General features: G+C 39.9%; 1 protein-coding gene across 4 annotated transcripts; it reads left to right on the top strand.

Moving 5' to 3' along the window:
- The first annotated feature begins 70,264 nt into the window (after positions 1-70,264).
- MED4 (mediator complex subunit 4) lies at positions 70,265-115,278 on the top strand. 4 transcript variants are annotated; one of them, XM_082701256.1, is made up of 11 exons: positions 70,265-70,445; positions 76,443-76,633; positions 95,705-95,809; positions 97,048-97,214; positions 100,991-101,119; positions 101,650-101,716; positions 106,865-107,035; positions 109,536-109,593; positions 110,826-110,912; positions 112,382-112,513; positions 114,399-115,278. In XM_082701256.1, exons 6-11 carry the CDS (start codon positions 101,663-101,665, stop codon positions 114,569-114,571), a joined length of 675 nt encoding a protein of 224 aa, XP_082557382.1. In that variant the 5' UTR covers positions 70,265-70,445; positions 76,443-76,633; positions 95,705-95,809; positions 97,048-97,214; positions 100,991-101,119; positions 101,650-101,662; the 3' UTR covers positions 114,572-115,278. The 4 variants fall into 4 exon arrangements, with proteins under 4 accessions (XP_082557382.1, XP_082557379.1, XP_082557380.1 ...); XM_082701253.1 differs by lacking the exon at positions 100,991-101,119; XM_082701254.1 differs by lacking the exons at positions 76,443-76,633; positions 100,991-101,119 and having other exon boundaries at positions 70,272-70,445.
- Positions 115,279-115,581: the final 303 nt, after the last annotated feature.

Genomic DNA, 115,581 nt, shown 5'->3' on the forward strand with positions numbered 1-115,581 from the left:
AACACCAAAGCATGTGTCATTTTGCTAAAGTTTGTAATAGGGAACAACTGCAAGCAACCTAAATGTTCTTCAAACAAGGAAATGGTAAATAAACTGAGATGTTTCCTTTGGATAAAAATACTACCCAATATTTAAAATACAGAGGCTGATCTAAATGTGCTTACCTGGAAAGATGTTCAGGATTATATGATTTATTGAAAAAAACAAATTTCAGGGGTGGCCCAGTCGTTAAGCGTCTGCTTTCAGCCCAGGTCATGATCCAAGGGTCCTGGGATTGAGCCTCACACTGCATGGGGCTCCCTGCCCTCCATGGGGAGCCTGCTTCTTCCTCTCCCACTCCCCGCTTATGCTCCCTCTCTCACTGTGTCTCTCTGTGTCAAATAAATAAATAAAATCTTTTTTTTTTAAAGAAGACAATTTTCAGTACAATATCTATGATACAATTCCATTTGGGTGTGTATGTTTTACAGAATATACAAGTCTTGGTTAGGATGCTTTAGTTGCAAGTAAACAGAACACCATGAAATTTATCAGCTACCATAACTGCATGTGTGGAGGCCAGTTGGGTTTAGGATTAGCTTACTTAACCTGCTGGCCCAATTCTGTTTCCTAGATTCTCCTGGCTCGGCCTCCTCTGCGGACCCTCAAACAGGTTCGAGCAGTTCTGGACCTCATTTTCAAGCATGGTGCTCTTGAGAGGACACCTCCAAATTTCCCTTTGGATCTCATTGACCTGAGCTGGATCATGACTCAGGACCCCATTTTCAGCCCAGTCCCGGCTATCTTGTGGTTAGGGCTTAGGCCTGGATTTTTTAACCAGTTACCAGCAAAGGAGAAGGAGTTAACACGATTGTCTGAGACCAGTTAAAGTTCACCCAATAGGTGAACTCAAGGTCAATACTACCACCTCTACCCCAACCCCTGACCCCCTACTCCCTCAAAACCCCTCAAACAACAAACAAAATGGCAGTAGGTGTAGATGGACAAGAAGGGAGTAAAGGCTATGAGAGTAGATATAGATTTTTATTTTTCACTTCCTAGCCTTCTACACCATTAATTTTTTTTCTTTTTATTGCTGGATGAGTCTGATTCAGGATCACAGCAGGAGTCATAGGAACAGATGGCTTACTCAGAAGGATTTAATGAAGAGACTTTAATAAAGAGATTTTTCTCTACTAAGGTATAGGTGAGGTTAAAGGAACAAAAAAGGAATGGTGAAGCATGCAGGGACTGGCCACAACAGGAAGTTGTTCCTACCCTTAGGCCTGAAGAGGCCAGCGGGTTGGGCAGGGGCTGGGAGGGAAGGGAACAGTGTGAAGGGAGCTGGGAGTGAGCTAGTGCTGGGGAAGAAGAATCTGGAGCCTCCGCAGCCTGAATGAAGGGCGAGGCAGGAAGGGAGTGCTGTGTGGGGGAACAAATAAATACCTCATGCTCTCGGGCTCCATTAACCAAACCCAACCAGAAATTAGAGGGCAAGGGTGAGGCAATCCACAGAGGTCAGACTTTTGGGACTCCCAGCAGAGCCAAAAAAAGGGTGAGGAATGGCTGTTGGAGGAGGGGGGCAAATGACCAGCACAGCATATATTTCCTAATTGAAAGCATCAACCCTTTTTTCTAATTAAAAAAACACCGGAAATCCTGTCACATGTGACAAAATGGATGAGCTTTGAGAACATTATGCTAAGTGAAATAAACCAGTCACAGAAAGACTAATACAGTATGATTCTACTTATGGGGGGGTTACTAAAGTAGTCAAATACATAGAAACTGAAAGTAGAAAGGTGGTTACCAGGGTCTGGGGGAAGGGAGAGATGCAGTTTTATTGCTTAATAGGTGTTTGGTTTCAGTTTTGCAGGGTGAAAAGAGTTCTGGAGATTGGTTGCATAGCAGTGCGAATGTATGTACCACAACTGAACTATACACTTTAAAATGGTTTATTTTTTCCAATTTTATTTATTTTTTATTTTCATTTTTTAAAATGGTTTCAGTGGATTTGGCCATTCTAATAAGTGTGTAGTGGTATCTTGTTTTAATTTACAATTTTCTCATAACATATTATGTTGAACGTCGTCTCATATACTTCTCTGCCATCTGCATATCTTCCTTGGGGAGGTGTCTCTAGCCTCTTTTTTAAACAAGTTGTTTGTTTTTCTTATTGTTGAGTTTTGAGAGTTCTTTGTGTACTTGGGATAACAGTCCTTTATCAGATGTGTCTTTTACAAATATTTTCTCCCAGTCTGTGGCTTGTCTTCTCATTCTCTTGGTAGTGTCTTTTGCAGAGAAGAAATTTTTTTTATCAGTTCTTTCTTTCACAAACACCCCCATATGCTGGTGAGGAGGTGGAATGCTGGGTACTCTCATTCATTGCTGGTAGGAACACAAAATGATATGCTGCTTTGGGAGACACTCAGGTGGTTTCTTGCAAAACAAAACATATTTTTAACATATGATCCAGCAATTGTGCTCCTTGATTTTGCTCACATGAGTCAAAAACTCATGTCCACAGAAATGATTATAGCAGCTTTAATCATGACTTCCCTAATCCAGCAGCAACCAGGATGTTCCTCAAATGGATCAAACTATGGTACATCCAGACAATGGAATCTTATGCAGTGATAAAAAGAAACGAGCTTTGAAACCATGAAAAGACCTGGAGGAACTTAAATACATATTATTAAGTGAAAGAAAACAATCTTAAAAAGGCTAGGTGTTATGTGATTCCAACTATATGACATTCTGGACAAGGCAAAACTATGGAGACAGTAAAAATATCAATGATTGCTGGGGTTAGGAGGAATTGAGGGATGAATAGGCAGGGCACAGAGGATTTGGGGGCAGTGAAACCACTGGCTATGATACTGTAATGGTGCATACATTTGTCCAAACACATAGAATATGCACCACCAGGAGGGAACCTTAATGTAAACTATGGACTCTGGGTCATAATGATGTATCAAAGTAGTTTCGTAGATTGTAACAAATGGGCCACTCTGGTGGGGGATTTTAAAATGGGGGAGCTGTGGTTATTGGGGCAGGGAGTATATGGGAGTATATTCTGCTGATTTTGCTCTGAAACTAATGGTGCTATAAAAAATTGTCTATTTTTTTAAACAAAAATGGTTATGCTGAATTTTATGTATTTTTTACCATGATATTTAAAAAATGTGAGTATTTCATTTCTTCCTCACTTCCTAATCTCATTCACCAGCAGCAAAGACCATTAATTGTGTCCATATTTTTAGCCAAGTTTCTTTTATTTTCCAAAGGCGGTGATTTAAAGGCAATACGGTGCTCAGAGTTTGGTCCTGACTGGAGAAATACAGATTTAAGAGCTCCCAACATCGGTCGGATACTCCCATCATAGAAGTGCGGGAGTGGATGAACTCTCCAGGGACCATGTGCAAAGAAAGCGGGAGAGGCTGAGGAGGAACCAGGGAAGCTCATATTCAAGAGGCCAAGAGAGGAGTCAGCCAAGGAGAATGAAAAATGAACAAAGAACCAATATGAGGATAGGAACCAAGGACAGAGAGCATTTTAAAAATAAATGCATAAATCAAAACCACAATAAAAAACTTAAGATAGCTATTATGAAAGAAAGGAAAAGGAAGGAAGGAAAGAAGGGAGGAAGAAAAAGGCAGATAACAAGTACAAGTGTTGGTGAAGATATGGAGAAAAGCAGTGCTGGGAATGTAAAATGGTGTAGCCACTGTGGAAAATAGTATAGCAACTATAAGTTAAACAGAGTTATCATATGATATATTCCTAGGTATTTACTCAGAAGAATTGAAGCAAGGACTTAAGTAGTTACTTGTACACAAATGTTCATATAGCACTTATTCACAGTAACCAAAAAGTGGAAACCACTTAAAGGTTCTGCTCATCCATGGAGGAGCAGATACACAAAGTGTGAGACACAGATGCAATGAGACATCATTCAGTCATGCTAAGACATGGGTGAACCTTGAAAACATTATGTTAAGTAAATAAGCCAGACACCGATGGGCAAACAATGAATTCACTTGTACAAGGCGCCCAGAATAGGCAAATTCATAGAGACAGAAATATGACAGACTACCAGGGGCTGGAAAGGAGGGGAAGGAAGAATGCGGAGTTAGCTTTGAACAGGTATATAGTTTCAGTTTGGGAAGATGAGGACGTTCTGGAGATGGGGGGGATATTGATGGCTGCACAACAATGGGAATGTACTTAATGCCACAGAACTATATACTTAGAATATTTGGAATGGTAAATTTTGTGTAGTGTGTATTTTACCATAATTTTAAAAAAGAATAAATGCATGAAAGGAGCCAGACACTATAAAAATGCACACTGTATGAGTCCACTTATACGAAGTTCAAGGATAGGCAAACCTAATTGGAGGAGGGGGGAGAGTCAGAGCAGCAACTACCTTAATATATATGTGTGGGTAGGAAATTGGTGGAAAAGAAAAACAAAGTGTGCATTTCAAGGAGTTTGAGAAGGGGACAAATAGGGCCATGTTAGCAAGGAAAGCCTAGAATGAAGCTTTCTTTAGGAAAAGGAAAGTCGAATGTATTTTTAGATTGAGAACAGATGGAGAGGGAAGGATGACAACACAAGAGAGGGAAGAGACAGATGACATCCGGAGGTGCAGGTGCGAGGGGCGAGGATGAGGAAGGGAGGGGCAGGGGCCATCCTTGGAAAGACACAGGACACCTTTGCCCCTGTGACTCTGAAACAGAGCACAAGGATGGATACAGATGAGCTAAGTGGGGATGTGGAAGGGAAGCAAACTAAGGAATTCAAAGTTGCCTGGTCTTTACTTCACTGTACTTGATTGGCCCTCCTGATCTGTGCACCATCAGCATTTCTCTGCAAATTCTAACCCTTCTCTCTCTGAAACAGAGCTCTGCCACCAGCCACGGCTTGAACGAACATTTTTGTTGAAGTTTTCCTCCTCTGAATATATAAGCATTTGATTAGAAGACTTCTAAGGTTTATTCAAGGAACAAGATTTTGTTCATTTTAGAATAAATCAGTTGGAAAATACATGTATTTTTAATGTCCTTTGTGTCCTGAATTTAATAAATGCAGCTGAAATAGATGCATTTATGCCAAAATTATATTGAAAATAGAGAACTATCTGCCTTCTTTATAAAAGTTCCATTTATTTTATTTTATTTTTTATCTTTTTAATTAACATAAAATGTATTATTTGTTTCAGGTGTACAATTCTGTGAATCAGCAGTCTTACACAACTCACAGTACTCACCATAGCACATACCCTCCTCAAAATCACTCACCCAACCACACTATCCCTCCCACCCTCCTCCCCTCCAGCAACCCTCAGTTTGTTTCCTGAGATTAAGAGTCTCTTATGGTTTGTCTCCTTCCACTGTCCCATGTTGTTTCATTTTTCCCTCCTTTTACCCCATGACACACCTCCCCCTCCCTGCCTCTCAAATTCCTTATATCAGAGAGAGCATATGATAATTTTCTTTCTCTGGTTGACTTATTTTGCTTAGCATAATACCCTTTAGTTCCATCCATGTTGTTGCAAAAGGCAAGATTCCATGGTTTTGATGGCTGCATAGTATTCCATTGTATAAATATCACCTCTTCTTTATCCATTCTTCTGTTAATGGACATCTAGGTTCTTCCCATAATTTGGCTATTGTAGACAATGCTACTATAAACATTCAGTTGCACGTGCCCCCTAGGATCACTATATTTTTATCTTTAGGGTAAATACCCTGTAGTGTAATTGCTGGGTCATATAGTAGCTCTATTTTCAACTTTTTGAGGAATCTTCATACAGTTTTCCAGAGTGGCTACCAGCTTGCAGTTCCCCCTAACAGTGTAGGAGGGTTGTGCTTTCTCTGCATCCTTGTCAACACCTGTCCTTTCCTGACTGGTTAATTTTAGCCATTCTGACTGGTGTGAAGTGGTTATCTCACTGTGGTTTTGATTTGTATTTTCCTGATGCCAAGTGATGTTGAGCACATTTTCATGTGTCTGTTGGCCATTTGGATGTCTTCCTTGGAGAAATGTCTGTTCATGTCTTCTGACCATTTCTCAATTGGATTATTTGTTCTTTGGTGTTGAGTTTCGTAAGCTCTTTATAGATTTTGGATACTAGCCCTTTATCTGATATGTCATTTGCAAGTATCTTCTCTCATTCTGTCCATTGTCTTTTGGTTTTGTTGACTGTTTCTTTTGCTGGGCAAAAACTTTTTATCTTGATGAAATCCCAATAGTTCATTTTTGCCTTTGTTTCCCTTGCCTTTGGAGATGTGTCTAGTAAGAAGTTGCTGCAGCCAAGGTCACAGAGGTTGCTGCATGTGTTTTCCTTGAGAATTTTGAGGGATTCTTGTCTCACCCTGAGGTCTTTCATTTATTTTGAGTCTATTTTTGTGTGTAGTGTAAGGAAATGGTCCAGTTTCATTCTTCTGCATGTGGCAATTTTCCCAATACCACTTATTGAAGAGACTTTTTTCCATTGGACATTCTTTCCTGCTTTTTCAAAGATTAGTTGACCCTAGAGTTGAAGGTCCATTTCTGGGCTCTCTATTCTGTTCCATTGATCTATGTGTCTGTTTTTGTGCCAGTACCATACTGTCTTGATGACTATAGCTTTGTAAATAGAGCTTGAAGTATGGAATTGTGATGCCAACTTTTTCAACATTCTTCTGGCTATTCAGGGTCTCTTCTGATTCCATATAATTTTAGGATTATTTGTGCCATTTCTCTGAAAAAGTTGATGGTATTTTGATAGGGATTGTATTAAATGCATAGATGGTTCTAGGTATCATAAACATGTTCACAATATTTGTTCTTCCAATCCATGAGCCTGGAAGGTTTTTCCATTTCTTTGTGTCTTCCTCAATTTCTTTAGTGAGTAGTTAATAGTTTTCTGAGGACACATTTGTTGCTTCTTTAGTTAGATTTATTCTTCGCTATCTTATGGTTTTGGGTGCAATTATAAATGGGATCGACTCTTTCACTTCTCTTTCTTCTGTCTTGTTTTTGGTGTATAGAAATGCAGCTTATTTTTGTGCATTGATTTTATATCCTGACACTTCACTGAATTTCTGTATGAGTTCTAGCGTTTTGGAGTGGAGTCTTTTGGGTTTTTCATGTAAAGTATCATATCATCTTCAAAGAGTGAGAGTTTGACATCTTCTCTGTCAATCTGAATGCCTTTTATTTCTTTTTGTTGTCTGATTGCTGAGGCTAGGACTTAGAGGACCCCTTTCAATATTTCTTATAGGGCTGGTTGGTGTTTGAAAATTCTTTTAGTTTTTGTTTGTCCTGGAAGATTTTTACCTCTCCTTCTATTTTCACTGACAGCCTAGCTGGATATAGTATTCTTGGCTGTGTACTTTTCTCATTTAGTGCTCTGAATATATCATGCCTGCCCTTTCTGGCCTTCCAGGTCTTTGTGGATAGATCTTCTGCCTATCTAATATTTCTACTGTTGTATGTTACAGACCTCTTGTCCCAAGCTGCTTTCAGGGTTTTCTCTTTGTCACTAAGACTTGTGAGTCTTACTATTAGATGACAGTGTGTGGACCTATTTTTATTGAATTTGAGGGGAGTTTTCTGAGCCTCCTGGATTTTGATGCTTGTTACTTTCTCCAAATTAGGGAAGTTCTCTGGTATAATTTGCTCCAATATACCTTCTGCCCCCCTCTCTCTTTCTTCTTCTTCTGGGATCCCAGTTATTCTAATATTGTTTCATCTTATGGTATCACTTATCTCTCAAATTCTCCCCTCATGGTCCAGTAGTTGTTTATCTCTCCTTTTATCAGCTTCTTTATTCTCAATCATTTGGTCTTCTATATCACTAATTCTCTCTTCTACCTCATTTATCCTAGCAGTAAGAGCCTCCATTTTTTATTGCACCTTATTAATAGCTTTTTTGATTTCAACTTGTTTAGATTTTAGTTCTTTCATTTCTCCAGAGAGGGATTTTAGTTCTCCAGAAACAGATTCTCTAGTATCTTCCATGCTTTTTTCAAGCCCAGCTAGCACCTTGATAATCATCATTCTGAACTCTAGTGCTCTGAATTTATCTTACTAATACATCTTACTAATGTCTGTATTGATTAGGTCCCTAGCTGTCGGTACTTTTTTGAGGTGAGTTTTTCTGCCTTGTCACTTTATTCAGAGAAGAATAGATGAATGAAATAACAAAATACTAAAAGGGTAGCAACAACCCCAGAAAAATATACTGTAAATAAATTAGAAGAGACCTGAAACTGGAGGGAGAAGAAAGGGGGGAAAAAAATAAAGGGAAAAAAATATACATATGCATACTCTGTGTGTGTGTGTGTGTGTGTGTGTGTACACACACACACATACATACATACTGGTGAGTATAACAGAGCCACCCACTTGATTTTGGGTGTAATTTGCTCTGTTAGAGGAGAATGTCTCCACACACAAGGACAGACATGATGAAGGGATGGAATATGACTATAAAGATGAAAAATTAAAAATTTTTAAAAAGGAATTGATAAGATAAGAAATTGGTTGAAAAAAGAAAAACAAAAGGAGAAAATGTGATCAGGCTGGAGACTAGAACAAAACCATATGCCAGATTTAGGTTATATTTTGATCTGTTAGAAGAAACTATGTTCCAAAATTTTAAAGGAAGAAAAACTTATATGTATACAAAATAAGATTAAATACAATGTGGGGATAGAATATGACTATAACAATGACAATTTTTAAAGATTTTTAAAAAGGTATTGATAAGATAAAATAGTTAAATAGGTTGAAATAGGAAAGAGGAAAAATTTAAAAAGAATAGAATAAGAAATAGATAAAATTAAAAATATTTAACTTTGAAAGCCTAAAGAATCATGGGGAAAATACCATGAATTCTATGTGTTATATTCCCCTAACAGTGGTGTTCTGCAGTTCTCATTGATTAGTGAACTTGGTCTTGGCTGGATGTTCTTGCTGATCTTCTGGGGGAGAGCCCTGTTGCAGTGATTCTCAAATGTCTTTGCCTGTTGGGGCGCCTGGGTGGCTCAGTGGGTTAAAACCTCTGCCTTCAGCTCAGGTCATGATCCCAGAGTTCTGGTATCGAGTCCCACGTTCGGCTCTCTGCTCAGCGGGGAGCCTGCTTCCTCCTCTCTCTCTCTGCCTGCCTCTCTGCCTACTTGTGATCTTTGTCTGTCAAATAAATAAAGTCTTCAAAAAGAAAGAAAGAAAGAAAGAAAGAAAGAAAGAAAGAAAGAAAGAAAGAAAGAGAGAGAAAGAAACCCTGTGTTCAAATGTCTTTGCCTAAGGCAGAACTGCACCGCCCTTCTCAGGTGCCAGGCTAAGTAATTGGCTCGGTTTTGCTCTCAAGAGTTTTTGTTCCCTGAATGCTTTACATACAGCTTTGGAGGGCAGGAATGAAAATGGCGACCTCTTAATCTCCGGCCCAGAGGAGCCAAGGGCTCAGGGTCCCACTCCTCAGTGTGCCCTCAGAGAAACATTCTCAATCCCTCCTGTCTCCCTGGTCTCCAGCCACACTCTGAGCTCACCTGGCCAGTGACTAAGAGTTTCTATCTCTGGTGCACAGCTCTTTTTGGAGTCTCCAAACCCAGCAGATTTCTGCCGCACACCCCCACCTGCCCCAGCTTAGCCTCTGGATCGACGTCCCTCGGTGGAGCAGACTTCTGAAAGTTTGGATTTTGTGCTTCACTGCTCTACCACTTGCTGGGAGCTGGCCCCTCCCTCTGAGGTCTCTGTTCCCATATATTGCCTCAGATTCACTTCTCCACATGTCCTACCTTTCAGAAAGTGGTCAATTTTCTGTTTCTAGAATTGTTGCTCTTCTTCTCTTTGATCTCCTGTTGAGTTCGTAGGTGCTCAGAATGGTTTGATACCTATCTGGCTGAATTCCTGGGACCAGACAAAATCTAGGTCTCATACTCTTCTGCCATCTTGCTCCTAAAAGTTCTTCTTTTTTTGAAGTGAAAACTTTCAATCCACCAAGAAAACTGATTTCATACCTAGAGAGCTGAATTAAATATATCCACATGCACTTGATGTATCAAAATTTGGTTAGTAAGAGGTGAATAATTGGAACTAGTTTCCCTGTCTATTCAGAACAGTGGACTTCATTATAGTGTCACTGCTCATGATAAGATTCTGGGACAGCTTTGGGACATGCTGCATCATTAACTTAAAAGAAGAGGTCTCTGTTGAAAGGCAGGCAATACTGTAGTAGAGGCCTAGCTAGAAACGACCCCTGGAAAAGCCCCTTTTCAAAAGGCACATGTAGGCCATTCAAAAGACACACTTATAAGTGGTTAATGCATGAAGGAAAATGGAAAGCTTCATTAATATTCAAAGGATGAAAATGAAAATGATTCCCAGATGCCGTTTTAGATTATCAAATTAACAAGATTTGTAAAAATCATACTTAAGGGTAAAGCATGCTGGGAAATCTCATGGACTGCTGGCAGGAGAATAAATTGGCTCATCTTTCCACAAAAGCAATAGAAGCATGTGTATCAAAGGCCCTAACAATTCATTTGAGTGGCCATGCCTTTGTGAATCAGTAATATAGTGCTAGAATGTCATCCTTGAAAGAATTCAGAAAATAGGAGTAAAGCTTCTTCACACAAAGATATTCATTTGTGGTACTAATAATGATAGGAAAAATTAGGAACACCTGAATGTCTAATCATGAAGGTTTCAGCTATGAAAATATACATGGGATGATATGTTTCATAAGCATTTAAAATACTTATTAAGTTTTAACAACATAGGGAAAATGTGACATATGGTAGGTGTTACAATATTATTCTACTATGTTAAAATATGTGTATGTCTAGAAAAAAAAGACCAGCAAGTGCCAAAAGGTAAAGTGGTCATCTCGAATTGGCAGGGCTGTAGTGATCCTGCCCCACGCCTTCTTTATGCTGTTCTCTAGTTTTCAGAATGAATGGGCATCGTCCCAAAAATACGAATTAAAGTTATTTTTTTCGATAAAAGAAGGAAGTTCCTTTTGATAATTTTTGGTTATGGTTATATCTCTGCACTCCAGTAAAATGGCTCAAGACATCCAGCCGCAGTTAGCTAGTCATTCAATACGGTTTATTAAGAACCTACTGCATATCAAGCCCTGGGAATATGAGGGGAGAGCAGACCCAGGCTGGCTCTCATCCAGCTTATGGTCCCAGGGAAAATACAGTGCATTAGTTTGCTAGGCCTACCATAACGCCGTAGCACACTGAGTGGTTTAGAAAAATGGAAATTGATTTTCTCACAATTCTGAAGGCCAGAAGTCTGAGATGAAGATGTTGACACTGTTGGCTTATTCCTGGGTCTTTCTCCTTGGCTTGTAGATGGCCAATTTCTCCCTGGGCCTTCTTATCATTAGAACTGTGTCTGTATCCAGATTTCCTCTTTTTATAAGGACACAAGTCATATTGGATTAATCTTCACCCTCTTGACCTCTTTTCAATTTGATTATCTCCTCAAAGACCCTGTCTCCAAATACAGTCATTTTCTGAGACGTCACAGAGACTGGTGGTTAGAACTTCAGCTTGTGAATTTGGAGGTGACTCAGCCCATAACATAGCAACTAAACAACACTGGCATCAAGGAGAGGGACTGGATAGGCCGAGATCAAAGACTAGACCTTATGCTTTAAGCCTTACCGGTCATCTCTAGGGAGTGGCGTTGTGTTCACTACACTACAATGCTTGCTGCCTTCAGTGGTTCCTCTTCAGTGCTTTTCTATGTTTTGTGGCTTTTTTATTTAACAGGTTGACAGGAATAAAACAAATTTTCATCCAGTTAGGATGAAACACAACTGACATTTTAAATTTATCTTCTCTTCAGAGTGTCAGAGAATGAATATTTATTCTTTGATGCCTGATATTACAAAGTCATTCATTATCTTTCAGGGAACAGATTGGGTTGTGAATTGATACCTGCTGAGTTCCCAGATGAGCATATGTCATGATTCCCAAAAAGGGGGCTTGGCTGGTTCTAAATCTCCAGACCTGTAAACAAGCAGAGGTCTGGGGAATAAACTCTGTCCAGTCTAATTACTTCTCTGTGACTCATTCTTTTTACTTTTCAAAATTCGGAACAATTTTATATGGTGCCATATGTAGAGTCTACCCAATTCCCCATCTACTTCCCCAAACTGTATTTGTTTTGCTCACAAATCCTTCCCGGCACGTGGCAGGCTATAAGTAAATTCATTAAGTTCATTTTAAATTCAGAAAACTAAAACAGATCCTTGAGGCTGGAGAGACCACAGTTGGAAAATGTTGGTTACATTGCATTCATACAGCTCATTGCCCCTCTGTTCCAGAACAGACAGAATCTGACATGATTATTTGAAAAGCTCTACAAAATGGGTATGGCCTCGTGGTGAAGGCCTGCGCTCTGAGGGTAGCAGCACCCTTACCACCATCGACTGGATCATGCAGATGAAATGAGTGAACCCTCCGTGAGCACTTGGGATAATGTCCGGTGCAAAGTGACACATACAATATATATTATGAGAGCTGGGATTACTAGACTTTGCAGAGCAGACTTTCTGTTTGATGGGATCCTGCTCTCTTAGCCCTTTCCTCTATGTTGAGGTCTCCATGACAAATCTGAGCTCTTCTGTTAATTTCATTCTAATAAGGTAATTACTTGACCTCTTAACGATTTGAAGTGCAGCCTTTGGTTGGCCGCATCCACACAACTACAGTGATTCCCTTTTCTCTAACCAGCAAAACTTATCGCCCTCCACCCGCAAGGACAACAAGAAGCCCCAGTTCGGATGCATCTTCTCTCTATTTCTGCAAGTCTACACACTTATATATGCTAACATGACCAATCAGCGAGCAGGGTACAGGAGGGAGCGAATCAGGCTGTGCACCTAAACAAACAACTTCGCTAGCAACCAATGCTGTTTACTTCCTCTTTGGGCGATCTGCTTAGTCTCACGAGGTAATCCTAACCTGGCAACTAGCCAGGCGCCATTTTTTAATGGCGGAGGCCGCCCTAGCCAGGGGCCTGCCTCCGACAAAAACTAAAATTTGTACAACTTTCTGATGTTCTTCCTTGAACTTGTAGGCACGTTGTTCCTTTGAATTCCTTTAAGTCATCTGTGAATCATCTCCTATGGTACAGTCATTCTCCCTGCTTGCTTCCATTGAAGTTCATGTGCAAGGCTTATGGGACACAGTCTCTTCCCATTTCCGAGCTATGTTGTTGCTCTTCCTGGTTTGAAATGCCTTCGTTCCTCTTCAATGACATTGTCCCTCCTTGATTTCTAAGTTGGACCCCAAACCTCTGGAATCTTACTGTTTTTTATTTTTTTTGCCTGGTCCCTGATTAAAGCCTACATATCTTTCTCATTATGTTTATTCACCCCTTTGAATTATTGCTTGTAAAATGTGTTTGTGCCTTTTGCCTTTCTGCTAGATTGTAGGATCCTTGACAATGAAGCATGTGTCCTTGAATTCTTTTTTTTTTTTTTAAGATTTTTTTAATTTATATGACAGAGAGAGATCACAAGTAGGCAGAGAGGCAGAGAGAGAGAGAGAGAGAGGAGGATGCAGGCTCCCCATGGAGCAGAGAGCCTGATGCAGGGCTCAATCCCAGGACCCTGAAATAGTGACCCGAGCGAAGGCAGAGGCTTAACCCACTGAGCCACCCAAGAGCCCCATGTGTCCTTGAATTCTTTTGTAGTTTATCCTACTGTTTTTGTATGAGTACAGTGCTTTTGCTTACGTTGTCTTCTTACCACCGTCTCCCTCAATTCCAGTTACTCCTCTCTATGTTGTAACCTGACCATTCTAGCTGGTTTCCTTATAGTGAAAAGACACCATCCGGAGTGTTTTATGTTCTCTAGTATCTTGTATTTTCAAGTATCTCCTGCTACTTGTTTCACTTTTCTTTGTTGCCCAATATATTTACCTATAATTCCAGTGAAATTAAAGAGTAGAAATGTTTTGGGGTACCTGCCTGGCTCAGTCAGTACAGCATATGACTCTTGATCTTAGGGTCATGAGTTCAAACTCCACAATGGGCATGGAGTCTACTTAAAAAAAAAAAGTTGAAATGTTTCTTAGAATATGCAAAGGGGGTGAAAAGGCAAAATGGTCCACACCAGGCAAAACTGAACCCTTCCTCTTTGTGGTCCTCACAGTATTCTTTAACACGCTTTCTTTGTGTACCTTTTACTTCCCTTTCTCTTCATTGGACCATAAGACCATGTTCTATTAGTTTTGTTACTCTTCAGCACTTGGCATTTTACCTGGAACATAGTAAGTGCTCAGTAAATGTTTGAAGAAATGAAAGATTGGACAAGGAGACTAACCCATGAAAATGGTAATACTTACACTAGGTTCATCTGTTTTCCAAAAACCTAGCTTTAGGCTAATACTTAAAAGTATGGAAGCCAGAAGGCTGTGATTGGTATCCCAGATCCACAGTTTACTAGCTGATGACAGAGGGCAAATGATCTCTTTAAGACTAGTTTATTCATATATAAAGTACATGCATTGTCAGGATTTTAATATTTAGGCCAGTACTCAGTATACCATAAATAATTAAGAAGTTTAGCTATAATTATTATATTAAAATGATAGTAAAATATATTGACATTTACTTATACAAAGAGATAAGGAAAATAACTGTTATACCATTGTCACCAACCTGCTTTTATTTTGTGTGTTTACTTTGTATGTATTTTTTGTTTGTTTTATTTTGTATGTATGTATGTATGTATGTATGTATGTATTTATTTTTAAGTAAACTCTACCCTAACATAGGGCTTGAACTCATGACTCTGAGATCAAAAGTATGCTCTACTTGTGCTCCCCTGACCAACCTGTTTCTATTAAATACTTGGGATTTGACTCAGTTCTCCAAAGGCTATGGATTATTTACCTGCCAGTATTGGACCAAAGTTTAGTGATTGGGAAAGAGGTAGGTAACTGGTGATATAAATATCTGGAACTTTATTCATAATTAAATTTTCGACTTAAAATATAAATATTTTTGTAAAATATAGATAACATAAAATTTATCATGTTAACCGTTTTTAAAAAGATTTTATTTATTTGAAAGAGAGATAGAGAACAAGTGAGCAGTGGCGGGGAAGGGCTGAGGGAGAGAATTTTCAAGCAGACTCCCTGCTGAGCATGGAGACTTATGTGGGCTCAGTCTCATAATGCAGACATCCATGACCCTGAGATCATTACTTGAGCTAAAACCAAGAGTTGGCCACTTAACTGACTGAACCTCCCAGGCACCCCACCAACTCAACCATTTTTTTTTAAGATTTTATTTATTTATTTATTTATTTATTTATTTATTTATTTATTTATTTGACAGAGATCACAAGTAGGCAGAGAGGCAGGCAGAGAGAGAGAGGGAAGCAGGCTCCCTGCTGAGCAGACAGCCCGATGCGGGGCTTGATCCCAGGACCCTGGGATCATGACCTGAGCTGAAGGCAGAGGCTTTAACCCACTGAGCCACCCAGGCGCCCCCAACTCAACCATTTTTAAATGTGCATATCAGTGACATTAAATCTGTCCACACCATCATGCAGTCCTCACCGCCATCCATCTCCAGACCTCTTCTCATCTTCCAAAATGGAAACTCTATATCCATTAAGCAATAACTCCTTATTCCATTCATACTCCAGCCCCCTGCCAACCACCATTCTACTTCCCATCTCTATGAATCTGACTACATTGGGTTTCTCATAATATAAGTGAGATCATACAGTATTTGTCTCTTTGTGTCTGGCTTATTTCACTTGGCCTGTCTGCAGGGTTCATCTGGGTTGTAGCATGTGTCAGATTGCATTCCTTCTTAGAGCTAAAAACAATTTTTTTATTTTAATGGTTACAAAACATTCCCTTTCTGTTTTGTATCTTTAGGTGTGTCCCCCTTTTAACAACTCTGTTAATGAAAGTCAGGCTCAGACTTTAAACGTACCCAGGTTTTCTTGACCTTAACCTAATAATGGAAGGAAACCTCATTAAAAACATGTCTTTTGGCTTTTATCAGAAATAAATGTATTTTAAGATGCATTTAAGATTTTGTTTTAGAAACAAGGGAAATGTTCAAATGTGTGGCTTTGTTGTTCTCTTTCAGCAATGATTACCACATCATATTGGCCAATGTATTCACTAACCATAAAAGGAGAAAAATGTGCATTTCCTTGATAATATTGAGAATGAGTTGGCAAGTGATCTCTGAGCTTTGGGATGGGCTGAAAGGTGAAATGGAAGATGTTTTAACCTGCCAAGACTTGAGTTCAAGTCCTTAAAATTGTTTCTTTTCCAATAATTGCTAAGAATTTTAATTGTAAAACTGGATAAGGAAGCTTCTGGCATTTATTTTATTTCAGACAGCAGACTATTGATGAGAAAAACAGTGAGACATCAGATGAGAAAAACAGACAACAATCTTGGTAGTTTAAAATATAATTTTCAGTATGAATTAGGGCTCTGATAAAAAGCCTGGGAACTTCAAGGCATATGGATGCCCTCTTTTTCTTGTAGGGAAGGAAACTTTTCATTGGGTTTTATTTTATTGTCCCAGGTAGGAGAAACATTTTTATATTCATTATTCATATACCCTGCCTAGCACAAAAATTATTTAATAAGTTTAGAGAATATTAAAGCATAATTTAATAAATCTGAATATAAATTCTTATCTTTTTAAATATTTTATTTATTTATTTTAGAGAGAGAGAGAGAAACGGAGATAGCGGGAGAGAGCATGAACAGGGAGAAGAGGAAGAAGCAGGCGTCCTGCTGAGTGGGGAGCCCACTTGATCCAGGACTCCAGGAGCATGATCTGAGCCGAAGGCCGACACTTAACTGACTGAGCCACCCAGGCACCCCATCTTGTCTTTTATTGTTGAGGCACTGATCTTAACTCTGAAAAGGTGAACAGAAACCTTCATGAACAACATAAACTCTGAGATGGTGAGGAAATAGCTCAGAGCTTCTCAGATGGCAATGGCTTTGTCTTATCTATCTGGGCTGGTCAGTTCAGTCCTTTACTGTAGTTAGGATTTTCTTGGCCCATAAATTGAGTAACCATATGTTTTAGATTTTCTGGAACAGCCCCAATTTAAAATATTCTTTCCTGTTGTTAGACCATGTGTCAGACCATGTGTTCTGATATTTTTATGGAAAATGTGGTCAGCTTACCCATAATTTTCAATAGTTCCCTAATGGGCCTTTCCTTCCAGGTACCCAGAGGAACCTGTGTCTGGGTTGGGGTATGAGTTCTACCCATTCTTTAAGAGTCAGCTGATGCCTTTGCATCTCTGTGAAGTCCAAACTGCCTTCTGCAACCATTTCCAGAAATTTGCCCTCTTCATTTTTCACACCATCCACGGAAAGCCACATCCTATCTAGCATTTGGCTGTACATGGTCTTATGCTGTTGTTATTGTTATATGTGGGTAAGTTTTATATGGAGGAAAGGAGCATCACCTTGATTTCTCCCACAACCTCCCCACTGCATCACACAGTATTGGGTATACAGCAGCTCCCATTTTAAAATAAGAAGAAAAAAAAAAGATTCATTGAATTTTTTGTTATTCAGAGAGAGAAACCCCTTTGAAAATGTCTTTACCTGAACCCTACGATGAACCTGTATCTATTAGGCTATTTGTTAAATCCTCACCACATTCTTGTCAGAATTCAAACTGGGTGGCTCAGTCAGTTGAGCGTCTACCTTTTGCTCAGGTCATGATCCCAGGGTCCTGGGATCCAGCCCTGCATCATGTTTCCTGCTCAGTGGGGAGCCTGCATCTCCCTCTCCCTCTGGCTTCCCCCTAGCTTATGCTTTCTCTCTCTCCCAAATAAATAAATAGAATCTTTAAAAAAAAAAAAAAAGAATTCAAATGTAGATTTTCGGCACCAGATTCCTATTCTAAGGTATTTGATAATAATTAAGTAAACATATATTTGAGGGGAGAAGAAAGTAGAAACCCAGCCCTTGGGTTCTCATATGTGCTAAGTACAAATGTTAAGTTTTATGATTTCATTATCTTGTCTAAGACCTAGTTAGACATAGAATTCCATAATTTCGTTTTCAGGCGTCCCTTCCTTTTTGTCCCCTCACTACGGAGGCCCTTCCCAACCTCCGTAACCAATTGTCCGAGGGGAGTGGCTTGTGAGGGAGACATGAGATGACTGCTACCAAATCCACATCTCTCTCGCTCTCGCTTTCGCTCTTTCTTTTTTATTTGAGAGAGAGAGTGAGTGAGAGAGAAAGAGCAGATGCAGAGGAAGAGGGAGAAGCAGGCTCCTCACTGAGCAAGGAGCCCAACACGGGGCTTGATCCCAGGGATCATGACCTGAGTAGAAGGCAGGTTATCACTGCCTTAACTGACTGAGCCCCCCAGGTTCCCCTCCACATCTCCTGAAGCAGCTTTTTTTGCACTCCAGCCAACTATGTGCAAACATGTGGTGGGTGTAAGATAGGGGTAGGGTGAAGACATGGGAAGTTTGGGGACACTCGGGTAACACCAGGCATCAGGAAACATTTTCAAAATATTCAAAGCAGATGAGATGGAGTAGGTTGGGTTGGGAACTCCTGTGGCCTGGATTTCAGAGAACGTGTGTTCCAGATCTGTTAGCCCCAAGGTCCTATGGCATCTTTGCAAGGACTTTCATTGGCTTGCCTCTATCACACCTCCTTTCCAAGACCTGATTCCTGTCAGTATGAACACTCATCTTTTTTCCAAGTAATTGGAATGTTTAAGAGAATTTAATTACCCACATGTATACATATAATGCATGAGATTTATGAGAGTTATTTAAGTACTTGGGGAAGGTTTTTCTCATTAGGTTATAAATGTGCTCTGCAGGCACTTAAAATGTTTAAAATAAAAATTGACTCTGTTAAATTTATAAATGCCATTTAAAATGTTTAAGGGGATGTAATTATCCAACTTTGTAAATGATATTGATTGTTTAATTTAGTTTCTTTACCAATAGTAATCAAATATTAATCAAAGAAAAGTGAGAGCATTATTCTTAATTTGCAAAACAAGATTACTAGTTTAAACTCAAGGAAAACTAGATTTGTAATCCTGTAACTTAAAAAAATGGAATATCATTTTGATACCCCAGTAAGTATAAATAGCTTTTTCTACTCCTAAATATTTCTTTTCTGCCCAAGTCATAAAAAACAAACAAGTGCCTGATAATATCAAAAGGCAGACCCTAAATATGTTTACATGTAGGGGTTCTTGGTGACTCAGTTGGTTAATCATCTGCCTTTGGCTCAGGTCATGATCCTAGAGTCCTGGGAGAGAGTCCCGCATCAGGCTCCTTGTTCAGCAGGAAGGCTGCTTCTCCCTCTGCCTGCCGCTCCCCCTGCTTGTGCAGTCTCTCTCTCTCTCTGAGACAAATAGACACATAAATAAATCTTATTAAAAAATTTGTTGACATGACTCCTTATTGACCACAGTCTATTTGCTTCTTATGGCCCTGAAATGTCTGGAACATATATGATCCATAAAAACCTTCTTTAATCTAAGGAAGGGGATTACTTGCACTTTTAAACTTTCCTGTTACATGCAAATTTCCTTCAACTATCAGGCATGTAATATGGAATATGTTTGTATTATGAAATGGAATCTGTTCCCTTGATTTGTAAATGACCTATGTTAACTCAAGCCTCTTACTACTCAAGTTACAGAGACTTTTCAGAGCTAGAAAAATATCTCATACCTGGTACCCCTCCTTCTCCCTCACACTTAGCTTCTCTTCTTGGGGCAATGCAAGTGTAATAAAGAATGGGGATGCCAACAGATGCAAACACAAATGCAAAACCTAACTAATGTCATTGATATTGGGAAAGCTGAAACTGTCCACTGCTCTTTCTTGACTTCTGGACTTTGCACTGCTCATATAACATCACAAGTGAATCCACTACCATAGCACAGGCACACCATGCCTGATAAGGTGCCCAGCCAGGCTCAAGAGCCTCTTCCCTGTACTTGCTCTCTTCTCACCACACTGGTCATGTGGTGAGAAGGCTCTCTCATGCAGAGAGCCTACATCAGGGCCGATTGTGATCATCTTACCTTCTAGAGAGATATGTCGTTTTTTTTTTTTTTTTTTTTTTTTTTTTGCTTTGGAGGCTTCTTGCTATTCCTACTTTTGTTAAGGAAAAAAAGTGCACTGCCTCTGATTCTGGATCAGCCCACTGGGAGAGTAACCTGTCACTGCAGACAAAAAAAAAAAAATCCAAAAAAACAAAAATTACTATATACAAGGACTGTATCAATGTGTATGAAGATTTTCTTTCTCTTATAAAACCTCGGTAAAATTCATAAAAGAATTGGATATTTGGATGCTAAAGCTAATACAAGGTGCAATTTCACTGCGTCGTCTTGGAGTTGAAACTTCTCTATTTAATCAGGCTCCTTTATCCCTTGGCTGCCTTTATGAAAAGTCTGTTAGGGGCGCCTGGGTGGCTCAGTGGGTTAAAGCCTCTGTCTTCAGCTCAGGTCATGATCTCAGGGTTCTGGGATCAAGCCCCACATTGGGCTCTCTGCTCTTTGGGCTCTCTGCTTGGCAGGGAGCCTGCTTCCCCCTGTCTCTCCCTGCCTGCCTCTTTGCCTACTTGTGATCTCTGTCAAATAAATAAATGAAATCTTTTTTTTTAAAGTCTATGTTATATGTTTAGAATAAATAGTCCTAATAAGGAGGCCACTATTTGTTCTGCTTCATACGCTGGGATTTCAAATAGGAGTTCATTTTTAGAAAGGATGTTCCGCTAAGGAAAGTTTGAAAAGCCACTGATTTACATCCTGCTATAAGCCTCTTACTTTTCCTCTAGATTTCAGTCCTTGCTTTCTTTACCTTTTGTAGCCCAGCACCACCACCAACAACAACAACATCATACTCATTTTCCTGAAGATTTCATATTTCCTCCCTCTTCAATAATCTATAAAGGCTCCTTGTAGACTACTAACCTAAATTCAGTATTTCCAGCCTGGCTTTCTAAGGCTTTCTGACCTGATTTTAGCTTATGCAAATATGTTTTTTCTTAGTCACCTGCACAGACTTTTGAGTCTGGGAAAGGTCACTGTGCCCTGCTTCCTTGCCTGCTGCCCTTGACAGATCTTGTTAATTCTCCTGCACTGTGCCCCCACCCATCTGGAGGTGGCCTGAGGAATGAGACCCATTTGCCATCAGCTCTTCTCTACACCCCAGTGCATTCTGCATCTTGGTTCACTGCCTCCTTAAATCTGAGACTCTTCCCCTTCCCCCTTTACCTACCCTACTTCCTTGCCAATCTTCACAGTCCACAGACCTGTAGACCCTTTATTACCTTCCTGAGTTCATGACGATCTCTTCTGCCCATAGGCTTCTATTTAATTTTGCCTAATTTTGCTTTCTTTGTTCTATGGTCTTCCCACCAGGATCACGAACTTCTCTATTTCTTCACAAGCTTGTGATGACCATGGGCCTCTATCCTTGAAGGGTGGGTGGAATTCTTGGCTGCAATTGCATGCCCTGAATTTAGTCCCAGTCCCGTCCCTCACTGATTCTGCATTTCTACGCAAATCACTTAAACTTTCGTAGTCTCATGTTCCCCTCTGTAAAAATGGGAATAATAAAATCTGCTGTGTTTTAGAATACAGTGATCATGCACAGAGCCGTCTGCTGCTGGTTGAGGCTAGCTATCTTACTGGAGTCACCACGGATGAAGAACTGATTACTGAGTTGTTCTGGTTTAGATAACCAATCTTATTAACCCACCCAGAGCCAATGGCTTGTAAGAATCTGACTCCTGAGATGATAGCTCACAAGGGACTTGTGGTTCTTTTTACTTCATTTCTACATTTTCTTTCTAGATCATTTCTCTCATCCTAAGCACAATTTGTCCTTACACACCAGTGACCACAAATGTCCATGGCAGCCTGGATCTCTCTACTAAGCTTCATTGCCATGAGTCTAAACGGCCACTTGACATTTCCCCTGGGACATCTCACATGCTTCTCAAATGTGGCATGTTCAAACTGTACTCTAGTTCACTCCGTAATATCTACATTCCCACCCAGAGTCACAGCAAATCTAGCCCTTGTTTATCCTTCTTCATTTTAGTGAACAGATGGCACCTCTTAGGCTGGTATCTGGGAACTGCCCTTCCCACATATCCAGTCTATCACCGAGGTCTAGTAATCCCATTCCTAAACATATCACAACTCTGTCCCCTTCTGTTCACTGCCACCATTCTTGTCCACATTACCATTACCCCATTACCCCTTGATGGATTATTGCAAAATTCTCTGACCTGGTCTCTCCGTTTCTACTTTAATCCCTTCTCTGATCCATTCTTCCCATAGCAACCAGAAGGATCTTTTTGGACTGCAGATGTCATCATCTCCCATCTTTTCTTTATATTTTTGTACTCAGAATAACTCCATCTCCAAGAGGCCTCTGCGGTCCTTTGTGATCTGGTCTACTTCCCTTTCGAGGTCATTCCCTGGGGTCCTTCTCTCCCTTAAACCCCTTCCAATCTGTATGGGCTCTTCTGATCCTCGAACACACCAAACTCTTTGCTGCCTTCTGCCTGACAGCTTTCTCTTCATTCCATTGGCTGGTTGACTCCTGGTTCCACGTAAAGTATCAGAAAAGCCTCTCTTACTCCCTTAGTCTAATGTAGCACTGAGCACAAGATGCTGTTGTAGTTTTATTTGTGTGATTACTTGTTTGTCTGTCTCCCCTCTGAACTATAACATGGGGGCAGGAACTGCTTACCGCTTTGTGGTACCAGCCAGAGAGTAGGGGCCCAGTAAGTCTTTGATGAATGAGTACTTATTTGTTCACTTTACAACGATTCCTCTCCAGGATGTTCCTTTTCCTGGTGCCTGCAAAGCTGATCCAGGGAAAAGTACTTGCGTGATAAACATTGACAGAACCAAAATATTTGCATGGTGTCAGGAGAAACTTTGTCTCATGAACTTCCCCACTCTCATCTCATATGAGCAACCCTCTTGATTAGATTGTGCTGGATAAACATTACTCATTTCTTCCTCCCCAGCTCTTCAGCTTCTCTGCCCTACTAATAACATTCTTGTGATTATGAGCCATTGGGTTGTTTCAGTCAGATCACAATACCATCGATTGGGTAATAGAATTACTCTACCACTAATAACAGTAATCACAACCCGAACGTTCATATCATACTTTATGATTTTCTAAGTGCTTTTAATGTGCATTACCTCCTTTAATCTTAGTGTCTGGGCCTGGAGACACATCTGCAACCTCAGCTGATTTGGATGGATCCCAAGCTTTGTCTGAAGCAACTTCTCTGCTGTCCTTCCATCACTGAAGAAAGGGCTGCTTCAGCGGAGGGCTGATGGGGGGCTTTTGCATTTTGACTTTGGGTAGTTCCATCCAGAGATGGTGAACTCCTCCCCACTATATCCTCAAATTCTGGAGACTTTTACTGTATATGGCCCCCAGTTTACCAACTCTCATTACTCCTAAGGTTGTTGAGACTGATAAATGAGGTAATGGTGATAACAAATATTTGTTTGAGTGCTTACAATGTGCTGGATTTTGTCCTAGGTGCTCTACACACACATACACACACACACACACACACACACACACACACACACACAGATTTGTTCAGTCCTCATGATGGCCCTGTCTTAGAAGCCATTGTTGTACCCACTTATAAATGGAGAACTAAGAACCCAAAAGATTAGGTAACTTGTCTACTTGGTAATAATTGGGGAAGCTGGGACACGAACCCAGCTGACTTTCTAGACTCCATCTCAAAGACAGCGTATCTGTGAATGTTTATTCTTTAATCGCATTTATTCTTTACGCACATGATTCTTTAAAACACTTTTCGGACTTTAAGGAGTGCTCACTGTGTGCCAGGCATGAAACTCAGCACTGGAATACAGCTGTCTGGTGGAAAACAGTGTGCTGTGGGTTACGAAGATGAAGGAACACTGTGGGGTGGGAGCATAGAGCAGGGGACCGAGGCTCATCCGGGGCTCAGAGAAGGGCTCTGTGAGGAGAGGACATTTTATTTGAAACCTGGAGGCCATGCATACGTGGTCTACACAAAAGGGAGGAGGGAGACCACAGCAGGGCAGAGCGAGCCTTCCATGACTCCCTAAGGAGCTAAGAGAAGTCCTTGCACGGCCTGAGTTTCTAGAGCAGAGAAACAAGTTGAGTGAGGTGATGCTGGAGAACAGAGGGCCTGGGATTTGGTATTTTATCTAAGGATCATAAGGATTTGGTGCTTTATTCTATGCGCCTTGGGCAGCCACTGAAAAATCTGAGGCATTCTGCTGAGCTGCCGAGAAGAGAAGGCAGAGGTCAGGTGGGAGGTTGCTGCAGTCCTGCAGGAGAAGGAGGCTGCCTGGATGAGCAAGGGTGGGGGCAGCCAGGATCCAGGGAAGCAGATGTGGCCAAAACAGGTCTAGGAGGTAGAGTGAGCCAAACCTGGAGATTAACTGAATGGGAGGATGAGGGGAAAAGGGTGAGTCCAGGTCTCTGACTTGAGTAAGGTTTGATCATGCAAATAGAAATGGACAGCAGAAACAGAAGCAGATTTGGGTGCAGGGATTGACAGAGTGATGGACTGAATTTCAGGGGTGTTGACACATTGGTAGATGTTTCCAGCAGGCACTTGGCTTGTACGGGTCAGGAGGGAGGTACTGGGCTACAGAATTCTTTGACTCTAAAATGAACATTTTTCCAGGTGGTGGGTATTATGGAGGGCACGTATTGCATGGAGCACTGGGTGTGGTACATAAACAATGAATTCTGTTACGCTGAAAAGAAATAAATTTTATATATATATATATATATATGGCATCAAGCTAAAAAAATAAAACAGATATTTTTCATATTTACTACTTCCAAAATTTGAATTGGCTTAAAAATAGTTTGATTATTAAAAACAGTGTTTTAACAATGGGCTATTATTGGTGATGTCTTAAAATACACAATAGTCTATAAAATAAGAATTTTTTTTAAGATTTTATTTATTTTTTGACAGAGAGAGATCACAAGGAGGCAGAGAGGCAGGCAGAGAGAGAGAAGGGAAGCAGGCTCCCTGCTGAGCAAGGAGCCTGATGTAGGGCTCGATCCCAGGACCCTAAGATCATGACCTGAGCTGAAGGCAGAGGCTTAACCCACTGAGCCACGCAGGCACCCCTAAAATAAGAATATTTTATAAAAACACAACAAATCTGTTTTTAATGGTGTTTTGAGATATAAAGGAAGGAAAGCCTTTAAAACACTCTCAGTGTGCCTGGATGGCTCAATCAGTTAAATGTCTGCCTTCTGCTCAGGTCATGATCCCAGGGTCCTGGAATTGAGCCCCACAACAGGCTTCCTTCTCAGTGGGGAGCCTGCTTTCCCCTCTTTCTCTGCAGTTCCTTCTGCTTGTCTCTCTCTGTGTCAAATAAATAAGTAAAATCTTTTTTTTTTTTTTTTTTTTTTTGACAGAGAGAGAGAAATCACAAGTAGGCAGAGAGGCAGGTGGAGAGAGAGGGGGAAGCAGGCTCCCTGCCAAGCAGAGAGCCCAATACAGAGCTCGATCCCAGGACGCTGAGATCATGACCTGAGCCGGAGGCAGAGGCCTAATCCACTGAGCCATCCAGGCGCCCCTGAATAAATAAAATCTTAAAAAAAAAAAAAAAAAAACCCACAAAACACTCTTTTATCTTAAAAAAAAAAAAATCCTATTTAGTGAGAGTAAAATTCAGCAGTGGCACTAATATTTGACACAAATGCCAAACTGATAAAATTCAAGTAATGAAGCTTTAACCTCTTAGGGGCTTGGGGTGTCTCTTCTTTCTAAGTCTAGACCACTTCTTGCTCCTATTTCTACCTATGACAGAACTTTGCCTACATGTTAACTTGATTAGCTGTCTCTGTCTCCACACTATAAAGGTATGCTTTGTCAACCTTGGAGAGAAAATGTGCTTTTGAAATTCAATCCGTCATTCCTTTTCCCTGAGTGTAAAATGCTGAATGTTTTCTGGTAGCTCTGGTCATGTGTCCCATACCCAACCCCACCCCACAACCTGCCTTAGCCACATAGGTGGAGCAGGAGCTAAAGAAGGAATATCATTAGTGTAGGAGAAGAAAAAGACTTAGCAACATCCCTTTTCAAATCCTACATCATTTAGTCCCTGGGTTGTTTTTTTTTTGGCTGATATACTATCTTCCATTGTTAATTTAATATTCAGAACTGTGTATATAACCCTCCCAATTAGATTTTTGCTTAACAGGGGAGCCAACCACCATAGCAAGTCCCTACAACCCAGAGTCTTTACCTGGCTTTCTCCTCCACTTCTGCCAGATCATTCTGGATCCTTCAGTTAGGGCCTAGGTCTCATACAGACCACCATTTAGTACAACCGAAGCTCAAGAGAAATTTCTATCACAGCAAAATATACATAGCATAAAATGTACCATCTTAACCATTTTGAAGTATACAAGTCAGTGGTCTTAAATAGATTCATCATACTATGCTATTATCACCACCAACCATCTCTCAAGGAAACATACAACTTTTGGAAGTCATCCTTGTGCAGAGGTCATGCTATGCATCTCCACATTTTTCCAATTTTAGTATGTGTGCTGCTGAGACAAGCACCCTCAAAAAAACTTAAAAAAAAAAAAAAACAACTTTAGTCCTAACTTGTCTATGAGGCTAGCATTCCCCTAATACCAAAACCAGATAAAAATACTACAAGAAAGAAAATTACAGACCAACAGCACTCATGAACATAGGTGCAAAAATCCTCAAAAAAATATTGGCAAGTCAAATCTAACAATGTATAAAAAGAATTATATACCACAATGAAGCTGGATTTATTTCAGAAGTTCAAGGCTGGTTCAACATTTGAAAACATATGGATTACAGCCAGTATAATCCACTTCATCAATAGACTAAAGTAAAAAAATCACATGATTATACTGATTGATGCAGAAAAAGCATTTGGCAAAATCTAACACTTATTCATTATGAAAAGTCTTCACAAACTAGGAATCGAGAGGAACTTTCTCAACACGACAAAAAAAAAAAAAAAGAAAGAAAGAAAGAAAAGAAAGCATCTACAAAAACCTACATCAAACATCCTTCTTAATTGTGGGAAGCTATACTTTTTTTAAGGTCAGGAAAAGTTGAGATGTCCCCCTCACACTCCTAATTAACAACATACCGAAACAGTGCAATAAGACAATAGAAAGAAATGAAAAGTAAGCAGATTGAGAAAAAGAACCAAAACAAACCTTTACTCAGAAGCAAAGGTAGACACCTCAAGTCCCTTCTAGAATTTGTAGACTTTCTTTATTGCATATTTGTTTTCCATTTCAAAGATTTCTTCTCTTATTTTTATTATCACCTTCCTTCTATTTACTTAAGTTGCTGGTCTTTTTTTATAGCTTCTTAAGATGAAAGCTAAAATCAAGTAGACTCAATTTTTGTTCTTCTCAAGTATATATACTTAAAGCTATGAATTTCCCTTTGAGCCCTGCTTTATCTGTAACCCAAATGTCTTGATACGTCACATTTTCATTATTATTCAGTTTTAAACAGTTTATAATTTCACTGCATTTTTTTGTTGGACCTATAAGCTATTTAAAAATGTGTTGCTTAGGGGCACCTGGGTGGCTCAGTGGTTTAAGCCTCTGCCTTTGGCTTGGGTCATGATCTCAGGGTCCTGGGATTGAGCCCCAAGTCAAGCTCTTTGCTCGGCGGGGAGTCTGCTTTCCCTCCTCTCTCTCTCTGCCTGCCGCTCTGCTTACTTGTGATCTCTCTCTCTGTGTCAAATAAGTAAAGTTTTTAAAAAATGTGTTGCTTAATTTTCAAACATGTGTGGGTTTTCTAGTTACCTTCCTACTCCTAATTTCCAGTTTGATTCCACTGTGGTCAAAGAACACATTTTATATCATTTCACTCCTTAGGAATTGTTTGAGACTTGCTTTATGTCCTAGCAGATGGCGCATGTTGATAAGTGTACATATGCTCTCACAAACAGCATGTATGTGGCAGTTGTTAAGTATAAAGTTCTGTGTATGTCAATTATGTCAATTTGGTTATTTTTGTTGTTCAAGTTTTCTATATTCTTGCTGATTTTTTATCTGCATGTCCTATTAGCTATTCAAAGAGGTGCTAAAATCTCCTGTAAGGATTATTTTTTTAATATCTTTTTATTTTTTTAAGATTGTATTTATTTTATTTGACAGACAGAGATTACAAGTAGGCAGAGAGGGAGGCAGAGAGAGAGAGAGAAGAGGAAGCAGGCTCCCCGCTGAGCAGAGATCCCAATGTGGGGCTCGATCCCAGGACCCTGAGATCATGACCTGAGCCGAAGGCAGAGGCTTTAACCCACTGAGCCACCCAGGTGCCCCTCCTGTAATGATTGTTAATCTATGTCTTCTTTTAGTTCTTTCAACTTTGCTTAATATATATTGAAACCATGCTGCATTTTCCACAGATTATTTATGCATTGTAAATTATTAGACGCATACAATTTTAGGACTGTTTTTTGTCTTATGTAAACCGATATCTTATCATTATGAAATGTGCCTTTTCAATCTCTAGAAATACTTCTTCCCTCAAAGTTTTTGTTGTCTGGTATTAATATATAGCTATACCAGTTTTCTTTTGGTTAGTGTTTGCATGGCATATTTTTTTCATTCTTTTTTCTTTAAAACTTTGTGTTTTTATAATTAAGTTGAGTCTCTAGTAAACAGCACATGAGTTTTGTTTTTTTTTAATCCAAAAGCCATTTTGGTCTTTTAATTGGAGTAATACTCTATTAACATTTAATATAATTATTGAAATGTTTATATTTACTATCTTGTTATGTTTCTATTTCTGTTCTTTATTCCTTTATTTCTCCTTTTTAATCCTTTTTTGGGGAGAAGAATCAGTATTTTTTATTTTTCTATGTTTTTCCTTCCTATTTTAGCTTACTGATTATTAGCTTTTCAAGGTTCTGGATTATTTCACCTTTTTTTTTCTAAAAGGAAGGCAGATGGTACAGGTGAATCACCTCAGTCCTGTTGAAGGTTGGTTTTAGGCTTTGTTAGGGTTGGTCCTTTTGGGTTTACCTTCATTACCAGGCTATGTTCTTTCTGGAGTCTCAGTTGCCATGCTGGCAAACCTTGACCTCCACCCTCAGTCTCTTCAGTACCATTCTCCTGCAAAATCTTTGCACAGCGCTGTACCCAGCCTCTCAGATACTGCTTTCTGTTAGCTTTCCTACAGTAACAGCTGTGCTGGTGTAGCTTGGGAGTTAGCAAACATCTCAGTGGGAGATTGCTTCTAGCCTTCCAGGTTCACTTGTCTGCAATTCCCTCCTCTGTGAGATTTTACCACCCAAGTTCCAGCCACTTTGGCAGTTTTGAACTCCATTCTCTCTCCTCAGCCCAACATAATAATAGAATAGGTGCCACATACTCTATTCCCTGCCCTGTGGATTGGGCCAGAGAGAATACGGAGCTCACTTTGGCGTGCTTACCTTCTCTTAGGGATGGTCTGCATTGGTTGCTCTTCAATGCCTTCACGTCCTTGCGTTATATATTCTGTCCAGCTGTTAATAGTTGTTTTCAGCCGGAGAGTTGGTTCAGTACAAGCTACTCTATTATGGCTGGAATCAAAAGTTTTCCTCTATTATAGTTTGATACACTCTATATCACAAATAAAAAATCTAAAACAACTCAAGAGCTCTAAAATCTAAAAATCTAAAAGAACTCTACAGTCATTATCAAGTGTTTCCAACTTGGCATTCTGTTTAGACCAGATACCCTTCCTTTCTCATCTTAATTTGGTTCTTTGGCAAGAGTTTTGTATGTGGACTGAGAATGTCAAGGTTTGGTTTCTAGACTTCTATATAAAAGTGATCTTGGTGATCCTGGACAAATCTCTTCTTATTACCACTTTGGTTTTATCATTAGTCAGGGGGAATAGCCATTAATGCCTGCCTGCCTTAAGTCTTTTCAGGAACAAGCAGGACAAATGCTTGCCCAGTGTTTCTGACAGAGATGGTATGAGATTGGCTTAACTACAAAAGCAAAGTTCACAAAGGTGCCATCCCCTCAGAGATGTGGGAAGCTTTCATAATTTTCCAACTCTCGGACTATTTCTTCTCGTGCTCTATTTTTCTTTTTCTCATCTTCATTAGAGCTGTGAATTGAACACAAATATGACAAATTCTGCCATCTGGGTCAGACTGTCCTTCCTGACCCCTAGAATGAAAAAAATCACAGGTGTTTGAGTGGGATGTTGGTTTTGGGAGAGCTGGCTAACCAGGTGAAACCAGAGACTGTTTCCTATATAGGCCATAGAGGAACCCAAACTATCAGAAAGGTTTTTCTCAGCATGGAAACAGAACATAAGAAGCCATGGGAGACTGAGTAGCATTAAGCTTGGGCAGCCAGATGGGTATGTTGCTAAGGGGTGGAATTACCTTTTACCTGGAATTTAGGGACTAATGACACAAGGTTTCAGTGGTGCAGCTCCACTTTTGTCTCTGACTCCTGCTTTTTCTAGGTTTTATCTCTGGCCAATCCCCTTCTGGATGATATAAATTCCATTAGGTATTTTACTCAAGTCAGCATTGTTGGTGTCTTATCCTTCCAAGGTCACCTCACATCTCTGCTCAGATGCTTTCAGTGCTCAGTTTATAGGTTAGCTCTGAGACCATTGTCGCTTTTTGTTTGCAAATTTGGGTAAAGGACCTTATTATAACCTCCATGTTCCAGACCTATTAAAACCCCAATGGACCAGGTTCTTTATATATGTATCAGTCTGGAAGGTCATCACCTTCCTTTTACAGATTTGGAAACTGAGGATTGCAGAGGCGAAGTCATCTATCTGCCCAAGGTTATAAAGTGAAATGTTACAGAGAGTGTTCAAACACAGATCTCACCTCAAATTCAGAGTTCTGCTCACTACAGCTGCTGCAAAGGAAGTAATAAGTGGGTGAATCATTCCAAATTCTCACGTCACCTGTAGAGGAAAGGGGACCTAAAAAAAAAAAAATATATATTTAGTTAAACAAAGAACCTTCCAGTCTAGCACACCTTCATGTCTTTTTTTTTTCTTCTTTACCAAATAAACAAGTCTAATTGTCAAAAAGACTTCATTTACAATTCAAATCTTGGGGAAGTTTCAAAGGACATGCCTAACTAGGATTACAGATTATTGTAAATTTAATATTTACATTTAACCAAGATGGCAATAGGGATTATGCAAGTTATATAGTTGTTAGCAAAATTTAGCTCCTTTAGCATTGAGAAGTTTCAATTCCTTTAAGTAATCAAAGACTGGATAAAGACAAAACATAGAAGCTTTGGTTTTCTGGGCAGATAAGGAAGAAAATTTTGTTTACAATTTCTTATCAAGAACAGACCAAAAATCCAAGAAAACCTTGTTGTTTTTTTTTAACAGAGAGAAAAACAGAATTTTAATTTTAAAATACCTGTGTATTTTTTAAAAAATTGTTTATCTATCTATCTATTATCTATCTATCTATTTTGGGGTGTTGGTAGAGGAGCAGAGGGAGAGAGAGTCTCAAGCAGACTCAGTGCTAAGCATGGAGCTGGATGCAGGGCTCAATCCCACGACTACCTTCGTGTCTTTCTACCTTAATTCATGTTTCTTCTCCTAGAATTCTGCTCATATTTACTGATCACTTACTATATGTTGAGAACATATACTAATACAAAGACATAAAACCTATAGTAGAGTAAGAATATGAATAGGTATGGGGCACCTGGGTGGCTCAGTGGGTTAAGCCATTGTGTTTGTCCCAAGTCATGATCCCAGGGTCCCGAGATCCAAGCTCTGGATCAGGCTCTCCACTCAGTGGGGAGCTGCTTTCCTTCTTCTCTCTCTCTGCATGCCTCTCTGCCTACTTGTGATCTCTGTCAAATAAATAAATAAAATCTTTTTTTTTTAATTTTTAATTTTTTATAAATATATATTTTTATCCCCAGGGGTACAGGTCTGTGAATCACCAGGTTTACACACTTCACAGCACTCACCATAGCACATACCCTCCCCAATGTCCATAACCCCACCCCCCTTCTCGCCACCCCCCTCCCCCCAGCAACCCTCAGTTTGTTTTGTGAGATTAAGAGTCACTTATGATTTGTCTCCCTCCCAATCCCATCTTGGTTTCATTTATTCTTCTCCTTAAAAACTTTTTTTTTTTTAAACAGTATGAATAGGTACAACCTCTAAAGAAGATAATTTAACCACATTTTGCATCTTTCAAAAGCGCATAACTTTGGACCAGCTATTGTACTTTAGGAATTACTCACATATGCACATAAAGCCTACAGTGTAACTAAGAATATTGACAAACATATAAATAAATGCAAAGTATCTCAAATTGATATAAGTACATAAAGAAAAAAAGAACTGCTATCATTCAGGTTTCTACTGGAATCAGTAGTGTGTGTGTGTGTGTGTGTGTGTTTATATTTATCTATTTAGGAGAGAGAGATTTATTACAAGAAGTTGGCTTATACAGTTCCAGAGCTGGCTAGGCAAGTCTGCAGGAAGAGATGGCTGGAAAAATTTGGTCAGGGGCTGATGCTGCAATACCACAGTCGGAATTTATTTTCCTTCAGAGAAACTTCAGTTTTATTTTTAGGGTCCTTCAACTGATTGGATGGGTCCCACCCAGGTTATCAAAAAATAATCCCCTTTACTTAAAATCAATTTATGTAGATTTTAACCACACAGGAACACCTAGAATCATGTGGTTGTTTTTTTTTTTAAGAATTTTTTTTTATTATTTGACAGAGAGAGAGAGATCACAAGTAGGCAGAGGGGCAGGCAGAGAGAGGGGAGGAAGCAGGTTCCCTGCTGAGCAGAGAGCCCGATGAGGGGCTCAGTCCCAGGACCCTAGGATCATGACCCGAGCAGAAGGCAGAGGCTTTAACTCACTGAGCTACCCAGGCGCCCCTAGATTCGTGTTTGATTGGATGATGGAGTACTCTAGCCTAACTAGAGCATAAAGTGAACTAGCACAAGAAGGTAAAATATCAATAGAAATACCACATATAGGGGCACCTGGGTGGCTCAGTGGGTTAAAGCCTCTGCCTTTGGCTTGGGTCATGATCCCGGGTCCTGGGATCGAGCCCTGCGTTGGGCTCTCTGCTCAAGGGAATCTGCTTCCCCCGCTCTCTGCCTATTTGTGATCTCTCTCTGTCAAATAAATAAATAAAATCTTAAAAAAAAAAAAAAGAAATACCAGATATAAATGATAGACAAGCTGTAGAAATATGGAGAAGCATTAAAAAAAAAAAAAAGAGGGTTAAAGTATGTTACTAAAGCATGCTGCTAAACTATGCATCCAATGAAAAGAAACAAAGAATCTAAATCAAAGTGTCTTGAACAATACATTGGTTTATAACATAGGAAAACTGAGAACAGGGTGGAGTGCTTTGGCTCTGGCCATCTGTGTGTCCCTCCATCCTTTGCTGCCTCCATTTTTAGGCTGCTTCCCAGGATGGCTGCACCGGTACCAGGCCTCGTCAGCAGGAGGAAGAGAGAATCATATCTCCCTATTACTCTTTGAAGAATGGAAAACTTTTTAAATGCCTCCAGCAAACCTCCTCTCAAGTCTCCTTGGCCTGAACTGGGTCATGGGTCCATACTTGGGCTAATCTTGTGACTAGTGGATACATGTGCTCATAGACTTTCTCACAAGTAATGATGCCCATAGGGCTGACAGACTAGAATGGCTGAAAGCAAGCACCTTGGGCCTCCAGACCTCCCAGGGTCCATCTGGCTGTCTCAAGGGATAAATATCTTTACACACCAATGGGTTGCAGTAACTTGAACCTTGGGTTAGACCAATTAGTAACTAGTCCCTAGGGAAAGGACCCATTCCCAAACTGTGAGACTTCTACTCAATAGGGGAAGAGTGGACTGGTTAGTAAGGATGCAGTGGGTGCTAAGGAGAGGGGACAGCACAGATCTAGGAACCAAGGATGTTTCCCAAGGTTCTGATTTCAGTAACTGTGTAGATACTGGTGGTGAGCTAGGGCAGGATTATATTGGCTCATGGGAGCAAACTGTCTGTGTCCTGTCCCAATGCTGTATTAGGTGATGAGAATATTTATGTCAAAGAAATTGACAAATGCTATAAATCAGTCTTTTCCTCTAGAAATCAGTTTTTAAACCTTTATCAGCCCAGGAAGGGCCCCAAGACAGAGACATTTGAGGAGGAACAGTCTTGGTTTTTATCTTCCTGTTGGGAATCCTGCTCACTTTTTAAAAATTGAGGTGAAATTCACAGAACATATATTCACCATCCTACTCATCCTTTTTGAGGTTTATTCAAGCTCATGGTTATCACCTCTTTATTCATTATCATATTTTATTTTTGAGAAGGTAACACATTTACATTCAGAAGGTACCTAAAAAAATCGAATAAAAAGTGTCCTTCCTGTTTCTGTTCTCCATCATCCAATATCTTCCTTGGAGAAAACCCAGGGTAATGGATCTTTTGGTACGCTTTCTAAAAATTCTTAAATAAATAAATTCTTAGAATATTTTTTAAACACACAAACACTGCTCTAGCCTTGCTTTTCTTCATCTAACAAAACGTCTTAGGGATGGTTCCATACCGGTATATACAGAACCTCCTTATTTTCTCTTACATCTGCATGGTAATCTGTTCAAATATAAGCAGCTATGGTGAATGACTTTGAACATACTTCTTTTTGCATATATGTGGATATATCTGTAGGACCAAGTCCTACAAGCAGAATTGCTGGTCAAGGTTTATGTATATTTGGAAGCTGAAGGACTTTGTCAAATTGCCTTCTGTTGGTAAGGCAATAGTTTACATTAGCAATACACCTGTTTACTTACAGCCCTATCCACAAAGCATGTTATCAAACTTTTGATTCTTTGTCAATCTGATAGGGGAAAAATGGTTTATCAGTGTGATATAAATTTCCTTTCATCGTTGGTAAGGTTGTGCATCTTTTTGTATGTTCAGGGGCCATTTCTGTATTTTTTTTTTTCCAGTAAACTATCTCCTTGGATCTTTTTCAATTTATTCTATTGTGTTTGGAGTAACTTTTAAAATTAAATTTTAGCAGTTCTTGTTATCTAAAGAAAATTATCCTCAGACACGTTTTTTCCGATTTTGTCATTTGTCTTTTGGCTTTGTTTCTGGTGGTTTTTCCCATGCAGGTCTTCTTTTGTTTTGTTTTTTAAAATTTCGTATAGTCAAATCTACCAGGTTTATAGAGTTGAGTCTTTTATGGCTTCTTGGTTTTATGTAATATTTCCTTGCTTTAAAAACCTATAAAAATGTAACCCAATTTTCTCTAGTACCTTTATGTTTTCATTTTTATATTGAAATCTCTTCTTCATATGGATTTTGTTCTACTTTTATTATTTTTTTCTATGTGGCTAAACAGACACCTCCATATTATGTGTTGAACAATCCATCTTTTCCTCTGTTGTTTTGAAATGCCACCTTTAGACATTAATTTATAGAAGAGAAAATTAGAATGTTGGTACCTGCCATTTAGACAAAAGAGAGCCAGTCCTTGCTGTCTTTGGGAAGTGACAGTACAGACATATAGTTACCTGCTTGACACAGTAGAGTTCTCTGCTTTAATTTCCTCTTAAGAATTCTTTTTTTTTTTTTTTTTTTTTTTTTTTTGCCTCTTAAGAATTCTGTATGTGAGGAAAAAAAAAAAAAAGGAAAGAATTCCATATGTGGCAGGGATAGAACAGGGAACACCCAAGTTCTTAGGGCAGTTGGGAAATGGAGTTATACAATGTGTTGATTTTTGTTCTACTCTGTTTTTTTTCTTTTTCTGAGAGGGGGAGGTCATACATATGAGAGGAGAAACTGCAGAACTAAGCTACTTTTTGCTTTCAACTACTTGGTTACTTCCTCCCTTTATCAAGAAGTTCCTTGTCTATTTCTTGGGTAACATCGATTTTGCTGTGAACTACAACTACAGAGAACAAAAACAGGAATGATGACTAACATATGAAAAAATCTCTTTCAGAGAAAGTAAATTTCCTACTTCTGAAAGAAAACATTTTGACCACTGTTGAGGAGAATGAAGAGGTTCCTCCTAACCAAAGCTAATAAGCTAATCTTGGCTCAGGATCTATAGACAGTGAGACTTTTAACGGTCATTGTTTATGAGGTCAGGAAAAGGAAAAAAAGAAGGAACTGCAGATAGCTGACAGAGAGACCGGAGGTTGGGACTCTGTCACATGCTCTTCTCCAGAAATGGCCTCAGGCCAGCAGACAAAGCCTTGTTAGTCTGAGGAGGTGAATGACCCAGGCAGTTGGCTTCTTCTTTGTTGCACCTTCTCCACAGAATGGGGTCCTGAGCTGTTGAGTGGAGCTTAAAGGCAACAGGCAGCCTATCATCACCCCATGTCACGGAGAAGAAGGCTTGGCCAGCCAAGGCTTGAAAATACAAGTAACTCAATCATCCAAAGCACTCCTCAGTACGTAGAGAACCTGGGATGTCCTTCCCCGTTCTTCTGTCTATATACTCTGCCTGTGTGTCACCAGAGGACAGGAGCTTTTTAACCCTTCGTGGGGTCCTTGGTGTTGATTTCAACTTGATTTCACCTGCATGTGTTTAGGTGGGGAAAAGGAGGCCAGCAGATAGGAGAGAAACAGAGAATGGACCTGATGACTAGGCTCCATTTTATATCTTACCCCACAAGGGAAATCTCAAGTAGAATAAAAATAGAGAGCAACCTGTAGCCTCTTTGTTTGCTGTTTCCCCATAGTAGGTTATTGACCAGGGCTGATTTTTAACATAATAAAAGCTTATTCTTTGCAAAAGCAGGAGGTAGAGAAATCTTGTCCTTCATCTTGTTTCTTTGAACCTCCAACTCACCTCTTACTGCCTTCTCACACTCATCATTACCTGTTCAAAGGTCCTGTGGCCCTTAGTACCTGATACATGATTCCTTCACTCTTAAGGTCATGAGGCAGGGGTCAGGAATTTTTCCCCTGTTCTAGCCACTAGCCCATCAAAATGGCCAACATACTGAAATAACTACACCCTGAAGTAAAATATTAAACCTATGTTATGTAAAAAGAAGACAAAACCATTAAGCGTAACATAAACACAAATCACATTCTTAAATGTTGGCCTCTTCAGAGGAGAAGAAAGGGAATGTATTAACAGAGGAAGCAGGGAGAAAAGAGAGACACAGGATATAGGAGGAGGCCATGGATTCAGTGGAGAAAAGCAAGTGTTGATTCTTGTATATCTTGAACCCTTTGAAGTTCAAAATTTAAAACAACTATTTCCAGTTTTCCATTGCTTTCATTCCTTTTTTTTTTTTTTTAAGATTTTATTTATTTAGTTATTTGACAGAGAGAGAGAGAATGAGAGAGGGAACATAAGCTGAGGCAGTGGGAGAGGGAGGTGCAGACAACCTCTGAGCAGGGGGCCTGATGCAGGGCTGGATCCCAAGACCCCGGGATCATGACCTGAGCCTAAGGCAGATGCTTAAGGGACTGAACCACCCAGGCACCCCATCCACTGCTTTCATTCTTAACTCTTGGTTTTGACAGAGGCAACCAAATCATCCTACTCCATGAAATCATTTTCTAAACTCAAAAGCACAAACTAAAGTTAATGACTGCAAGGTTCTGTCAGAAACCGGATTTTTAAGGGCTGAATGTTTGTGTCCCTTACAAATTCATACAGTGTAGCCCCGGTCCCCAGCATGACAGTATTTGGAGGTAGGGCCTTTGTAAGGTAATTAGGTTTAGATGAGGTCATGAGGGTGGAAACTTTATGACAGGATAAGTATCTTTATGAGAAGAGGAACACAGAGAGATCTTACTTTCTCCATGTGTATATACCCAAAAAGAGACCATATGAAGTCACAGTGAGAAAGTGGTCATCTACAAGGTTGGCAGGGTTCTTACCAAGAAACAGTCTGTTGGCACCTAGATCTTGGACTTTCATCCTTCAGAACTGTGAGAAATTAATGTCTATTGATTAAGTCACCCGGCCTATGGTATTTTGTTATAATAGCCTGAGATAACTAAGACACCGGAGAGCTGGACAATCACCTATTGGCTAAAGGTCACAGTAGAGGTTGGGGGGGATGGAGTATGTATGTTTGACAGAATTCCAAATGTAAAAGTCCTCTCAAGGATTCTGACTCCCTGGTTGCCCTCATGTAAGGTATCTGCATTTTTATTTAGGCCTCTTATATGCCAGCTTGCCTGTAATACACAAAGGAATGAGTTACTATTGATGGAAGGTCAGGTGCCACTCCACATAAAGATTTGTTTCCTGTTTGGAGGGAAGAATTTTTCCATTTCTTCTTTTGTTTGTTTGTTTCTTTTTTTTTAATTTCTTTTTTTTTTTTATTTTCAGCATAACAGTATTCATTATTTTTGCACCACACCCAGTGCTCCATGCAATCCGTGCGCTCCATAATACCCACCACCTGGTACCCCAACCTTCTACCCCCCACCCCCGCCACTTCGAATCCCTCAGATTGTTTTTCAGAGTTCATAGTCTCTCATGGTTCACCTCCCCTTCCAATTTCCCCCAACTCCCTTCTCCTCTCTAACTCCCCATGTCCTCCATGCTATCTGTTTTGCTCCACAAATAAGTGAGACCATATGATAATTGACTCTCTCTGCTTGACTTATTTCACTCAGCATAATCTCCTCCAGTCCCGTCCATGTTGCTACAAAAGTTGGGTATTCATCCTTTCTGATGGAGGCATAATACTCCATAGTGTCTATGGACCACATCTTCCTTATCCATTCATCTGTTGAAGGGCATCTTGGTTCTTTCCACAGTTAGGCGACTGTGGCCATTGCTGCTATAAACATTGGGGTACAGATGGCCCTTCTTTTCACTACATCTGTATCTTTGGGGTAAATACCCAGTAGTGCAATGGCAGGGTCATAGGGAAGTTCTATTTTTAATTTCTTGAGGAATCTTCACACTGTTCTCCAAAAAGGCTGTACCAACTTGCATTCCCACCAACAGTGTAAGAGGGTTCCCCTTTCTCCACATCCCCTCCAACACATGTTGTTTCCTGTCTTGCTAATTTTGGCCATTCTAGCTGGTGTAAGGTGATATCTCAATGTGGTTTTAATATTTCAACTCTGCCATAGGCCAGAGACGCTCTTCCTATAAGAGATCCTTTGTGGACATACTTACATTAAAGTACTTCCCCCCTATTTCTCCCCTCCTTTCTGATCTTGTACACGTGGTCAGTGTTGCTTATCAAGTAGCTGTTGCTGGGAAAAGGGAGAGATTGTGTGGGGGCCCTCCCTCTCCACAGCTATCATGAGCTTTTCTGGCTCCGCCTCAGGAGAATGACAGGGAGTGTCCCACCCACTGTGACTAACACTTCTTTTGATGCACTTAATTGCTGTCCCTCTGACGGGTCTTCAAAACTTAGCAGAAGCATGCTACACCCCGCTCCAACAGATCGCTGATAAGCTGCTGCCAGGGGCTTGGGGTGGAGAACAATTCACTTTCTACTCCTTTTTTAGAACCTTCCATAGTAGAGTGCCTTCAGAGAGATGGCTGTTGTAACCTCTCAGAGTCAATGGAGCCAATGAGAGTTTGATCCCCCAAAACATTATTGCTTTGAGGGCAATGATTGGCATTTAATGAAAACATTCACTTTCCACAACTTGTAGGAAACACAATATGGCTTTCTTGTGGTGGCAAGTGCTTATTTTCTTCATACCAGCCCAAAGAAGTTTTCAAAGTTCAGAAACTCACCTCACTACCAGCAGGTTAATCGCTACAGATGGAAATTTCTTTGGCAGCAGGCCAAGCAGCCCTGAGAGGGTAAGCAGCTCTCAGGATTCTTGCCACCTTGCCACCTAAAGCAAGAGGAACTGGTTTTCTGCAACCGGTTTTATGACACCAGTGGGGAAACTGATTATCCTCCTGCTGGAAGGGCGGCAGCTGGTGTGTTCTGGATCCTCATGCCTGCCTCCTTCTCAGTCCCTGCCTTTGTCAACTGTAGTTCCATCTCCCTTTCTTTCAATTCCCAAAACCCAATTTCCCTGAAATGGCTCTTCTCTGACAACCTTGGTTGGTGGTGGCCTCTGGCTACACCTTGCCTCCAAGGCAAATAAGCACCTTTAATTTGGGCTCCTGAGTGGAAATAACAGATAGTCATCAGGAACAGGGGGCTCTTGCCTGGGCTTGCTCAGAAAAATCCCCTTTGCAGAAGGGGTGCCACTGCCTCTCCAGTCCCTGGTTATGCAGCCCTTGTCCAATCAGGATGTTTAATTCTGTCTAATGTGAACCCTTGTCCTTGGTTGCTTTGGTGAAAAGAGATGGGGGTGGAAGGTAAAAGAAAAGAGAAAGAGCATGTAGAAAGCAGAGTGAGAGACACTTAGGGAGGACCGGAAGGAGGAAGGGAAGGAATGGGAGTGGGGGACCCAGCAGGTCACCTGGGCGCAGGGGCCATCCAGCCTCACTGTCTGCTCTGGGCATTTGGATCAGGGTTCTCACCACTATTCATTCCTCTATGGAGCTTTTTCATTCTCATTGTCATGAAAAGATATGTATTTACCAAGTGAAAAAAAGTCCGGTTAAAAACCGCCTATATGGTATGATCCCCCTTTGAAATAAGTATTTGTTGGCATAAAGGTTTGGAAGGCCATAGGTAGCTGGTTTAAGTGTTATCTTGGGAGGGTAGGGTTATGGATGAGTTTTTCTGTTCTTTTTGCCACTCTCTACTTTTGACAGTGGATGACTATTGTTTATGATAGAAAAGTTAAAGTCATACTAAAAAGGGAAGGAAGAGACAGACACAGAGGAAGAAACAGCGGAGTCAAGGGAAGGAGACAAAGTTTTTTTTTGAGGCATGTGATAAAGCAGATATTTAATCAAGCTACGCATTTCCCTGTTTGAATTGCCTGTTCTTTGTACTCAGGGTACCCATTTGACTATTTACAGTTTTCCAAGACCCCTCCTTCTTAAATCTGTAGTGCTATATTTCTTAAGCAGAGACACACATGGGAATCAGCAGGGAAATTTTTTCAACATATCCTTGCCAGGGTCCAACCCTCAGAAGTTCTAAGTCCAACTACCCACCTAGGGTCTGGGAAGGAGTCTTTGGAAAACCTTCCCAAGTATCCTGATCCTCATCCTGGTTGAGAATGCCACGGTGTGCAAGACAAGTCACAATATTACAGCTTCTAATTTTACTGATTTTCTATGACATCCTTTAAAAATCTCAACTTGTGGGGTACCTGGGTGGCTCAGTCATCAGTTGTCTGCCTGTGGCTCAGGTCCTAATTCCAGGGTCCTGGGATCGAGCCCTGCATCAGGCCCATCAGGCTGCCTGCTTGGCGGGTAGACTTCTTCTCCCTCTGCCCCATCCCCTCTTGTGTTCCCTCTCTCAGTCTGTCTTTCTCTGTTAAAGAAAGAAATAAAATCTTAAAAAAAGAAAATCTTGACTTGTTTTAATGCTGTATATAAGACCGATATCACAAGACATGTAATTTGCAAATAAATTTACATATTGGAGTGTGCGTTAGACTCTTTTCTTTTTTCTTTTTAAGATTTTATTTATTTATTTATTTGCCAGAGAGAGAGCAAGAGAGCAAGAGTGAGAGAGTGAACAAGCACAAGCAGGGGGAGCTGCAGGCAGAGGGAGAATCAGGCTTCCCGCTAAATAGGGAGCCCAATGCGGGACTTGATCCCAGGACGATGGGATCCTGACCTGAGCAAAAGAAAAACACTTAACCAACTGAGCCACCCAGGCATCCCAAAGACATTTTTCTTATAAGGATATATAATTCAAAAAAAAAAATGGAGACAACTGCTTTAGAGAATTAATTATAAATGGGATAACTCAAGTATCCAAATTAGAAATTTTTCTCCAGACTGAGCTAGGGAAACATCAGGCTATGGAGGATGACTCATTTTGACCTACTTTGCTTCCTTCTTAGAGGTGCGTTACTATTTACTGGTCCTGGGTCATCATTTGTAGTGTATGATCTTCCCCAGGTAGGTTGCAGCTGTGTCTTTGGAAGATAAACATGCACATACATGCCCCAACTACAGACGTCAGCATTTGGAAACTCTCAAAGCCTTTAAAAGGCTGATCATTATTCCGTGGTTCCTATGTGATAAACTCTTACAGCTGCTTTGAAGAAAGCAACTGGATTGTCTTAGTGTATCATGCAAAAACAATGAATAATAATTAGTAAATAAGTATTGATTTAAAAATAAAACTATAGGAAACACTAAAGAATGAGAAGTAAATCTTCTAGGGAAAGATAGAGAATTGAATATGCACACATCTCCTTTTGTTTTTTTCTGAAACCTCAGTAAAATGATGGTAAACAAATCTTTTAAAGGGAAGAAATAATAGCAATTAAAAAGTTCTGAAAGCTGAAAAGTACGAAATGTGCCCAATGACACAGCAGACAGGGGAAAACTGAATCCTAAATCAGCAGTGGGGAAATTCAAGAAGCTAACCTGAATTTCCCAAAGGCTCAGGAACTGGCAGCTCCAGAGACCTCAAGCAGTGAGGTGGGGCCCTAAAAAACCATAAAGAGGGATTCCAACTCTCTTTAGAAAGCAATGAGACTCCCAGATCCACCTCCTCTCTCTGCACAGTCAGGCTAGTACCCCTTTCCCCACCACAGAGAGACTGGATCAGGGTTTGTAGATTGGAGGACATGAGGCAGAGATGAGGACTGGTGCTGCACTGAAAACAGAGGGATGAACTGGATAATAGATGGAGATCCAGAACTCTTTTCCTGCTGTGCCCTTTCAGAACCTATAGCTGGAATAATGTCTCTGGGCATAAGCCCTCAAGAGTCCTCTCTGGGAAGTTTGGTCTCCCCAAGAGGATAAACAAAGGCACTGATTTGGGGGGATCTCCATCAAACAGCCCAGTCAGAATGCAGAGTGGAGCCTCTGGTCAATAAACCCCTAGGGTTCAGAACTTCCACTCAGTTTTTCAGCCCCCATTCTTAAATAGGAGCAGATAGTCAAGGTTTCCCAGACATTGAGGAGAGCCTCTTACATGAACTACAGAGACCAAAATAATGCAACCTGGAGAAAAGGGAGACCATGCAGGTTGAAGAAAACATTCAATACCCTCTGATTAATATCCTCAGAGCTAAGTTATGTAAGCATCCAATAAGTATATGACATTAGAAAAAGGAACATCCAGGAACAAATAAGACCTCTTGGAAATTTAAATAAGATAGTAAAATTTAAAATTCAGTAAAAGAGCTAGGAAATTAAGAAGAACAAATCTCTGAAATTAGAGCAAAAAAGAAAGAAAGAAATGGAAGATAAGAAAAAAAGAGGATTCCAGAACATAAGATCTAACACATGAAAATTGGTTTTCCAAAAAGAAAAACAGAGAAACCAGGGAAATATTTTTGAATTACATCATTAAAGACATAAGCAGCAGAGGAACCTGTGTTTCTGGAATGAAAGGACCACCAAATGCCTACACAAGGATTGAAAATAGACCCATACCAAGACACACCAGTGTGAAATCTCAAGGAGGACAATGAAAAGATGCCACAAGCTTCCAGAGAAGAGGAGAAAATAGCTCCTATGTAGAGGAGGATGAATCAGAATGGTTTCAGGCTTCTCGATAGCAATCCTGGTGGCCAGATGGTAACAGCCTTCAAAATTCTCCAAGAAAATGATTTCCAGTTTAGTATTCTATACCCAGTCCAAACTATCAAGTGTCAGGAGAGATTAAAAATGTTTTAAACACACAAATTCTCAAGAATTTATCTCCCATGTCCCTACCTCAGAAAGTCCCCAGTACATATATCAAAAAGCAAGTAAGGAAAGAGGACATCAGAACTCACCCAGGAGGAAAGCACCCTGGGATGACCATAAAGGGAGATTCCCAAGATGAGAGCTCTGCCTCAGGTCCAGGTTGCAGTGCATAGAAGGCACTGGGAAAGATTTTGGGGGGAATTGGTGAAATTATTAGAGTACCTAAAGATTCTGGATGTTTTGGGTGCCTGGGTGGCTCAGTTGGTTAAGTGTCTGTCTTCAGCTCAGGTCATGATCCTGGATCCCTGGTATGGAGCCTCAGGGTTGGTCTTCCTGCTCAGTGGAGAACCTGCTACTTTCTGTCTCTGTCTGCCCCTCCCCCTGTGTCTGCTCACTCTCATTCTTTCTCTCTCTCTGTGTCAAATAAATAAATAAAATCGTTTTTTAGAAGAAAAGATTCTGGATATCTTGAGAGCAGACCTTGGCAGATAGCAAATATAAATGTGTAAAAAATGAAGCAAACAAAATATAAGAGAGTTATTAGCTCCAAGGACAACAAAAAGGTGCACAGGAAAGGGAGTAATCGTGATTTACTGCTGTTCAGTTGTGAATAGTGTTTTATAGTCCCCATAACACAAACACCGACAGAAGAAAACATCACGGAACTGGAAGAATGGAGAATGGGGAAGGATGAACATGTATGGTGGAAGCAGCAGGAGGAAAGATACCAAATCCTTATCTTCTATCCTGGAGACAAACCAGATAGTGGTTAACATTGAAAGAGCAAGAAATAGCATTTCAAGCATGTTAATTTGGAGACCTGGAGATAAATACCAAAAGAAAGAGGCTTCAGTGTGGGAAATGGTAAGGACAGGTAGAGGATTGTTGTTTTTCACAACAAGCCTTATAGAACTATTTAACACTGTAGATTATGTGCATGTCTAACTAACTCTGGGGACGAAGATAAAATTTGAAAAGCATCTATTAATATTTTCTTTAGGAAAAATAAAGTCTATCTCCTTTCCTCTCTGGATTCTAATTTCCACAACTCTGCTTGCTAGAGAGCTTCACTGTTCCTTGTGAGCTCCTCCAAAAATATTCTACAGCTGTACACTTATGCTTGCTTCATAACCTGCAGTCCTGATTGAATCTTGTGACCTACCATGATCTTGATCAGAGACCTTCATTTTTTGAGGCTTCCAATATATAGAAAAAGGAAAAGTTGCAACCGTGAGATTTAAAACTGTGGAAGAGCTATACGTGTTTATATTAATAAAAGAATGCCTTTATCAGATACCAAAGTGATGTCAGAATTTTAAATTTCAGGGATTATGTGAGGCCAGTGGGAGGCCCAGGCCCAGGTGCCTCCCTGCACCGCCCCTCTATCTCCCTTACCCCCATTCCTGCCATTCTGTGCTCAGCCTTACCCAGGGATCCTTTTCTAATTTTGCCATCTTCCCTCGCCCCGCCTGTTATTGTGCTATTTCCTCCCCTTCTCCAGAATGTGCATTATTCTGTCTTTGCCTTCACGGATCTTCATTCAGTTCCGAGCAATTCCTCTGGCACTTTCTCACCCTGCTGTCACCTGTCCTTTGAATCAATACGCTCCCCATCCTAACAACCCTCATTAATTAATTAAAATGCCCTCCTCCGCCTGTTTTCCATTTTGGTACCACATTCACATTTAATGAGCATGCTTGCCATTCCATTATTCAGGTCACTGATGAAATGTTACATCACCAGCCGCAATCTCTGTGGACACCACATTGTTATGTCCTCCCAGGTTAATAATAATCCACTGTGCTTGTTCTCTAGGCATGCAGCCACTCATAATTATGGGGTTTAGAATTTAAATTTTAGACCAGTGGTTTGAAAACCTGGATGCATGTTAGAGACACTGAAGGAGAGTTTTAAAATACGGATCCTGGATCTTACAGCAATCCTATCATGCTAGGTTAAAACTTGGCCCAGTAAGTGAGCCTGGTCACCTTAGATATAGAATCTTCTTTGTCTCTTCAAAGAGAAGGAAAGTAAAATACTAGAGATGGTTTACAGGACCTTGTAATACAAGGAGGGGACAGGCTATCAGATTTTAAGTTCTAGTTTCCCTTTTCTTGAATTCTAAAGGGAAAAAAAATCTTTTTAAACTTGGTCATAGGTGCTATGTTAGTTTCCTATTTCTGTTGCAAAAAACCAAACCAAACCAAACCAAAAAAAAAAAAACCTACCATAAATGTAGTGGCTTAAAACAATACAAAACTGATTATCGTGCCGTTATGGAAGCCAGAAGTCTGGCATGGGTCTCATTTGGGCTAAAATTCAAGGTGTCAGCAGCGCTGTGTTGCATTCTGGCTCTATTTCTTGCCTTTTTCAGCTTCTAGAGGCCACCCACATTCCTTGGCTTGTGGCGCCATTCCCCCAGCAATGTGGAGTCCTACTCCTGCTGTTACTTCTCTGGCTTTCTCTCCTACTTACCTCCTTCTTTCCGTTTCTAAGGAAATCTGTGATTGCCATTGGCCCTGTCCAGATAATCCAGGATAATCTCCCTATCTCAAGGTCAGTTGATCAGAAATCATTTGTTTTTGGGGTGCCTGGGTGGCTCAATTTTTTGGGCATCTGACTCTTGACCTCAGCTCACGATCATGAGTTCAAGCCCCTCCTTGGGCTCTATGCTGGGTGTGGAGTCTACTTATTAAAAAAGAAGAAGAAGAAAAGAAAAAGAAATCATTTGTTTTGCATTTGTTTTCCCATATAGCCTAACAAGGTCACAACTTCAGGGAGTAGGACACAGACATTATTATGGGTGGAGAATATTACTCTGCTTACCACAGGAGCATATTCAGCTTTTGCCTAATAACTTTATATAAGATATGAGTAGATATAGAACTCCTCAGCTAGAATTCTACACGAAGCTCACAGTCCCCTGGGCACAGGGACGCATCCTGTCTTCTACCCAAAGGCCTATTGCTGGAGTTCAGGGACCTGCTGTGACTTGGGCCTCCCATATCAGACTGCAGGGCAACTGACCACTCTTTGGCTCAGGAGACCACCTCATTAGGCCAATAGCCCCCAGTATGGGATCACTGTGTTCAGTGTGAGTTGGAAATCTCTTTCCAGGGAGCGTGGGCCTAGAACAGAAGTTATACAATAATCCCTGGGTTAACCAATCCATTCTCCATCTCTGTAGCTGCACAAGGAATTCTAAGCCGTAAGTTTCCATCGGGAAGTCCCTGGTGCCTTCCTATGTTCCCCAGTGAATCAGAAGCTCAAAGGTGGGGCCCAGGAATCTGTGTACAGTTAAGCTTAGGAACTATAGTTTAGAGCATATTTTTTAGTTTAATGAATATATTGTAATGATTAAAACTGAAAGTGTGCTAAAATCAAGCTGAATTAGTAACATCTATTACTTTTTTGGAAATGTCAGATTCTTACATATTATTAATATTCATTACATATTATATATATTATATAGCATATATAATAATATGTTAATATATAGTAATAACACATAAATGTTATTCTTATATCTTACTCTCTGATAGAAAAAGTTCAGATTGAAAGGATGTTCTATTTAAGAAAATCCAATGGATTGGGATGCCTGGGTGGCTCAGTTTGTTAAGCAGCTGCCTTCAGCTCAGGTCGTGATCCCAAGGTCCTGGGATCGAGTCTCACAACTGGCTCCTGGCTCTGCAGAGAACCTGCTTCTTCCTTCCACTCTTCCTGCTGCTCTCCCTGCTTGTACTCTCCCTCTCTGTTAAATCAATAAATAAAATCTTTTTAAAAAAGAAAAAAAATCCAATGGATTGAAACCAGATTTACAAATAATAATAATTAGGGGATAATCATTTATATTACAAAGTAATTCATTGTATTATTTCCTTTCAACAACAAATCCCTCTAGGTCTCTTAAAATATCAGTCAATGCACAAAAATTCAGTTTATATATATTGCTTTTCAGGAGCAATCCTAATGAAGTTGGGCTTTCAGTTTGAAAATTTTGAGGGGAAGGAAAAACTAAGAAGTTGACTGGTCTGTAGACTCTGTTGCCCAGGTCTTCCTCTTGGTGGTAACCCAGCACCAAGTGTGCTATTGGCCATACCCTTGTCTGTGGTTGTGCCCACCTAGCCCCAACTTTAGACTCAGCTTTGTACTCATCCTGGGATGAGTTCTGAGGTCACAGGAGTTTCAGAATCCCCTGCTCAGCACTGAGAACAAGCATCAGATAGCCCTGACCTTGGTGCTCACTTCTGGTAATTGGGATCTCAGCTTTTTTCCCGAAGTGCTGGCCTATAGCTTGGGCTTCTGTTTGGAGTGTCTGCCTTCTTGGAGGTTTTTGTTTTGTTTTGTCTTCTGTTTTTAATTATTAAGAGAAGGGGAGAGGCCAGGGGAGAGGGAGAGACAGAATCTTAGGCAAGCTCCACAGCCAGCTCATAGCCTGACTCCAGGCTTGAGCTTGATCTCATGGTGCTGAGATTATGACCTGAGCTGAAATCAAAAGTCAGATGCTTGACTGACTGAGTCACACAGGCATGCCATTTCTTAGAGCTTTCTACTGCTCCTCTCAATGGCAGGCTCTCAGACATATAAGTTGACCTTAGCCATGAGCAGAACCTGAGAAAGACAGGTTCTGAAGAGATAGGTTCACACCCACCAACCAGTGGCTTGAGAATGACTTGTTCTCCAGAGCTAGGATCCTATGATGGCTTGGCCACTCTCACTCCCTTCACTATGTACTCTCTTGAATGCCCATGACATTGTAGCACATAGCTGTGTACCTTGGCTTTCTTCATTTGGGCTCTAGAATCCTGGGTCTGTTTGTTGCCTTAAACTGGGCCTTGGCCTGCTTGTCTGAAACTTTAATTCTCTCTTCATTTATGCATTTCTTCTGACTCAAGGATTAGATCCCATTCTATGTATCACTGGCTGCTTATTGAGATCTTGCTCCAAACCAAACCAAGGAGACCTTCTGGATCCATCTTAATGGAACAAGATCTCCCCTGAGATGAGAGCTCCTTAGATCTCAACACCTGCCCAGAATAGCTTCAGTACCTCTGGGTGTAGTGGTTTGCTATGTTGTTGACCCTGCCTTGAGATAGGTCAACCTTCCATCTGGCCCTGTGGTATCATGTGGTTATCTGAGTTCCAATTCTTCTACGTAATAGATGTAAGATCCTGAAGCTTGCTTAATTTGCTTGATCCTTAAGAGATCTGATAGGTTTCTTGCCATCTAAATGAGCTGATCTACTTCATAAGGTAGTTGTGGAGTAATGTATGTAGAATGCCTTGTGCTTGGCCTATAGTAGGGCAATACTACTATTTCTTTTTTCTTCCTTGTCCCCAAGTGACTACTGGTCTGTGTGGCTAAAAACGCCACACATCTCATGGCCAAACAGGTCCAGAAATTCTTATCTGGATGACCTATCTCATCTCTACTTTATTAGAAGTCAAGAAAGGCTGGAATCACTTGTAATTTTTGAGGCCCTTTGTATGTAAATAAATGTTAATAGAATGAAAGGGGCACCTGGGTGTCTCAGTGGGTTAATGCCTCTGCCTTTCACTCAGGTCATGATCTCAGGGTCCTGGGATCGAGCCCCACATCAGGCTCTCTGCTCAGCAGGGAGCCTGCTTCCTCCTCTCTCTCTGCCTGCTTCTCTACCTACTTGTGATCTCTGTCAAATAAGTGAATAAAATCTTTAAAAAAAGTTAATAGAATGAAAAACCAAGACATAGACCAAAGAAAATATTTGCAAAACACGTATCTGATCGAGGACTTGTACCCAAGATATAGTAAGCGAACAAACAAAAACTTCTTAAAACTCAAAACAAGGAAACAAACAGCCCATTAAAAAGTGGCAAAAGATCCAAAAAGATACCTCACTAAAGAAGATATACAGATGGCAGTCATATGAAAAGATCCTTATCATAATATGTCATTAGGAAATTACAAATGAAAATGAGATATACTATTACATGCCTATAAGAATGGCTAAAATTTAGAACATTGGCAACACCAAATGCTGGTAAGGGTTTTTGGAGCAAAAGAAACTCTCATTCATTGCTGATGAAATGCAAAATGGCACAGCTACTTTAGAAGACAATTTGATGGTTTCTTGCAAAATGAAACATACTCTTACCATGTGATCCAGAATTTGCACTTCTTGATTTTACCCAAATAAGTTGAAAACTTGTGTTCACACAAAAACCTGCACATGGACGTTTATAACAGCTTTATTCATAATTGCTAAAACTTGGAAGCAACCACGGTATCCTTCATTAGATGAAGGAATGAATTGTGGTACATCTAGACAATTAAATATTATTCTGTATAATAAAAAATGAGACATCAACCAGGAAAGGACATAGAGGAACCTTAAATGCATACTACTAAGTGAAAGAAGTCAGTCTGGAAAGGGTACATACTGTACGATTCCACCTCCATGACCTTCTGGAAAAGGAGAAACTATGGAGACACTAAAAAGATCACTGGTTGCCAAGGAGGAAGAATAAGAAATGAACAGGTGAAACACAGGGGACTTTAAAAGCTACAAAGCTAGTCTGTATGGTGCTATAATGGTGAATATGTGACTTGATGCATTTGCTAAAACCCATAGATCAATCCCACACAAAGAGTGAACCTTAATGTAAATTGTGGTCTTCTGTTAATAATTATGTGTCACTACTGATTCCACTATTGAAACAAATATACCACACTAATACAAAATATTAATAATAGGGAAAACTGTGTGTGCAGGGGGTGGAGGGGAGGATATGGGCGCTCGGTACTACCTGTTCAACTCTATAAATCGAAAACTCTTCCAAAAAGGTAAAGTCTATTAATTAAGAAAGTAAAGAAGTACTAAAACAGAGTTCACTTTAAATGTGGCTTACTTTAAATATCTCCATTTAAAAACTCAGTGCCTTTGAAACAAACAAAAATATATCGCCATGTAATTGTGCTTCTCATAAGGTAATTGTGGGATTATAAATATCTTTTTTTATGTTCTGGTATAATTAGGGATTATAAATATCTTAATGCATAATGCATGACAGATGAATGGTCTGGTAATGGGAGGCATGTTCCAAGCTGTATGATGAGAGTTTTCTTCCTTCGATCCACTGAGGGCATCTCCATAATGTACATGAAACTTCTAATCAGCATGGAGCTCCTTCCTTACTGGGAAGCCTCTTATAAGTGGAACACCACGATGGGCCCTACTGGGGCTTAGCTTTTGTCTGTGGAAGCACACCTCCAACTCTACCAGTTCTGTTTTTGAACTGGAGTTGGCTGGATGCTTGCAAGTAGGCATTTTTAGTGCTAACTGTCTATCTACCTAAACTTCCAAAGCTCTCCTGCTTATGATGTCCCATTCCTATCCTCCATCCATCTACTGAGCCTGGGCCAGTCACAATAATGAACAACTACAATGACTGTACCATTGCATTTTGCTTGCTGGAATGCTTCTGGTTAGTAGCTCTCAACAGAGAGGGAAATAGAGATTAAAACAGAAGGAAGGATTTCATCATGCCTGAGACCTCCCTGCGGGGTCACTTCTGTGACTGTCTTTGCCGTACTTCTTCTATTCCCAGGGGTGGGCCTAGTTCCCAGATAAAAAGAAATCAACACACTTGCTGACTTCATTTTTCTTTCACTTTTTTTCTTTTTCTTTTTTTTAAATTATGATAGGAGCAAGTGTTCCTAGGAAATTTGCAAGTCACAGAAATGCATAAAGAAGTAAAGAAAAAAAAAAGTCCTCCCCAATCCTGTATACCCAGAGACAGCCACTAATGTCATTGTACGTTTGTATTTTTAGCTCCACATTCACTCCCAAACTCCACACAATCAGATTTTGCCTCCTCCATTTTCCTGGAACTACTCTCCCGTAGGTCAACATCAGTCAGGGATAGCATTCCTGATGTGGCCTGGAATCCATCTCATCTTCCTTCTTTTTTTTTTTTTTTTTAAGATTTTATTTATTTATTTGACAGAGAGAGATCACAGTAGGAGAGAGGAAGGGAAGAAATCACAGAGAGAGGAAGGGAAGCAGGCCCCCCGCTGAGCAGAGAGCCCGATGTGGGACTTGATCCCAGGACCCTGAGATCATGACCCGAGCCGAAGGCAGCAGCCTAACCACCTGAGCCACCCAAGCACCCCCATCTCATCTTCCTTCTCAAGGACTTTACTTCTGCACTCACTCACCTTTGTCTGTTATCAATTCTCACCTTTAATGGATTGCTTCCATCAGTCTGCAAACCTGCCTTAACAGTGCATATCTTAAACCCATTACCTCCTCTTCCATTCCTCCTCATAGTAAAACATCTCAAAAGAGAACCTGTGTTTGCTTCCTCTACCTTCTCCCCTCTGGAACTCTTGAATTTGCTGTAGTAGGGCTGTTTCACTCTACTGAAAGGACTCTTAACTAAGATCCTCAGTGGCTTCCAGTCTGCTAAACCTAGTGGTCAATTCTCTTGCCTCATCTTCACTTCTCAGTAGTGTTTGACATAGTTCAGTCTCCTTCCTGACAGAAATAATTCATACTCTGGGCCTCTGTTGATGCAACTCTCCTGGCTTTCCACTTATTTCACTCTTCCTGTTACTCATTTTTGGGTCCCACCTTTGATGTCCAACTTTGAGATATTGATTGACGCCAGGGCTTGATTTCAGGCCCTGCCTCTACAATCTATACTTGATAATGTCACCAATCCTGCTATTTTAAATACCATTTTTATGATCGTGACTCTCAAATCAATGTCTCCAGTTTTGACCCTTAGGATTAGCTCACATTAGGTTGCATGTATCAGAAAAAAAAAACAAATAACAGCAAGCAAAATAAATTAATTTTTAATTTTTAAAAATTAAAATGTTTTAAATTTTTTAAAAATCAAAAAAAAATTTAAATAAAAATTTTAATTTTTTAAAACAAATAAATTATTTAAAATTTATTAATTATTAATAAAGAAATAAAGAAAAATAAAAGTTTGTGTGTTTCTTAATACATAAAGAAATTTAATATACAGGATATTTATTAAATGTATAAGGAAATATATTTGATGTGTAAGTTTGAAGGAAAGCAAACTAGGACTTATATGGTGTCTTGATTGCCATCAGAGACCCAGGGAACTTCCCTTTATCTGTTTGATGATCCCAGCACTTGGTTTCCATCCTCAAGGGCACCTCATTATTTTAAGATGGCTGCTGGAGATCCAGCCATATCATACACATTCCAGACTGACTGCAGAGAGGAGAAAAGCAGGAAGAAGAAAGTATTCACTTCCCAGTGGAGTCAATTCGCTTTAAGGACGCTTTCTAGTTTCTTCACCAAACATCCACTTATATCTCATTATCCAAAACTTAGTCATATTGCCATGCCTAGCTATCAGGAAGGCTGGAAAATACAGTCTTTATGTCAGATAGCACTACACCCAGTTAAATATCAAAGTTTTGTAACAGAAGAAGAAGAGGAGAGTGGGCGTCGGGAAGAGATCTAGCAGCCTCTGCCACGCTAACCCTGACTTTTCCCTGTGCTGTGGACTTAAATATTTCGATGTCCATAATATCTCCATTTGGATGCCTAATGGGCTCTTCATAATAAACTTAGGCAAACCTCTTGATTCCCTTCAGCCCCAGACCTGCTCCTCCCAACCTTTTCCATTTCAGACTAAAAACCTAAAGTCATTAAAAAAAAAAAACAAAAAAAAAAAACTTTTGTTATGAAAACTCATACTGAAAAGTAGAGGAAATAGTCTAAATTAAACGCCAACAGTTCCAGCATTTATCATGTTTGTTTCAACTGGTTTTTGAGCTGAAGTATTTTAAAGTACAGTCATTGTGGCATTGAACTCAAATTCTTCAGTTTGCATCTCTAAAAGGTAAAGGCATTTTTGTGCATATCTATGATACTATCACCACTCTTATCAAAATGAACAAATCTTGACCCCTCTCTTCCTCGTCTTTCAAGGCTAGTTAACCAGCAAGTGATGTCAGCTCTCCAGCCACTCCCCACTCTCTGCCCCGCCACCCGCTTCCAGCCACTATCATCTCTTAACTAGACTTCTTTGAATTCTTCCTTCTAGCTCTTTATTTTGCACAGGGTAGCAAACTGGTCTTTTAAAAAACTCAAGACTGTGTTGTAACACTTTCTTGATGAAAACCCTCCAGTGATTTACCTCTGTGATTAGAACAGAATCCAGGCTTTCTTGATACCTACTTAATCTGACTTCTGCTTACTTTTCTAAGTTCTCTTCCTTCCCTCCCCTCACTCCTGCCTTATTTTGTTTCTTTGAATACCAGAGTAATTCCTGCCTGGCTCTAGTATTTGCTCTACCTTCTGCCTGAATGGTTTCCCTCAGATCTTTGTATGGCTGGCTCCTTTTCATCTTCAAGTCTTACCTCAAATGTCACCCCCTCACAGAAGCTTCCTCTGCTCATCCTATCTGGAACAGTACCCCATCCACTGTCCATCATTCAGAGTCTGTTATCTTGCTTTCTTTGGCATGGCCTTTCTCACTATTTTGAATTATATTATTTGTTTACCTATTGATGGCCTGTCTTCCTCTTATAAATGTAAGCTCCATGAAAGTACCTAGAATAATGCTTGGTACAAAATATATAATCAACAAATGATGTTGAAGAATAAATCAATAAATTGATCTTTGGATATTGAAAGATGTTGCTTTGAATTTCAGCTCCACGGCTTACCAGATGTAGTGGGAAGGTTGCTTAATTTGGCATTGGAATACCAATGTCACAGAACTATTGTAAAAGTTAAGGGGGATGATTATGTAAAGCACTTAGTATAGCATTTGATGCATAGTAAGCCCTCAAATATGATAGCTGCTATTATTATTACTGCTATTAATTATTACATATCTCTGCCACATTTGATCCTTATGAACATTGCCTCCTTAAGACTCTCCTCTTCTGGTCTTTTTGATGCCATACACTTCTCGTTTTGCTACCCCTGGAATGCCTCTGAGCACCTTCTGCGACCCATCGCCCACTGATGACTCCATAATCATTCTTTCCATGCCTTGTGCCATGTATTGCTTGCACGAAACTGACTCGACAAGAAAAGAAGAGCTCCTGGTCCCAAGGCGGCATCTGTGGGTTGGCCTAGGTGCTACCCAGGCTCCAACCAAGTGTTCTCTACAATGGGTGATAACCACCTAAATAAATTAACTTACTTCTCCTGAGGAACATGGACAGAGAGTGAGAGGGAGTGTGAGAGAGAGATACTGTATCATGAGCAGGAGAAGCAGGGACAGAGAGTACTTGATGACTACAAGGGCGCCTGCACTGGGCAGATGAACAAAACATGCAACTTACTCACAACAACTTCACTGTATATCCCGGTGACCTTTCAGGCCCCATGAGTCCTGCTGCTATTTGAGGATGTCTTCTGGGGGCACCTGGGTGACTCAGTCATTAAGCAACTGTCTTTTGTTTCTGGCTCAGGTCATGGGTCCTGAGATTGAGCCCGCACAGGGCTCCACACTCAGTAGGCAAGGAGTCTGCTGGAGAGTCTGTCCCTCTGCCCCTTCCCAGGTAGCTTCACAAAAACCTCTATATCTGAGGTCACTTATCTGTTCCTCACTTGGCAAGAACCTAATCAACACCCTCCCTGAGTGGTTTCACTCGGTGATTCAACAACCACTTATTAGCATTTACCATTGGTCACCCACTCATTCACTCTCATAACTCTGGGCACTTCTCACTCTGTTGGTAATTCACCATTGCATCGCCAAAATGACCTGTTTCCTGAGGTTCCAGGTCAAACTTCTGGGGGTCCCACTGGCACTTAAAATAACAACCTTCCAAACAAATTCAAAATTTCTGCCCTTTCTCTCTTCTCGTGCCCTCTCTGGTACAAATGTGTCCCTCCTCTTGTGTTCCCTGTCTTGGCTGCTGACACTGCCTACTCCCAGTCACTTGGGCTAAAGATCTTGGAGTGATCTTCGTGACATCTGTCTTTATTACTTTCCACAGCTAATCAGCATCTGCTGATGCATCTGCCCCCTTTCTTCTTTTATGACGCCCTTCAAGACTGTCAGGGACTTGGTCCACCTCCATTACTTCTCTTCCCTCACTGCTCTCCCCTTGCTCACCTGCTCCCAGTTTCCTGATCTCCTTGACTGTCCCTGAACAGGCCAGAGACAGTCCTGCTCCAGGGATTTGCATCTGCTATTCCCTTTGTCCAGAACCCATTTCCTGAGCTCTCCTCCTTGTCTTCTTCACACCTCTACTCAAATATCGTGTGTCACCTTTCCTAATCACCTTATTTAAACTCTTAAGAATCTGGCGACTGATTCTCCTTAACCCCTTCTACTGTTTTATTTTCTCCAAAGCTCTCCAACATGCTACCTAACTTACTCACTCTTTTTATTTGTCATATTCCCCCCTCCTTACCTTGCAACCTACTCGGGAGATACGTACACCATGGGAGCAGGAATTAATATCCCCAAAGCTCACTACAGTGTCCGACACACTGTAAACACTCCATAACTTAGTGTTTCATCCATTAATTGATTACTCGATCTCTCTCTGCCACCATTGTTTGTTTTCTTTTTAAACTATTTCAAGATACTTGATTTTTTAAACAGGTCACGACACTAAGCTTTTGGCCCATTTGGCCATATACAAGTTATAAATGCTTGCTCAGCAGCTGAGGGGCATACTTTAGTAGCGTGTGTGAAAAGCAAATAAAATTCATATAAAACAAATATTCAAATAGTTTCCATAGGTTGTGTTCTTGTAGTCTTGTTACAATGCCAATACCACATCCTGGGCATATGTTTCTGACCCTCATGGAAAAATTATAAATCTGGCCAGTTGAAACTGCCATCTGGTATAGCACTAGCTTTTTCTAATAAGCTCTATGTCTTGGCCCTTTTCAACCATTAAGAGCTTAGAATTGTCAGAGCAATGGTGTTCTCAGCTACCCCAACCGTTCTTTGTCCTTGCTACAAAAGGCAGTATCCTGTACCTTCTGGAAAAGCAGAGACCCATCTGGTTCCCCCAGGAGTATGGTGGAGACTGAATCCTGCAAGAGTCCATGATATTTTCCTTTTAGTTTTCTACTTGCACTGAAGTCTTGGTCCTTCCCTCTTTTTTAATCAGTAAATATCTTTAGAATATTTAGAATAGAAGGATTAATTTTGTCTGAAAGCCATGTTATATTCTGCTTCTATTTTTTTAAGTTTTTTTTTCTCCTTATAAAAACAACATATGCACATTTCATTTAAAAAATGTAAATATGGGGGAAAATCATCCAAAGATTTTTGGTATAATTACTATTCATATTTTACCATGTTTCTTTCTATGAATATTCTTCTCATGAATATGTATTTCTTGCTTTTTTTCCAATTAAGATTACAATACAGCAATATGTCAATGTTAATACAAAACTCTTTATATGTATAATTCTGAATAAATAAGTAATCTACTTTAGATAACTTCATTTTTTTTTCCTTTTCAAAATCATCCTCCTACCTTTGGACACATATTTCCAATTTCTTGCATTAAACTGAAATCAAGATTAACTTCTTTGTGCATATGGCTTTCCTGACTTTGGGATTATTGTCCTAGACTGGGGTTCCAGAGAGAAAGCTCTTGATATACAACCTACCTAACTTCTTTTCAGAGCTGTTTTCCTTAAGCTCTTTTGGATGCAAAGAGTCACTCAAGTTGCTTCAGTCACTGGGAGGTTTATAGGAACAACAACTGCAGAAATATTTGGGAAAGGAATCCAAGCCATAAAGCCAGGCCTCCTGTAATGTCACAGAAGGAAGAAGAATTAGCTGGGCCATGCAGACTGCAACTGAAGGTCATTCAGGATGCAGGGAGCTCTGGGGACCAGCCTATCACTTTGTCACCCACCAGCAGTCACAGCCCTGGAGCCTCTGCCCTAGAGATCCACCATTAAAAACTGGTCTATTTCATCTGCCCATATCAACAACTGCTCAACTCTCTATCTTATATTTATCACAGAAGTAATCTAATTGGGTCAGCCAATCATCATTATGCCTATCTAGACTGAATTTTTACTCCAAGCTTCATCATTGGTCCCTTGGACAGATTATCTTTGGCTATTCTTGACTAAGTGCCCATTTCTGTCTCAGTCTTTTCTGGGGTTAGGCGAAACAGAACATGACTTTCATACATGGCTTTTGTGGTAATTTTTGTAATCTTGTAATTTTTCAAAATATTTAACCATCAGTGGCAGAGGCACTGACCAGTCAGTACCAGAGAATGGTACCATGTTTAGATGAGGACCCAGCAGGTTTGGTGGTCATTCTATTCAGTACCAGTCTACATGCCCACCCAAAAGGTAGGAAATCATAGCAGCACTATTCATAACATCCAAACTATGGAAATGACCTGTGTCCATCAATAGATGATTGCATAAATCAAAATGTGTGGCATATCCATATAGTGGAGCAGTATTTATCCATTAAAAAGGAATGAAGTAGTGATACAAGTGTCGCTCTCGGCCTGCAAGAACGACTCGGAGACTCACGTAGCGGCGAACCTTCTTCAATCGCTTTTTTTTCTTCTCCCTCTTTACCCTCGGCGCATGCGTTTTTATACAGGCAGTGTTACCCAATCACAATGCAGTGCTCATGCACCTCCCGCGAGAGTGGACCTAAATGAACAGCCAATCATATTCAGTCCCTTACAGCTCTTAGAGTAGGCCTCCTGTACCGGCTCCCGACATCTCCCCCTTTTTTATTTATTTATAATGGCTGAGATCGTGCCTGTCTTAGGTTGCCAATCCTCAGCACACATGCTTACCCGTCATCGGGTACTCTCCCTGGTCGAAGAGCCCCTGTCTTAGGTTGCTATGGTGTGGGATCAGTCTTACCCGTCTTTGACTACCGATCTAGCATACTTAGCCATATCTGGGGGGAGGTACCAGCTTCAGGAGCCATCATGGCTTGAACCATGAGGTGTTATTGTCATTGATTGCGACGGACACAGCCACACACCCAACATAACATTAGTACGTTAGCTGTGATTAAGAGAACAGCCATGGCACCAAGTCCGGCCCACTGTTTGAGGAACGAAACAGATTGCTGTAACATTTTTTAGCTCGCACAATAGCAGGCCTTGGTGCAGCAAGGTTTATACAGAGGAGGCCCCTCGTAAGGTGGCGCTGTTGGGGCTGGGCGCGTGGGCATAGGATCTAAGTTATCTACCACTTCCGTCTTTGTTTGTAACTGCGCCATAGCTCCTTCTTCCGCTTTTAATTTCAGCTGCGCCATAACTTTCCCCTGCATTTTGAGCTGCGCCATAGCCTTTTTTAGCTTTTCCTCCTTTTTTGCAAGCTCCTTTTGCATCTTGCTCACCTTTTGGCTTTTGGGCGATTTCCCTCCTCTGCTCCTTTCCAAAAACCAGGGAGCCGTTTGTCCCACTTCTCTCAAAAACAAATGAGCTGTTTTATTTTTTAAAGGAGTACCAATTGCTTTAAGGATATCAGAAAGGGGCCCCAGCATTTTATATGTGGCCATCTCGTTTCCCATCCTGGAAAGCTTTACTCTTGTCCTTATCCTAGGAACTTTGCAGCCATCTCGTTTCCCATCCGGGAAAGCTTTACTCTCGTCCTCGACTTGAGGAACTTTCCCTGTCACTAGACAGAAATAGGTGCACTCTTTACCTGATCGTCGCCGACTCCGTGCGTCTCTCACGATGAGAATCCCGGGTTTCGGCACCACTTGTCGCTCTCAGCCTGCAAGAACGACTCGGAGACTCACGTAGCGGCGAACCTTCTTCAATCGCTTTTTTTTCTTCTCCCTCTTTACCCTCGGCGCATGCGTTTTTATACAGGCAGTGTTACCCAATCACAATGCAGTGCTCATGCACCTCCCGCGAGAGTGGACCTAAATGAACAGCCAATCATATTCAGTCCCTTACAGCTCTTAGAGTAGGCCTCCTGTACCGGCTCCCGACATACAAGCTACACTGTGGATGAACCTTGGAAACATTATTCTAAGTGAAAGAAGCCAGACAGAGAGGACCACATATTGTATGATTCTATTTACATGAAATATCTAGAATAGGTCAATCCATAGAGACAGAAAGTAGGTTGTTGGTTGCGGGGGTTTGGGGGAATGTGGGGAGAAATGGCATAACGGGGATGGGATTTCTTTTTGGAAATAATGAAAATGATTTGGAAGAGGTGGTGGTTATACAGCACTGTAAGTGTAGTAAATGCCATTCAATTGTTCACTTTACAACGGTTAATTTGGTGGTATGTGAATTTCACCTCCCAAAAAAGATATCCAACAATCCCCCTCTGGGTCTATATATGCAAAAGAATTAGAACCAAGTTCTCAAAGAGATACTCGCGCACCATGTTCATAGCAACATTATTCACAATAACAAGAAGTAGAAGCAACACAAAGATCCACTGATGGAGGAATGGAGAAAGGAAACAGCATAAAAAAAAAAAAGAAACAGCGTATACATAGTAATGGAAAATTATTCAGCCTTAAAAAGGAAAGAGATCCTATCATATGCTACAACGTGGATGAAACTTGAGGACATTATACTAAGTGAAATATGTCAGACACAAGACGAGTACCATATGATTCCACTTACATGAGGTATCTAAAGTAATTAAATTCATAGAAGCAGAAAATAAAATAGTTGGGGCTGGACAGTGAGAGAAATGAAGAGTTATTGTTTGATGGGTACAGAGTTTCAGGGTTGCAAGATGAAAAACTTTCAGATTGCACAACAGTGTGAATATACTTAACACTGCTGAACTGTATACTTCAAAATAGTTAAGATGGCAAATTTACATTGTATTTTTTACCACTGTTTTTCTTTTTTTGAAGATAGAAGGGAGTTAAACACACACTAATGACAAGTAGACACTGGCTTTCCTTTTTAATTTTTACCAATTTTACAGGCTAAATCAGTATCTACTTTTTCTGAGGTCCCTATCTTTTATTATCAGTAATGTTCATTCATTTGCTCAACAAAAGCTTAAGTGTCATCCCAGCCATCAGACAACATGACTGGTGCTGGGGTTATGAGGTCACACAAGACAGTCGCTGTCCTGGTGGATTCACTAGTAGGGGCAATCCCTACCAACTCCCATTTGTCACACAGTGAAATAGAATTATACCTGTGTTAAGCACGGGGAAGGAGCCGGATGGGTGTTTCTCAGTTTTGTGATGGGCTCCTGACCCAGTCTGGGAGTTCTCCTTGAAAAAGTGAGCTTTCAGGTGAAATCTGAAGGATGAGCAAAAATTGGCTAATTCACGGGAGTGAATGGATGGGTTAGGGTTGGCGGGGAGAAAGGTACATCAGTACTTAAAGGCCCTGAAATGAGAAGGATCCTTAAAGGATCTTGATCTTCACATAAGTAATGGGAGGTCAGGGAAGAGTCTTAATGGTGTGTGGAGTTGAGATATAATTAGATTAATCTTTTTTTTTTTAAGATTTATTTATTTGACATACACAGAGAGAGAGAGATCCTGGGATCATGACCCGAGCCAAAGGCACAAGCCCAACCAACTGAGCCACCCAGGGGCCCCCAGATTAGGCCTTTAAAAATGATCTCTCTGTGCAGAGAATGCAATGAAGGAGAGCTAGCAACAATGCAGAGAGACCACTTAAGGGGTATTGCACTAGTCTTAACCAGCTAGGGTGATGACCGTGATGATGGTGAAGACACTTAGGTAAAACTGATACCACCTTGCAATATATTGGATATGAGGTTGTAGCAGAGGGTGAAATGAATGATGACTTCCTAGTTTAATATTTTTACGTTCCCCCCCCCCCTTTTCTGACTAGTGTGTTTCTATCCATTGCTCATAATTATTTGGTAGTTTTTCAAGTTTCTTTTGCTTTATATGAATTGTATATTAAAGACAATAAGTCCCAGGGCATCTGGGTGGCTCAGTGGGTTAAGCCTCTGCCTTCAGCTCTGGTGATGATCTCAGGGTCCTGGATCAATACCGCATCGGGCTCTCTACTCAGCGGGGAGCCTGCATCTCCCTCTCTCTGTCTGCCTCTCTGCCTATTTGTGATCTCTCTCTGCAAATAAACAAATAAAATATTAAAAAAATAATAAGTCTCATTTTTTGCCTTTATTTCTTTTTTTAAATAAAGATTTTATTTATTTATTTGTCAGAGAGAGAGAGGGAGAGAGAGCGAGCACAGGCAGAGTCACAGGCAGAGGCAGAGGGAGAAGCAGGCTCCCCACCGAGCAAGGAGCCCGATGTGGGACTCGATCCCACGCCGCTGGGTCATGACCCCAGCCAAAGGCAGTTGCCCAACCAACTGAGCCACCCAGGCGTCCCTTGCCTTTATTTCTTTTGAAGTATGCCAATTTTACATTTTTCTAGTAATTAAATATTTTCATTGGCATTAATGCAATTTTTTAGATGCTTACAGTAAATTCAGTCAGGTTATTTTAACAATTCTTTTGATGGAAAGTTGACTATATATAAATAAGGCTAAAACAAATAGGTAGGAACTTAAAGCTGATGGCTAATGAACAACTGAATTAGTATTTCAAAGATGTGTCAAAAGGATGCCCCTAGCCCATCCCCTTCACCCCCATGAATGTGGCCAAAATGAAAACCAGTATTTGAAATTTTAACTTCTGAATAGTTATGAGACATGTCTTGTATAGAGGTAAATGGTGAGCAAATCTCATTTTCTCTTCTGTGTCCATTCCACTCAATGCTCCCTCCCTGCAGTCACTTTTATTAATTTTCAGAACATACTTATGCAAAGATAAACAAAGACTAATATATGATCCCATTCTTCCTGCTTATTTTTAAAATAAAAAGTAACATACTAAACACATTGTCCTACCCTGTGGTTTATTCATTGAACAATATATCACATAGCCCTTTCCATATCAGAATACAGTGTGTCCTCTTTTTTCAGAGTTGTGTAGTATTACATTATGTGCCTGTACTCCATAAACTGTTCAACCTACCAAGTTCAACCTTCTTTTATTACAAACAATTTGGCTCTGAATAATCGTCATTTCACACCTGTGAAGAACAACTGTGTGAAGTTCCCACACTTGAGATTTTCTAGGAGTTGGGTAATTACAAAGATGGATTCAGGTTGTATGGAGCCTGAAGATTATAATTTTGTGGGCCTTCACTAAGAAAAAGGATACAAAATTATCTCACTCAAAGTAGATACAAAGTGAATCTTTTTTAAATATGAAAGGAAATGAATATTTACATAGAATATGAAAGGCAATCACAATAGCTTTTTAAATTAAAAAAAAAAAGAAAAATGACATGAAAATCACAGAAACTTGTAAAGTAAGATAATATCATTCCTAATGAACTACCCAACATATCTCTATAATGCCTTCCTCATTCTCCCCCACCTTTTTTTTTTTTAGCTGCAAGCACTGATTACCTCTTCTTTGGCCAGACACTTGTAATATCATTTTAAAGACAGAAAGCAGAAAGATAATTTAGTCTTCTCTTTAACATGGTTGGTTGAAATTCCTTCTTAAAAATTTTTCACAGTTGGGGTGCATAAAGCATCCAATTTCACACAAACACGCTTCCAATATGTAGTGCTGTTACAAGTTTGTGTCCTACAACTCAGAAATTCTGATACATTCTATTTCACAGGATTCCCATTAAAAAAAATATTATAAATATATAGTGCATTTATAATTGCTACATTATCAAGTATATCCTAGCAGGTAAAAATATGCATTTTGATTGGATATCTGTGAGAAGTAAGCAGTCTGCATATAATTTTACATATCTAATGATTAAAATAATTTCTCACAGATTGGTTTCTGGCTCCATTTATTTCAAGCCTCGTTTTCCCCCCCACTATCTACATAATTCTAATACCAGTCACCGTAAGACATATTGATATTTTAGTATGATCTCCAGTCCCGCAGCTTGTAGTCAGACTAGCAGGTGGTTGGCAAAGTGAGTGGTAGGAGTATTTGTGGAAACCAGTCCAATACCAGGATGCCTAACGATAAGCTGGCTCTCATGGAAGTGACTGCATACCACATAAATATACCCTACTACATCCAAGCTGAATGTGTCTTCAAGTCTGCTTCCTTTTACCTGATTTCAGGAGCTCCTGATGCCATTCCAATGCTACGCTTCACAAAGGAAAGCATGATGGAGATGAAGTCTGAGAAGAAAGAGAACAGCGGGCTTACCCAGTTGTGATTAAAATATCTTACTTTGCAAAGTTCTCAAAAACGACGTAACATATTGAAAAATTGCTGGGACACTTCCCAGGGCCTCAAAAGGGACCTGTGCAAGTGAGGAGTCCCAAATTTTATCTTAAACTTACTGTTCTACCCATAATGCAAAGACTTCCTTTTCCATGGTCTTGAATGCAGAGTGTGTTATCAGATTTGTAAATTTTTGCCAATCTGATGGGGAGGACAAAACAACTTAGAACAGTTGTATCTTGCATGTCTCAAATTCTGAGTTAAATTGAGCATTATTTCTTAGGCTCAAGAGCCATATGTGTTTCTTTTTCTGTGAATTCCCAGTTCATTTTTTCCCCTCTTGTTTCTATTGGGTTGTTGGTCATTTTCTTATTGATTGCTAGGAACTCTTTATACATTGGTAGATACATACAAGAACTGCAAATCTTTTTTCTCTGTTGTTATTTATTGTCTCTTAGACTCTTTAGTATTATTTTTTGGTTGAGGAATAATCGGCCTCTAACTTTATGTTAGTTCCAAATATACAACATAATGAGCTGATATTTGTATACATTTCCAAAGTGATCAATACTATTAGTCTCGTTAATATCTGTCACCATACATAGTAACAAAAATTGCTTTTTCCTTGTGATGGGGACTTTTGAGATCTACTCTCTTAATAACTTTCAAATATACGATATAGTATTATTAACTCTAGTCACTATGCGGTACATGACATCCCCAAGACTTTATTTTATAACTGGAGGTTTGTAAACTTTGACCCCTTTCATCCATTTTTCTTCCCTATGTGTGTCTGTTTTTGTTGCTCTTATTACCACACTGAAAATATTAAATTATTATATTGTTAACTTTATCATGATTTCATTTTTTGTATTTGAGTATTTGATCCACATGGTATGGAAAATTTTTTGTTTTTTTTTAATTGATGGTTTATATGAATATTCTAGCATCTGTAGAAGACAGATTTCCAGACATTCATCAAGGAAAGAGTAATGTTCCTAAGTCTCACCTTAAAAAAACTATACTTCTAATTGAAGTTTAATTATAAATATGCTTCCTTCAATGAGTTCATATTTATTGGATACCCATTATATGTTAAGTTTTCACGTTTCTCTCGTTGAAAAATGAGACTCCATGAGTGGAAGCGTTCCAAGCAAAGGAAGTAAAGACTCGTCTACTGTCAGAAATAGGAATAACAAATAAATATAATGCTCTGTGGCCAGAAATAAATATTCTTCATGCTTCCCAGACATCTTAACATTTATAGTATTATAGGTGGTTCTGTCCTTTCTTCATGGTTGGTGCCACATGCTTCCTGTGTGGGGACGAGCAACCTTTCTTTGTAGTGCAGGTAGTTATTTTCCAAGAAAAGATCAAATGCTCCTCTCAGCTGGAAACACCCACTCTCCATGTTGTTTCAAAGGGTTTCTCACTCCTACATTCCAGACATGTCCAAACTAAACCCTGGTCAGAAAGAGACCTGGCCCTGAGTTTCAATGCAACTTGTCTTTTACTCTGGACTTAGATCAGAAAAATGTGCGTATTCTTCACTTGTGATTATAATTTATTAATTATGTAATAACTTTACAATACTTATTCAATATTCATCATTAACAAAAGTAGTCTTTATTCTTCTTTGGTGTTCAAAGATGAATCACCACCTGGATTCATTTAACATTCAGTTCTGTGGTTCTTCCCTCAGTGCTTAACAGATCTTTGAGCAAATTTAGGGAACTAGAACCTACTTATTTTTGAAGGAAAGTGCCATTTCTGTAGCATAATCAGGAACTAAAAGACTAAAGTAACATTACAATTGAGAGGTGTCTCTGAAATCACTTTGTTTGATCCCCTTATTTTTAAAGATGAGGAAGTAAAGACCCAGAGAACTCTGAGGTTAATGACATGTTTCTTATGTTTATCCCAAGTCAGCACACCCATAAGTAATACCTTCTTTATTTTTATTTGGTTAATTCATGTGGTTAGTATGTGAGTTTGGTTTCTTTTTAAAATGTGTAAGTGTAAAATAGCTGGGAGAAAAAATAAATTATCCCAAATCTCTCTACCAAGGGACAGTCACTGTTAAAAGGCAGCATGATCATCACTAAGGGAATGAGCTTTGGAACCAAACAGTGCCAGAGAGAACCCCATCATTTAACCTTTCCAAGTTTCAGTGTCTTTATGGCCACATGGGAGATGATAGCATTCACCTCATGGTGCAGATTAGCATATATTGCATAGGTAAAGCATTCAGGTCAGTGAGCTAAATGAGTGTATGCAATTCATATTAGCAATTATTAGTGGTACCCTTGAGATAGTACTCTATACATTTTTGTACCATGCTTTTTTCACTTCCTGGGTCCCATGCATTTTCCTAGGGCCTCAAAAAATCTTTATTAATACACATCTTTTATGTCATGACCATCTTTGTAGAGAAAAAAAATGGAGGTATTTTCCATTTCAAAGCCAAGGTTACATATACCTTCTCAAAAGAAGAAAAGCTGAATCAGCAGCTGCCAACAAAGGGGAAAGGAAACAAGGGTTAATTAAGAGGAACTATTTTGGAATAAACAGCTGGATTTACAAGGGTGTGCATGAGAATGCTTTGATGCATGCATTCAGAGAGTAAAGGATATGGAATAATTGATGGCTATATTGGCAGATCAAAGTGTCTCAAGGGCATGTAGGCTGCAGAGTTAAACTGTTTGCACTTTTCTTGCATTTAGTGTGTGTATTTTGTGAGCATAATAATAATTTGTACGCACACAGAAGCTTTCATCTGGGGAGGAGCTCAGAGCACTTTGAAGACGTTAATAAGAAGAAGACCTGCTAATTAAGATTGCTTAAAAATAAAAACTCTCCTTTCAGCATGTTTACATGCTTGCCGGGAGGATTCCAACTTACAGAGATTTGTTATCCCAAGTGAGTTTTCCACGTTTTCTTTTTAAAACACATTGTTGGATTTAGTGTACGGATAAAATCCTTTTCTGGAGGGTCACACCACATGGAACAAAAATAATTCAACAGTCTCTGACATGTTAATTTGGAGATCATACCCAGAAAATGTTGAGGTTAGAGCAATAAGCAATACCATGTTGGATATTTGTAGTGAGTTTTCAGTTTCAGACTAAACCCACCAAAATATGCTTAGAAAGAAGGACAAAGCATTCCCAGACCTTTCTGAAATTATATTTGCTAAAGATAATTCAGGTAGCAAAAATCGTATCTCTGGGCGTGGTGAAAAGGCTTCTACGAGCTTACCCCTCAACTTCCCTACATCCAACACACTAAAGCAAATCTCTACATAGATAGAGTCAATTCATGAAAACTTTCCTAACCCAGCTGTTAAAACTGGATGCCTCCCTTCTCTCTGCTCCCCGGGCAGTGAGTGTTATTTGTTTGAAAATATTATTTGTCTAATGATTTAGTGTTTGAGTCTTTTTTTCATATGTCAGATATTTATAGTTCTTCCCCACCAGAGAGGAAACGCCAAGTAGACAAACGTATATTTTATTCATCTAAATATCCTATAGAGGGCTTAGCACAGTGTATGATCCTTAACACCACATGCCCATTAATAATTATTTTCAAAAAAATAATTATTATTTATTTTCTTGTATTTTTTTTAAGATTTTGTTTATTTGACAGAGAGCGAGTGAGAGAGTGAGCACAAGCACATGGCGGGGCAGAAGAAGAGGGAGAAGCAGACACCCTGCTCAGCAGGGAGTCCAGCACAGGGCTCCACCCCAGGACCCTGAGATCAAGATCTGAGCTGAAGGCAGATGCTTAACTGACTGAGCCATCCAGGCGCTCCAATAACTATTTCTTTTAATTAAGAATTTTTATTATAGCAGTTTTGTAATAGAAAAAGAAATTGGATACAGCATAGATGTCCATCAACAGGGCAAGGGCTAAAAAAGTTACGAGACATCTGTACAATGGGATACTGTGTCACTATTAAAAAGAATGAGACAAACTTGAAAAATTCCATGGTCTATGAATGAACAACTCAAGTAGAAAAAATATGTATTTTAGCATCTCCTTTTTGCAAAAATACGGCAAAACCAAACGGGCAATTGAGAGATACATGGGATGAATAGATATATGGAGAGCTAGCTAAATTTGTTAATTATTCATAGAAATTAGAGGATCTGGGGGTGCCTGGGTAGCTCGGTCAGTTGAGCGTCTGCCTTTGGCTTAGGTTATGATCTCAGGGTCTTGGGATGGAGCCCCATGTGGGCTCCGAGCTCAGTGGGAGTCTGCTTCTTCCTTTCCCTCTGCCCCCTCCCCCAAATAAATACATAAACTTTGAAAAAAAAAAAAAAGAAAAGAAAAGAAAAAGAAATTGGAGGCCCTGAAAAATATGAGCAAATCATCAACAGTGAACATTCCTGGCACGTGGGACTGAGGGGAGTGGGCTGGCTGTGAGAAGAAAGTCCCTCACTTGTTACCCTTACCTCTGTATTGTTTGAAATTTTAGCAGTGAACAAGTATTATTTTTGGTCATTAAAAAAACGGAAATTTTTTATTGACTTCAAGTTTGGATTTGTTGAACTTGCCTTCGGTCAGGCAGATGACCTAATATCCCATATTTCTGCACTTCAAGCCTGTCTCCCTGACAGAGCCTCTGGCATGGAGCGAGCTGGAGGGGACAAAGCCTTCCTTTTTCAAGAGTAAGCATTTAGCTGGATTCACACTGACTCCCTTGGGCATCCTCCTGGGGCACCTTTCCAGGGCCTTGCTTTCTAAATTTGGTATACTAATGGGCTGGGACAGATTCCCTGGCTGACTTTGGAAGTTGTCAAAATCTCTCTGGTAACTTTCCTAGGCTTTTTGGTCTCTAACAAGACATGGACCTTTTTCAGTTGTAAATCAGCTTACATCAAAATTCAAGCAGGAGGCCATGCTGCCCCTGAAATCCCTTCTGCTCCCTCATTCTAGTCGCTGAGTTCTCACTCCCTTGAAACTCCTGCCTCTGGGGTAATCAGAAATAGCCACCTGGGCTAATTTCCTAAGTGACCATTCTCTTGTTTTGACCAGCAGGAGGGGTGTGATCTGTTTTCCACATACTGTGTGTCGGTTGGCTTGCTGCCAGCCTGATTCTCTCAACTGAAAGAAAACCGAACTCTCTCTAAAATCAGAGGACAAGAGGGAATTTGTGGGAATATTGCAGATTAATCCACTTTGCTGTGATCTGGCCTGGCCCATTTTTAGTGGGGGCTGGTTCAGGGTTAGTTTGTGGTTACATAAACTTGCCAGCCATCCGGAAGAGGAAACAATACCCTCTGGTGGTAAGATTATATCCTGCACCATGTACCCTAAATTTCAGCTCTAGGCCAGGTTGCCTTACTTGCACTTGTACCTCAGTACACAGGAACATTTTTAATCACAGAAATCTACGCTTTTTTAAGTTTGTTTGTTTGTTTGTTTATTGTAATCTCTACACCCCACAGGGAACTCGAGCTCACAACCCTGAGATCAAGAGTCACATGCTCTACAGGAGCCCCCAGAAATCTATACTTAAAGAAATCAACCCCACTTTTTTTTTTCTTAAATTTTTATTTATTTATTTTGACAGAGAGAGATCACAAGTAGGCAGAGAGGCAGGCAGAGAGAGAAGGGGAAGCAGGCTCCCCGCTGAGCAGAGAGCTCGATGTGGGGCCTGATCCCAGGACCTTGAGACCATGACCTTAGCTGGAGGTAGAGGCTTTAACCCACTGAGCCACCCAGGCGCCCCTCAACCCCACCTTTTATCTTGAGCGATAGTATAGAAGTACAAACAGTAAAATTTCCCTTTCCCGATTTTGCTTTTATTGTTCCAAGTTACTGTGTTAAACAATATGCAGATCAAAATTATTAAGTGCGCTATCTTTCTATTATGGAAAAAAATTCCCGTCATTCTGCAAACTACAGAGCTGAAGTTGATTTTTGAATATACCATTTTTTATGGTGGTGTTATTGTTATGCTTCTTGAAGGTCCATTTTGTTTTCAGAATATGTCTATTGGTATGGTATAGGTTTTTGTCACTCAGAAGGTATGCCGCTATGTTCTGCTGCATGCAGCAGCGTTCAGATGTGTTCATAATCCTAGGTTCCAGTTTTCTTGCTAATGTATCCACTCGAATTGTCACAGCTGGGTTGATTACAGGGGAACATTATCACACCAGCTGCTCTGGCTCTGCAATTAGCAGCCCTGGTATGGAATGTTTGGTGTAAGCTGGAGTTCCCGTGGACTCTGGACGTTTGCCTTCCTGAGTCTCTGCCTTTGACTTTCCCTTTGGGAATCATGCCATAAAGGTCACTGTTTCCTGTTCCAAATATTCCTTTTAGTTTCTGTTTTGTGAGAACTCTGTATAAAGCTTTTTCCCTTGACCGTTTGTCCTCCCAGGCCTGAGACTGCTTCTGAAGTCAAGAGAACTGAATACACCCAGGATTCCTTCTTGGGAACTGGGTACTTGTCTTTGAAGAGTAGAGTGTCTTTGGAGAAGCTTGTGGCACCAGGATTTGAGGTGAGAGAGGAGGAAGAGGGGGCTCAGCCCATCATTTAAAACTTGCATTTGCTTCTTGTCAGAATGCTCATGGGCACTTGGTAGGTGACCGACTGCGCTGGTCTGTCTGGGATTGAGGGATTGTCCAGGACATGGAACTTCTAGTGTTAAACTGACAACGTCCCAGGTAAACTGGACTAGTTGGCCATACCGGTATGGGTTTAGGACTGTATGAATCCTTTCTTTGTTCCTCTCGCTCTCTGTAGGTAATTGCTCTTCCCTTTACCCCAGATCCGCTGAGAGTTCTTACGCAATCTATTAAAACCCATGATGTCTGGGGTCGCCTGGGTTGCTCAGTGGGTTAAAGCCTCTGCTTTCGGCTCAGGTGATGATCTCAGGGTCCTGGGATCGAGCCTTATATCGGGCTCTCTGCTCAGCAGGGAGCCTGCTTCCCTTCCTCTCTCTCTGCCTGTCTCTCTGCCTACTTGTGAGCTCTGTCAAAGGAATAAATAAAATCTTAAAAAACAAACAAACAAACCATGATGTCTGAAAATGACAACCTATTAAGGATATACTACCTTTCAAACATGTTAACCATGGAAAAACCTTTCACTGGGGTTTAAAAATTACATAGACTTTACATAAGCATGAACTTGAGACAGACCTGCTTACACCAGTCTAAAGAATTTCTCATCATTTCTAGGCACAGAGTGAAGGTTGACTGTTAGGTGCCACGTCTGGTGCTGGGGATGGGGAACTGAATGGATACACAGATAAATGGCACAGAATGACCAGCGCTACGAGAGTGGTGTAAGAGGCTGAAGAACAAAGTGATTACTGTGGGCTGGGACACCGGGAGAGGCTTAAAACAAGAAGTGGGATGTGGAGATTGCTAGAGAGGAATCCGGAAGAAAGGGTAGACTCAAGACAGAGGAGAAGACTTTTCCAGGCAGTGGAAAAAACAGCCTATAGACTCAGAAATGCCTGGGAAGGATGTGCCTAGGCGAGTTGCTCTGAAGCTAAGTTTTCAAATGAGGGGTCGGTTTGAAGAGGCTGTGTAGGACAATTCTTGTATTTCTATACGGCTGCTTTTGCAATCACCGTAGACCCAGTGAGCACATCTTTACCGAACAGAGGGAGCCCTTCTTTTTCCTCCTGTCCCTCTGCCAGCTCTTTGAGGTTAGGCCTGGAATCTCCAAAGAATGACCTGACTGTCTCAGTAAATATTTGGGGTGCAAAGAACTGGACCATTGTGCAAGCCCTGTGTGCCCACTCCACCCTTCCTCCTATTGAGTCCACTGCAGAGTGGGGCGGCTCACAGAGTATGGCCAAGGAGGCCATCCTTCCCCTCCTTGTAAACAAGCTTTGGCACAGAGATAAGGCGCGTTGGTTCCTGCACCCTGTTCTCAGCAAAAGCAATGAACATTTGTGCATGAAATGGGACTGTTAAATGACTGCTGGTTTTCTTTACACTTTATGGTTCATCAGTGGGTTTTCAATGACCTTATCGTAGACTGGACATATCAAAATATCACGGCACAATTTTACCTAAATGGCCTTTTGCTTACACAAATCCCATTGTTCTGTGTCGAAAGGAAACCCTTTCCTTTCCGGGCAAAGACAACGTGAAGGTATGTTTATGAACTGGATAACAACCCTTGTCATGAATGAGACCAAGGAAGATGGAAGTAAACATAGAAGGTGCCTTCAGTGAGGTTTGGGAGAAAGGACCTGAGGAAGGTTCTTGTGCCTCTTCTACAAGCTTTCCATCTAAAATTTCCTTCTCATGGAAAGAAGAGCTTTATTCTGTAAATTCTCCTGGGAAGATTATGACCGTCCTAATTCTTACACTGACAAGTCCATATCAGTGTTTTCCCTTTGGTGAGTAATAGGTAGGGCCTTGAATGCTTAAAAAGAGGTATCTGCAGATATGAGAAAATGCTGCCGAAAAGGAAGGCTTAGCATCTTAAAATCAGATTTCTTGCACCTAATTTTTTTTTGGGGGGGGTGGAATTTGTCATAGCTTTTATCTGAAATGGCTTGAATCACAACCACACTCGGGAAAACGGTCTTTTATTTTCTTTGTTTGGGACTTGTAGTTTCTTAATACTGTAAGGTCTCGACCATCTACCACCTTCCTTTTGTTGTTCAATGTCCTTCCTTTTCTCTCAAAGTCTTTTGTAAACTATTTTAAGCTGCCCCATTTCTGCTCCTGAATTTTCCCCTTGATTCCCACTGGTTGTATTTATTAGCTCACAATGATTGCTTCCTTTCTCAGGTCTGGAAGGGCATAACTGTGCTCAGGTATGACTCTGGCCCTTAAAAAACATGAATACAAGGCATAAATATCATTAAGTTGATGACTGCATCTGTTAGAAATATTTTGATCACCATTCTGCTGCCATTTGTTTTATCTGCAAACACAGGTTGACAACTAATACGTATATGCTGTAAAAAATGGGAGGAAAATTCCGCTAGACAATGTGGATTAATCAGAGGCATTTTTAATTTTTAAAAACCCTAGCTTTATACTTCTTTTTGTGCCTGTTGGCCCTTAATCATAGCTACAGCTGAAACTCCTTCTCTCCCCATTCTTTGAGTCTCTGGTATCTCCTTACCCACATCTCTTTGTAAATCATTATTATTTCTTTTAATTTTGCCATTGTTTCTGCCCTTGGTCATGTCAGTTAGATCACTGTCATCTGAATTAAATGCTAAGACAGAGGGTTTGCAATTAAGTTAAAATGTTTCCTTGGAGTGGGTCCAGTTCTTCTTATCTTTCTGGATAAGCAATAGCTTTCAAGGTCCTGGCTGGAAGATTGTTATTTTGAATTAAGGATCCTTATCTCCACATAATTTGAACAATCCCAGACTACAGGGGCATTACCCAGGTCCACCAGACCATTCTTCATTAGCACTGTTCAGTGTGAAAGTCTAGAGAAGAACTTGGGCAGCCATGGTGGACCAGGCAGCTCAACAAAGAACATCCGAAGAAGCTACTAGGAGAATATTCTACCATTTATGTCCATTTAAATTCCACTTCCAAGTCATACTGTTCTCTAAAAGTTCAGTTAGTCCTGGTTCATGGCTCAAAGCGCTTTGAATGTATCAGCCCATTAGCCCTCTGAGGCATTCCCCTGAGTCTGAGAGCGGACAAGTGGAAATAACCCAGTTTCCAAATGTGGTCTCAGAGGCACAGGAAGCTTAAATAATGTCAACAGGATCACTAATTCAGGCAGCAAACCAGTACACACATGGGACCGAGAGAGTGTCACAGTGTTCCATAGGCCTGAATGTGGTAACCTCTGCTGGTGTTCCTATAACTAGGAGATCCACAATACTGTGGTGAGATAACCCACCTCTGTACTGAACTCCTCCTTATCCCTGACACTTGGGAGTAAACAGGCGGACTTTAAGGAACATCATTCACAAAGGAAAGTTTTGTTTCCTGGGCCATCTTCTCTCTGGACTAGAAATGCCAGAATTCAAAACTTGGCCCTACCAGAGTGACCCTAAGCAGGTTTTCTAACCTCACCATGACTCAGTTTCCTCATCTGTAAAAGCATGATTAGTAATAGTATGTCCCTCAGACAGGGTGCTGTGGGGACTGAACAAGTTAATTCATGTAAAGCACTTAGAACCTGACACATAAGTATGCCATAAACATGAGTTGTTTCTCTTGCTCTTCCTTTCCTTCTTTGGGAAGCTTTTTCATGCCAGGACCTTCCCATTCTCTTACTTCCTCTTCTTATCAAAATAGCAAAGGATCCAGTATCAGCTATTAATATTTTAGTGAGAAAGAGTTTCATGTTACGTGGGCCAGCTGGTTTGCTTATCAAGCGTTATCTCTAATTGTGGGATGAAAAATTTGATTCCCGGTTTAAGGAAGGTGGGGTACCATAAATGTTTTGAGGAAGTAGGGGAAAGTGGGAGATGAGAACAGGAAAAGCCTCAGTTAGCCTTAAAAATGTCTGAAGGAATCTTCTTAAGTATTTGCAACGTTCATCTTCTGCTTAAGACCAGTCTATCCACTTGACCAGAACTCGTTCCTTCTTTTTTTTTTTTTTTTAAGATTTTATTTATTTATTTGAGAGAGAGAGAGAGCATTAGTGAAGAAAGGTCAGTGGGAGAAGCAGACTCGCTGCCGAGCAGGGAGCCCGATGCAAGACTTGATCCCGCAAATCCGGGATCATGACCTGAGCCGAAGGCAGTCGCTTAACCAACTGAACCACCCAGGTGCTTCCCTTCCTTCTTTTAAAATCCCTCTCCATCCCTTGGGAGATTCTGTTCCTATTCTGTTCCTTCTCTTCTCAGCATGAACAACTTTTCCTTTACTCACCATTAGTATTTTATCCTTCTTTCCTCTTACTCTAGACCAAGACCTTTAATTGCCAGGAATTCAGGGCCTGTTTTCAACTGTCTTCTGCTCTGCTCCATGAGCCAAATCTAGCCTTGGTTCTCTTCACCCCAACCCTGCTTTGCCTTGATGACACAGTTGTGTAGGCCAAAAGTGAGAAGATTTAAACTATGAAAGTATAATTTGCATATACCTATTATGACTGGCTGTCTATTGGCATAATCATATAGAGTTTATATTTTTAAATATATAAAACATTGACTTTATTAGACTGTATTCGGGAATAATGAAACTGTTCTCATATGCTTGGCGTTCTTAATGAATCGTTGTCTGTGGCCTTATCGTTTGATCACAGCCTTGTCCATGGCGTTTTTCCTGCCAGGCATGTGTAATTAAATACATGAAACTCAACTCCTAACTCTTTGCTACATGGGGGAGACGAAGGTAAAGAATGGAGAGGAGAGAAGACCAGGGGAGGGGAGATGAGAAGAAGAACTCCCAGAGGCCAGAGATAACTTTCCCCCAGGCCTTCCCCTCAACATCACCACCCAGGGGTAATATTTTAAAACCACAAGCCATAAAAATTAATGGTTCTCAGATTTAAGCTCTAGTCATCTTTGAAAGACAATCTACCTTTCAAAGCCTTTTTTTTTTTTTAAACAGAAGTAGAAAATACAGTTTATGTCGCAGTTTTAAATGACCTAAAAACTTAACAAAATCCCTCGCAACTTCTTATGGCGCCGGGCAAATCTGAAGTGGTTGTTAATTTCTTAGTCAGTGTTTCCCAATTTGTTCATTACTCTTTTTGTGTCCTTTGTTTAAAACTTTCGTATTAGTATATGAAATTCACAGGCACTTAAATTTTTTTACTCACTATCTCACCAACATCCTATTATACATGTCTTAGAAGCTTCCGTGTGTATTCACGATAACCCCAAATAACAGATTTTTATTTCCTCTGCAGTGGTCTCCTGTTAAATGTTTTCCTTGGCATTGTCAATCATAAACCCCTTATATAAAATCAAAATCACACCTGTTGGCATAGGCACCAAATGTCAGAAGGAATGTGTTCAGTGGGCCCAGCTTTTGGGCCTCTGGTTATTTCAGCTAGAGTGCCCTCAACTATAATCGGTTCAGGATATATTACTTTTTTTTTCTTCTAAGATTCTATTTTTTTAAGCAATCTCTGCATCCAATGTGGGGCTTCTACCCACAACTCTGAGATCAAGAGTCACACACTCTACCAACTAAGCCACCTAGGCACCCCTGGAACATAGAGCTTTTATTTTTGGTCCAGTAATGCAATGGTTTCCAAACTATGTACTATAAATATTTTAGGTCAACAAGGGATTTTTGAGTATCTTAAAAAAAAAAAAAAGAGTGTATCACAGAGTATGCTTTTGATCGATGCATGTTTCCTGGTTCATCTTCTCCAGTGACCACTCCATAACCAACTATTGCTCTACGGGCAATTACGTAGGAATCTTGCCTATGTTTGGACACATCAGATAAGATTCACATTTTATAAGTCAGGTTGTATTTTGCATGTATGATAATGTTTATCAAGTACTTTGTATATGCTAGAATTGACTTGCATTACTTACAGTAGTCTTCTTAAACGCCCTGTGACATAGGTGCTCTTGTTACCCCCTTCAACATAGGAAGAAGTAGAGACCTAGGAGATGAGAAAACTTACTCAAAGTCTCAGAGTGAAAGAAATGAAGAGAAGATTGAAGCCCTAGCATTTGGCTTCCAGGTCCAGGCTCTTAAACCCCCTGCTGTGCTACCTCCTTAACAGCCGGAGGCAACTGCTGCAGAATAATCTTCTATGGATCAACTTTCCCTTTGTATGGTATGTTTGGCCCTCCCTTCCAACATAGCCACCTTAATATATGCATGAATTACAAGCTTGGAATTTGTGTGAATCATGTCCCAGGGGCCACCACCCTTGTGCAAGTGAGTCCCAGGGCTGTTCTCCGTGCAGTGAGATGAGAGTTCCCAAATTCTGCAGGCCAGGAGAATGGCAAAGACTATGTTGTCTGATGACCATTCTTGTGCTACGACCTCCTCCCAAAGGCCAGCAGGAGTCAGGGAGGGGAACCGCAGGCCCCTGCATTCCCCCAGCTCTTTCATTTCCTGGATGAACTGTCTCCTTCTGCCTGCTCATATGTCTTCAGGGGCCTTCACTAGGGGACATTTCTCCATTTTTTGGAGGGGCTCAATGAATTAACTGTTCTCTTGTTATTCCGTCTTGTCAGTCTCAGTCTGAGTTGCCCTGGGAGGAGATGGATTTTGCTGTGGATGCCCTACGGCGCTGACCTGACCAAACCCCTTCATAGCAAATATGGTCCCTGGAACTCACCACTGCCACTCTGAAGTCTGCAGGCAAGGCCACGTGGACTCTATTCATAAAGCTCCTCCACCCGTCACTCCCCACAGTCTATCCATTATGAGGACTGCGCTGTGGCCTAAGACACCCATAACCCAGGATAGTCCAGGCAGATGGAGCCTTTGCCTCTCAGGATAGCTACTCCATGGATAGGAACGAGGTAGATAGGCTCTCTGCCTTTCTCAGAAAGTCCTAATGCTCTTACTTGTTCTTGGTCCTCCCAAGGTCGCCTTATTTATCCAATAGCAGCTTGCTCCACTGGAAGGACAGTGCAGACTTCTAGGATGATGGATTAGGAGAAACTATGGCAAAAACAAATCCAAATTTTCTTCTTCCCCATGACTCTGGGATGAGATCCCTCCTCATTGATTCTTACCGGTCTAAGTCAAACAGGCTATTTTGTCTTCCCTTCACTTCAGCACCATTTCCTGTATTTTTATGGCATTTCTCTTTATGGCCCAGGAATCCATCGATCCATCCATCCGTTTGTTCACCCCCCCTTCCCTCCATTCATGGATCCACTCGCTTACTATGAAGTGTTTACAGAGCCTCTCCTCTAAGAGACTTTTCAAGTAGTTGGGGTTACGATGATTAATAATAAACAGTCCCTGCCCTTCAGGAGCTTCTAGTCTATTGGAAAAAATTGAAAAATAAATAGGCAGTTACAGTTATCATATATTGTAACAAGTAATGTTATTGCCTTTCTGAGCACAAAGGGGGCACATGTAAACGGCTTTGATCTTCCCCTTTTCTTTCTGGGAATCAGGCATATTCCATCTCATTGTGACTTCTGACCAACCTCATTAGACTCTTCAAGGTCAGGGCTAAAGTTCAGTTTATAAAAGGGAAGTGGAAAATGCACACTCTGATAATGAAACCAGCTCACTTCAGAAGCAAAAGTAATACTGAGAGAAAACATGTTTTCCAGCTTGAGTCAGCTTGTCTTCCTTTCTTTTTTCAGATGACTTATTTGGAGCACTGGAAAATGCTAGTATCTGAGTTATCAAGGCCCTTACCCAGTCAATTCAAATATTTACCCTGAATTGCAAATTTACTTTCCAGGCTTCGTTGGGTGCATTGCAGTGTTTACAGTTGAAGATGTCTCCGAAGTACAATTATTTTGTCACGCACCTTAACTCTGAACATGTTGATGAAGCAAACTACCTTGTAGTTCTTTCCAAATGTTCCAGACCTAGTAGGGCACTCACATTTCCAATGGATCTCAACTTGGAGCCCTGTGGTTGCTTCATTGCACCCTCCACAGGTTTCTGAGGCTAGCTTTAACTTAGACCTGCTTCATTTTCCCAAGGGCCACATTTTGCTTCCAAAACGTATTAAGTTAAAGGTCTCTTCAGTCTTGAATCCCTTATTCAGTCAATTCTTTTGCTTTGCAAAACACCCTGATATTTGTAAAAACACTCCGAGTGTCTCGGCTCATTGTTGGCCTGATCCAATAATAGCACAAATATCCAAAAAATCCTCTGGTATAAAAAAATAAATACAATTAGCACCTGGTAGATTCTGGACACTGTGCTAAGTCTTTTAACTTAGGTGATTTCATTTAACTCTCAGAATAATCTTATAAGGTAGGTAGAACAGTACCTGGTACACAGTGGACACTCATAGAACACTTGCTGAATGAACGAGGAAATGACAATTCCTATCTTACAATCTAGAAAACCACAGATGAGAGAGGTCATGTCGTTTCGAGACCTCTTAATGGCCAAGCAGTTCTGCCTCTTCCTTGTCTGTGCCCTCTGTAGCATGTGCTTTAGACCAGTAAGTCGTTAAATATACTCTCTGAGAAGGCTTATGTTGCATCACCATCTGACGCCCTAAGGATTTTCTAAATCATTGTAATCAACACTTACTAAGCCCCCTCAAGTAACCCAAATCCTTTAATCCTCAAATGTGAAAGCAAAAAGTAAGGCTTTATCTTTGTGTCTGTGTTAGATAAAAGTCTCTCCTGAAACTCATTGGTCTTGGGTATCAATTATCCAGAGAAGCATAGAAAAATTCTCGGAAAATTCACATGGCAAAATTAGTTTTAATGGCTTTAATTGACGTAAGAGCCATGAAGTAACTCTAGCTTCCTGACAAAATCTGTGCCACATCACCCCTTGTCTGCCCCGTTGAGCTCCAACTCTTTTCCAGGCTTCAGGTCACAGATCCCTCTCTTCTGCTCCCAGCATGCCCCTCCCTGTCCTGAGCCTTCCACCGCTTCCCCTCAGTGTATTGTTACCTGTGAGCCATTGCTTATGATCCATCCCACACCTGAAAGACTTCTGTGTCTCCCCATGACTCATGTGCATGTGTATGTCTGTGTCTCCCCATGACTCAGGTGCACATGTGTGTGTGCATGTATATCTGTTTCTTCCCATGACTTATTAAAAGTAAGGCCTTTTCTCATTTCACTTACAGTCCTGCCTCCTTTTCCAATAGTGAACAGGTGCTTTTGTGGACATTTGTAGCACTGGCTGTATAGTCCTTAGTCTTGTCTTCCCAAGTGGACTGGACATTTTTTGGTCCCATCTTAAGATACTCCTAAAGATGTCTTAATTATTCCTGGGTGTAAGAGGTAGGTGGTGTTAAGTCCTATTAAATACTTTTGATAAACTACCTTCATCCCCTACTGGGCACCAAATAAAAGAGGAAACCTGACGTTTTCTCACCGATCATGGCCTTAGTTCTGAGTTTTTTCTACAACAAAAGGATAATCTTCCTGGTAATGTCCATTTACAGTTTTCTTTGTCTCCTTATACTGGACTGTGGGCTATGTTCCTCAAATCCAACAAGCCCAAATATGAACTCTCTCTTTCCCCAGATCTGTTCTTCCTCATCTAAATTAATGATACTACCTTTTCCATGTCACAACCTAATTTAGTCATTTTACTCTTCTCCACCTCCCCCAACTTCTCTATCTCCTAAATTCAATCAGTCAGCAAGTCCTTGTTATTTATCTACTGAAAAAATTCTAAATTGTCTACTCTTTCCATTCCCCATTATTCGTATCTAGTTCAGACCCACATTACTTCTTTCCAGGACTGTTGCATTATTTCCTTATGTGATTTTCCTCCTATCTCTCCTAACTCCCCTCCAACCCATTTACTATATGGTTGTGTCATTCTCTTGCTTAAAAGTCTTTCAGTGACTTCTTATAAAACCCAGTCCAATTTTATTATGATTTCCAGCTTAATTCAATCTAATCAGAAAAAAATCTATAAAATTTCTATGTAAGAAAACTTGCTAAGATTTTTTTTGTAGCTAAATGCATGACCAGTATTAGTAGATGTTTCATCAAAATAGGAAAGAATGTATATTTTTTTCTCTAATTCACAAAGAGAATGGTCTATATTCCTTATTTGTAGTGTTCATATTTTGACATTTTTCTACTAAATTGGGTCCAATTATATTTTTCAGTAGAATGTTTGTTCTTTTGTGTTTATTTGATATTTGGAATTGAAAAACCTACTTACCAATGGCTGTGTAGTAATGGTGTTTTGTCAGTTTCCTTATATTTCTAGTTTATTGGTTTGTTTTTGTTTTTTAGTTGGAAGATATATTTCAAGCATTCATTTTTGCAACTGGGAAAACTTCTTTGTTGAGAAGATTTATACCATTATTATTTTTTTTAATTTTAGAAATAAAAATGTCTCCCATGATATGACTTCCTTTTAACTCTCCAGGCTTTTCTTCCGCTATTCCCTGCTTTTCTCTTACATACCACTAATATAGCCTGCTTCTGGTGCTTCAGCTCTTTCCAAATATACTTATAATTTTGCCGTTCCTGACATTCCTATGTAACTATGACTCAACCTTCGCATCTGGGCTCAGCAGTTATATCTTGAAACTCTTTGTAAACCCTCAGCACCGGTCTCCTCACTTCCCATCTTATGTTATCTGTGTACATGTCTGTGTTTCTCACTAGAGAAACAGGGGGTGCTGCATGGCTCAGTCATTAAGCATCTGCCTTCAGCTCAGGTCATGATCATAGGTTCCTGGGATTGAGCCCCGAATTGGTCTCCCTGCTAAGAGGGAAGCCTACATCTCCCTCTTCCATTTCCCCTGCTTGTGTTCCCTCTCTCACTGTCTCTGTCAAATAAATAAATAAAATCTCTAAAAAAAAAAAAACACACACACATGGGCCAGATTTTCATCTTTTTTCTCTTTTGCTCCTATACAAAGCCTGAAACGTAGTAGGTCGCTTGATTTTCATGTATTGTACCTGACCAAACTGAACTCACAATGGTCACCACACTTGAGACTTGTCCCATTCTAACCCATCCTCCTAATGTCCAACATGATCATCTTGGGTTTCCATCATCCCTTCACTTCCCACTGGATGTTCGACCTGACTTCTCCAGTATAAACTGGAGTGCTTAACCAAGAGGTGACCCCTTGTCCAAGTACTTTTGCCTCATCTTCTGGGAGTAACCACCTCAGGGTTTGTGCTCTCTTGCCTCAGAAGTGGTTTCTTATGATCCAGCATCACCCTCTAGAGACTGAGTGGAAGAGAGATGGGTCCATCAGACACCATGGCCATTCAATACTTTTTGTTTGGGATCTATGCTCTTCAAGCCACTTTTTGATTATTGTTGGACTTACTATATTGAAAAGTTGTTGATCCATAAACAAGAACATCTATGATCATTTAGAAATTTCATTTTTCACTATAATGGCATTAATTTGCATTCTGTGGTAATTAATTAGCTTCTTGAATAATTAGATGTTTTTAAAAAGATTTATTTATTTATTTATGAGAGAGAGAGTGCAGGGGGAGGAGCAAAGGGAGAGGGACAAGCACAGAGCATGGAGCCTGATACTCCGATCCCAGAACCCCAAAAACATGAGCTGAGATGAAACCACAAGTCTGGTGCTCAACTGACTGAGCCACCCAAGCACCCCTTGAAGATTTAGTTTGCATAACTATTACTGATTTATTCAGAGTCCTTAAGTTGCAAGAACTAAAACTCAATCAAACTAGCTTGTGTGTGGAGCAGGGGGAGGATCCTTAGGTGCAGCAATAAGGGAGCCGGGTATCATGGGAATTCATGAACAGAGCTTATGCTAGAGTTGAAACTTTGGGGAACTGAACCAGGAAAGCTGTCAGAACCTGGGCTGGCCCTCCCTCCCTCGCTCATGGGTCTTCTTTCCCATTACCCTTTTCTTTCCCTATGCTCTGCATAGCTTTCCATTTCTTCATAGCATCTACATATTCTTACTGCATTATAAATTTGACTTCCACAATCTATCATGGCCTCTTCAGCTTTTCTCTGTGTTCATTTCATTCTCTCTCTCTCACTTTCTTTTTCTCCACCCTCCCCCCCCCCCCCAATTTTTCAGAAAGAGAATTGGTGTCAGGTTAAGCCATGGATAAATGTGTCTGTAATTAGTCTACTTTGCTTTATCTCTCTGACTACTATCTTGGTCAAATGACGATCATTTCTCACTTGAATAAGTACAGTGATCTTCCTACTACCATCTTCCTCCACTCCCAATCCATTTCCCATATCTTTCAGAGATTTCCCATTACCTACATGATAAAATACAGCTACTTTAACTTCCTTATAAGACACTTCATGTTCTAGCCTCATGACCTCGTCCCCAGGTACCTCACCAGCCTCATGTCTTAATTTCTCAATCTTGTACTCTGCCTCACATCATACTGAAATTATTTAAGTTGCTTAAAATACGCTGTGTTTTCTCTTACCTCTGGTTATATGCTCTTCCTTCCATTTGGAAAACTCTTCCTCCTCTACAACTGGCCTTCTCTTACTTAGCTTTCAGCCCCCAGCTTAAACACCACTTCTTCCAGGAAGTTTTCCTTGATCAGGTTAATTGACTATGCTGCTAGATGCTTCCATAACTTTCTCTATCATAACAGAGCAATTTATGTCTGCCTATTTAATCATCAGGCTTTCTAGAAAGAGTGTAAGACTCATGATAGCAAGGAATGTGTTTTGTTCACCATTGTATTCCTGGTATATAACAGTCACTTAATAAATATTCGATAAATGAGTGTAGGTCCTACCATAGGACCTATATCAATAATAATTGATATTATTGGAAGCAGGGTCAGTTCATGGCATGTGGATGTACCTTTATCCTAACTAATGTGTCTTAAGCAGATATGTGAGAAAAGAATCTTCCCTTAGTAGGGGCTGTGGTGCTGTTAGACAACATGATGGGAGCGTTTAACACAATTACCCAAAATCTTATTTGTCAGATTTGGAGACACAGAAGATTAAATGACAACTAGGTTGTAAGAGTCCTGTGGAGCTCAGCCTGAAGCAACTTAGTGACTGCCCTCTGCACCCCCATCGTAACAAAACTAAAATTCCAACTCCTTGCCATGACCTGCAAGCGCTCACATGATGAGGCCTCTGTGTGACACTCTCAGCCCATCCCACCCACAGTTTCACTCACTCAGTCCCTCCAGTAACGCCAGATGTTTCCCATCTTGGGGTCTTTGCACTTGCTGTTCATTCTGCTTGGCGCTCTCTTCCATAGATCACTGTATAGTGGGGTCTTCCTTTATTCTTCAGTTCTTACCAAAAACATCACCCTCTTCAGTGATGGATTGGATTCCCAATAAAAGGATTGGATTCCCAATAAAAGGGCCCTGATTCCTTCATAATACTCATCATAAACTAAAATTATCTGGTATGTTTGCTTTGCCATCTCTATTTAGAAGGTAAGCTCTAAAACAGCAGGGAATCTAGATGTAATGTAAGAATCTAGAACAGTATTTGTGACAATAGTTGCTCAATACATCACTGAATGAATGAATGAAGGAATGGCAAGGCTTGGGCCCAGAGTTAACATAGGACTTTTTTTTTAATTAAATTGATTTATTTATTTTCAGAAAAACAGTATTCATTATTTTTTTCACCACACCCAGTGCTCCATGCAATCCGTGCCCTCTAGAATACCCATCACCTTGTACCCCAACCTCCCACCCCCCGCCACTTCAAACCCCTCAGATTGTTTTTCAGAGTCCATAGTCTCTCATGGTTCACCTCCCCTTCCAATAGGACTTTTAAAATCTGAACCTTCTTCAGCTTTGCACTACTTTACTGTTTCCTAAAATAAACATAAGGAGACAGTCTCATGAAATATATGTCAACTATCCCAGATAGAGGCTTGTATGCTATCCACTCTTCCATGCAGACTCCTCCAGGATCCCTCATCTCTCCCTGACCCACTTCTGACATTGACCCTCTATTCTGACAGCCCAGGGCAGGGTCAGACATCAGCAGTCTCTTTTTTCCTGCTGACTAGGGCCATTCTGGGTACTACCCAGGCTCCTGGGGTCCATGCACAACAGAAGCTATATGAATAACAAGTATTACTTGGAATAGGAAAGAGAGTTAGAGCTTTATGGTTATGATACCTGGACTTCTTCCTGTCTCACTGTCCTGGCTGCACAGACATGGGCCAGGCTCTTCTTTAGAAGAGCATGTAAAGTTGACTGACCGATATCTTGGGATGTAAACTATCCAAAAAAGTACAATTCTGCAAAAAGATTTAAATATGCATTTGTCAGAATGGTCACTTGTCAAATGTTTCTGTTCCACCATTCCACCACTTCATCTGTAAATCTGGCATCAAACCCACAGCAGTGTTGGTATCTATAGATTCAGGGAGAAATCACTGATGCCACTAAAACCAAATGATCTCAGTTCCCTTTGAAACTGTAAGGCCTTTGTTGAGGAATGACACGGTAGTCCTGCCAGAACCTGAGAAATACCTTTGGAGCCCTTTGCACAGCACATTGGCCCGGCAGGAGCATTGTGTACAAGTCGATCTTGGAAGTGGATGGATTGCCTGGTCATCCAGCAAATGAGGCATTACACGTTTGTCTGGTTGAGAAGAGATAAAAAGCATGGATCAGACACAGTGAAATGTGGCCAACGGTTGGCAGGGGCTTTCCAATGAAAATAAAAGGTCTTAACAAAGAGTGGAGCTTGCATTTTCAGATCTCCTTGGAGAGAGAATTTGGTGTCTGTAATTAGAAATTTTATATCAGGTGTTAGATTCACAAAATGGGCCGGCCACTCTCTGGAAGTCTGACTGCCGAGGACAGAGAGTCACTGTGCTCACGGCTGGGTTGGGGCTGCCTGAGGGGAGTAACTTGTGGGTTGGTTTGAGGACCAGACCTGGCTGAGGCCCAGCATGTCGAAGAGCAACAAGTTATCCAAGAAGAGGCAAGGGCCAAGCACCAGAGAATCTGCAAAGACAAAGAAGCTACTGTTCAACCCTGACAAGTGCCAAGAAACCTCCTTTAACCTCATTGCTTTTATTCAAACATTTAGCAGGAAACTCATCCTTATGCCTTTCATGGTAAAAATCTTCTGGCCAGCGTTGAAATCAGATAACATAAGGATAGATGTATTTGAAAGTAAATGGAAAAATGGGAAAGAATGATGATGTCGTTCTCTGAAGAAGTCTCAGTGGGCTGGGAATTTGGTGGTTTTGAGGTGAATTCAATTCTTCATTTCCTGGCACTTGGATATTTATCTCTGCCTTTGCAGGGGATACAGTGACTCATTTGCACACAGGGTCATACAGTGCTTTCTGGATGGTGATAAACATTCAGAGAGACAAGGTTAAGGTGATCTGAGGCCAATTTTACCGATTGAACTACAGTGTTTAGCTCATAGGGTGTTTTCCTAAATTAAATCAAATCAGTAAACATTTATCAAGCATCTGCCTATCATATGAGGGGCTAATATGCAAAAATGAACAGGATTTGAAATGCAGGGAAATGAAAAACAAACTGGCAGCATGGAGATTATAGTTAATCTTTTTCTGAATTGTCTCCACAGTTAGATACAGGAAGGGAAAGAACTTTGTAACAGCCAAAAGGGAAACTTTTCTGGGAAATCTCCCTTCATCTAGCCAAAACAAATATTTAGATCTGGGAGAAAACAAAAGTTAAAGTGAATGTAAAACTGGTCTCCACATTAATATGCTAAGAAAGTCAACCAACTTTAATAAAAATACTGAACCTTTACTATGCAGTAGGTACTGGTTCTATGAAATTAATAAGACTTGGCCAACATGCAAATTTAAACATGTATTATTCCATGCAGGAAGATGTTCCATTGTCCTCATTTGGGGGGGTTGTTGTTGTTGTTTAGAGATATTAGTTAAAGAAGAATTTTTTTTTAAATATTATATTTGAAACTCATGAATTTGGCAAAATCTATTATGGATTCCCTGTGTATCGACAGAAGCCATGTGGGTCATGGTATAATTAGGTGGATTTGTACTTGGTTAATTGGCCATAACCAGCTGCATTGGTTTGTTGAATGATGGCTGCAGCACCCCTGAAGATTCTTTTCTTTTTTTTTTTTTTAAGATTTATTTTTTTATGAGAGAGAGAGAGTTTGCAGAAGGGAGGCGAAAGGAGGGGAGGGAAGAGGGAGAATCTTTTTTTTTTTTTTTAAGATTTTATTTATTCATTTGATAGAGATCACAAGTAGGCAGAGAGGCAGGCAGAGAGAGAGAGAAGCAGGCTCCCTGCTGAGCAGAAAGCCAGATTCGGGGCTTGATCCCAGGACCCTAAGATCATGACCCGAGCTGAAGGCAGAAGCTTTAACCCACTGAGCCACCCAGGCGCCTGGGAGAGAGAATCTTAAACAGACTCCCCGCTGAACCTGGAGACCAACACATGCAGAGCTCAATCTCACAACCCTGAGATCATGACCTGAGTTGAAACCAAGAGTCAGATGCTTAACCGACTAAGCCACTCAGGTACCCTGTCCCAGATGATTCTTGAAGACATTCAGGCTGTTGGGGCTAACTGAAATATCACATACCTTTGTTTTGCATTGGAATTATACTGACTTTATTCAGCCAACACTAGCTGAGAAAAGCAGCAATGAACATTTAGAATGTATGCAATTCATTCATTCCTCCAGCTAACCTAAATTATATCCTTAAATCAGATTATACCACTAGAAGGTATATTCCAGGACATTAAGTTAGCCTTTTACAAAATTGTCTTTCTTGGCCCCAGAGGGTTCTGCGAGGCAAGGCTTCCAGAAAAAAAGGGATATGAAAACTCCTGATAGGTTGGAACTTCTGTAAAAATAAATAGAGAATTATTGTGAGAGATTACAAGAAGAAAAAGAAATAGACATTACTGGAAAAACCAAAAGCTGTATAAGAGGGGATAATGACATTAATATCCTGCTTTGTTCTACTCGAATGACAATTATACATATTATTATATCATAAACATCGTTGAGCACTTAGCCATGGTTTAATGGTAGTTTACCTGAAAAATACTAGATTTTTATTTTTAAGAGATAGACCTTGCACTCTCTGGGGAGTGGGGAGGAAGGACGGAGGGAGCGGGAGAGAGATATAAGCAAGTTGCACACTCAGTGTGGAGTACAGTTCAGGACCCTGAGATCATGACCTGAGCTGAAAACAAGAGTTGAACACTTAACCAACGGAGCCACCCAGACACCCCCAGAATTTTTTTTTAATATTTTATTTAGTTGTCATGTCTCCTAGAGCGCCTCTTGATTGGGCCAGTTTCTCAGACTTTCCTTGGTTTCAATGGCCTTGACATTTTGGAGAAGTCAGCTGCTTTGCAGAATGTCCCTCAGTTGGATTTGTTTGATGAGGTTATGAGTCTGAAAAATGCCATTCTCATCATATTATATCAATAGCACTTACTACAGATATATATATATATATATATATATATATATATATATATATATATATATATATATATCACATCTTCTTTATCCGTTCATCTGTTGATGGACATCTAGATTCTTTCCATAGTTTGGCTATTGTGGACATTGCTGCTATAAACATTCGGGTGCATGTAACATATAATGTATTATTTGTTTCAGAGGTGCAGGTCTGTGACTTATCAGATGATTTTGCCTGCATTCCCTCCTAGGGTCTTCCAACTTCCAAAATAATTTGTTATATTTGTATACATTAAGGTTCACTCTTTGTGCTGTAAAGTTCTATGAGATTTTATAATGCATAGTGTCATGTATCCATTGCAACATCATACAGAATAGTTCACCACCCTAAAAAATCCTCTGTGCTTCACCTTTTCAACCCTCTCCACTTCCTGAGCCCTTGGCGACCACTGATCTCTTTACCATTTCAACAGTTAAGCTTCTTTTAGAATGTAATATAAATAGAATCATAGAGAAGGTAGCCTTTTTTGGACTGGTTTCTTTCATTTAACAATATGTATTTAAGATTCTTTCATTCATCGCTTGGCTTGATAGCTCATTCTTTTTTATTGACAAATAGTAATATATTATATGGATATATATTCTATTGATTATCCAACATATTGAAAGACATACTGGTTGTTTCCACTTAAAAATTATTTTTTTTTAGGGGCGCACGGGTGGCTCAGTGGGTTAAAGCCTCTGCCACGGCTTGGGTCATGATAATTTTTTTTAAAGATTCTATTTATTGGGACTCCTGGGTGGCTCAGTTGGTTGGACGACTGCCTTCGGCTCAGGTCATGATCCCGGAATCCCGGAATCCCGGAATCCCAGAATCCCGGAATCGAATCCCGCATCAGGCTCCCAGCTCCATGGGGAGTCTGCTTCTCCCTCTGACCTTCTCCTCGCTCATGCTCTCTCTCTCACTGTCTCTCTCTCAAATGAATAAATAAAATCTTTAAAAAAAAGATTCTATTTATTTAACAGAGATCAAAAGTAGGCAGAGAGGCAGGCAGAGAGAAGAGAGGAGGAAACAGGTTCCCTACTGAGCAGAGAGCCGGATGCGGGACTCGATCCCAGGACTCTGGGATCACGACCCGAGCCGTGGCAGAGGCTTTAACCCACTGAGCCACCCAGGGGCCCCTTAAAAATTATTTTAATAAATTGCAAACTTAAAATGAATCAGCAAAAATTTATACATAAATATCAAGCACAATATTTAAGGCCTTTAAAAAAATGAATTATTCAAGTTTTATTTTGAAATCTAAAACTAAGATTTTTGAAATGTATATTTGAAAACATAACTTCTTTAGTTCTGTAAATACAGTTCACATTGAGAAAAAGAATGAAAAAAGAAAAACCTTGATGGTCTGTTCTGTGAAAAAGAGTATAAATGTATAACTTGTGTAATACATTTGTAGTACTTATGTATTACTTACTATTCAGAAGACAGGTTAGACCCAATGTGTGATAATTATCTTGATGTACCTTTGGGCTTAAAATGAATGAAAATGGCTGATAGGTGAGGAGGGCAGCTTTCTTCTATCAGGAAACGTTTAATCACGGGCTGGGGTCAGACCAGAGCAGATGACCTCTGAGTTCTCTTTCAGCTTTTATTCCATAACCTGGGCTTCTACTAATGAGCGCAACATGTTTTTAATTGCTTTAGCTCATCATGCACAAATTGATGCTGCTAATATAAATGCATTTAGTTTATTACTTTTCAGGGCCCCCAAGAAACCCTTAGCAATTTGCTTTATGTATGAGAAGAAATGAACCCCTATGTCCTTAGAATCAAATTGAGAACATCTATTCATTCAAACCAGTAGTATTAGTTTCCTAGGGCTGCTGTAATAAATTGGCAGAACCAGAGGCACCTGAGTGGCACAGTCAGTTAAGCAACCAACTCTTGGTTTCAGCACAGGTTGTGATCTCAGGGTCTTGAGATCAAGCCCTGCATCAGGCTCTACACTCAACACAGAATCTGCTTTTTCCTCTCCCTCTGTTTCTCTCCCTGCCCTGCCACACCCTCCCCCGCCCCCTGCCAGCTCACTCTCTCATTCTCTCAAATAAAGAAAGAAATAAAAATCTAAAAAAAAAAGTTGGTGAGATATTTTTATCATTCTCTATCTGACATTAACTCCTTAGTCTAGTTTTTCCTTCCTGTAGCCCTGCCAGTCTTTCTGCCCCAAGTGCTTTCTAAGAAATTTCTGCTTTCACTTCCTCCAGGAAGACTTCCCTGACCACTGTTGTCTTACTCATCCTTACAGGCCCAGCATCTAGTGTGGTCCCTGGCATGTGAACAGAGTTTAATGAATATTTGTTGAAAAAATAAGTGAACCTATGAAAGGAGAACAATAATGTTATCCACCTTTCTTTTGAGTTATGGAGAAGTGGTTAGTTTTCAATGATGCCTGGGGAATTTCAGCAAGATGAGACTTCATAGGAGGTCTGTTCATTCTAGAAAACCTTTCCATTGAAACCACATCACAAATATTTAAAGAAAATAAGATGTTTAACCTAAACTGTTTTGTTTCTTGTATTCTCGAGGACCAAGAATGTAGGGAATTAAAGATAAATGCCACGCTTTCCATGGAGCCAATTATTTTAATTAACATTGAGCAATTCTGGACAATGGAAGTTTTTTGTTGTGTCGTGTTTGGGAATGAGGAGGATTGAGTTCTTCTGATGAGGCTCCATGATATCACTAGGACGGTGGGTGAAAGAGATAAGAGGCTTTATTCAGACTGTGAAACTTCTGTTGTTGTAGAGAAGCCCCAGTTGGACTTACCAGAGATAACTGGCTTAATGAAAAGGAGTTTAGGGTCCCCTGGGAGGCATAGTAGGTTAAGTGGATGACTCTTGATTTTGATTCAGATCATAATCTCAGGGTTGTAAGATCGAGCCCCACATCTGGCTCCATGCTAAGTGTGGAATCTGCTTGAGATTCTCTCTCTTCCTTGCCCTCTGCCCCCTGCCAAAGGCAATTTAAGGGCACATTTGAGGCTTTGAAATTGACTTAAAAATTGAAGTTGCTGTCCTAAAAGCCAGCTAGTTGCTGAGAAACCACCTCTTCCCACAGTAGCTTTTTGAGAGGTAATTCATGGTTTCAAAAACCATAAATGGTGTTTTTGAGACGGAAGCTTTATCCTGAATTGAATGTTATTTTCACCTGGGGTTAGAGGCTCGGAGGCCCAAGTGCTAAAGTAGAGTTTCAAGGTTTTTTCCTCTTGAAGAGAGTTAATGAATGTATTGGACTTGTTTTCTCATGGCCTGACTATTGGGAGAGAATTGCCTGACTCTAACTCTCTAGCCCACACTTAATGGGTTTGACCTTGAACATGAACCCTCAAACTTACTCTGGTAACTGGCTGGGGAAACAAGCTTCAGGACTAGTGTTTGTTGGATTGCAGAGTAACCGTGACCACTGTCAATGGAATATTCCACTTCTGGTGGAGGATTTTATAAATATTTGGAGTTGCTTTTGAGAATCCCCAAGGTGAATATGGACAGAAAAGACTGAAAATAAGGTTTTACCATTTAGAGGCAAAACTACAGATATCTAAGTTTGTTTGGTGATTTTTAGCACCTCTGTCAACAACAAACCCAGCAACAATCATTGGTGCCCACTTTGCGTCAGGCAACATTTTGGCACTGGGGTCATATCAGTGCCCCCACCTTGCTTACATTCCAGGGGAAGCGATATTTAGCAAAACACACATCAACTAATAGAATGTTAGAAGATGACAAATGTTATGGAAAAAAGCAGAGCAGGGTAAAGAGAATGGAATGTGGGGGTAGAATGCAGTAGGAAAAATGACAACCAGATGGGCCTCCTTGAGAAAAGGAGATTCCTGCAGGAAGTGAGAAGTTAGCCATTTGACTAATAAGGGACCAACAGATGAAGGCAGGGAGACTAGCCAGTTGGGGGCCACTCAGGCAGGATGGTTCTGGTATGCTGTAGGACTGGAATGGCTGGAGCAGAGTGAAAAGAGGGAAGAAGAAAAGGTCAGAAGGGCAATGCCAGGTCAAATGATGCTAGGTCTCATAGCCTAGCTCATGGTTTTACTCTGAGTGGAAGGGGAGCCACCGCAAAACTTTGATCAGAGGAATAACATGATCTGACTTGAGTTTTAAAGAGATCCCTATACTGCTGTGTTGGAAATAGCCCACAGATGTGAGGGGAGAGGCAGAGAGAACAGTGGGAAGGCAATCTCGGGAAATGCAGCTGAGGGATGATGGAGATGTGGACCTGTGATCAGAAGTAAAAAATCGAGATGTGGACCAGTTATGGGCATGTGCTGACGGTAGAACTATCTTGATTTCTGGGTGAATGTGGTGCATGAGAAACAAGGAGGCAAAACCCTATGTTTTTTTTGCCTGGACGAGGAAAATGAAGAAGCTGCTATCAACTGGGTTGAGGGGGGCCGCAGGTAGTGCCATGTGTGTTGGGAGCGAGGGGTGTAGATCAGGAATTCAGTTTTGTCTACCCAAGTGCAAGTAACAGCCAGTCTTAAGAGCTAACTTGCCTCAAGCTTATGCGCTCCTTGCTTGCTGACCCAAGCCCCTTGGCGTGCAGGGGCCTTGAGGAGTGAAGGACCAGAATTTCCCAGAAGATAAGCCTGACCACACTGGAAAGAAAACAGCTGCAGCTGATGCCAGCAAGGCTATTCAGGGTCATGTCCACCCTGGACTAACTGCCCGGGCACCTGCTTCTCCTGTACAGAGCAGCCCCCTTCCCTGTCCCCCCCCCCCCCCCCACTATCCTGCCTTCCCTTTTAAGCCCTTGCGGCTTCTCCTGGACAGGGAGGATGGTCTTCGGGGCATTAGTCCACTGTCTTCCCAGGTTGCCTCCTTCCTGAAATAGAACACCCTTTCCCTTCCCAAAAGCACTGCCATCTCAAGTATTGGTTTTCCAGGAGGGTGTTAGCCCTACCTGAGTTCAGAACCGTTTCTCTGTGCAGTAACAGAAGGTAAGTAGTAGGAACTGAACATACAAACCTGAGTTCAGAGGCCAGGTCAAGGTGGGAAATACACATTTGGGAGTCAGCTTACAGGTATTATTTAAAAGGACACCTGAGTGGCTCAGTCGGTTAAGCATCTGTCTTCAGTTCCAGTCATGATTTCAAGGTCCTGGGATGGAGCCCCACATCAGGCCCCTGCTTCATGGGGAGTCTGCTGCTTCTTTTGTCCCTAGCCCTGTCCATGCTCTATTTCTTTCAAATAAATAAGTAAAGTATTTTTAAAATTTTTTAAAAATAGAGCCCCTGGGCTGGGTGAGATGACCAAAAGTGAGTTGGTGGAAATGAGGACCAAGAAGTGTCCCCCAAATGCTCCTCTGTGTAGAGTCAGGGTGGAGAGGAGGAACCACCCAGAGAGACTGAGAGGAGAGACCAGGGAGCAAGGACAAAAATGAAGAGAGCCTGGCATGCTAGAAATCCAAGTGGAGAAAGTGTTCTCCAGGATAAGGGAATGATTGACAGGTGCAGGGCTGCAGAGCCTGGAGCACAATGCATGCCAGCCGTTACCTGCAGCAACACGGGGGTTTTCAATGACCTTGCAATCTGAGTGAGGATGAAAACTAATTGAAGTGGATATAAGGAAGGAATGGAATTGGAATCAAAATATTTAGATAACTCTTTGTAGGTGTTTCGCTGCAGAAGGAAGCAAAGAAGTGAAGCGGTTGCTCGTGCAGAAAGTGGGGTAAGAGTGTTCTAAAAACAGGAAAATAGCAGCAGATATGGTGATGGGAATGATAAGTACAAGATGAAACATTGACAGTTGGGAGGTGGGTGGACCACTGGTACAAAGCCTTCAGAGAGAGAGGGCTACGGGGAGAGAATGTTCTCTGACTTGGAGCAGGGAAAGGGCATGGGCAGTAGCTGGTCCAGCTGCAGGGCAGAGGGGAACAATGCTGGTGGCCAGACACTCGTGGTGGCTGCAATGTGTGGGTGTTCAGGTTTCTCCTCTTTCTCAGCGAGTTAGAATTCAAGGTCCTAAGTTGAGAGTGGGAATCTAGGGGAAGGAAGTGTTGAAGGTTTGGAGAAAGAGGAAATAGTGAGAAATCGTGTCGAGGGCAGTGGAGAGAGTCTGAACAAGGACGCACAGTCTCATGTACAGCCATTTGCAGCTTGTGTAGCCTAATGCATGCTCTAGCCAAGGGACAAATAAAAATAAAGTCAAGGAGGTCAAAGGTATATGCAAGGCATTGTTTAGAAATCTCCAGATGTCCATTGACTTGCAACCTCTCTGTGTTAGTCTGTTAAGGTTCTTATAACAAGATACCCCAGACTGGCTTCAACAACAGACGTTTATTTTCTCACAGTTTTGGAGGTGGGAAGTCCAAGGTTCGGTTTGGTTTCTTCTGAGGTTTGTATCATTGGCTTGCAGAAGGTCACCTTCTGGCTGTCTTCACATATTTCTGTAAAAACACCGATCAGATTAGACCAGGACGACCCTGTCAGGGTCATGACCCTGTTAGCCTCATTTTAACTTAATCCCTTTGAAGGCCCTATCTCCAAACACAGTTACATTTGGAGGTACTGGGGTATCAGGGCTTCGTTACATGAATTTTGAGGGCACACAATTTAAACCACAACATTGTCCATCTATGCAATGCATCCCAGAGAATCATCTCAACATACACTTTACTTGTGTATGTTTGCTTTAACTTTCTGTCCCCAGAATACAAAATTTATACAGATTCTCCCTTTGGGAGCCTTAGATGGAAGGAGCTGTTTTTCTAAGAGGTAGGGTTGGTATCTTCCTTACTCTCCAATGTTTGCAAACTTTTTCAATCCACAGTAAAAATATAGACTTTGTATTTGACTCAGTACAGACACATATAAATATGTAACTGACAAGTTCGCACAAGTCAGTGCAATGTGCTTTGATGTCCAAGACATTTTCTGTTCTTCTCCATTTTATTTTTCAAATTTATTTGAGATAAATAAATAAATAATAACTATATAGTTATAGATAAATAATAGTGCAGCAAGGAAAGAATGGGCTATTGATTTAACAAAAACTTGGATTCTATCCATTGAGAGGCCAGAAGGAGGGGAATGGGGCATGAAGGAGAGATAAACTCCCTATTCAACATAACAGGAAAGAAATTTCTCAAAGAGTTGAATAGAGGTATAGAAAACATGCCAATTACTTTAAAATAGGGAAACAAAGCATAGAAGAAACAGTTAAGAATGGGCAGAGAAGCTGCCACTAGGGAGAGCAGGATGTCACAGGATATGAGGGCTGAGGAGGTGTGACCGAGAGCTTTTTGTTTTTTGGTAGCTTCTGAGCGGTATTTGACTTTTTAAACTTTATATATAGATTGCTTGATAAAAATGAAAAAGAATGTATAAAAATACACATAAGATATGTAGCCACCCTGTTCTGCAGACTTTTAGGGATAGTCCGGTTGAATTTCCTGCTACATACCCAAACCTCCACACCAAATGTTTATAGATTTTTACTCAAAATGCCAAACTGTGCATTCGCAAGTGCTTGCATTTTAGACCAGAGGTTCCCAACCCTTTTCCAATGTATGAAGACACCTGTTTCTTTAAAAAGAGAGATAGGCAGTTCTCCAAAAGAAGACTGTCCACTTGGTTAATTTTTTTTTTTTTAATCTATCTTCATTCTTTCAAATCCAAGTTTACCAAGCAACATTCTGGTGATAATTTTTCTTCCTGTATAAATTTGTCTGTAAGTAAAATTGTGTTTGGCATTATTACTTTTCCTTGTAAGTGAATAAATCAGCATTCCGTATTATACAGCAGTTTCTATGAATGGCTTTTTTTTTTTTTTTTTTTTTTTTTAGCATGAGTCTTCAAGAAAATCCTCAAGTCTGGGTGCCCAGCAGTAAGAAGGTTCAGCACTTCCAAAAGAACAGGCCAAAGACAGGATGATGGAATGATGGATACAGGTACTCCTGCCTTAATCCCAGCTGTTCTGTAGGTGACATCTCTCCATCTTGTCTTTTAAAATCTCACACCCTAACCTGATACAGAACCCGCATTCCCCATACTGTTGCAACTTTGAGTTTTCCTGGTAGGGAAAGTCCCCAACTATAGTGTTCTCTCCAGGAAAAGTGGGCTAAGGTGGAGTTTTGACTTTAATTTGGAATCTATTTTATATTGATTATTTAAACCATTTTCATAAACTACCACTTACATGTTATCTTGATTCATTCAACAGTCATCTCAATCAATGAACAAAACACTTTGTTGGGAGAGATATGATTACAAAGATGGATTATGAGAATGTAGAAGTAACCCAAGTGTCTGAAAGGATAAGCAAAATGTGGTATCTACATATAAGGGAATATTATTCAGCCTTGAAAAAGAAGGAAAGACTGACTCATGCTAAAACAGGGGTGAAAGTGGGAAACATTCACTAAGTGAAATAAGGCAATCCCCAAAAGACAAATACTGTATCATTTCATATATTTGAGGTCCCTAGAGTTGTCAAATTCAGAGAGAGAGAAAGTAGAATGGTGGCTGTTAGAGGCTGGGGTAGGAAGGAATGGGGAGTTGTTATGGCACAGAGTTACAGTTTTGCAAGATGGAAAGAGGTTATGGATGATGGGGTTATGGGTGGTGGTCATAGTAGCATAACCACATGAATGTGCTTAATATCACTGAACTATATACTTAAATATGATTAACATGGTCAATTTTATGTTATGTATATTTTACTACAATAAAGAAAAAAAAGAAAAGACAGATTATGGCTCCTGTCATAGGGTGCTTACAACCTCTAGGAGAGGCCTAACAGCAAGGTTAGCATTATAGAGATGCAGACTAAAGATGTAGGTTAATGCTGAGGCCAGCCCATTTCACAAAGAAACTAATACGAGACGTAGGCCATTATACAATTTCCTCAAATGCTTCAGATCCGTTGAATCTCCCATTCCTACTTGAAAACCATAAGGCACAGGGCAACCTGACCGCCTTGTGCCTTTGTTTTCTGGCTCTCCTCCCTGGTTTGGACCTGAGAACCCCTCTGGCTCATCAGATGGCCCGCCGCCCGCAGTGCATCTCCAGGTGCATAGGTGGCGCTGTGACTCTGGCCTCTTTACCACCACCACCTCCCCACCCTAGCCCACCCCGCCCCGCCTCGGTGACCCTTACTTCCGCCTCCGGTGCCCGCCTCTCCTCGTAGGAACCCGGCTGCGCAGTCTCCGGCCGCGGGCCTGTGGAGAGCATGGCGGCGTCTTCAAGTGGAGAGAAGGAGAAAGAGCGGCCGGGAGGCGGTTCTGGAGCGGCCGGCGGTAACAGCACGCGAGAGCGACTGCTGTCTGCCCTGGAAGATCTGGAGGTCTTGTCGAGGTAATGCCTTCGGCCTCAGGGCCTGACTGGGCTGGGCGGGGAGGACTGACTGTGGGTCTGCCGCCCTGGGTGGCAGGGTGGGTTCGTTTCTGGGGCTCCCCGGGGAGGCCGCGCTCCCAAAGATGGTGAGCGTGGTATCGTGGACTTGGTGTCCACAGTCCTCCGGCACTCCGAGACGGCAGCCCACTCCACCCTCCTTAGGGGACATTTTAGAAATGACAGTGATGCTGGAACCCCGACGTCGTCAGAACCGTAGCGGACCTTACAGGTCGCCAGGTGTGAGTACCTTCGTCCACGGACTCTCGACACACCTTTAAGGAAACCCCCCCTGGGTCCCAAACGCTGGAAGACGGTAGTGAGGGGGAGACTAGTTGCGGACACAGAGCGCCTAGTGTCAAGGGGAAGTAACAGACGTAAACAGACATCATGGTGCGGAGCCTGTTCTTAACAGAGGTGTGCGCTCCGGGTTACTGAAACTCGAGGACTGTAGGTTCCCGTCTCAGTTGTAGTCAGGGCAGGCTTCTCGGAGAAAGGACTGCAGGGGAAGAAGGAGTTCACCGCATTCTGTAGGTAGCAGGTAGTTGGAATAGCAGGTGCAAACGCCTGGAGGCACGAGCACTCGCGACTTGGTGCAGTTGCAAGTTTGGGGCGGCTGGAGTTCAGCGAGTATGGAAGAGATAGAAGCTGGATGTCACTCCCCTTATTCTGCCATCGTTCGTGGTAGTTTGTGAAGTTGAAGCCTTTAACTCTGTTACATTCACTTGGATGCTGAAATTGTTTTGGTTCTTCCTCCTAAAAGGTTGCTCAGATTTGACCTATTGTTCCCAACCCCACCGTCCTATCTTTTGATGCAGCCTCCCTACAGTTTCACTTGGCTTTATGCTTCTGCGCTTTCTATATTGCCACAGCAGAGCTATCTTTTTTTAAAAGCATCTCATGTCACTTTTTTCTGCTTTAAAAGAGTTGGTAGGTTCCTGATGCTCAGTGAGATACAGTCCAAATGTCTAGTCTAGTGTGTCACTTTTCCGTAAATAATGTTTACTTCTGAAGAAGTGACACCCCCTTTGGGAAGTAGTGGCTGCTGCCTTTTGTTCTGAGTGAATCTTGGTCTTTGAATTTTAAATCTTTGTCTTAGTATATTCAATGAACTATTACTTCTCACCCTTCTACTCTGGAGCCCAGTAAATTCATTTCTTTTCTGAGTTTACATGCAGTAACGTAATTTGTCTGTTTTGTGACCTGGTATATATTTCACATTCATCAAGTTCGGAAACTTTTTCTGAACCTAGGCACACAGGGTAAAGGTCTTTGAAAATTTCTTCTGACATTGGACAGCTTGGTAGTCAGTCTTAAGACCTTGCCTCTGGATTATTTGGCTATAGCTCTGTATACCTGAAGTGGTTTCCTGACGCTGTTGGTACCAACAGGAGTACATATACATGATCCTCACACACTCTTCCACTTGAGATAACATAAATAAGTAATTTATCAATTGTGTAAAACTTGAGACCAAATTGAAATTGTCTTGTAAATTGATCGGTTTATCTCTCCCCCTCTTTGATTGTTTCCTTAATTCCCCAGTATAGGGTTTTCTGTTTGATGAAATGTATCAAGAATCTGTTTCTGAAACTTTCCCACCTCAACTTTCTAGCTGTGCATGATTAGTTGAGGTGCTGAGTTCTCTTTTGCTTTCTCTAAACGTAGCTGTAGTTCCATTGCCCTTTCCCCAGGAATGCTAAAAACACTTTGTCATTGATTTGCAGTCCTCAATGAATCTGTTGACAAACTAGAGATAAGCTTCTTCTTTCTTGGGGTCCTTGCAGCTTGGTAATAACCGTTACTTTAAAAGTTTTTCTTTTCCTCTGATTTTCTCATGACTTAATCTGACATATTATTTTTTTTTTGTTCATCTCTAAAGAAAGACTGGGTGACAGTAAGTGAGTGAAAATTTACCTCTTTTGTGACCCTGGAGATGGTTGTTGGTGGTAGTAGGAGAGATGTCACTTTGTGGTTTGCCCCGATACTCACTGAGACTTCACAGAATGAGGCTATTCCAGTGTGATTGGCTTTCAAAAAAATCCCATTATATTAGCAATCAGATATAGCTACATGTACTGCTTGTGATCTGTGATATGTGTCATTATCCTCTTAGTGAAATTTTTCTCTTGTTTGGTTTTTTTTATGAAAAATTGGAAAGAAAAACTAATGTAACTTGTTAACTTTAAAAAATAGTGCGTTTGAAATTTAGGATATATTTTTGCTGTTACTTGATTATATAGCTTTTCAGTATATTTATTACTTTGTAAAATATGATAGAATGAGGTAATCTTTGGAGGAATTTTTAAAAATAGAAACACAAATTATAGTCTACAAGTTTCTCTTTTTTTAAAGATTTTATTTATTTGACAGAGACACAGCGAGAGAGGGAACACCTCTCCCTCAACAGAGGGAGAGGGAGAAGCAGGTTACCCGCTGAGCAGAGAGCCCAGGGGCTCGATCCCAGGACCCTGGGATCATTACCTGAGCCAAAGGCAGATGCTTAATGACTGAGCCACCCAGGTGCCCCACTACAAGTTTTTGTTAACATGTTTGTGACTCAGAACTCAATTGTTCTTCAGAAACCATGTTGATAGGAGTCTTGAGGTTTCCACACCAGCCTAATGATCTGTTTATCTAGAATTTACCTGAAGTGTAGTATACCATTAATAATATGGGATCTAACCTTCAAGTAAATTATATTTCTATGGGGAATTGTGGGTGGATCCTAATTTGATATGCCAGGAGTACAGCTTCTGTAGCTGGACAGGGCTCTATCTCCCACACCTGTAACCAGAGAGTGGACTCAGGGGTTCCTCCAGCCTCCTTTTACCATTGGGGAGGACAGAGGTTTCCACTTTGTTCTAGACTGGTACTGAACAGCACTAAGTCTTACAGGTTTTTCCTTCCCACTGTACTCCTGTACCTAAGGCAAGCTCTTTTAAGGTTTTCTGTGGATATATACTCCCCGATTTGCAAGAAAAGCAGAAAAAGGCTCATTCCACATCTCCCATCATACTTCCCATCCCCACCACTCCCACCACTGAAACCAGCCTTTGTGTAGACTCGAGGTTCTCAGCTGTTTATATCTCATCTATGGGGTAAAGAAAAAGGTTAATATAACATGCTGTCTTCATAAAATGTCTGTTAATCCATCAGCAAGTCTTATCAGCTCTACCTCCAAAATATATACACATACACATACATACATATACATATGTAAGTGTATATATACGTACATATTTAAGATTTGATTTCTTTATTTGACAGAGAAAGAGTGAGAGAGGGAGACGCAGGCTTCCCGCTGAGAGGGAGCCCTACTTGGGGCTCTATCCCAGGGATCAGGACCAAGTCTTTGGCAGATGCCCAACTACTAAGCCACCCAGGCGCCCCCCAGAGTATATTCTGAGTCTGTACACGTTTCACCTGTTTGCATTACTATTGCTAAATCTTAGTGGCTAGGACTTCATCAGAGCCAATGTTATTTTTTGCCTGGAATACTACAGAAGCTGCTTAACTTGATTTCCATTCTACCCCTCTTAAAATCCTTTCTCCAGGTAGCTTAGCAGGTTGCTTAAAAACATAAATCAGTTCATGTCATTTCCCTGTTTAAAATATTTGGTCATTTCTCACTGTACCTAGAATGAAATACTGGTCCTTTGCTGTGACCTAAAAAGCCCTAACACGATCTGGCCCCTCCCTCCCTAACCATGTCCTCATTTTTGTATCCTGCTTCCCAGTACCTACTGCTGTATTCTGACCACACTTCTCAGACCCATCTTTGGACCCCTGAACTATGTCTTTTACAAGCATTCTTCTTTGTGGCTGATTTTCCTCACTCAGAGAAGCTTTCCCTAACTCCACCCATTGTAAGTGGGTGTTTTATTTAAACAATTCTTTTCTGGGCGCCTGGGTGGCTCAGTGGTTAAGCCGCTGCCTTCGGCTCAGGTCATGATCTCAGGGTCCTGGGATCGAGTCCCGCATTGGGCTCTCTGCTCAGCAGGGAGCCTGCTTCCTCCTCTCTCTCTCTCTGCCTGCCTCTTTGCCTACTTGTGATTTCTCTCTGTCAAATAAATAAATAAAATCTTTTAAAAAAATAAATAAATAAATAAATAAACAATTCTTTTCTGTTGACAGTCATATTTCATTGGTATTTATATACTGGATATTAATTTATGTAATTATAGTAATAGGTTAAACTTGCATAAATGGATCTGGTAACAAACACAACTGAGTCTTGCTGGTGAGAGCCCAAGTCACAGTGGGGCAGGGGCTGTGAATACTCAGCATGCTGTGGGTACCATGAATCCAGCAAGTCAGTTAGGTAGAGATCAGTTGATAAAGCTTCTATTGTATTTATTTTGCAAAGTTGTTTTGGTTTTTTGTTTTTCTTTTTTAGAGAACTTATAGAAATGTTAGCAATTTCAAGAAACCAAAAGTTGTTGCCACCTGATGAGGAAAACCAGGTAAGTGGCTTCTTTTTAAATTACAAACAAGAAATCCCCATAATTTCTGCAGTTTCCCTATTTACATTTACTTTGTGTGAGACAGGAAGATTGGAATATGTTAAATTATTAATTGCAACTTTTAAATTGATATTTTCTTTGAATCACTTAATATTAGGTAATATTGCTTAAAAAGAAAATATTTGGTTGGATTATGAACATTGGGGACGGTATGTGAGATGGTGAGTGCTGTGAAATGTGTAAGCCTGACGATTCATAGACCTGTACCCCTGGGGCAAATAATACATTATATGTTAATAAAAATAAGTAATAAAAAAACAATTTATGATAACTTAAAAAAAAAAGAAAATAGTTGTCTAAGGGTTTAGCAGTATTATTTTCTCTTATAGTTTTAGTTAGACATTTACTCATTTTTGTCCTTTGAATTAGCCAACAAAACTTGTTAAGTAGAGATTAAAACAATATTTGAAAGATAAAAAGTTAATGCTTTCATAAACCAATCTTTAGTTATAGGCTTGGTTCCCCTAATGCAAATTAATGGAAATAAAAGAGCATGCATTTGTTAATAGAAATTATTTTGTGGATGTTAAGTTTACAAATATTTATTTTCTTTATTCCTTTCTGTGTTTTGTAATTTTCTGCAGTGAGCAGATTTTTTTTTTTCTGATCCAAAAACTTATTAAAGAGGGTAAATGTCATTTTATGTGTTTTTTACCATAATTTTGAAAAACTTAAAAAGAAAACATCTGGGAAGGACTAACCTTTTTAATGATACGAGACAACTCTGTGCCTCATCTTATCTTAGTTTTATCTTATGATAGGTTTTGAGGGCAGAGGAATTTGATTGACTGTCAATAGAGAAGTATCATAAAACTTGTTTTCTTCAGGGACACCTGGATGTCTCAGTCAGTTGAACATCTGCCTTCAGCTCAGGTCATGATCCCTCAGTCCTGGGATTGAGTCCCAAGTCGGGCTCCTTGCTCAGTAGGGAGCCGCCTTCTCCATCTGTCTGCTTCCTCTTGCTTGTGCTCTCTCTCTCTCTCTAACAAATAAATAATCTTTAAAACTTGTTTTCTTCAAAGATTAATCCCCTCAGGTGGAGAAAGGGAATTAGATAAGGCTATAAGTAGAAAAGTTGGTAATTTTAGGGATATTAAAGTTGTTTTATGTATGTTGTTTATTTTGTTTTTAGGAAAAGCTTATAGAGAAATATGTTAATAGGGGAATGCTAGTCTCAGATACTTTATTGATAAATACCTGTGAAACTAAATAAGAATTTATTACAAATGAGGGGCGCCTGGGTGGCTCAGTGGGTTAAAGCCTCTGCCTTTGGCTCAGGTCATGATCCCAGGGTCCTGGGATCAAGCCCCACATCTGGCTTTCTGTTCAGCAGGGAGCCTGCTTCCTCCTCTCTCTACCTGCCTCTCTGCCTACTTGTGATCTCTGTCTGTCAAATAAATAAATAAAATCTTAAAAAAAAAAAGAATTTGTTACAAAATGAGCAAAATGAAATACAAGTTTTGACTTTATTTCCTAGGCATTTATTATATGCTTTGTAGGCATACTGATTATTCAGTAGGTCATAACTAAGACCTGCCAGTCAGCACTAACATTTCTTATACTTTGTAAGGACTAGCAGTTCTGTTCTTAAAAAACAATAGTACCTTGTCACATAATGTCGTTATGAGGATTTATGATACTGCGTGTTAAGTACAGATAGGAAGAGCTTATTAATGAAAGGTTATTATTATCACCACCCCAGGACAAAATTAAACCTCGTATTTAATACCATAAATTCCTGTTTAGTTTTCACTGAAACTCTTAAATATTAATGGGATGTGCCCATTTGAAAATTTATTTACTATTTTTGGAAATTCTCTTTTTCAAACCATCTTCATCATAAAGTAAAACTATTCATGACATTACAGGTTTAATATGAGTTATAAGTTTTCTTAAACATAGTAGCACAAATGTGCAACTTTAGAAGTTTTTTTAAGCATCATACATTTACCATTAAAGTATTTCTGAGATCAGTTCAACTCTGAGACAGCCATACTGAAGCATTTACTATAATTATATTGTCAAGTTTCCTTACATTATTGTTTAATACTCTGCTCATTTATTTGCTATCTAGTTGATTATGTACAATTCTGTAACTTTAAGAAAAAATTGTGCATTTTCTCATAATGTCTTTGTATCCTGTTTAGTTTTTGAGTTTTTTGTTTAAATTTTTTTCTAGTTTAATTGAGATATAGTAGAAGTACAACATTGCATTAGTTTAAGACATACAACATGATGATTTGTTATATGTATGTATTGTGAAATGGTGTATCGCTAAGCTTAGTTAACATGGATCACCTCACAAAGTTAGAATTTTTTTTTTTTTTGTGATAAGAACTTTTAAGAAGATAACAGGGAAACCATGGCACTGTTTCATGTACCTATTGGTGATTTCGGTGTCTTTGGAAAAATTTCTGTTCCATTTCTCTGTAACATTTTTAAAAACTTCTTTAAAGTTGCCAAAATTTACCATCTTAGCAGGTTTCAGGTATACAAATGCAGTATTGTTAACTTAGTCACCATTTCTGTACATTACATCCCCAGAACTTATTTGTCTTATAACTGGAAGTTTGTACCTTTTGATTATCTTCACCCATTTTGCCTACCCCCATCCTTGTCAGCCACCAATCTCTATGAATTTGGCTCTTTTAGATTCCACATGCAAGTGAGATAAATACAGTATTTGTCTTTGCCTGACTTACTTCACTTAATATAATGGCCTCAGTGTCCATCCATATTTTCACAAATGGCAAGATTTCCTTCTTTTTTATGGCTGAATAATATTTCTCTCTGTGAGTACATACATTCCACATTTTCTGCCAATTCAAAGATATACAGGTACCCGGTATTTATAGCAGCATTATCAGCCATAACCAAATTATGGAAAAAACCCAAATGTTCATCAACTGATGAATGGATAAAAAGGTGGTGTGTGTATACACGTAAGCGCGCGCGCGCACACACACACACACACGCACAGGAATATTACTCAGCCATAAAAAGAATGAAATCTTGCCATTTGCAGCAACATGGGTGGAGCTAGAGAGCATTATGCTAAGTGAAGTAAGGCAGTCAGAGAAAGACGTACCATAAGATTTGGCTTTGTAGAATTTTTTTTTTTTTTTTAGATTTTATTTATTGTCAGCGCACAAGCAGGAGGAGTGGCAGGCAGAGGGAAAAGTAGGCTCCCCTCTGAGCAAGGAGCCCAGTGCAGGACTCAATCTCAGGATCCTGGGATCATGACCTGAGCCAAAGTCAGATGCTTAACGAACTGAGCAACCCAGGTGTTCCTCATATGTGGAATTTAAAAAACAAAACAAATGATCACAGGAGGGAAAAGGAGAGGGAAACCAAGAAACAGACTCTTAACTATAGAGAACGAAGTGATGGTCACCAGACAGGAGGTGGGTAGGGGGATAGGTGAAATAGGTGATGGGAATTAAGGAATGCACTGTGATGAGCACTGGGTAATATGTAGAAGTGTGGAATCACCATATTATATACCTGAAATTGATATTTCACTGTATTTTTTTAAAGATTTTATTTATTTCTTTGACACAGAGAGATCACAAGTAGGTAGAGAGGCAGGCAGAGAGAGAGGGGGCAGCAGGCTCCCCACTAAGTCCCTGCTGAGCAGAGAGCCTGATGGGGGGGTTCGATCCCAGGATTCTGAGATTATGACCTGAGTTGAAGGCAGAGGCTTAACCCACTGAGCCACCCAGGCACCCCTCACTGTATTATTACTAACTGGAATTTAAATAAAAACTGAAAAAAAAAAAAACACCACATTTTCTTTATCAATTCATTTTTTTTTAAGATTTTATTTATTTATTTGACAGACAGAGATCACAAGTAGGCAGAGAGACGGCAGAGAGAGAGAGGGAAGCAGGCTCCATGCTGAGCAGAGAGCCTGATGCGGGGCTTGATCCCAGGTCCCTGCGATCATGACCTAAACTGAAAGCAGAGACTTAACCCACTGAGCCACCCAGGCACCCCTCCATTCATATATTGATAGATGGTTAGTTTGCTTTCATGTTCTGGCTATTATAAATAATGCTGCAATGAACATGAAGGTGCCTATAACTTTTTGAGATAATAATGTAATTTTCTTCAGATAAGTGCCCAGAATTGGAATTGCCAGATCATATGGTAGTTATATTTTTAACTTTTTAAGTAATGTCCATACTGTTTTCCATAGTGGTTGCACCAGTTAACATCCCCACCGTCAGTACACAGGGGTTCTCTTTTCTCCACATCTTTCACAACACCAACTCTTCTCTCTTGTTTTTTGATTACAGCCTTTGTAACTGGTGTGAGGTGATATCCAGTTGTGGTTTTGATTTGCATTTCCCTGATGATTAGTGATGTTAAACACTTTATCATATACTTTTGGTCATTTGTGTGTCTTTGGGAAAATGTCGATTCAGTTTCTTTGCCCATTTTTAATCAGACTGTTTAGTTTGTAGAAATTTTTTTAAAGTTCTTCGTGTCAATTAAAATCATCTCAAATACCAGATTTTGGGGGAACCTCCATTATGTTATATTTTTAAGGATAAACTTTAAAATTTGTTCTTAACCTGGGAAATGAATAAACCTCATTTTGGCATATTGGTACTTCTGAAAACTAGTTTGGTTTTTTTTTTTTTATGAAGATTTTTTTTTTTTTTAATTTATTTGTCAGAGAGCGAGCGAGAGTGAGCATAGGCAGATAGACTGGAAGGCAGAGTCAGAGGGAGAAGCAGGCTCCCCGCTGAGCAAGGAGCCCGATGCGGGACTAGATCCCAGGACGCTGGGATCATGACCTGAGCCGAAGGCAGCTGCTTAACCAACTGAGCCACCCAGGCGTCTCTGAAAACTAGTTTTTTATGAAAGAATAGCATATAATTAGAAAAAGTAGAAAGTCTTGATATTAATCTGTTTTCCAAAATAATCATAGGTAGGTTATTTTTATTCTTAACATTGATTGGATGATACTTTGAGGGTGTTAAAATTTTATAGCCTAACCAATTCATATATGAGTTGTTTGCCTCATTGGAATGTCACTTTTCAGTATTCTGCTGTCTGCCTTAATCAGCTGTTATCTGACAGGTCCTGGAGTTGTTAATTCACAGAGATGGGGAATTTCAAGAACTGATGAAATTGGCACTCAATCAGGGAAAAATCCATCATGAAATGCAAGTTTTAGAAAAGGAAGTGGAGAAGAGAGACAGTGATATTCAGCAACTACAAAAACAGCTCAAGGAAGCAGAACAAATACTGGTAAGTTGATAGAAGATAAGGTAAAAAAGGATATTAATCTATTTCTGAAAAAATAAATCTTGAGGTATTTTGAAGTGGCAGAAAACTTGACTTTCCAAGTCTAAAAGTGACAGCTAGTCAGTTTGGTTAAATGAAAGGCCATTGTCATTCCCTATTTTACTTAGTATTTTCAGATGTCTGCATTGTTTTTGAACCACGTTTTCATTATTTAAAGGTTTCATAGGATTGAATTAATAGAACTGGGAAGTTTACTTTTATCCTGTCCTATTAGAAGTTTTCAGTTATTAGTAGTTTAAATCTTCAGTTTTAAAAATATTTTTAAATCAGTATAAATATGTATCATTTTATAAATGGATTAAAATTTATATTAATTTAGTCTGACACTCTAAGTGGGATCTGGTATTTTGTTTTTCTTCTTCTTGGCTATTGTTTGAAAACAATTTCTTTGCTATTATTTGCCCAGTTATTTCACTAAATACTAAACAATGTAACTGTTATATGGTGGTATTGCAGAAATAGCTGAGTTTGATTCTCATATGGACCAGACATTGAGGGAATTTTTATCCCTGATTCATCTTCAAAATGTGTCAAAACAGGCTCCAGTAAATAGAAACCTGAGTGGTTCAGGGTGAATTAACCACTCCTGCTGCAGAAATGACCCCAAGTAAATGCTTTTTAAAAAAATATGTAATGAAATCTATTTTCCATTAGGAAAGTAATACTTACTAAAAGATATTCAGAAAATAAAGAGAGGTAGAAGGAAGAAGAAAAAATTGTGTTAGTCTCTCTATTCAGATTGCCATTAGTCTTTTGTGCATTTTATTTCAGTCTCAGACTTTTTTTTTTTTTAATTTTCCAGTAGGCTTATAATTGATTTTTAAATTGAAGTCTGGTTGACACACAATATTACATAGTTTCAGTTTACAACATAGTGATTTTTTTCCCAGACGTTTTCTATTTTTTATCTCGTAATTAGTAGGATAGTAAGTGGATTTCTATTACTATTTTTTAATTTTTTTTAATAAAGTATTTTTTTTTTTTTTAAGATTCTATTTATTTATTTGACAGAGAGAGAAAGATCACAAGTAGGCAGAGCAGGCAGAGAGAGAGGGGGAAGAAGGCTCCCCACCAAGCAGAAAGCCTGATGCGGGGCTTGATCCCAGGAAGGCAGAGGCTTAACCCACTGAGCCATGCAGGTGCCCCTTATTTTTAAAACTTAAGCATTTTTCTTATATTGTATTCTCTTTGTTTAGCTTTTCAACTTTCTGTTATAAATAATGCTTTGAAGAATATCATTGCAAAAAGTTGTCTTTTTCTTCTGCATTTCAGATTTTGTTCTTTAGATTTGATTTCCAAAAATGTTGTTAACGAGTTAAAGATAGTTAACACAAGGACTGTAAAAAGACTGAATTTTATGATTTAGGTAATAACAACTAACATTTATTGATCACTTGTGCATCAGGCCTTGTGCTTGTTTGCAGATTACATGGATTATCTCAATCTCCTTAGTAATTATGCTAGGTTAGTACCATTATTCCATTTTACAGATGAGGAAACTGAGGTTTTAAATTAATAGTTACCTTGCCCAGGAAGAGTGAAAAGTAGAGAGATGGAACTTAAACTCATTTCTCAACTCCATACTCTTGACCACTGTGTTAACCACTGTGAAAAGTGGAGAGATGGAACTTAAACTTATTTCTCAACTCCATACTCTTAACCACTGTGTTGAGGATGTATATACTAACATAACTTCATTTTACCCTTTAATGTAACTGGGAGGGGTGGGTTGTTGTGGGAGTTTTCATTATAACAGTCATTAAGCATAGAGGTAATGGTAATGTCTAAATGAGTAAGACTATCAATCCAAGAATGTGTCTTGTAAATGAGAAAAAAATATTTTGGTATTTTTATCTTTGAACTAAATGTGAGAATAGGATGCTTTGGGACTGGTATATGATGTGGATCTCTTATACATGTCTAATAGAAGGCATAAAGAAAAAAAATGTTAGGGGCTCCTGGGTGACTCAGTCAGTTAAGCGACTGCCTTTCAGCTCAGGTCATGATCCCAGGGTTCTGGGATTAAATCCCGGATCAAGCTCCCTGTTCAGCGGGGAGTCCACTTTCTCTCTGCTCCTCACCCTACTCATGGGCTCTCTCTCTCTCTTCCAAAAATAAATAAAAATCTTAAAAAAAAACCAAGAGCAGCGGGGTGCTAATTAAAATTGGTTACAGCAACCCCCAAAAAAGTAAATAATCCAATCTGTGCATTGTTTCTAACAGTTTGTAGATGAAGAGTGATTCATGAATACACATTATTACTTTCATTAACCACCTGATACAAATGATTCCCAAATAGTGTCAGAACATTACAAATAAATTGTGAAGATCTCCAGCTTTTGCATTTTGTTCCTGTGGGATTATGATTTTATGAATTAAGGCAAAACTTCTGCTTGATATAGTTAAGAGTAAACCATGTTTCTTTTTTTAATATTCAAATTAGGCAACAGCTGTTTACCAAGCAAAAGAAAAACTCAAATCAATAGAAAAAGCAAGAAAAGGTAAGAACTATGGGAATATTGAATGACTTTCTGAAAAGTCCCCAGTTTTGGTTTCAAGAAATGAATGAGAGTATTATTGGTAATCATTTGCTGCTATTGAAATGATTCCAATAAATTTTTATTACAAAGTGTCTACTAGATGCTAGCACTGTGCTATGTATTATTGGGAAGTTTTCACACTTTTTCAGGCTCTAGGAAGCAATAATATAAGGCAAGTTATGGCTGTGTATCCATATGTGCAGTAAAGAGAATGAGTTATTAAATTGTTGGGAGAGGGGAAGAGAACTGTGAGCTGGAAGCAAGTGGGATGTGAATTGGATCTTAAAAGACAGGACAGAAAGTGAAAGAGAATGTGCAGTGGGCAGCTGGGGTGGGACTAGAGTGTCCTGAAGTCAGAACTAGATGTGCTTTGGGACATGTGCACATTTAATGGTGCAGATGCCCAGCCTGCCTTTTCCTGTCCTCCTCCTCTCTTTAAAAGACTTCCATTTTGGATTTTTGAGTTTAGGTACTAAAAGTTAGAGTGAAAATTTTGGTTACTTGATTTTAATGGTTTGTAGATGATTTGCCTATAGTCATCTCAAAATTTTGTAACTCTCCTCTTCTTTTCCTGTTTCAGATAACTACTGTTCATGTTTGGTTTTTAGATGTTTAGATGTTTTTGTTTTTTAGATGTTTAATACAAATATAACAGTACAAATACATATATGTACATATTCAAAAACAAAAACCGGGTCATGCTACACATATTATTTAGCAGCTTACTTTTTTTAATCTAATGAATATATTGTGGACATGTTTCTACATAGGCCTACTTATAATCGTAGAGTCACATCAGGCCAACGATTGAGTGGTATAGTGTGAACTGCTGCTCTAAATTAATAGCTTAGATATCACTGGAAGACAAAACACTCTTTCCTCTTTTATTTGTACTCATTGTTGCTTTGAGAACAGTAAGAATATTTAATGGTAGTTAATAATTGAGATTAGTGAATTTAGTCATGCTAATGTCCCAAATTTGATACTTTGTTAGCTGTTTTTTCTAGATGTCTTGTTCTTTAGTTGCGAAATCTTATGTTAAGTTTAACAATATACATATTATTAGATATTCTTAGGGAAGGTGGGCAACTCAGACTATCCTATTTTCAGATAATTTAAAATTAATTATGATGTGTACATCTATATAGTTGTAAGTTACTGGACTAACGTTACTCTCTCCTCTTGACTTTCAGGTGCCATCTCCTCTGAAGAAATAATTAAGTATGCACATAGGATTAGTGCAAGTAATGCTGTATGTGCCCCACTGACCTGGGTTCCAGGTAAAATACTTCTCTTTTTATTAGGCATATTGGTTTTAAAAATTTTTAGGTGACTGTAATTTTAAACATAGAATGATTTAAACATAGAATGTATTTATCCTTAGAAACATCTGCTATATATTTTCATTTCTTTAATATCTTATAAGAAATAATATGGGTCATGGGTTTTATTAGTTTGGTTTTCTACAAAACTTTTGCTACAGGGACTGTGTGTCCTTTTTTTTTTTTTTATTCTATAATAAAAAAAAATTATTCTATAAATTTATAGAATTTATTAGAGTGAGCGAGAGAGACAGTGAGAGAGCACAAGTGGAGAGGAGAGGGAGAAGCCAGCCGCATGTGGGACTCAGTCCCAGGACCCTGAGATCATGACTTGAGTTGAAGGCATTTGCTTAACCAACCGAGTCACCCAGGGGCTTCTGTTTCTGTCCTTTTTAAAATCATAAATTAATGTTTTAAGTACAAATGATATGTGATAATTCTAAAGCTATAGATTTATATGACAGTAACACCCAGGCTGGCCAAAAAGCCCACTTTTTAGAATCATTGGAATTTCATCAAGTGTTCTGGCCTTGGAATCAAGACCGTCCCAACTGTACAGTGATAAAGGTGAAGCACTGAGCACCCAGTAGCAAACACATGGGACTGGATAAAGCTGGGGTAATTAGAAAGGGTTAAAAAGAGTAAAAAACTGCAATATATATTGATAGTACATAAGACATTTATAAGACAGGGACCTAAGGTGGAGCAGCAATCTTCTGGGAGGAGTGGGAAATAGTATCTCAACATCCTAATTCATGATGGTGGTATTTTACTATACTAAAAATACTATGGTTAACTTACAGTTTTGGGGGTAAGTGATCTGAAGTGAGTAAGAAATATTACCAAAAAGTTGGTCCAAATCTGCCAAGTTTTCATCATCCCAAAACGAAATGGTATGCTGCCATGATTAGAAGTGAACGTTGGCTCCTGATACTCCTCCACTGGAAATTTCTAGGAATTAGTTTTTAAATGAAAAGATCAAAGAGGTTGGTTAGGAAAAGTTTTAACTTACACAGTCCTTCAAATAAGTATTCCAGTCCTGTCTTGTAAAAAAAAAAATGTATCATCTGTTTATTCTCTCAGTGTATGTATCATTTGTTATTTTCTTCTTGGAAATGTAGGCAAGTTAAAAGAATCAAGATCATTATAATTTTCTTAGTTTGTCATTTGGAATTGCTAAAATGACAGACTTTTCTCTTTTTTGTGCATAGAGAATAATATATTACTGTACAGATTCAAAGACAAAATGCATGTATTTTTAAATTTAATATATTATGCTCTTAATAGCAGTTGATAATATGACCTTATTGAAAATGGGTATTTTGAGTTTTTCAGAGTGAGTCAAGGAAAATAAGTACTTTAGAGATGATATTAATGCTTATTTTGCTTAAGATTAAATTAATTAAATTAAAAGCAGTCTTTTTTAGGGGACCCACGGAGGCCGTACCCAACTGATTTGGAGATGAGAAGTGGATTATTGGGTCAAATGAACAATCCTTCCACTAATGGTGTAAATGGTCATTTACCAGGGGATGCACTTGCAGCAGGCAGATTGCCAGGTAATGTTAATCAGAATAGTGCTTTCAAACAGACCACGGTTTTGCAGACATGATGAAGGAATATCTGACTGTTGAAGAAGTTTGAGGTTCTAGACCCAGCTCGTTTTAATAGCCAGGTTTTCTGCCATTTATCCTGCTCTCTAGTGTAAAAACTATTCTAGCTAGAGTTCATGAAATTAGAATAAATTGAGTTTTCTCTTATTTGTTAATAGGTTATTTTCCTCGGGCATTAGTCCTCTCTTTTATTATAAAAATCTAAACAGCTTTTTAAATAAAATTGTGAAATATACTGGACAAACAGAATAAGAAATACATATGTTCATTTTAAAGAATACAAAGTGAACCCACTCCTGGAAAACTCCCAAATTAACAAAATGAATAATAGCTTTTTAGGGCTTTTCAGTAACTAAATAAAATAGCACTTCTGAGAGACTTGGTTTATTCTGAATTTTGGCCTTCCTCAAGTTCTGCATATAGTTTTGTGTTATTTTTATATTTATTTTATGTTCCCCATCTTTTACCTTTTGTAGGTGACTTGCTTGGTAGAACATTTAAAAAGTATTTAGAAGATTATAAAAAAGCAAAAAACTGGGGTTTTGTTTGAGCACTCACTTTTAATATTACACCTATTTCATTTTTTCTTGTATTTTTTACAGTGTTAAAAACAGGCTCTGAATGCTTTTCTGCTTCACATTTTATTGTAAGGATGTTCCTATGTTGTTAAGAATGCTTTGTAAAACATCATTCTTAACTATCCAAAGTACAAACTGAGAACTCACTGTGTGTTAATTCCCCTAGATATCTGCATTTTTCTCATTTTTATTATTCCATATCATATGCCAGTCATAGTCTGGGAGGCAGAAACCACATCAGCAGTATGAACAAGGAAAATTTAAAGAATTACTGATTAGTAACAGAATACTCACTACTAAAGGGTAAAGAGAACTGCTTTTAAAAAATACAGTAATAACAGATGTGGGGAGCAGCTACTACATTTAGGACCAGGCAGATGACCCAAAGAAAGGACCCACTGAGAAGAGGTTTCTCCCACCCCCATCCTCAGGCTGCTATTCATATTGTGGCACCCTGGAGAGGATGTAGCTGTGGCCCACAGGATGGCAGAGAAGTTAGATGAGGTATTCACAGGCTGGAGCCAGCAAGCAGGAAATTATCCACTAGGGTTCCAGGGATCCTTGCAGGGAAGTTACCTTTAGGGTAATGGTGAGACTTAAACACTACTGAAACTTGCTGGAGGGCGAGCAAGCTCACCGCTTGATGTCTGCATGCCAGCCAGGTACCACAGGAGTGAGAAGGGAAACATCTGATCCCTTAGTCCTTTTCCCCTTGCAGAGTCCCTCCAGTGCCCTCTATTGACAAAGATTAACATTGTGGCTGCTGGCAGAGGAGAAATGTTTTCAGGGTCCGGGGAGAAGAGTGGATTTAAAGCTTAAGAAGCAGTTTAAACTTGTAATAGTGTAGAACATGTTAGCTATTTAAAATATATAGAGAGAATAATATATACGACTTAATATATATAAAAGAAACATTTGATTTGTCATTGTGACAAATCTTACAAAAGAAAATCTTTTGTCTTACAAAAGAAAATTAGGTCAACTGACTCTAAAGTTACTTAGATAAAAAAATATATATATAAATTTACTTAGATGTAAGCATGATTTTTTAAAAAATAAAATGCAGGTTCTGGTTATTAAAATACGCTTTTCTTTGATAACTTTGATCTTTGTTAATTTAGCCAAATGTACATTTTGATTCCTGGCCTTAAAAAATATTTACTTCAGATTCTGTGCATGAGGGGAAGAGTAATTAAGAAGTAAATGAATTGTTGGTAGAAGTATTATTACATATTCTTCTTTCTTTTCTACAGATGTCCTTGCTCCACAATATCCATGGCAGTCAAATGACATGTCAATGAATATGTTACCACCAAATCACAGTAATGACTTTTTGTTGGAACCTCCGGGGCATAATAAAGAAAATGAAGATGATGTAGAAGTTATGTCAACAGACTCCTCTAGCAGCAGTAGTGACTCTGATTAAACACACAAAAGACAAAATTCATACAGAATTGAATACTGTGGGGGCACTTGGGTGACTTAGTTCAGCGTTGGACTCTTGATTTTGGCTCAGGTCACTATTTCAGGGTTTTGAGATCAAGCCCTGCTTCAGGCTTTGTGCTGGGCATGGAGTCTGATTAAGATTCTCTCTCCCTCTGCCCCTTCTTCCACCTCTCTCCCTTTCTAGAAAACAGAACAGAATAGATTACTATGGAATTCTGTTTCTTAAACAGTTGCAAGCCTGTAATAAATAGCTAGGTCATACTGGCTATAGTGGAATTGTACAACCCATAAAAATCACTGGACTTTAAAGCCAAAAATCATGGTTTCAGTTCTAAACCACTAAGTAAATATTTAAAGAATAATCAAAATTTACTGTTGGGGGAAAAAAAAAGTAGTGCCACTCTACCCGGTTATGTTCCAGTTATGTTGGACTTGAACATAGTAGTTCTGGAAATAAAAGTTGAGGGAAATGACCCATGTACATACCACTAATCAGCCCCTGGAATTATTTAGAAAAGCATTCTAAATAAGGGCTGTGGATCACTGAATGTGTATATTATCTTGAAATAACAAAGCCCTCATTTGAAAGTGAAAGCTGGTAGCTTCTGTCACAACAGGGGAGATTGTCTCAATTTGTACTATCTGTAATTATTGTGATTTTTGTAAATAAACTCACTTTTGTTTGTACTCTGTATGTTGTTTTTTTTTTTAATTAAAATATACCTTCAGTGTAGGTAAGAAATTACTTCTGTAAATCCAGTTGCATTTTATATGTACGTACTTAGAATTCTGGATTGTGAATGAACATGATGTACTACATACAGCTCAGCTAATAATCATAACTAATAGGTTACACATTCTTAGAAGAAATAAAATGGAGTTGCTTTTTGTATTTTTTTCCATTAGTCTTCCCACGAGCTTTCTTTTTTTTTTTTTTAATAAGTGAAAAGCTTACCATAATGTCTAATCTTTAAAATAACACATTGGATT

This window comes from Mustela nivalis, assembly GCF_964662115.1.
Source record: "Mustela nivalis genome assembly, chromosome: 15".
In the NCBI taxonomy this organism is placed as follows: Eukaryota; Metazoa; Chordata; class Mammalia; order Carnivora; family Mustelidae; genus Mustela; species Mustela nivalis.

Excerpts from the sequence above, each read along its gene's own strand:
- MED4 (XM_082701253.1), top strand. The coding sequence starts at position 97,090 with ATGGCGGCGTCTTCAAGTGGAGAGAAGGAGAAAGAGCGGCCGGGAGGC. Across the intron at positions 97,215-101,649 it reads GATCTGGAGGTCTTGTCGAG|AGAACTTATAGAAATGTTAG; the intron begins GTAATGCCTTCG and ends TTTCTTTTTTAG. Across the intron at positions 109,594-110,825 it reads AATAGAAAAAGCAAGAAAAG|GTGCCATCTCCTCTGAAGAA; the intron begins GTAAGAACTATG and ends CTTGACTTTCAG.